Below are 144,179 nucleotides of genomic sequence, written 5' to 3' on the forward strand. Positions count from 1 at the left end.
CGCGAGGGGCTCAATCCACCGGGAAGGGAGGGGCGGCGGCAGCCGGGGTCCCTCAACGGGCGCTGGGGAGGGGGGCACGGCCAGCCCTCACCGCCTCCCTGGCCCCGCTCCCGTACTCACGGCTTCTCCGGGCGATCCTCGCCGCCGGGCCCTGAGGATGCGGCGAGCCCCGCCCGCGGGGTGTGCCGAGCCGCGCCGCGCCCCGTAGGCGAGGTGCCGAGGGCGAAGCTCAGCGAGGAGCCAGGGCGGCGAAGCCCTGAAAAGACAAGGGGGTTCTTGCCGGCTCTGTGGCGCGGCGAGGGGCGAGGCGAGGGGAGCGCAGGCCCCGCCCGAGTGCTGAGGCCGTGCGGGGAGGGCGCGGGCCGAGGCGGGAGGAGGCGACGCCGCCGCCATGTTGCCGCGCAGGGCCGCCGCCCCAGCACCTGCGGGCAGAGGCCAGGACGCTGCCGTTGTTCGCCGGGGACACCCCGGGGCGGTTTCTACCTCCCTCGCCATCCCTCCTGCCTGGCCGCACCGGGCCTGCCTCTTCTTCCCCGAGAGCTGGAAACGCTGCCGTGAGGTGGCTGCACTCAGGGGATGGGCGGCCTGGGCTGCCGGCCATGGTGGGCACGCCGCGGTGCTGGGGGCAGCGCCCCGGCACAGGCGCCCGGCCGCAGGTGTCTGCGTGGGGCTGCGGCCCTGCGAGGGGCTGGTTGTTCCTGTCGTGGGACAGCTGGTTTTGAACGGTTGCTTCCCATCAGATAACACAGATAACAGCTGCTTTTCCCTACTAGTAACTGCCTGACAGTCATACTTTACGACACAATGAAGAAGGAAATTTTTGTGACATCCTCTCAAATCTGTCTTCGATCACCCATGGTCAGAAAGCAGAGGGTCAGCGGCCTGCATGCAAAACCTGCTGGAAGCAACAGCCCTGCTGCATTTTTGGCTGCAGCTTTGCACCTTTAGGGTTGGCACCGCTGGCCTTGCAAAGTTGCAGTGGTCCAAATGGGAGCTTCCAAGCCAAGGCCCCCAGTCCAGGGACCTTGAGCAGCAGCACTGCGGAAAATGAGAAATGCGGTGAATGGAGCACAGGGGGCAGATTCATGAACTTGCAATATGAAATACTGAGCTCTGTCACCATATCTCAGCCCTTTGAAAACAATGCAACAGAAGAACAAGAAACCCAAGGAGTACTTTTTCAAGATAGTAAACATCAAAGAAATATTTTTCAAGTGAACCGTGCTGCAGTCCAGGTGCTTCTCTTGTGGTTTGAAGAGAGAGCACTTGGGGCTGCGGGGTATAGTCACAAGTGTCACATCACGAGATCTTAATGGAGTAACACCTGGGCTTTGGAACAGAGGGAGGTTGCACGTCCTTAAATGAACAGTCCCGGTGACAGGTAATGGTTAATGCATATAGCTAAAGTATCATCCATTTTTTTCCATTATGTTTAACTATGTACATTATCCAAAACTTCCAATTAATTTCAGCAGATTTTAATTTGGTATCCATTTCTGATTCCCCCAGGTGACATTCTTGATAACGAATCAATGATAAATAGATTTCCCTTCTGGGATTGCACCTGCTTGCAGAAATTTGAACAAATAGCATTACCAGAAGTGTCTGCCTTTGTGATAATTTACTTTTTATGGACTAATAAAAAAAAGTGTAACGCTCCATTCCTAGAGCCTCATCCTGAGAAAAAGCACCCACACATCCTCAGGAGATCTCTTTTTAGGATCAGCACTGAGCTGCAGAATCGCTAGCTCCAGTAATAATCTCCCACAGTGGCCAGTAATAGCACACGTTTCATCAGCTGTCATGTGTTTTTCCAAGGAGTGGCAATGTGTGATTCATTTCATATGCAAGTGTCTGCTAAAGCATATTTTGAGAAATCGAGTCAGGAAGTTGCACTCAACCACATTACCATGGAAATATCCACTAGGGAGGGAGGACACAGAAAAAGAATGAAACTTGCTAGTCATGTTAAGGACGTTATCAGCGGTTGCAGGCACACCAAATGAAGGGTGCCCACACCAGGAATATTTCCATCTTTTCAAGAAAAAAAAAACTTTGAGCAGAAATATTCTATCCACCTGAAAGACACAAGTCAACATGGGATAGTTTTCAGATGCTTCTCATTAATTAGAAGAGAAAAGTACAGGTCTGGGTATTAGCAAACAGTTTTGGGGCTATGCAGCGATTTTAACTTAGAGGCTTCAAAGACTGTTACCAAAACTGGCTGCAAACAGGAGACACTTAGGATCGAACACCCACCTTCAGTCTTTGTGGAAATCCTCTTCAGGTGTACTGGACTGTCAAAACTCACAGCGCACGGTTACTTCATGAGTGACTGGAATGCCAGCAGGGAGAACATCGTACCAGAGAATACACATTGTGAGCGTGGTCTGTGCTGGGATCTGTCTGCCACGTACTCCATCCTGAGTTGATGCATGAAGTGCATCACTTCTGCATTACTCCTGCATGAGAATGTCCTCTTGCAGAAAGAGCAGAAGGAGAAAACCAGAAACTTTTGCCTCTGGGACAAACTGCTTTTGGAACGGGACAATATTTGGCTACGTCATTTAAATAAATGGGACAAGCGACACAAGAACTTCACAGCCACAACTCAAAAAATGAGTAATGCACATAATAAGTGAGTAATGACACAAAAGATAGTAGTCTGAAAGGGAAAGACAACCAACACAATAGTTTCACACTTCTGTGGGAAATTCCTCAGGCTGATATTAAGATAAGAAATCGCTGAGTGAGCCACCACAAGATGTCAGCATTGCAGAACGGTTATTCCTACCAGGTACAGAAAAGGCCTTTGCATCCTATAACCGTTTGGTGTTAAATTTATTTTTTTTTGTATGATGGCATAATCTGGCCTTATTTTTTTCAACCATTGACATGAGGATGTATGTCCAAAATTGTCTGCAAAGGGAAATGTCTTAAATGGCTGCTTTTTTTTTTTTTTGTCTCTGTCTTAAAAACTTTTTTAAGTGCTTTCACGTGGTCAGTATTTACAGCACTACCAATGGTGTATAATGCCTTGCAGCCCTCAGTGAGTTGTTTCAGGCTGCATCCAGCCTGGCTAGAAAGCGCTCACTGAAATTCAGCTTGTACACTGATGTGTCAGGACGTTGTCCAAAGCTCTCTGTTGCCGCATACTAGGCTTTTTTAAAACCCTTACACTGGCTACAAAAGAGTCTGCTGGTTTCAGTCCTGTGGAGGAAATGGGAAGAAAGTGTCAAACTGTTTTGGGCTTCCACTTAGCAAAGAAGGATACTTGGGGTAGCAAATCTTTTTAAAGGTGTCCAGCAACATAAGCCAAGTCATGAGCAAAAGAATGAACTTCTTTTTTCCCCATTTCCTTTTGCAAAAATAAAATATCTAAGCAGGTTTTTTGTTTGTTTGTTTCTTTCAAATCAACCAACCAGCCTCATTTGTATTTCACATTAAAATTCATCTCCTGGTTTGGTGGGATGCTCTGTAGTTTTCACCTATACCATTCAGTCCTCCAAAACATTTCCTGTTGCAAACAACAGCTTTCTCCCTCCTGCTGGCTGGGCTGTCATCAGCCCTTCAGCAGTGCCAGCAGCTACTGACAGGCTTAGCCAACAGCAAGTTACTGTGTCCTGCTTCGGAGACTGCTGGGAGGGTGCAGTAAACCAGGAGGGACCATCTGAGTTCCAAGCAGCCGGAAAGCCGTTCTGCTGCATTTCCCTACCATTGTGTGAGCTTCTGTCCATTCGGCTCTTGACAGCGGTGATGGGAAGATGGCATCTTTAACCATCTGAAGATTTTGCTTGTGAGATGAGTTTGGCAACTATTTAGAGGGTCTCTGCTTTGTTGTCAGGTTCAGCTCTGCTACTTTTAGGGACCAATATGAGGAAAAAAGATCTGGATCTTTCAGACCTTTGGAAGGACAAATGGAGAGTGCCACGCTGAGAGACACAGAAGAATGAGGGAGGCAGACATGTTCAGAATAATCCATACAGCATGCTTGCTGAACTCGGTCAGATCTCAGTGCCTTGAGTATTGATGCTGGCGCGGGGGGAAATGGTGCTGTTATCCGCCTTTCTGTAGTACATGCGCTGTGGCACAGGGCTCCCCTCTGTCACTGTAAAAGCTCTCTTGCACCCGTGGTGGCTGTGTTTTAGGGTAGCTCTAACTCTAAAGGTCTACTTATGAAAACCTTGTGACTATTTGATGATTTTCCCATGATTTTAAGAAAATTGTCAGAAAGGGTAGGATAGGATCATGTCTAATACATCATGGTTACCTAAGGACTCATCTAGTGACGTCTCTAACAATAATATGGAGGACATTTTGCATGAAGCTGCATGAACAAAGTACTTCTAGCTTTAAACCGTAGGTTAGATGACAACCACATAACTTTATTTCTTTTACAATCATGATAAATGAAGACTTAGGAATAGATAAGGTTTCTTGCATGTCTCAAAACTCTTTTGCCATAATAGTTTATTATGAACCATCTGGTCTCATTAATGTTTTATCAAAAACCATCTGGCTGCTATATTGTTCAAGCTATTCAGTAGTAGGACTTCCTCATAAATTAGCCAAAAGGAATGGCTATCAAACTATTGTGTAGGAGCCCCAAACATTTATGTAGGTCCTATATAAAGTTATTTTAACAGCATATTATTCCGCATTAAACTACAAAAACCTAAAAAATATGAGTCATAAAATCTGAAGTGAAGCTTATTCCCTATGCTTCTCAATTTTTCTTCTTTTTTTTTTACATCTCAAGTTCTCAGCCAGTTGCAACAGGACCTAGAAAGTCAAATGACGAACTGTATTATAACAACAAATATTAGGTTTTTTTTTTTTTTCCAATGAAACTTTGCAAACAGAGGATATGTATCATTGAGCCTCCAAAAAATCAGACTTTTTTTTTTCTTTGTATGTCTGCAAACATACACCTTTCAGACTGTAAGCACTCTTTAAAATATAACTGTACAGCACACGGCACTATTTAAAGTGTAGTTGTACAGTGCCTCGTACTACGGGCAGTCAGGTACAACTGATTGTAAATGATTACATAATATGCATTGACTTAATAAATTGTGCTTCCACTCGTAATTGTTCCACTGTTACATTTTCAGATCAATAAAAAATGTGATCCTAAAATCAGTGCAGTTGTATTGATTTTGTTACTTATAGACAAGCTTGCAGTGAATGGAAGAATCAAGGAAAGCACATCTAAAGAATACAGAGAAAGTTTAGGACAAAACTGGTAAAACAATAGGAGTTAAATGATCAATGGGGAAGAGCCTATGACTGAAGCTGCCTGTACAGAGGAAAGCTGACAGTAAGGAACAGTTTTCTATGATCAGCTCCCCAGGTTTATTCTGGTTCACACAATTCCTCTTGCATCCTCTGAATGGATTTGTATGCAGAAGAACCCTCAAAAACACTCACTATCCAACTGTGGGAGAAAATGATTTGGGCAGAATTTTCCGAAGAATCCACAGGATGCAATTGCAGTTCCTCACAGCGCATCCGGACGGATGGTGTTTGTATTACACTGACACAGAACTGGAGCACAGCCATAGTCAAACCTTGCAAAATGTTCAGAAGCTAACATTAATATTTCATCAAATAACACCAGATGCATGTTTTCATCTACTACATTTCTAGCAATAGCTTTATTATGATTTAAAACAAACGTCGTCTCTTCCTTTTGGTTTTTATGCCTCTTTTGTTTTATTTCCCAGTAATTTTGCAACTCCTTAACCACCATTCTCAGTACCTGTTAGCTGTCAGCTCAATCTCTCTTTCAGAACTAAACAAGTGTGGAACAAAGTAAATGCATTTTTTGTACCCACAGAGACAGAAATTGAGGATTTTGCTTAGAGATCTGTGAAGCAGGCCATGGCCCACAAAAGTAGCAGATGCACTGAGGAGAAGACCACAAACAGCAAAGCAGCCACTGGCTTCAGAGGGTCCTGAGGAGCTGTGAGGCTGCATTGCTACTACAAGGTGAGTCAGGTGGGACAGCTGACCCCAACGGACGAAGGGATATCCCACACCATATGTCATTGCATTCAACCATAAAAGCTGGAGGAGGAAGAAGGAAGGGGGTGGGGGGAAACATTCAGAGTGATGGCATTTTGTCTTCCCAGGCAACTGCTATGCATGATGGAGCCCTGCTTTCCTGGAGATGGCTAAACATCTGGTGCCAATGGGAAGTAGTGAATGAATTCCTTGTTTTGCTTTACTTGTGTGCGCAGTGTTTGCTTTACCTGTTAAACTGTCTTTGTCTTGACCCATGAGTTTTCTCACTTTCGCTCTTCCAATTCTCTCCCCCATCCCAACAGAGGGGAGTGAGCAAGCGTCTGTGTGGTGCTTAGTTGCCAGCTGGGGTTAAAACACGACATGCTGCCTCCTAGTTTCAGCTCACAAAGGTTTTCTTTTCAATGTCTTACAGACACGTTACAGCTTGAGCTCGGGCTTATTTGGTTCTTCCGCAGTTACCGTCCAGCCTCACCAATGCCAGTACTCCACAATGTGAGCAATGCAATTTCTAAGAGAGAAGGAAGACCAGCTGTGTCCTGAGAGGAAGTGTTAGTATGAAAGGAAATAATGAGCAACGGGTACTGGGAAAGCATGACTACAGTCATTCTTTTGGCTAGGACCTTGTGACTGCACACTTCAATACTGAGAATCTTATTTCAACAATATATACTCTTTCCTCTCATTCCTTCCCCCATAATTTCAAACAAACAATTCCTGTTGGTATCAAGACCAAAGCATTCACATAAGCATCAGCTTTAGGAAGTTTGCAGCTAGATAAAATACAGTGGAGCTCCTGCTGTGGTCTTTCTTGCAATGTGGCACATCCAGATCTCTTTTCCAGTTTCTGATATTCACAAAAGGTGAGAATATAATATCCTTTAGTTCTCTGCCCTCCATCAACTTTGACTGAAGTTTTACTCTCTCTCCAAAATGAAAGGGGACAGGTTAAGGATGGACTAGGCTCACCATCCTCTGGTAACTACAAAACTCAAAAATTCACTGGCCTACTTGCAGTGCTCTCTCTCAGGCAAAGTCCTCAGCAGAAGTTTTTTCCATGAAAGGACTTAAGAATTTGGTGCACTGTTTTTGAACTTCATAAGAAAATTTATTTTCCCATCCAAAAAACCTCTAGGCTATTATATAGCTCTAGTTGCTTTCACAAAATGTTTCACTGACTGAAGTGCAAGTAACAAACAATGACTACAAGTAGGATGATCCCTTGACTTCACTCAATCTTCAGTCCGTCAGAGGTTGGAAAGATAACAAACCTAAGAGTAAACAAAGCAGTAAATCTCTCTCAGCTATTAGATAGGTTCTTATCTATTGATAAATCTACATAAGCTTCCTTGCTTTAGGCAGCAATCTAGGCAATGCAGACATATCCTCATAAAACCTAAGAAGAAAAGAATTTTTCAAGGCAGGTACTGCAGTAATTCAAACTAGATTTACTGGAGCCTTTATCATGGTGGCTTTTTCTTTTTCCCCAAGAGAAGTTTAGAAGATATTTGTGATTTAGGAAAGAATTTTTTTTTTTTAATTAAAGGAATTTTAATAAAGAAAAACAATGTTAACTGAGAAAAAAAAAATAGTATTTTCAAATTCTAACAGCTGGTCTTAGTAAAATAGCAAGTGAAACATCAGTTCAAAAAATCCTCAAAGAGAAATAATGCCTTAACACTTGGAGAAAAACAATAGTTCCTGAAGTCTGTGAAATTACAGACAGAAACATCAGCTGATGTTCATATACATCTTGTCCTCCAGGAATTTATTATTGTTCCAAGAGCCTGCAAAAACTTACATCAATGAACCCACAGAGTCAAATTCTCAGTTAACTTAAGCCTCAGTTATACTCAGCTCAGTAGAGCAATGTTCATTTACCTCAAATGAGGGTTTACACATAGCAATTTCAAATATTTCCCTTGGTACAGAGTAAGCAAAGATACAAATTCATAAGTATACAGCAGAATTTGGTATCTGGCCAGATTTTAATCCCATTTAAAAACTCACAGAACAAATTCTTATGCATCCTGCACTAGAGGGGGTCTAAGCTAAAAATTAACAAACTAAGCATGGAAAGCAATGTTTGCAATATGAAAGGAATGTAACAGAGGTATTAAAAAAAAATAAAGGAAAAAGACGCCAACATGTGTCAGTTACTATGCTGAGCAAGCTTTGCTCAGCTGTCAAGTGTTTTTCCTCACGCTATGGTGGTTTGGATCATTCTGCAGTAAGCAAAATGATTTTAAAATAGAGATTACTGAAAATGAACAGACAGCTGAGCTTGAACACAAAGTGGATGCAAGGTCTATATGAGACAAGTTTACCTTACACTTCTGTAGGGGAGAACAGCCTGGTGTGTCTGGGTAGCACTGACCACACTGTGGGTACTTGGCATGTTATTAGTTCCAGGGGCGATCATGAGAAATTCACTCTGTATCCATTTCTCTGTAAGAGAAGTTCCTACTGCCCTCAATATTCACAACTAGGGCACCAATAAGGAGTATCCCTTCCCATCCTCCTTTTATAATTACAAAAAAAAAAAAAAATTACTGCTGCTGTAAATTGCTATTTTCCCAGCAACTTGAACTAAATGCTAGTTATTTCAGGTACCAATTAAAGCATATTGGATCTCTATGACGTTAATCAGCAATGAAGTGATTCCCATTCACATGATGAGCAAGTTCCAAAGTTCTTAACCCAATACAGAAACAGAATGGCTGGATTTCAAAAAAACAGGAGCTGATTCTTCCCACTATAAAAGCTGTTTGTCTTTTGGCCTCTATCCTTACTCTGCCATGTGCAACAACAGCTGAAGATATTTTGTGTGTAACAAATGTATTGATCCAGTTTTCCCAGCTCTTCATCAAATCTTTGTACACCCAGAGTCCGGGAAGTGCTGCAGAACTGCAGTCAGGAATTACAGGTTGGTCAGGAGCTATGCTCACTGTACTCCCACATTTTTTCAGATCCTAATCCATCCGTATTGCATCTTACACACATACAGTGAGACCATGAGACATCGTTCAGGTCTGACTGGCAGAACTGTCCTGAATCACCATCTCTGAGGAAAGAAACACCACACTGATACCGTTTCCTTCCAGTTACTTATTTTATCCAGTAAATACTATGTTTCCTTGCTTTTAAAAGTTGTTTCATGGAAAGCATGTGGTTTGTGGTCTCCACATTCATGCTGAAGCATAACATTTATGCTGCACACCTGTCAACTAAAAACTGCTTTTAAGAATCAACTTCCAGCTGTAAATGAATCCATCAACTTACCCCTTTCCCTGCCCCGGTGCCTGGCATAAAAGCCGTGTGACAGTGCATGCAGGTAACTGGTAAACAACTGGAACACTGCACAGCTACTGGACAGACTGTAAGAGTGATAAATAAGACCTCTAGCAGATGGAAGCTTTTTCATACTTACCATTTTCGAAAGTGTAAAAAGCACAGATCGCTACAGCAGCTAGACTTATTTCAGCTGTTGCTAACAACCTTTGAAGAAAGATGCTTACAACCCCCTGAGAGAAGTCAGGGTGCTCTATGACCTTTCACAAATATGATTTATTAATGTCCAACTAAATTGGTTACAGAGACAAAAATAATAAATCAAATTGTGCATCAAGGTGCTCCAACATCATTACAAATTTTTGGAGTAAGTGAAGCAGAAAACAGGAATGATCCTCACTACAGAGAATTTTCTCAAAAACCTAAAAGTCAGTGATAATTCTAACACCTAAGATACCTTTCTTCATTCTGAAATCACTAATGCCCTATCAAAACAAACAACAAATCCAGCATTTAGCAGCTTTGTGTATGTAATATCTCATACGTGTGCTATTTTTTTCCAATACTGGAACTAGTAAAATACTGTTAACAAAAATACAAGACTGCTTGATTCTCAGGGATACCAACCATCTCAAAGGCGCGGAGCTGAAGGAGCTCATCACCTCTTGTGAATCGACCTCCCAAATGTTCTCATAAGCTTTAGTACAGTTTTGTTTTATACAACAAAAACATCAGATTTATATAAAAAGAGAAACCACTTAAATAGTTGCCACATGTTAAAAAATTATTTTAAGTGGAAAATTTCTCTTATTGCTTACAAAAGCTGCAGCAAAACCAGCATCTAAGAACTGAGCAGTACAATAATGTATTTGGTGATAAGTTACAGCATTTACTAAGTTTCAACAGATAAGCCAGATAATGTGCAGTTTCTTATGAACCCACAGCTGCTGGAGTAAGTTGCACCCACTAGTAGCTAGGAAATAGAAAGGAGCTAGTGAATACTGTAAATTTTATTTATAGTAGGTATAATCCGTGAATGGAAAGACACAACCAAAAAAAAAAAAAAACCTTTTCATTTTAACTTCACTCCTTCGAACAGCACCATCTGACTCTAGCCCTTGCAATATGTATTCAGTTACGTGGAAAAACTGGATTTCATCCTTCTATTATATAATGCACTGTGGGACAAGTTTTGCACTCTTCTTCAGCTTGCCCTCTCTGTATGAGTTGTACAAACAAACAAAAAAAAGCTGTATTGAACAAAATAAGATAGGCTGAAAATTTCCTGCTCTACAAAGCTGGTCATCTAGAGTGACAACAGAAGAGATTTACACAAAAGCAGATGCAAAGACATTAATCAGGAGTACGCTGAGCAGATGTAACTGCACATTTTTGTAGCACGCTACCCTTACCAGGTCTGACTGCAGTGTGCAAGTGGAAAAGATACAGAAGCAGGCCACAAGGTTTATGGGGAAAGTTTTTAACTACAGCTTTTAGGCATGATTTGTCATTTAAAAGCTTGATAGAGTGGACCATTTTCCTATTCTTCAGAAATTTTTTTAATAAAGAGAAAGATGGGATACTGAATAAGGACTTTTAGATATGAGGGGCCACATATAAAACCTAAACAGCTCTGTAAACAGCTGAGGGAAACTCGGGGGCATCAAAAGGGGTGAAGTCTTTGTAAGGTTGGTTTTTTTTTTTTTTTTTTTTTTGAGACCAGCACCCTTTGTGCAACTCCAAAGCTGTCCCTGGTTGCACATTCTGGCCCCATGAATTTGTGTTCCTTTCTGTACAGTGATCTGGCTTCAACGCTAAACTGCTGAAGAATAAGGTGATGCTGTTTGCAACCATTTGCATGTTTTGCAACCTCCTTCAGGGGCCAAGTTTAAAAAAAAAAAAAAAAAAGCAGCAATCCTGCTTCTAGTCCTTCAAAGAAAACTTCTTGGTGGAAGAACACATCTCTAGGATGTTTCCTTATCAAAATTTACACTATTTTCACTCTTCCTCCCATGCATCTACTTTTCGGAGCTCTCTATAAAGAACCTAAGTATTTTGCTGGATCTGTATTTCAAAAAGCATCTCAAAAGGAGATCAGTGCTGGCAAAGTAACACATAAAGCATACCTCAAGAGAGCAGAGATTCAGAAAGGAATGCAACGATTAATGGTGCGCTCCAGCTCCACTTAGTCTAAACGCCACTTTATGCTACCAAAAGTAGCCTCCTGTCGTAGTTCAGCCCTGATCGGGACCAGACTACGCAGTCTCTCTCTCACTCCCCCCACCCTCCGAGAGAAAAGGGGGAGATGATATAAGAAAAAACAGCTCGAGGTTTGAGATAAGGACAGGGAGAAAATCCTTAAAGTTACCATTACAGGCAAAACAGACTCAACTTGGGGAAAACTATTCATTTATTACTACAAACAGCAGGATAATGAGACAGAGAACAAGATAACCTCCCTCTACCCCTCCCTCTTCCCAAGCTTAACATTATCTCTACTACCTTCCCCCGCTCCGAGCGGCACAGGGGGGAAGAGGGAATGGGGGTTGCGGTCAGTTCATCACGCGTTGTTTTACGCCACTGCTTCATAGTCAGGGGAAGAACTCCTCACATTCCTCCCCTGCTCCTTCGTGGGGTCCCTCCCACGGGCCACAGTCCTTCGTGGAACTGCTCCGGCGTGGGTCATCTCTTCCACGGGTGCAGTCTCTCCAGAACAGCTGCCCCAGCAGGCCCTCCACGGGCCACAGCTGCCTTCAGGCCTCCACCTCCCCCGGTGTGGGGTCCTTCACGGGCTGCAGGTGGATCTCTGCTCCTCTGTGGACCTCTATGGGCTGCAGGGGGACAACCTGCTCCACCATGGTCATCACCACAGGCTGCAGGGGAATCTTGGCCAGGAGCCACATTACTCCTCCCCCTCCTTCTTCACTGACCTTGGTGTCTGCAGCTGTTCCTCTCACAAGAAAAGTTCTTCACAACAGGCTGGCAGATGCTTCTCAGAATCTTTTCACATCATCCATCTCATCTCCTCTCCACCTCTTGCAGCCGGGCAGGGCCGAGTTGGGCCCAGTCGGCTGCCTGGCGAGAGGCCAGAGGGTGAAGCCTGCAAGGCCCACCAGGCCTGAGCCTCCCCCTCTGCGCCTCTGACCCCGCTCAGCTTCTTCACATCTTCTCTTTTTTTTTTTTTTCCCTCCTGTTTCCCCCTTCTTAAATAAGTTATCGCAGAGGTGTTATCATGGAACATTCTGCTACCAATTGGCTCCGCCCTGGCCAGCAGCGGGCCCGCCCTAGGCCCGGCCGAGTCCACTGAACAAAGGGGAGCAACTTCTAGCAGTTTCCTACAGAAGCTGCCACCTTAGGCCCCCCCTCACCAAACAAAACCACAACATCTCCTAAACAAGTTATGCTGTTTCATAATCCCAAACTTACATGTAAATCAGAAACTAAGTGTCAAGTCCACAAATCTGGAAGTAGAGCTGTGAGTTTCTGTTTCTATGATCACTATTTCACTGGAATTTTTTTCTTTCTTTGCTGTGTAAATTGAAAACTGAGCCAGCGTTTTAACACCCAAAGGCCTGAGCTGGCTCCATCATCTTGACGTCATAATGAGCATTTTACTTTCTGAAGGGATACACAAAGAAAGGCAGTGCTTTAGATGACTGCTTCTCAAACTGTCCTCCAAAAGAATATTAAGTAATGTTTATAAAGTAATCAAATAAGAAAGCTATAACAGCAGGCAGTGATTATCAGGAAATTTTAAGCCCGATCCCTTGAGCTAAACAGGTTGGGGATCACTGCTGCGTATAAAAGGAAGCAGTAAGTTGCCTGATAAAATTCTTCTTACCATTCAGGGTAGAAATTGGGGAAAAAATTCCTTCAATGTCAGTTATTAAAAACAGCTGTCTTAGTTATATTGCAGAAAGCTAATACAAGTTTTGTACCCATTAACGCATCTGAAGTTTTGGGGAAGAAAATTACCAAAATTTCATATTTTACCAAGAATAACTGTATAGAGTATATTAAGGTTTGTGAATGATTAATATATTTTTATGCAGAAATACACACAAGTAACATCAAGACAATTTTCTTCCATTTCTTAATATACAGTTGACAGAAGTTTAACAACTAAATGCAATTGTTTTGTACAAAACTAAGCAGGGACAACTATACTGCGGTTGGAAACATGGGGTCAGAGGATCATTCACAACTGGTTACATCGTGTTTTGCAGATGTGTATTAGCGATTTACAAAAGGAGCTATTACTTGTGCAATGATTTTGCTTCATGTATTTAAGAAATGCTCTGGATTATTCTCAGGCATTATTTTTCTGGACATGATAGTAAAATTCTGGAATTTACCTTCTTGATACAGGAATTTTGCTGAAGAAAATTTTATATAAGGCACTACTCAGCCCAATTCTTCTTGTCATTAATCAAATGTATTTTAGACATTTTCAATTGTAAGATGCAAAGCAACACTGCCAGTCTGATTTCTCAAAAATGACTCAAACAGCCAATATGAGATTAGTTTTGTTTAACACCTGCTGATCGTAATGCATTACAATTCTTTAACTTTGACTTTTGGTCTCTAATCCTTTAATTTCAGATGCTGACCACTATTAGGTCATATGACAAAGTACGGGGAAATCCTCTCCATGCATAGAAAATACAAACCCAGCAATCCAATCAGACAGTAATCACAGCAGCTGCCAAATATGACGATGAGCAAGTTTAACGCATCCTCCACAAATTTTGCTCCCTTTCTTAAAAGCTTTTTGAAATTTCCCCTACCCTCTTTTGTTGAATGAATGTTACTTTTAGTATAAATGGTAATTACCACCAGGAAGGATAATTACAAATATAAACTCATTTCTATGCTGTCAAGTTTTGACAGTTAATACAAGAATAAAACACAGGAAGGGAACAAGCAAAGCCATGAAGAGATCATCACTCTCCTTGAAAAGACAAATAGTCCCCAAAGGTTAAGATTTCCTTTGGAATCAAAGCCCAGATTTTGTCTTCATATTGATGTGAACCTTGCCTTGTTGTAAGCTGCTGGCATGGTAGTCAAGATGTATTAAATACAAAGAATTATGCTAACTTCTTTGGTAATAAATTACAAAAATGATAGTGAGGCAGAGTTCCTGGGCAGTGAAAAATGGTGAAAAAGCATCTGCCTCTAAAACAATGGGGTTTCAAGGTAACAGAAAGCAAAATTCAAATATACATCTGATCTGACATGACAGATTTGGTTTAAAATGGAAGCATTCATAGTATTTCCTTCATGTTAGTTACATGGATCCATACATGGATCCATTTTTTAATGGATTTTCTTTAGAACAATGCTGCACACAGTAAAGTGCAAGCTTTTCTAAGATACTAGTCCCCCTAGGAGTTTCCCTTATACATGTCATTGTCCAATTGTTCCAGCATAAGCCAGTTGAACATTCGAACAACATTTGGGTTTGTTTTGTGTCATTGAAGTGGCATGTAAGAGAAAGAAAAAGGGGGGGGGGGTGGTGGTGACAGGAAATAGACCTATAACTTGGAAGCTGCGTTGTTGCCAGAGTCACAGACACAGAGAACAGACTTGAAGAATCATGGGTCAAGCTTGAGTTGCAGATAGGTAGGAGTGCAAATTATTCTGTTAATGACTGTGGCATTGTGACTTGATGGAAGAAAAAAAAAATACTGCCCATTGCTATAATCTTAATTCCAACGTGCGACTTCTGTTACATTTGTTTCCTGCTAGATTTCTGACCTATGGTTTAGTAGTTTCGCAAATCTAGCCATATGTATAAAATTACAGGAAAGAGATGCAATTGGTTTAGTGCAAGACACTTGAATATTTATCTGAACATAACAAAAACAAACAGGAAGATCAAAGACTCCATACACTTCTCCATAAGGCAGATGGTCATTTTTTAAATATAAGATCTTAAATATGCTGTTTATTTCTTAAGAGGTAGAAAATATCAAAATACTAAGAAAAGATTTCTAGCTTAAAACAATCAGTTTGCTTACTTTTTAAAAAGTCTTACTGTTGCAATTTTTAGGTTAATTAAAACAAATGAAGCATTGGAAGCACAGGATTTCGTGCTTTGTATAGATTTTACTTACTGGAAAAAGAGAGAGCTGCTTCATCTAGTCAGTGCTCAAGCAGTATATACAAAAGGTCTCCTCCTCTTGCCCTGTTGGGGACCATAAATCTGAAGTGGAAGTTTTTCGCAGTGTAAAATTTCGGCGATTTCTGAATTTCTAGCACTACATTTAGCTGGATGCAGTTTATTTATAAGGCAGTAGAACCACTGATGTAAGCTCAAAACTACCTCTTCTGTAATGCTAAGAAAGCAGCTAATAGAAACAAAAGCGTATTTAAGTCTTTTCTACAGGCAGCAAAAGACCATACTCACATTCCAGCATCAGCTGATAATCTGCTTCAGTAATTTATACCAGCCCAGAAACAGCTGAACTACTCCTTGAATTGTGGAAGCCTACTTACAGTTTGAGTTACTAAGGCTTGCACTCTGATTTCTCAGCACAGCTAGGGGATGCTGATGCTACTGTCTCCAATGCAATTCAATAAGGCATAAGTTAACTCAGAACTGACATTATTACACATTGGAAAAGTAGTGTAAAAGCTCCTCTTTTTTCCTTTCGCTGTTAACATTCAGTACTATTTATTAAATATTTTATAAAAAGAAGTTAGGGTATTTATACATTCAAACAATCACTGCAATAGTCAGAGTAAAGGAAACAAATGAATTATCAGATTCTAAATTAAGCACAATTTTGGAGATATGCACACTTGCACACATACACACACCCCACACATATATTATATGTGTGTGTGTGTATATATATATATATATATATAGATGTATATATATAGATATGTTTTATACATACTTCTTTTACATCAGATACAAGAATACAGCACAGAATATCTTCACTTAGCTCCTCTTTCACCAGAGGACAGGATTGTCCAGTTTGGAAAAACCAGGTTCTTTTCTAAGTTCCATGTAGGTTCCATTGCTTACCCAGGAGTCATCGTTGGATTTCCTATGAAAGATTAAACAAATGTCTTAACTGTAAAGCTTATACTTTCCGTAAAAATGCTGTCTAATGCACTGTGGCACTATGTGCAGGTACCCAGTCCAGCCCATGAACCAGGTGCAGTGCAACTCAGTACAGCCTTCAAACAAGGCAGTACAGCTTGGAGAGTCAAACTGGTGTGTCTGCCTTGGAGACACACCTCAGTAGCCTTGTGTTCAGCTGAGATCAACACTCTTATTCCACTGTCACAAGCCAGTGTTTAGCACTTAAAACCTACAGTCTAGGTCTATTTCGTGGTCTCAAAGGCAGCTTTGAATGGAAATTGGAAACTTCCCTTTAACCTCGCCAAAGATGGCGCACCACGGCTACTGCATAAAGAGAGCCTATAGCTCTCAGTCAAGAGACTCATCGCACTAGGCAGGAAGGAAGTGGTCTGCTTTTAATCCAGTGTGCAACATTTCTGGCACAAGAGCCAATTATTCTTTTAAGTAAATCAAGGATCGTGATTTGTTGAAGAGAGAAATCACTATTGAAAAGCCAAATGCATAATTCATATCTACTGTAACAGTGGGTAACACTTTTGCTATATAGTAATTACATTCTTTTATTCGGTTATTTAAATCTACAGCACAAATCTCAATTTTCAAATCCTCGTTGTGAGGATTCAAATCCTTGTCCTTGTTCACAATTCTCCTTGTGAATATACAATTACAAAGTATTAGACTTTGCCTCTATCCTACTGGAAACAACATCTGCTTCTCTTTAGTAGGTGTCACTGTCACCTTGGCTCCAACTCTGTCACTGCAGGAGAACAGAGAAGCTGGAGGGCAAAAGGCCATGTCCTCACTAGCATTCATTTTTGCCTTTCAATGGCTGAAGTCTCCTGTTAATTGATTTACAAAAGGAAGAAATAATGGGCCCTCTGAATGATAATTCTCTTCCCATAAAATAGAGGAAACATGTTCAAAAATAGCCCTGGGGATGACAGGCTCCAACTCGTCACATTTCTGCACAAGACAATCCCATTGAATTCAGCAGAAGTTCAGCAGAAGTTCAGCAGAAGTAATTAAGCCAAATCCAGCTACTTCACCTTGCTTGAAAGAATCAAAGATGCTACATTCCCTCAGGCGAATTCAAATGTAGACTAAATATCAATCACCATCAAGGCAAAAAAAATAGAAAGAAATTCAGGGATGCACTAATGAAAAAGCAATATATGACTCTGAGTTTTAACTAAGTCTGGAGTGTTCTACATTGCCAAAGTACAAAAATCAAGAAGAAACCTGGAAAAAAAATGGATCCTGCTCTATGGCAACTTAGAACCAGATCCATAATAAGAATTTCAATAAATGATAGTATATGCTAATTATTAGATAGTACCTGAAAAATCTAGGCTGATGCTCTAGATTGTTTTCTTCCAGCACCTTCCGTCGTTCTCTCTGTAACTGCTCGATCCTCTGCTTTTGCATTTCAGCTCCTTCAATATTCCCTTCTTCTAGAAACCTGTAGCACCAGCAGTGGTAAGTGACGGTAAGTGTCACAATTGGTGCTCTTGTCCCCCATCTTTGCCAGGCCCTCTAGAGCTCCAGAATCTAATTTCTACAGCAGGCAGTTCACAGTGTTTCAAAGGTAAACAGCTACATCTGCAGACAACTGCACTATCAAAAAGCACTTAAGGAAAAGTAACTCTCATAACAAGCTCAGTCAGTGTTAGATTATATTCTTTTACTTGGAAGTTAGCAACAGCAGAAATTCCACTGCAGAAAAACTTTTAAAATGTCTCAGTTTTTGCCTATTCAAACACAGTATGCCTAACATTCAGTACCTAACGTACTAAAGTTTTAACATCTTTGGAAAGGCAGTTACCTAGAAGCATCCAAGAGCCAATTTTAGGAAACACTGCACTGGTCCATAATGACTAGACCATCTCTTGATAAGTGATTAAAATGTCTGTTTCAGATGCACATTAATGTAGAAATAGAAATATACTATAGGTATCTAATCTACACAAAATAGTCTGAGCTTAGTGTACAGAAGATTAAGAACTATTTGAGGAAGATACTTAAAATTAAAACTTCTTACCTTTGGTCTGGCCTAAAACGTGTATCAGTGGATGGGAGAAATGACTTAGTTTGTGGGTCTAGTTCATTTAACTCCAGTGCAAACTGAGTAAATCCATACCACTGTTCATAATCTTTAGGCATTGGATCTACAGAAGAAAAGAGTACATTCGGAATTCCAGTTAAATGCTATTATCTTTAGAAGAAAAATTCCAAGCTCCCCTCAGTCATTTGTTCATCTGAACTACAGTTCCAGTGCTGGGGGAATAAGAAATTTTTAATAATGTGCCAAAAGACAACAACACCCTTGATAACTGCACCACAACAAACCAGAATTCTGTTCTCCCAGCTGAATCAGAGCACAATTGTGATGAGGGCCATGCTATTATCATAGTGCTTTTTCAAGCTACAATAGACAAAACCCCACAAGGTTGGAAGAAGTTCAGATATGGCTGTCATTGAGCTTTGTGGACTATCCTCCAATGTTTAATACATGAAATACACAACACTTCTCTATATAAAAAGCAGGGGATTTTGTTCCTTTTTTTTCCCCTTCCTTTTAGAGTCCTCAATACCCACTTCATGCCCAAATACAAAAATGAGGGAGAATGGAGAAAATGCAGGAAGCGATGGGATTAAGTTCTGCATATTATTTATATTAAATTATTTCTTCTGGTCTAAATTTTAAATGCTTGAAAAAAAAAATCTAATATTCCATATAGAAATAACAAAAAGTTGGGGCCTAATAAAGAGATGAAAATAGTAAGCTTATTCTCAAGCAGATCTGACGTTCTGATCACTAACTTGCTCTCCATATGCAGTTTGAAGATGAAGTGGTCTCACAGTACAAATTTTCATGCCACTTCCCGAAGAGTCGATGGACAACTTTCCCGGCTTTATCCATGACACTGCCTTCAATCTCATGTGCATTTGGATTCCAATACTTTGCCTAGAATTAAAAGGAACAAGGGGGAAAAAGGTGCACAGGAGATCAAGTGTGAGTGATTTTGCCAAGTCAGTAGCACCGTGCTGTAGAATGGTTTTCTGAAATGAAAGCTATTCATTTAGGTGTGTGTTACAGTATCATATGCAAACAATTGCTGTTAGTACAATTAATCAGCTTATTAAAATACTAATGTTGAGAATTGTATTTATTTTGTTTGCCTTTTATAGAGGCAGTACTAGGTGAAGCATGGCTGACCTTGAACTTTGCCCAGTAAGAGGTAACATTGGCTCCTGACTTAGTTATCTGCATCTTTCCCAGATTTGCAGAAGAGGAAGAGAAGGTAGTAATCTCTGCTATAGACAATTTATAATATCAGAGATGTAAGATTTGCAGGCTCTAAATCTTTAAAATTTGAACTCTAAATATCCAATGCAATTCTGCAAATACATTATAATACTTTCAAATAAGTGTCTGAAAAAAAAAGATCACCGTAATGCTTCTTAGAAAGCACAAGTATTCAGGAAAACAAATAAGAAAAGGAAACTTTCCTTCTGCTGCTGAGCATGCCATGCTGCATAGGTATGCTGAAGTACTTAGCTTGTGTCTGTATGGTCTTTTTCTATGTAAGCACAGTCTTTGTCCAGCAATCAGATACAGAAAATGCAGGTTAAGCTAAGTCTCCTAGCATGCTTTGCAAAACCGTTTCTCAGGTTAGAAATCGTAGCATTGTTTTAGGTTTTCCTTGATTTTCCTTTACTAGGAAAAATTAATCTATTGCCAAAACCTAATTTTAATTTCAGCTATAAGGGCATTTCCTGAGGAAGTCATATCTTGACGCCTTGTACTGAAGCAAAAGCTGTGAGTAACACCACGATCTCTCACTTAAGCTCCTCCAAGTATCTGTAAAGGGCTAGAAAAGGGCATTGGTTGAAGCACCCTGCCTAAGCTACAGCTGCTGAAAGAATGCGACCACAGCACATGCCAGTGGGTTAGCAGGAGGCATGTGGTAAATCACTGTCAGCAGACACCTTGTGCCTACCTCTTCTCATCAAACACAGAGTAGGTTTTTCATCATATTTCTTCCTTTCCACATACTTTTCAGCATCTCAAGTGTTATCACCTGAGAAAGCTGTTGCTTCTTTCTTGTCTGGCTCTACTTAGTGAGTGGCAATTCCTTCAGAATTAGCTTCTCAAAGAATCCCAGGTAATTACAACTACTATAGGAAAACAGAGCTCAAACAGTTGTACTGAGCTTCAGCAGAGAGCATCCACTCACTGCTGTTAGAAAAGGCACTGCCAACATTGCTGTGGTTACTGCTGTGATTACCTTTATGAAAGTCAGTTTGCAGTGGCAAGCGTCATCGTTAAGATTTTTTATGATGATCTCTCCATAGTGTTCAATCCATCTTTGCCCACTTAAGATGTTATGGATGCAAGATGTCACCTTGTTCCATGCAAAATGGTCTTTAAAACTGTAAGAAAAATACACACAAGAAAAATGTGATGCCATATTCAAATGAGCTCATAAACTTGTGAAAAAAAATTGCAGAAATCTTGACTAGAAAAACCCCACAAAACTTTTTTTTTTTCCCCGGAATACCTTGTCTTCTTGTCCCACACCTTCTCAAAAACAAACCGTATGACAACAATCCTAGAAAACCCTTTTCACTTCTGCTATAAACTTTGGTCTTGAATTCAGTTCTCTCTCAATTTACTTGTCCCTCTTTCCTATTTTTAAGTTTCCAAAAGTAACAATTCTAATATCTTCTACTGGCTGAAATGCCCATTTCACAGCTTTTAACACGGTGACAACTGAAAACACAAGGCCATGGGCCACTGGAGTCATCAGAAGACTTATTGAGTGGAATGAGCTTGGCTCAAGCTCTCAAGGTGGAGCCTATGTGTGTGCTTCAGGCAAGAGCAAAAGTTCTCACCAGGTAGTTCAAGATGCAGCTGCACACGGGAATATAGCAGACAGAGAGAGATGAACAAGTACCAATATGTAATACAACATTATACCTTTTATTAAAGAAGTAGATGTTCTTATAAAACAGCTTTATAAAACCTCAAGAAAAGGAAAGTCTCATGAAGACATATATTCTACAATTTGTTCTGGGTATTGATAGCCAAGTTGCTACTGGTAAGGTAAATGGTAAACTTACAAAGCACCAGTGTCCCCATAGCACCTGCCTTGCACACATCCCATGATGGTATTGGAATCTTTTCTTACCTCCCCTTAATCGCTTGCTTTCACTTACTGCTTTGTAAGAGCATGTGCATGGACAGTTTTTACAGACTAGCAGATATGTGGCCAATTTACCCCACAGTAACTTGCGTTCCTGCCCCTACTTGCATGTCACATGCTCTGTCATGCATGCTAAAAATACTGTATTTGCTCCAGAAATAACCTTATACTAATGTTTCATTTTTGCCTATAGCTTCAGTACCTTTTTCCTACCCAATTCTGTATCAGATACACACCGATACAAACCAGCACATATTTTCCAGTTCATCAGCCCAGCGTGGGCCCTAATCTATTAGCTACCTTGCCTCTGAACCCTCCTCACATCCTAAAGACCTTTCACTCCACAGCTTTGGCTAGCTGGTATGAACACAACACGTTTTATACATAATCTTTTGGCTACTACCTTACTATATCACAATTTTACCCACTTAAAAGACATGCTTAGTTGCTTAGTCTGATGAATACTGGGATCTTAAATTATTTTATTTTTTTTTTTCAGATGGTAAAATAAAAAATTTTATAGACTCTCTTTGGAAAACAGATTTAATGAGAACACTACTCAACCTTTAGGCCTCTGATTCTGCAAACATGATGGATATAGGCCAAATTTTAAGGGATCTTAATTGTTTATCTATAATGGGCACTCTGACAAGTCAACAGCATAGAAACACTGCAGGTTGTTTTTTTTTTTTAACTAAACCGTACTCAACACTTAACTACAGTGCTACTGTAGTTAACTACACCAGATATGCAACTGGTTCTATTTATCACTTACAGTAATTATTTATGCAGTGATGATGGCTATTGGCCTCACCTAGAGACCAGGATCCCGTGGTGTTAGGGTCCATATAAATATCGGTACAACAGACCGGAACAACGCCACCACCACACCCTCCCCCAAAGCCATATTCAAGCAAAAGAATTCAGTTTCCTCTACCATGCAGTTTTCCCCCTGTGAGTTTAAAATGTATGAAGTATGAAAACATCAACTTTGTTTTTCTCAAGATACACAAGAGTGATGTTTTTTATTTAATATTTTTATTTTTATAACCTTTGAAAGAGTTAGTGCTTCTGTTTTCATGCTTCTGGTTTTGGTTTGTTGGGTTTTTTTTCTTTTTTTTCCCCTCTCCTCTTGTTCTTTTTAAACTAAATCATAATCATCAATTCTTCCCACGGTCTAATACAGCACAGCACAGCTTGTTCCCATCTGGATAAATGTGGTGCCAGTGTTTGCAAGCATGTCTGTGCCTGTGTGTGAACAGCAATGCAAGACCGCAGCACTTACGCTGGAAGAGTTACATGCGTTGTTCCAACTGGAACAATTTCCATGGACTTTCCCCAGAATTTGTTTTTCCATCTTACATCTGAAATAGAAAGAGTTAAAAAAGAAAAAGACAAGTTTAGTCATAGGCATGGGTGAATCAATCTGTTTCTGGATTCTACTTTATTTTAAAGAAATGCAAAGTAACAAAGTGCAACATAATAACAGCGTTCAAAGAATACTGTGGACCCTTGAACAAGGTTTTGGATTTGTTTTTCTTTGTTTGTTTTGTTTTTTGTTTTTTTTTTTTAATTATATTATTGGTTACTTGAGTAGCAAAGTAACAGAAGTTTAAAAGCTCTCTCTCAAAAACTTTTTCAAAAGAGAGGAATTTGAATAAGCTCTAGACAGCCTGTATTTCTCTGCAATTCAGTTGCTAGTGAATGAATGCAGACATTTCCAAAAACAAAAGCAGAATTTCAAATACAAAAATATAGCAACTAAGAACGTCCACAGCGAAGAAGCAAGAGAATGTTTCAAAGGGCACAAAACTGCAGAGGCATTTAGTCCAACTTCCTCTGTAAGTATAATTGGCCTTTTAAAATGTTGTCTGAATCACAGAAAGACATGTCCAAGTCTCACATCATTTCTCCAAAAAAAAGATGAGAAATCTCAATGCAAGTTTAGCCACATGTATTGAGCAAAAACACCTGGAAGAGAAAGAAACACAGACAGAGAAGCACAGCAGAAGGGGTATAGAGTTAAATTGGGCTAGATAATCAGGCAGTATACTTTCACAGTAACTTCAGAGTTCAGAGGAGTAGTATCCTTGCTGTTTCTAGACACTAGGGACTCTGTTCCCTGCCCAATTTGGAAAAAAAAAAAAAAAGGGAAAAATTCATATCTAGTCTCAAAAAGATGCTAGTACTAACACAAGGAAAATCAAATCACTGTTTCCTATGCAATTGTTGTGGGGAAGCTGTTATGCTGTCTGTGAGATAAATGCTCAAACTGTAGTTCTGAGATTACGTATCTCCTGAGTATGTAATGTCCAAGCGATAGGACTGAGCCACACCAAGCTGCCTGCCATTTCAAAGGCTGGAATGGGACATAGGACAGAATTCCTCATGGAAAAATGATCCTTTCCTTATCATTTGAGAGGAGGACCTTTAGGGATTTTTTTTTGGTTTTCAAGTCTGATGCTGGGTCAGCATCAGCAGTTCTGTTGTGACTCCTGTACTACACAATAAGAGGTTCAAAACTGCCTCGAGTATGATGATGTTGAGCTGAGTTCTGTACTAGCTTCCTCTCTTCTGCAATGGCATGGAAGAGAAAGGGCAAAGGCACACTCTGCTGAGTTTAACACTTAAAATGTATTATCAGATTGTGTTAGGTTCTATGTTCTCATAAATAGCAAAGCTGTCCCATAGAGATCAGTACAAGAGAAACATCTTGGGAACCAGTGTGCAACTTGATCATGCAAAAATTTTAGGATGACAAAGAAAAGTAAAGCGTTATTTCAAAGCTATGCTCAGACTAATTCAGGCACAGATGCTGTAATAGCTGGCACTTTCTATTCTGCATTTTCATTGTTCATGTGTCCACGCTCCTTTGCGAAAGCAGAGTCAGCTTCCTAAGTCAGGGAGAATGACTTCCAAAATAACTGTCCCTGTCACAACACAGTCTTCTGGCTCACTAGAGATGATCAAGAGATTTCTCGATGTTGAAACAGATGAACTAAAGTCAGTGTCTGGTGGGATGACAGCACTACTCTGGCAACATTGCTGAGGACTGTCTCCTTTTCAGCTGAGAAGACAGTATGGTAAGTGAAAAGATCTTTGCATACAGAAAGAACTTACCTCATTCGCAAGCTACCTTTATGATTAACTTCATGTTAATTTTTACACATGAATTAATATAGCCCCATAACAAGAGACCACAGTATTTACAAACTGCTTTCGCATTGGAAAAAAAATCATGGTCTAGATCTCCCATAAGCTCAGCTAGCCACATTTAAAAACAAAACAACACCTCCCAAGCCCTGCAGTACCCTGAGTCTCCTGTGTTCATCAAGACCAAATCTAAGACTCTTTCTCACTGATCAAATTCTCAGCTCTCATCTTTACAGAAGACTTAAGTGATAACCATTGTCAAGGACTGTTAAACAAAACAGTCTTGTCAGTTTTTATTAAGACAGGATGCTATCTAGTCTTATTGATACAGTTTTCAGTTACTGAATAGATTTTTGGTCATCTCTGCTTTTTGGCTAAGAACAAAAGGACTCATCCCTGTATTTGTTTACAAAGCAAAGAATGATATTGCATAATGAAACCCAGACTAATGTCAGAGTTCCAATTTCTGTTCAGTGTGGCTCCATCTGTAGTAACTATAATCACGTCAGTAGAGTCAACTATAACAGAATTAAATTTATAATATGGCTGCATTGTGAATTGACAAACCTCTGGGTGAAGGATTTCAACAGAGTTAAAAGGCATAGTTATGTTCTGTATACACTCCAAAAATATCTAGCCACACAGGTACTGGCTGACATTGTCACAAACATTAGACAGCAAACAAAGCTCCAACACACTTCTTCTAAAACATGTTAGTAGTCTAACAGCATGAAATCTTACATACTGTAATAAGGCCAGCAGAGAAAGACAAGGTAAATATATTTATCCTTGCTGTTATGCTCATTTTTGGAAATTATTTTCAGAAAAGGTTTACAACATCTGCCAACACTCAGGATTTAACTTGTAGGTTTTCAAGCTGTATTCTAGCTTGTTTTACAAATAGCTTGAGGTACAACTTTTCTTTAAAGAACCATGCCCCCCTAAACAAATCTGATTTGAAATAAATGTAGATATTTGTACATTAAAAGAATAATCAATTTATGTTATTTTTAAAAAGTGAATATTTTTATAATGGCAGAACATCCAAGTAAGAAATATGCAAGTAAGTACAGGTTAGCATTTCTTAACACCATTCTAATACAATTTAAGCATGGAAATTCACCTTTTCCCAATTTCTGGATATTTCACTTTAGATATACAATGAAAATATTATGAATACTGTAAAAGTAAATTATAGACTAAAGAGTTACCTTGCCAAAAAGCAAAATTCACAGATTCAGCATGGCATGCAGAAATAGGTGGATGGTGACTGACCTAATAGCAAGATATGAAAGAGGGAAAAAAAAAATATGGAGATATTAACACTTGAACAGTCATTTTGGTTTGGGTTCTTTTTTTTTTCTCCTTCATTTTTCATTCATATAAGGCATTTACAATTTGAACATTTACTCTCCTTTTGCAGTTGTGTCCTGTAGGGGGAGTCAGTGAAATAAATAAAGTACTGAGACCTAAGAAGCCTTGAAAGAAATGAGAAGCACTTATTTTAAAAGGCCTGTGAATTTTGTTCATGGAGTGAAAATCTAAGTATATATTTTGTACATTGTCTCTAAGGTGATAATTACATTTACCCTTAGGTCTCCTTCATATATTAACAACAGCTGCACTTTGAGCACACAGACAAAAATAAAAAAAGGGCCAAATTCATCTGTACAGTAAATACCCACAAATCCATGACTATGAGAGAGGAGAGAGCGATCAGCATCCCTGAGGGTGGAGAAATCAAGCCATGAAATTCCATCTAGCAATCCCTGCTACTGCAGCAGTGACACTCGAGGTGTTTCTACTATGGAACTCTAACCATGCATGCTGTGGTGTTTTTATCAGCTTTGGGTAACAGCACATACATGAATTAGGGCAACGGCCAAAATAGCAAAGCAAGGACTGTAAGTAAATACACAAACACGCAATGCAGACTATTAAAAGTAAATAGTAAAAAATAAAGTAACTGCAGGAAATTAAAGCAGCCACTCCTCCCTGGCTGTAAATTCTCCCTTCTGGGTGAACACAACTAACAACTGATCAGGTCCAGCTCTTTGATGTGTAATGCTGACTGTTTCTTTTGACAAAGACAACTTTATTTTCAAGTCAAATTGCTATTTCCCACTATGAATTTAACTTCTTAACCACCTACATGGCTCAAATGCAGTTTTACTTTCTTCTTTGTTACGCATTTTGCAAATCTGTTATCGAGCATTTTTTCCACAGGCATCCAGTTATTTACTGAACATCTTCTACTTGGTTTAAAAAAAAAAAAATAAAAAAAATAAAAAAAAAGAGAAAAGTACTAATTACTCTCAGCTATGCCTTAATCCACCAAGAGCAGCGCACTCTCTTTCACATACTGCACCCAGATTAACCCCAGATGTCACTATAATTCACAGGTTAAACTTAGCTCTCACTTAAACTGTTATAATTCCAGAGTAAGGTCATGGTGCTAAGTGGAGTTATTCTAAACTCACTCTAGTAATAGAGCAGAATCTCTGCTATTTTGTACATTTCAGCTGTCTGTTCCACGGACTACATATTATCTGTACTAACAGGTTATCTAGAGTAAGCATCAAAATGCTTGCACAAACAAGCAATAAGCAACAGCTCCTGATGCAAAGAGAAATATTTAATTCTTGCAAGCTGCTTGAAATTTATTTTCTCCTATACTGCCCTCCCTTCCTAATATTCCTCCAACCCATATTATTACAGTAACTTTACCACTACTCTATAAACTCACATCACTTACTGCACGTATTAGAGCAATAGTTGTTAACAGTTCAAGCTCCCTCATGAAGTAAAGTTCCTTTTTAGAAAAAGTAGCCTTTGTACAGATTTATCCAATATTTCAGGAGAAAATCCATTCCCTTAATTCAATCTAACATTAAGCTCAGTACCAACCTTTATTCACCACTTTGTTACTCCAATTTGATCTTACAGTGGTAACTGCAGTGCTCTGTACACATCATCTTAGAATTGAGGTAACACAATGAAGAACCAGATACAGTACTTGAACTTTAAATTTGATTCTTGCTTTGACTTTTTTTTTTTTCCCCTCCTTCCTTATTTTTACTCTTCCCTATGACATTTCCCGGGACTAAGGTAAGATTACATAGCAATCCTTTTTGTCAGTTCTAAAACATGATGTACAAAATGTTGCGTCTTCAGAGGTGGTCAAAACCACTACCACTTTCTGTTTCCTAAAAGAAGCCCCTTAGAAGGCTTTCTCTGACCAAATTTCTAGGTTGTACACTCTTGCCTACTGCAATTTTGTCGTATATTTTTGTTATGTCTAGACAGAAAAAGACTGTTTTCAATCATTCTTACTCTGCTAGGCTCTAGATTATTTAAGTTTTATCTCTTTTTTTAACATATGTCTCAAGCTTAGCAATTTTAGTAACTTGGCTGGTTTAAATTTAGTATTTACTAATTATTCTCCTATTGGGGAATTACTTTAATAAACACTCAGACCTGGATGTGTTCCATATATCCTTCACCTACTAAGCTGTGGTACCAGATCTGAAAGGCTTAGTTCACAAAGTATTTGGACAGGAAGCAGAAATATTCACGGTGCCATAGAAAACACTAGTGGTTGATTGACTCACACGTAACATATATTTGTTATAAAAGAAGACATTAAACAGCTGAAGATACAGTATTTTTAATGATCACATACAAAATAAAATGACAAGAATGTGAATGCTGCAGTCATAATCAGATTTCAGCATGGGAAATTGCACTCTAGTTAACCAAGTTATCCAGTTACTGGAGTAGGCAGCCTGCCGGCCTTTGCTTCTCAAGTGTCAGCTGTTGGCTGTCATGTTTCATCCTAGAGTTAGCAGACTTCTGTCAAAAAAACAATTTATTTCCTTTACAGTTGTGCAACAGTCCTTGAGTTTTGCTGGGCTCAGGTTATGTAAAGTAATTTTGTATTTTGCTTAATTCCAGAGGATTCCAGCCATGCATTTAGAATTAAGCAGTGTGTCAAGTAGCGAATCTAAAGGTTGCAGCATACAGTACCTGTTCCGCAAAAAACTGGAAACCCTTATCTTCATGAATACATTCATAGGTTTCTCCAAGCACAGGATTAAATGGTTTACTTCCAGCTCGGTAGTAACTGGATGCGTATGCAGAGACTGCAAATGCAGCTATATACACCTGGGAATAACATACGTGTAATTTTGATTAATTAATTTACAACAGCCATGAGCAATTTTTGCTATACATTCTGATTTAATAGAAGAAAAAAAAAAAACAAAAAAAAAAGTCTTATCCTGACATCAGATTCTGTATTTTCCCCATCATTTGCAGACTACAAATGTGCATGCCTCCTGCAAGTTAAGCAGTAGCTCACACACTAGAGAATTATTCGGTTTTCAGAGTCATTCAATGGTCCAGGGATGGAGTTATTAGGGTCAAACACTGCAAATTTCATCAACTGAAAACAGCATTTCTGAGAACTGTTTGAAACAGCTTAGCATTCTGCAACAGAGTTCAAAGCAGTAACCTTAAAAATCACTGTTAGAATTTCTACTATAACTAGCTTTTATAGTTCTGGTCTGTGATTCTACAGATCTACCAACTATCCTTTTCCTTAACATGGCACAGGAAGTATTGGATGAGTTGTCACCAAGTTTGCTATTTCTAATGCAGTTTGAATTGAATTGCCTTTTATCTACTGTGTGCTATCATCTAATCATGAAACTGTTCTTTATTACGATTGAGATACAGGTAACCCTCCCAAATTTTTGCAGTCTACTCAAGCATAATTCCTCCTAAACCTGAGGAATTAGAATTTGGGGTTGTTTGATTCAGGTCTCTTTTGTACCATTTTTCTCCCTTTTCATTCCCTTTTCCTCATCTTGTGAAAGTGTAGATGCTCTCCTTTCACAATTTCAGAAACTGAATCCACTTCAGGATACCTCTTCTATGAACTAGTGCAATTATTATGCAATAGTTAGCATTCATTTTGCCTCAGGAATTTCTCAAAAGCAAAGAATACTCCATTCTGAGGTAACTTCCAGATGCTTGAGTGTGGGGAGGAGGGAAAAGGCTTCTTTCCATTCCCATATGAACAACTGCTGCTCATTTCCTTTTCCTTCTAACATATGCTCTCAAGAGAACTAAAAAAAAAGCTATGCACCTAAAACCCCAGTTAATAGCCACACTCTCTGTCCTGAGAACAGACACTAAATTGTAACCCCTGTGGAGTGTCAGAATGGAGCAAGAGGCTTTTCAAACAGTACTTATAACATGACTATTTACATTAATTAATAATGTCATTTTAAGATAATATATATCAAGTTGCAAAGGCTTAATTCAGTTTAAAGGACAATCTATAGCTTCCGTTTAAGAGAATTTAGAGAGCTTTAAATCCTTTACTTACAGGCTTACATATTAAGTAGCTCTTGTGCACCTGGAAGCAGAACAACTGAAATGCATTTTTCTCCTGTTCTTTTGCCAAATGCTGAATTCAGGGTTCTGTACTGGCAGAGTAATGAGTCTCAGTAATGAGACCATTACTGTACCCAACATACATTCATATTACCTGGTTTTGAGATCCTGAACATTTTAGATCAACCTGAAAACTTCATAAAACCAGTTAATAAAACAAATGGAGCTCATTTAGTTAATATAAAGATATCACAGTAGTGTAGGGCTGGAAGATCCAGCATCCCCTATGCACAGATGTTACCAGCTTAGACACTCTTAAAAAAAGATGTACTGTAGCTTTCATACTCAAGAGGGAGTATATTAGTTCTCCCCTTGGTCCCTTTTTGCTGTAAATTTTAATCTTACAGAGTAAGAGCTGCAAAACAGAACTAAACTACTCCTTTGTTTAACCTTGCAGGACAGAAGAGTGAGACTTTCTGACAAAGCAACAGAAGTTATGCAGAAAAGTCAAACAGTGGGTATGTAAGTATGTACAGCGACACGTTTTGAAAACCAAAAATGGAGCAGAACACCTTCATTTCTTTGTCAGACTGTTTTTATATTTATTCTAATTATATTAAATGTTACTGAGTCTTTGGAATAACATAGTTACCATCCGTTCAAATGGGTTAGGCGTATGCGCTGCTTTATCTAGTAGTTCACTGTACTCCAGCTCCTCACAGAGACGCTGAAGGGTGTTAAGTGGCTCATTTAATTCAACAGGCATGGCCACTTTGGAGAGATCCTTTCCTATGTTATTTCTCAGGATATTCCACAGGCTGATGTTACTCGTGTTAGGACATGGAGCTGGTAAACACGTTCTCCGTTTAGAATTGCATCCAATTCCGCTTTCAGAAATACAGTCTGAAAAGGAAGGAAGTGGCAGAACAAGTCAATTCACTGTTTACTTAGTTTCACCCCCTTTGCAAACATACATTAAAATGCAATAATCTTTTTTTTCTGTGAGAACTTCCTTCCACCCTCACAATTAATTCAAGTACTTCACTTGTGGTTTGAAGCTGGCCTGTTATAAAAATGATAAAATTAAGAACAAGATTTTAATCTCTGTATGTTAACTGAGGTAAATGCTAGATATAAAAGATGCATTTAAAAAATGACCTTTCTTCACCTTAAAGGCTAGAAGAAAGGGTGAGGCTTTCAACTGAATTTGAAAGAGCAAATACTGTAGCTATTTTATTTGTAACAGAGATGGATTCCTGTCTGTGTAAGTGACATAAAAACCTCCCTCCTTGACAGAGCTTCAATTAAGTTGACACTTCTCAGAAGGCAAAGCGTAACTTACAGATTCAAGCATAATAATAACTCCTACCTATCTTTTCCTACTTTTTTCAATGCTCCTACCAGGGAAATTTATTGCAACACAGATTTACATGCAGGCTTTTCCACAGTGCTCCCCATAGTGCTTAGCATTTATAAAAAATTAGTGATGTTAGCTTCTAGATGCTTCCATACACTGGTGGAGAAATGGTCTGTTTTAAAGGGTGAAAAGCCAAAGCAGCTGTGGAGCTTTGGGTTTGCTGAAGATTAAAAAGACTCATGTCAAGAGTCCTTGACATGAATATGTGAGGTCTGTGTTGCTATGTCAAATTAATTGGAACAGGATAAATAGTTTTAAGTGTGCCATGAAATGATTCATGGCATGATCAAAATAGATCTACAAGCTTCTGCAAGAGGCACTAGTTTGAAGAGATTACATTGCTCAGCTGTACATCAATCTCATTTCAGAGAGGAATTTGGTTGCCACTACAAGAACATATTTTTTATTTACACGTGCTTAGAAGCACCTAGGAAGCTCCTGCCCTGGAATCAGTTGCCATCTGGAGATATTCAGGTATAGACCCAGCCTGTCAACCCCTGTCCTCACCTGGCTTTCCTCACACAGCTTTGTCTTGGAGGAATTAAGACAGCACTGGGCAGCACATCTTTCCTGTGCTGCACATGCCCCAAGAATCACTGCCCTTAAATGCACGATTTCAACCAGGATTTACTCTGCATAAGCATGGTATCAGCAGTGCTTCCAACAGTGACAAAGTAGAGATAACCACAAGGGCTAACTTCTCCATCACTGCCATGTATGCTAGCCCATACCTCAGATGAAGGTTTTCAAGCATAACCAGCAGCCTCAAAGTTTTGAGGAAGAAGTTTCCATCTTTCCTGCCACTCACAAACTGAAGTCCTAACATTTTATATGACCGAGTTACTGTAACAAGGACAGGTGAACTATTTGCATTCTATTGCCTATCTCTTTCTTTTTGCATAAAAGTTGCAAGGGCACTATGAATCAAAAATCTACCTGAAGTAATTATACTGTTAAGTGTTAAGAGGCTGGCTTCTATACTTCCCTCTTGGGAGAATTTATTTAATATCAGAAAAGGCCAAAAAAGAAGGATGTTCTGGAATGATGTGATATCTGGAGAGGAAAGAGGCAAATGCTAAAAAATTATCCGTGTTCAAAAGAGCTCTGGTATTTGGCTATGTCCTTTGACAGCTTCTGACAAAAAGCAGAACACTAATTGACTGAACTACATACTCTGGATTAGCCCATTAATTGGGGTAAACTGGTGACAAAACAGAGTAGAGAAACAACTAAGACATTCAGATACCAAATTTTCTGTATAGTGAAGTTTGCCCATCCTCCATGAAAAGGAAAGCCCATGCACTTCTGGTTTGCAAGAGCTGTGACAAATGATTAGCAATAATATTGAAGGAGATTAAAACATCTGACCTCCAGCTAGACTCAATGACTTTTAAGGCCAGATTGGACCATTATCATCATCTGGTTTGACCTTCTACACTACAGTGGCCAGAGGATTTTATCATAATCCCACAATTTATGGTTCAGCTAAAGCCCTGTAGGAAAAAGATATCCAGTTTGCTATTAATGGGGAGTGGCAGGCTGCCCAAAGCACAGAAATAGCAGGTACCAGAAGCATGTGGAGGTGCTGCTAATATGGAAGAGCTTCACTAATAGTCTTTGTTACAAGATGTTGAACAGCCGCTCTAGTATAGTTTTCTATGGTCTGGATCATGAGATATTGTTTCCTATCTATCCTTTACTGGATCATGTATTCTTTCCCATCTTTCAAAAAAAAAAAAAAAAGTAAAAAAAAAAAAAATCTTAGTTTTTAAACAGTTACAGAACATAACAGATCTCCGGGCACTTCAAACTACCCAAGTTCATAGGGATCCACTGGTCCTTGGAGATGATCAGGAAACAGCTGCTAGTACGAAACCACTGTTCAGCATTTTTGAAGATAAAAATATATTGATGAAGTGGGAAGAACATTGTGGTTAGTTGAAAGAAGTTGAAGGCACAAAGCCAATTAGTTTTTTATGACCAATTCTTCTCCTTTTTTGGATTCTATCTCTAATTAGCAAGACAGTTAAATAAGCATATCTACCAACAAGAGAATCATGATTAAAACAAGCAAAAAATAAATCTTTATGGTCATACACCAGGCCTGCCACTGTGTAACTATTCTCATACTCTAAACACTGAGTTCTACTAAAGAACATAGAACTCTGAATGGGGTTGTTAAATTGCAGACAGAAAAAATAGTGACAAGAAGAAAATTACGTATTGAACAGAAGAAAGTAGCTAGGCCTTGCTACTTTGAAAAATCCTGTGGCCATGAAAGCAACTGAAGAGGAATAGCAGTTGCACCAAAGAAGCCAAGAAAATAGGTGTTTCTTGGCTGATACAGAACCACCACCCTGTTTAATCAATGGTGCCTGGGTCCTGTTAATCAGATTAGCCAGAATGTGCTGTTCAAAAGCAATCTGAGGATGTAAAAGAAAAAACACAGGCTGCTTACATTTCAAAAGCTGTGATATAAAATTATTTCTTGAAAAAGAAAAAAAAAACCCCAAACAAAAGGAAACAAAGTTCTCAAAACATGGTATAATAAAACACTGAACTTACCTAAAGTGTGTCTTTCATTCTCCATGTCATTGCTTAGGTTATCTTCTGAGACGTTATCACTGATATCACTTACATACGAGTCATCATCTGATACCTGAGTGTGGGGTGGGGAAATAAGCAAGGTATGTCACTCATTAGAATAACCTTATATGCACATGAAAACTGTTAATTTCAGCTGCAATTATTATTTTAATAGATTTGAACTGTTTAAGCTGTGTTTCAGTATTGCAGGAAAGTACTAAAAATTCCTAAGAAGACACAATTAAGTTGGGGAGAGATCACCACCACTGAAAATTCAGCTGTTCTTTTTAGTGGAAACACGCTTCATCTTTCTGGCCTCACAGCTAAGGTGGCTTTCCTCATATCAAAAGCTGAGGTTTTTATGGAGTCTGAGAGAGCTGACAAAATGAGCTATTAAGTTTCAATATGCACAACATCAGCCCCAAGGTATGCGCACGTACCACAAGGACAGGTATGAATGTATATTTCTATGACAGGATTTCTTAAGCACCTGTGTAATGACTCAAGGCAGACAGCACAATATATGCAGTATCTGCATACTAACTACCTAATTACTACTTGCCTCAATGGCCACATAAGACTTCTCCATAATAATTGTTACATTTTACTGTGAAGAAACAATGACAACAAATAAATACACACAGTCTATTAATTTCTAAATGTTTTGAAAAGTTTCATTTTCTGGCAGTCATCTGATGTGCAGTCAGCAATCAGAAAGACTGCACATCACGTCACAGATAAGAAACTACATCAGAATGATGTCAATCTTAATACTCATACCTCATTTTCTGAGGAGCTAGCAGACAGTAGGACTTCCTGTGCATCAAAAAATTCTGTGAGAGAGTCAGCTATAGACAGTCTGCTTTCATTAGAGACCTGGTGAACAAGACCTCTGCTTTCTTCTCTGGAATTTTCCTGTTTAAAAGAAATAAAAGTTTTGAGAAGAGAAGTATCACAAATAGCATTCACGCATGCAATTCCACAGTCACGTAACTTAAAGGGCTGTAAAACACTAGGAGAAGATTGTACGTGCTCCTCTCCAATGTAGTGAAAGGTAGTATGTGTTTTAAAGAGGGATTTAAAAACAAAGCAAAACAGACCAAAGAGAAGAAGAAAAAAAAAGAAGGAAATAAAGCAATGTATATTCAGTAAATCAGTTATGGCACTGTATGTACTTTTCCTAAAACAAACAAAGTAAAAATGCTTTGCTATTTGAGTGATTTAGCCAGATAGAATCAAGTGTATCATCAAAAAGCTCCCAAAAGAACAAAACGCCCATCTCTTTATATTACATCCTAGATTTATGTTCCCTTCTGATCTTAGCAAATGAATTAGTCTTTTCCTCCCAGACCTTGCTTAATGCAAAGCCTGTGGTGCAGTGGCATACAAACTTCAGAGGGAGAAAGTTGCTTTCTACGTAATAATGCTTTCTTGCTGTCTTTCTTCACTAGATAATTTTCCATGCTGTGCTTTGGAAAGCTTTCCTTCATATCCACACCTGAGATAGCTCTGTGTTAACCAAAACCAGCATATTATCAAAGCCACATAAGTGACATTGCTTTTGCTGCTGCAGGCACATTTGACCACCACGGAGATCTTGGTAACACCTCCCATGGAAGCTCTACAGATTGCTGGTGTAAGAGTTCCAAAAGGTGGCTTAGCAAAGGTGGGGTGACCAGTGAGACTTGGTTCATTCTGTGGATGCAGTAAAAAAGTTGGAGAAGATTGTGCACTATCGTTTTCCCCTATAACTCCACCAACGCTAAGGAAAAGGGCTAGCTGGCCCAAAGAAGTGTATGAGCTGCTCTCAAGCTTTTCTGCATGAGATGCTTTACTAACAAGCATGACTGCCCTGTCATAATTTCGCAGGGATTGTAGTGTTTTACTTTCAGAACAACGTAGTGAACAATCTGACAGTCTATAATCAAACTGACAAATCTTATTTCAAAGCTTTTCTGCTGGTAGATTTTACAATAGCATGAAACGTTATTCAGTACGTGCTGATAATGGTGACATGGTGACAAACCAAACTGTTATCATACAAGAATTTTTTTTTTTAAAATATATATACTTCTGACAAAGCAGCATGAGGAAACCTCAACATTGCCTCTTCTGTGAGAAGGCGATTACACTAGCCTACAAGTAAGAAAGAAAAAAAAAAAATCTTAATCACATGAGCATTGCTACTGGGATTGTTTCCAATACTATTTTGAATCTGAGAAGCAAAGTGAGCAGGAAAGGCTCATAAAAGAACAGCAGGTTTTTATATCTATCACATGAAAGTTTCACGTTGTCTTCTTTCATGTTCCCACTCTGGCATGATAAACTGCAATATAAACTGCCCAATACACAAACTAAACTTTTACCTTATGCAAAGGCTTGAGATATTAGTTTTTACTGCTTCAATTTTCACAGGTCTATCATGGCATCTGATGTATCACTTAGAGCCAAGTTTTGTGCAGTGGCCCTGTATTCCCCACAGCAGCACTGCTGGATCATAGTCCTCAGACCAATCTAAAATGAAACTTCCCCAGTGTAAGTGATTTCACCCTTAAGTTCCATACCAAAAAACGCCAGAGGGAATCTGTGAATGAAACCTCTAAAGGACCTTTCGAAAGATATTTTTGGTGTGTGTGTGTATATATAGTGCACAGAACAAGTTTCAGAAATAACTCATTGTCATTGCAAGGACTTCCACTACATAAGAAAATAAAGAACTCCTGAAATTAAAAAACAATGCATTCATAGTTGTCTGGATAGCAGATTAAGTGCTATTCAATTTCTCAGAGGATTAAAAGCAAAAGGCATTAGAATGATCAACTATCTTAAAGACAGAAAAACCCAAACAGCTAAATATGACCAAAACACATCTCTACCAAAACAGAACTAAACCAGAAGTGAACAGATGGAATGACTAAACTGCCTTTAAAAATAAAAGGAAATAATAAGTTATATAAAAACCTCAATGTTATATCCACTCAAGTTTTAATGAAAAATTTATACTACAAGCACAGCAGAAGTTTCTGTATGAGTTAACATTTAGAGAAATCCATCAGAAATAACACAGTTCTTGCTTCCATTACTGGCACCATTAACACCTACATCCTATAAGCTATAACTACACCATATTCACATGCATTCTGCAGCAAGTCAAAGAACCATCTGAACATCAGTGCATCTCAAACTGGCTAACTGTGTGAAGCCAAGGAGTCTTCCACATATCCAAAGAAAATTAAATGGCTGAAAGGGCTCTTGTACCTGAAAGGGCTCATTTCTTTGAACCTTCAATGGAAATGTCTGATAGTTGTTCTAAACCTTACACAGGTCACACTGGTAGCCAGTGTTCTGGGCTAACGATATTTAGACAGACAACAGAAAGAACTACAGAACTTGAAAGTTACCAAGGCAATAACAGGGAGATAAACAGTAGCATGAGGGTAAGGAAGCATCAGCTCTGTTCATGCTGAATGGGAAGCGGGCAGGAGGCGAGGGAGAACACCAGGAGACAGCAGCAAAAAGCAACGGTAGTGTGCTCAAGAAAACTGCTCACAAGGAAAGTCTTTGAAATCAAATATTACACAATGCGCCATCAGAAACGACTCATAACCATGAAAGCAGACTCGTTTTACTAACACAATACACCACAGGGAAGACAAGAAGAACAGGACAAGATGCAGCTGTGCAGCACTGCCTAGATGTAGGGGCTCGAGGAACAGACATCACTGAAAGAGGAAATCCATACCCACCTTCACCAAATCTGGACTTGATTTTGCATTAGGTGCTGAATCAAGGATCATAGATTCGGCATGTATTCTGCGTAACCGGTCTTTAAGATCTGTGTTTTGTGCTATTGCCTGGAATATGTAACAAAAATATTGGGGATATAAAGTTCTCTCAACTAACTTGAATGTGGCTGTATTGTGCCAAAGAGTATTTAAAGTGCAGTATAAAACACCATTACCATATGATTTTTTTACTGGTTCAGCTAATTATTAATTATAAATGCTTCAAACTTTGTTCCTTACTTCTCAAATTAAAACTATTTTTGTTCAGTGTGAGGGGAAAGACGTATATACGGAGAAAAAAAAAGCCAAAGATGGCAGGGATATTTCAAGTTACGAGGTTCTGCAAGCTGATTTAATGTTATAAATTAATTTTGTGCATCTTTTTTCTTTTCAGGCTCCCTTCCTTCACGCCTATCTCCAATCTAGCCTCTCTCAACATTAATTCTTACTCTTGCTATGTCCAAAATCACTTTATTTTTCCATAAGCCTTGTATTCTGACAGAATTCCCTTTGCCTTCCACTGACAGAGAAAAAAATACTTAAATTCAGACAGGTACAGGTGCAATTTGTGTCCTATCAGCTTATAATGGCAATAATCAGAATATAAAAGGCCTCTACTGCAAACTCATGTTTGCTACATGTTATTTACTCATGTTTGTTACGTTATTTGCTGATGCTGGTGGCATCTGATGGACATATGTCAGTTAGAGTAGATTTGTAGGAAGAAAATGTAATCCTGCCTGCAATGAAGTATCTCTTAAAAAAAAGATTGGGTTACTAATTTTGGAACAATACTGAAGACTCACTGCCACATCAGTGATCTGAATCAATACTAGGATGTGGAGAACCCTGCTGTTTACATATTTACTTTGTCTCACAAATGTTTCTGATTTTCACAGTAATTTGTTTTGAAATTTTTGTTTGAAATAGGCTTGAGGGTAGGAAAAGTAGTAAGAGCAAAGTGATGATGGATGGGAAAAAAATATTTTCTGGCTTTAAATATGTGTGGTCTGAATTTGCCATACAGGCATATATCAGTGCTGTGTCAAGTGTTGTATCTACCACATCAAATAAGCACAACAAATAATTTGCACAGCCTTCCTGTAATAGCATCTTCCAATTTTCATTGTTTGCTACAAAGTGTTTTCTTCCTTTTATTGTATTTTTCCTCCCCCAAAAATAAAAACAATGTACTTTTCCCCATTCTGTATTTGCTTTTCTTAGACTGTGTGTAGGTCAAGGATATTATCTTAAAAAGGAAGAAGCAGAGGCAGAAATGCTAATCTTGTGGCGTTTTATACACTTCAAATCTGTTTTGTTTCTTCCCCTGCCGGGCTGATGAGAGTAAAACAGACTTATGTTTGGTAGCTTTCAACCTGTTAATCTGATTTTTTGTTACTCATGTACAGAACACAAATGGAAATGAACAACAACAAACACTAAGTTCAAGTCACCAACACAGGACTCTCTTGCAAGGAAGTCTTAGAAATACGTCAAGTTTATAATCTCTGTGCTTCCACATGTCTTAGATGGCAGCTTACTCCTCTCTCCTACAGGATCTTTGCTGTACAAAGGGAGAAAATTTCTGTTGGCATCATGGCTTTACAGATCTGCAGGCTAAGAATAGCTCTCACAGGTGTTAACCTCTGCTGAAACTGCCAAGGTTCACAGATCACTTCTGGATGGGCCACAAAAGGCTTATTAAGTATCAGATAAGATCTAAGAGCATGATTTTTAAAAGACATTTAGGAGATTGAGACGGACAAGAGAATTTCATTGCTCAGGAAAAAAAAATTGTGCTGTTCATTGAGTTCGGAAATATTAAAATGGATTTTTGATATAAAATGGTAGGTAAATACATTGGAAAATAAGTCACCTATTCAAATATCAGAAGTATAACATCTGAAGGCCAAAACCAAAGAAGTGCAAGTGAGTGAATATAGTTATTATGCAACAAGTTTCAGCTTTCTCCAAATACTATGCCTCTAGGCAAGGAGGCATGTTATACACTAAAAAAAAAAACTATAACCATATGCAGCTTTTGTAAAGCAAAGTGAAGTTTTCATACTGCAGTAATTCTAAGATGATCTATATCACATTTATCAATGCTAGAGAGTCATTGCCTCTGATTAGGAATTTGCAACAAACACTGAAATTTTAAGAACATGGTAATTATGGCCCTCACTGCTCTGAAATCAGGTAACTGTTTGGTCAACATGTTCAAACATGGGCAACCTGAAAGTTCTGATCTCAACCAATCACAAAAAGCATATCAACTGAAAAACCCCACCTTTTTAAAGAGCACAATCTTTTGTCACTTAGAACTCTGCCCTAACAGCTCCATCGCTGCTTTTAGATAAGTAACAGATATGGCTGAAAGTCAACATAAATAAGTTGTACTTGAATTTGCTTTACAGTGTCTTGGTGCAGCATGATGAAGCTCTAGTGCATTAGAAGGGACAGCTAAGTGCTTTCACCCACTCTCACCTTTATTTTATGCCAAGTCATGCAATGAGTACTTGAGTGCTGTTTAGGAAAAGGAAAAAACAACCCACAACCTACCAGAACTGAGTGATTAAACAGAGCGTATGTTTCCAGAGAATGCAGACTCATTGTCACAGAGCAGCCCTCTGATACTTAACATCAAATGATACAGATTATGCAGTATGTCTAAATCAATCTGTCAAACTCCAGTAATTTCACAATAACATTTAAGAAAGAGTCTTTGAAAAACACCATATATAACAACTTAATATGCTTCAATACTGCAAATTCTAGCACAGAATAGACACTAAAGAAACAGATATTAACTGCTGTAAAATTTAGAAGTTGTATCTGATGGCAATGAAGCTTGCTGAACTTCAGCAGATCACTTACAGATGTTAAGGCATTCTTCAAGCCAACTATTTGTGCAGATGGAGACAAGGATGCATCGTGCTCCAGCATCTGCTTCAGCTTTTCTCTCTCTGTAGATATGGTGCTGAAAGCTGTCCTCAAGGTGAAGTAAACTAGAACCATTGCATAAAAAGTGACAGTTAAAAACGGCTACCAATTGTATACACACCAATTATGTAAAACTTCAATGAAACATCATTTATGGTGATAGAAACAAGAATTTAGGTTGAGAGATCCAGGATGGGTTACAAAACCAGGTAATATTAATTAAAGTTACAGGGTAGTTTTTTTAGTAGGAGAAATGTTTATGGTGAATGCTACCGTGTTGACTATATTAGCCACAGTCAAAATTACTCTGATTATTTGTGACAGATGGCAACAAAGCTAACTAACCACATCTGCTCTTCACTTTCTTTTGTTCCCCAATTAGCTTGAATCTTCAGATGGCCATGACTCTATTCCACATTCCTTTAAGAATTCCAGTGGGGGAGAAGAAGAAAGGGAAGAAAAAAAAAAAAAGAAATAGAAAAAAAAAAAAAATAAAAAAAAAAGCAGCTATAACACATACTGTGCCACAGCTATAGGGTTAGTAGTTTCCCCACAACCAAGTCAACTGTGGTACTGAGTTCTATTATCTTTTTTTGAGATAAAGAAATTTCAGCTTGTTAGATGATTTAGTGACTCAAAGGGTCAGATCTTGAATGTTGTGCACGTTACGCTGTTACTTCTACTCCTTCCTGGGCCAGTATCACCAGCCTGAAACATTCAAATCAGATAACAGATCATGCAATTTAAAAATCACTAGATTTTTAAAGGGAAAAGGCATTTTCCTTATTTTTTAACTTTTAATATCTTTAGTCTTTTCTTTAACCACAAGGAATAAAAATGTATTCAAGTAATATTTGTTTATTTAGGATTTCAACATTCATTTAACTGGAGAATTAGAGGATTTCTGAGGGCCTAATCAAGCCTTGTAATACAGTCATGAGAACTACCAATGAAAAAATGTATCCATTTATAGGGAAAAAGAGATAAAATCTGAGCGTGGATGCATGGAAAGGGCAAAGAACAAGAAATCTCTCACACCTCTCTCTTCTAATCATTCATTGAAGAGTTAACCTGAATCATACCTTCCTAAGGTATATTTCAACACTGCAAACCATTACCAAAACTAATTCTCATACTTTAACCTATTTGAAAAAGTCTTTAATAATATTACAGGGGTGGGAAGGAAGATATATCTACTATGATCTATTTTATGTCAGCATTTCACATCTGGATGACATGACCAGAATCTTCAGTGCCCTTCAATGTCATTTAATAAGTTGTATACTAACTTAAATTTTCAAGAATTATTACATACCGAAGTATTAAATGTTACATTTTATTTAACTTGTATCAAAAGCTACAGCAAAAGTTGTCTTCGGTACTCTTTTTTGGAAGTACAGTATAAAGGAACTTCGAAAAAAATTCTTTGTACTCTCAAGAAAATGACACTGCATTAAATAGTACCAAGTCAATAGTCCCCTCAATACATGGGCCAATCTAACCAAAATTTCTGACATGGACATTTCAGGTAAGATTATCTTGAGTAGGCAATTTCATTGCTCCCCTTAACAGCAACTTTTCCAACTGCACCCCACCCCCACCTTCTTTTCTCTTTTTGGAAAACATACATCAGTTTTGACTGTAATTGTCTTTATAAAGTTTACTACTTAGATATAATTCTTACATAATGGAATCAGGATACATCAGCACTAGAGGAGAAATATGAGTAAAGAATGCTTGTTGATAACATCAACCATTATCTTGTGCAAAAGGGGACAAAGCCAATAGTCCCACAAGTCTTACAGATATAAATGCTTAAGTGCCTGCCTCACTGAGATCACTTAAAAATAAAAATGTTTGTGGTGTGAGGGTGATGGAGCAAACCACTGCTAATAAAAAACAATTTTGAGAAGAAATATTTCTAGTCAAGCTGCCCCTTTGGCTGCTTTACATTATTTTACTCTTCTGTATTCACTAAAAATAGGTTACTACCATAGCAACCCTTGCATCACCAACAAAGGTTGACTCTAAAATACAGTGAAGCACATCAAATATACAAACATACATGTGCTGATTTACACACATATGCATGCAAACACAAAGGAGTATAAATCTGCTGTTGTGTTTAGAGCAACTCATTTTATGATTTTTACCTTTTCACAAAAAAAAAAAAATACAATCTAGGTTTTCAGCACATAAAACAAAGGGATGCCCTTTATTAAATAAAAAAATTAAAATGTGATGATTAAACCACTTTCTTCAAATTACAAAAAATCTCAACATTTGCAGTTCCTCAAGGGAATTAAAGGAAGAGAGAGCGTTTTCTTCTTTTTCTAAACATTAAACAGGAAGCATTCTCAGAAGTCACATAATTATTTAAATTGTGATGATATAAAACCACATACAAAAGCCAATTTCACTTACCTTTATGTGCAATATGAAATAAGTCTTCTTGCATTTTAGTAAATTCTGATGGTGTTTCAGAGCCATCGGAGTAATTTTTTTCCTCTACAAAATCTATTGTAGATAAGTTAGGATTGGAAGCATGCAGTCTCATAGGGGCAGAAAATACTGAAGGCACCTGTAAGGAAGACAGCCATTTGTGATGTTTTCAGAAACTCTGAAGAAAATCTTGTTTTATTGTACCCACCTGGGTTACCTGTTGGAGACACTAAAAATGGAAAAACTACTGTTAATTACCATTCATCTGGCTTGGAGTGGATGACATCTTGCAAATAAACCATAGATGCAACTTTGGCCAATATACCAGAATTGGAGAGTTGGCAAAACTCCAACAAGCCCCTTGAGAGCCATAGCATATGCTATACTGGTTTTCCCCACTTATAAGTATCTGACCACATGGTCTCTGTATGCAAACGTGTACAAGACTATCTGGAGAATTTGCAAAAATCTGTACTGATAGAAAAACCTCAACACTGCAATCCCTCAAATTGGAGGCAGATCAAAAACATGGGCAAAAAACACGATCAGTCTCCTGAAGGTAATGGTGTAGATCCTATTGCAGATATCAAGAACAACATATATGTGTTTTGTCTGATATATTACTGCTTAAAATCATCTAGCACAGGACACTACTTAGAAAGGATTAATATTTCATAGAATCATAAATAGTTTGGGTTGGAAGGGACCTGTAAAGGTCATCTAGTCCAACCCCCCTGTAAGGAGCAGGGACATCTCCAACCAGATCAGGTTGCTCAGAGCCCCATCCAACCTGGCCTTGAATGTTTCCAGGGATGGGGCATCTACCACCTCTCTTCCTAGACTAGTTACACCAAGAAGCGATCAATAACTAAGATTTGGAGAAAGATGGGCACTGAAAGGACTGAAGTTACCTGTAACGTTCCTTTAGCCTCCTTCCCAACAACTCTGGATCGCCACCTCCTGTGTGTTCTCTTTTCCTTCTTTGGGCTTTCAAAAGGTCCAACCTTTTAACAACACACAGGACAAAAATAATACAGATTGCCACAAGACTAGCAGAGCTAAGAAGAAATACCATGATCCTTTAGGATTTGGGGTTGGTTTTTGGAATTGCAAGGGAAAACATTTTTTGGTTTTGTTTTTTAAACAACAAACCTGCATAGCATTTATAGCAGGCGCTGAATATGTCCTGTGAAGAACATCCATGCTCTGTAACAGCTGGTTCATTTCCAGTAAATATGTGTGACAGTTGGAGAGATCTGTTTTGAACAAGAGAATGTTTTCAGCTGCCCTAAAGTAACAGACACACTGAAAGTTTTTCCTTTGTAGGTTAGACTTATTTTAAATGTATTTCTTCACTGACTAAAGGCACATTATTAGATGACTGGATAAAAAGCTTGTATCCTTCTATCTCCAAGATCAAATGCAAAATATTGAAATGCATCTATACAGTACGTATAATGATCATGATACTCCATCCCAGTTGATTGCAGAGAAATTAGAATAATGTAATAATTACTGCAGTTTGGGAATAAGCAGAGCTCCTCATGGTGAAGGTAACAATGCCATAGGCATCAAGACTGAATTGTACATTCAGAGCTAGAGATCTGAAGCTCACTGGTGGGTAGAACTTTACCAAATAAGTAGGACACAGACACTACCAACATGAGAAAGACCTTCATGCTCTCAGAAAAGCACGAAAGCAGAAGTGACTTTGAAGTATAAAGATTTAGTGCTTTTTAAATGACTAGATTTTAGATGCTTCCTGTTTTGAATACTCAGGTTAAGAAAGTTCAAGTCTTACTACTGAAGGTGATGATTGTATATAAAAGAAAATGTACTACAATATGTAAGTTACTTGAAGAGGTGCCCACAATTGATACTACAATATCCAAAATCACTAGTCCTTTTGAAAATGAGTAGCCAGTTAAATCAACAACCACCCTTTTCCTCCCTCCAGTTTCAGGGAAAACTCTAACTGTAATGAATACTTACGGTGTAGTACTCTCGTTGTCAAGAAAAACTAGAGGATATATTAGGCTACTTTCAACTTCCTTCAAATATCATTACCTCTTGAGCATTTTTCCATGTCTTCAGAAGACTGTAGCCAAGATGAAATCCTGGACTCATTACTCGAAAAGGAAAATGACAAGTTACCTCCAGCTGACAATGAGCTTTGTTTGGTCAAGCTGCCTCCCTGTTCCAAAGAAAAACAAATGAATAATTAACAAACAATATTTTAATGTTGTATGCACAAGTTTTCACAACCAACTGTTGACGTCCTCAATCAGGGACAAGGACTGAAGGAGTCAATAACATGGAGGAAAAAAATTGTATGAACTAGAGTAGGTGTACAGCCATTGAGTATAATATCAGGATATCTAACATAACTGCTGTCCATGACCAGTGGAAATACTAACTGAACCATAAAATTTTGCTGAAAATTAATTTCTCAGGAAGGGCAAAGTTCTGCAGCAATTAAATAAACTTACTACAATTAAGTTTAAGGACCAAAGCCTAACATTCTGTTCCTTCTGCATGCTCCTCAAAGAAGCCCCAAAAGTAACTTCAATGTAACATGCACACAGTTGTTAAAGCTATTTTTCAGTGAAGAAAGCAAGATCTACTAGACGTTATTTAAAAATTTTACTCAAGGTTGTATGGAGGCTTGACAAGCCTTAATACGTGCATGACTATACACCTCATCTCGGTAAATACTACCTTTTTACAACATTTCAGTAACCATTTTCAAACATCTCATTTTCAGCAGTGCCCACTATCAGGTGCTTCAGGAGATGCTGGAAATTCTGTGTAAGAGGTAACAGAGCACTACAATTAAGTAGTTTCCAACGGGAAGAAATACTACTACCAGATGATTGTAGCCTATAATGTTTTTTTCTCTAATGTCACTCAAATGCCTAATTATTTTTAGACCTTACTAAACCCTTCATCTTTAATAATATCTGTGTCAGGAAACTGCACAAATTACATGCTTTTTCACCTCTTGTTAAAAAGATGACACATTTTAAAACTAAAGTGCCATTACATGAGCGAGCACTTCAGTGGTTAATTGAAAAACTGACTAAATTGTTTGGCTCTTTGCTAAAGCATACACTTTGCAAACTTCGTTACCTCTTGCTCACCTTATATCAAAACTCAGGTAGTACTAGCCTTAAACCTATTCATAGGAGACTTTATCAACATCTCATTCAGTTGCTGTTTTCTTAGCTGGTCTTTTTAAATTTACAATATGAGCTCCAACATGAGTTGCAGAATAAAATAAATATGTCAATTTATATAGTCAGTATGCAATAGCAGTAAGAATCAAGAAGCACACTTATTTTGAAATTAATCTCTGTGATTTAGCTGTTTTACTCCTACCTAAAGCTGTATGAGCTTTATTCATCTATATATGTACATCCAAATAATAATCCCAGAACCTTTAAAAGCACAAGTAATCTGAATTTAAAGATGAGCAATTGTATTGGCATTTTGTGAACAAATCCCACACTTATCTCTTCAGAAATCTATCATATAACCAACTTTTCCAGAATTTATATACTTGAGGGGCATGAGCAGAAGGGAAGAAGGAAGTAGGCATTACCAAGAAACAAGCAAGAGAGAGTTTGTACAGCTCCAGTTAGCATAGTTTTGCTTTTGATCAGCATGGCTTAGCTTTAGCACCCAAGCATTCCACATAAACATATGTAGATACATAAACCTACCTCCCAAAAACAACAACAACAAACCATAGATGTGAAAACTGATCAGGTGTTCCTAAAAGCAAATAATATGCAATGCAAAGTTCACTTGATATATTTTTCTCAAAATAACCCAACTGCTGGATTGATACCAAGTAACATCAAGTTAGGGCTGGTGTAAATTGGCAAACTTCCATTTAGCTTCAGCAGAGCTAAGGTGATTAACTGCAGCTTAAGAACTATCCCCTTCTATTTTTCACATGAAAATAAGTAAGGCTTCTTTGCAGCGCAAATCTGGATTAATAAATTAGAAGTGAATTAAAGTCTTTCATGCCAAAGAATAAATGGTTAGTTTCCTGACACTGAGCATAGATTTTAGATATGCTGGTCAGAAGGCTTCTTTTTTATTGGTTTTTTTTTTTTGAGAGAGAGAGCGTGCGCACAGGCATAGAGATGAAATGAGCTTTGCAATATTCCATTTTGCTGTTCTTTGGGAGAAAATAACTAAACGGCCACAAGAGGTTTGCCATTACCTTGCAGACACAGCCTCAGAAGAGCAGGCTGTCAAAGCCACAGAGGTGCTGGCACCACGGAAAGCACACAGCTCCTTGCAGAACAGCCCTGTTACTGCAGGGTGAGTTACTGCTCTTTCAGCTGTCTGCTTGCACAGACCCCCCCCTCCCTCTCAGCGAGTAGCGAAAAGCTGTTCTGGCACTCATGCTCAGTTACAGCATAGTCCTACCAAAGTGATGAACTATAGGTATTGCAGAACAAGCCCACTCAGATCATGCAGCAACAGAGCCAGGGAAAAGAAAACCTTAGACAGGAGGATAACAAAGAGAGGATTGCAGCTTAGGAGACACTTCTGGAGTTGACAGAAACATAGAGCCATTTCAGTTACAGTAAGAAATACTGTATTGCTAAAAAAAGACGTTATTCTGAAAAGAGATCACTGGTTCTAGACTGCAGCAGAAGAGCTTCTTTGAGTGAACATCATCCAGTCAATGTGCAGATTGCTGAAGGCACAGAGGTTGTGTTCAGGCACAAAACACAAGCACTTTTCTGTGAGATTGCATCAAAGAGGTCAGTTATTGTGTCGGACTGAGCATTTGTCAGGTCCTCTGTGAAACAGTCACAGACTTTACCTAAAGAGATGTACACTGCCAAGTGGACCCAGCCAGATCCCATATTTACCTACAGCATGGTCCTTGGATTGATTTGAATAATTCTTCTACTTCAGTTAAAAATGTAAATAATGGCCACAGGTAATGGCTCTTGAATAATTCCTACTCTTCAGGTTAGCACAGTCAGATTCATTAATGTAAAAATGGATATCCTTTAGCTAAAAGATAAATGAAAACGTGCTAAAAGGAAAAAAAAAAAATCTAGCTCATGGCTTTTCTGTGACTCAGACTAATATTCACCAGCACTTATCAGACAAATACTGATATATACTCAAGAATTATGAGAAAGATGGGGAAAGGCTGTTTAGTAGGGCCTGTTGCGATAGGACGAGAGGTAATGGTTTTAAAATAGAGGGGGGTAGATTTAGATAAGAAATTAGGAAAAAATTTTTTACGATGCGAGTTATAGAACACTGGAACAGGTTGCCCAGAAAGGTGGTGGAGGCCCCATCCCTGGAAACGTTCAAGGCCAGGCTGGATGAGGCTCTGAGCAACCTGATCTAATTGGGGATGTCCCTGCTCCTTGCAGGGGGGTTGGACTAGATGACCTTTGAAGGTCCCTTCCAACCCTAACCATTCTATGATTCTATGATTCTAACTCAATATCCAGTTTTAAACATCATAATGAGAATATAATTTACTGCATGAAAACAATGAGACAATGTTACAGAATTTAACAACATCATAGAGAAAATTACTTGGAATTAAATCAATAAATACCATTTTCCTCTTGACATTTTAGATCATAACTTAAACCCTACCACAAACTTCCATTGTGATCTTTACCTAATCAACACAAATCAAATTAATTTAATCCCTGATGTAAGCTTATCATTCATAAAGCATAACTGTTACCTTTCTACCTTGAGTAGAATCACAGAAACCAGGGACAGAGTCCGCAGTAGTAGACACAGGGAAGAAAAGATTATTGACGTCATGAGGAAACATGGAGATCTCGTTCTGACGGTACATTCTGTGATGGCGAAGTTTTGCTACCCATTCATCAAACAGCTCCTGAGATTTCACCTAGACGAAATTTTAGGTTTTATAACATACACAGTCAAAATCACTAACAAAGAAACTAAAGTATTTCATGCTCATTAAACAGCTTGCCTGGCTGACCTTTACTGGCAAAATACCAGTGAAGATTTTCTAATGATGCTTCTACTAAAATGCATACTGTATGAGCTGAAGTATGACAGATAATTAATCATAGAATAAAGTAAAAAAAAAAAAAAAAAAAAGGGTAGAAAGTTCAATTACTATAGTTGTGACTTCCAATGCAGAACACAACACTTAGCAACTTCTAGATGGAAAAAATCTCCAATATAAATTTAGAAAAATATTTACTTTGTCAATTCTTAATTGCCACTTCTAAAGGTTTAGTCAAGGTTTAAGATAACTACAAATAGAAATTTTATTTCGGAGATGTATTTTAAAACAATTTATTCCACAAGGACAGATAAATTTACACATTTGACTGTGGAAAATACTTCCTACAGATAAGACAAAGAGCATGATACAACTACTGAAAATAAAAGCACTTGTACAACAAGTGCATACCCTTTGCTGAAAAACATGCTGGGTGAAAAGTGTGCTGGTAAACACGAGGCATCTTTGAACTGTTCTATTTAGAATAGGGTTACTGACTTGAACAGTACAATAAGCCCTCTCAAGCTATGAAATATAAACTAATCTGTTGACACTAAAAAGTTAAGTTATTCGTGTAACTAACAGACTTCCTACTACTAAAAAAAAAATAGGGTCTCCACCATACACTGCTAATGCTGTTATTTTGGGAGTAAGGTTATAATAATCTTGAAGACCTACCTTCAGATGGTAAATCTGCTCTTCTGTATCCAAATCGATACATTTTGTTGATTTCTTTACTGACATGACAGAAAGTCCAACATCAATACAGCCATGAAGCTTCCCTCTCTCTATCTGCAAAAAAGTAAAAAGAATACAATAACTCCAGAATAAAGAAAAAGGATAGATATTAACTGATGAAACCATCATTTTCCCCCCTTCAAGTTACTGTTTAGAACTGCTGAAACTCTATTTCCAGTTGCCAACAACATGAAATTACTGTTATTTTGGATAAAACAAAGTTGTCACCTTACAATGGCCTTAAAGGGTTTCAGATCACTTACATCAGCTTGGCATTTAGAATACTTCAAAATCCCTCTGTCCAAAAAGAAGTATCTCTGTAACCAGAAATGCAGAGAATTAAAACCAACCAACCAAAACAAAAGAAAACACCCCCTCCACTCCCCCCACCTTCCATATTTCTTCGGACAATACTTCCTCTGCTCTAAAGTAACCTTTTTGCCACAAAACCACACCTAGCAAGTCCCACTCACATGGCGTTACCCTTTCAGACACGCATTACTTTCCTACCTTGTGCCAGCCCTTCAAAGGCCATTTCCTCTTTTTCAGCAAGCAGCCCTCCTGCTTCTGTGGTTCCTGAGTACAATTCATTGCTCCCCGGAGTCCTTCTACGATTTCCCAGCTGTCCTGCTTAAACAGAAAATTCAAATGTAGATCTCATCTCTTCCAAAGAACCAAACTGTTAAGAGAGATTCAAGAGGATAAAGGCTATAAGTAAAAAAACCCCAAATGATGTTGAAACCCAACCTTAGGTCCATCTTTACTCTTTGTCATGTATCTTCCAAGAGGCAAGATTCTTTTTTATTTTGACAGAAACAATACAAACTCAACAAAACACTGTTTTTATGATACCATCCTCCATTGAAAAGAGCAGGGGAAGAGTGTGAGGAGTTCTCCTCCCGAGGAGGAAGGAGCAGCAGAAACAACGTGTGATGAACTGATCGCAACCCCCATTCCCTGACCCCCTGTGCTGCTGGGGTGGGGGGAAGGCAGTAAAGAAAATGGGAAGCAAAGTTAAGCCCAGGAAGAAGAGAGGGGTGGGGCAATGTGTTTTTAAGAATTGGTTTTATTTCTCACTATCCTGCTCTGATTTAATTGGCGATCAATTAAACTCATTTATCCAAATTTAATCTGTTCTGCCCATGACAGTAATTGCTAAGTGATCCCCCTGTCCTTATCTCGGCCCACAAGCCTTTCATTATATTTTCTCTCCCCTGTCCAGCTGAGAGGGTGGAGTGATAGAGCAGCTTTGATGGGCACCTGGCATCCAGCCAGGGTCAACCCACCACATGTGCTCTTTTATCCATCTCCAGAATCCTTAAAAATCAGCCCTAGAAACCTAGAAAAAAAAAATTCCCTCAGGTAATATGCTCTTTACTTGAGTAACAAGGCGTAGAGGCAAATCATCTTCAAAAGACATTCATTAAACAGCTTAAGGAATGTGATCTCTTACTCCAGCACATTACTGGCAGCACTCCACTATTTTGTTATTTTTTTTCCTTGCACTGCACTTCACAGAACAAATTGGAAAGATGCTCTGCTTCCCTGCCTTGAGTTCACTCTGCCAGCACTACGCACCAGGCTGCAAAGCAGCAGAAACGCGGGGCTGAGCAGCTCCCGTCATTTAACACCCTACGGACCACCCCATGGTGTTCCGCTACCTGAAGGTAAGTCAAAACTGCAGCTCTCCTAACTGAAATTGTTATCGTGGCACACATTTTGTGCCCCTAGAGGTCTGGGGTTTGTCCTTGTCAGTTTTATAACAAATAGCTTCTTCACTTTCTTCAGCTTGAAAGATATTATGACAGCTACTTAGATACCATTATTTCTAACCAACAATCAGGAAATCATATTTTTCCTATCAAAAACCAGAAGTTACACTCCATATCTTCATTTTTCTTTTTTTTTTTTTTCCCCCTTTTCTATTTTTACTACTTTGAGACTCACTTAGAATTCTCAACAATCATGAACCCTTTCCTGCTTTGGGGTAAATTACAACGATATCGTATCAGAGAACAGAGAAGTTACTCCTGGGTGTCATGAGATAGCGGGCTGAAGGAAGAGCAGAAGGTCTCCTGGGCTGTCTCCAGCACACCAGCCATGGCAGCACATGCTCTGCCCTTAGAGAACAGCAGCACTGGTCTTTCAGAGGGTGAAGCTGGCAGAGAATGAAGCAGAGGGCCAGCCTATGCCCACGCAAGGCCAGTCAGCTAGAGCTTGCTAGCTGCTGTTTGACAGCTATTCAAGTACAAAGGCAGCTCTAAGCCTCCACAATTAATGACATTTCCCCCAACCCCTTTTTTTTTTGACAGAACATTCTAGCCTACAGTCTTGAAAGCCAAAGAGAAATTATGTTCCACCACCTCTTTTACCATAAATGTAAATATTAGAACACTAAATGCTTTCTGTAGTGGTCTTGAATTTCTTTTTCCTGCTAAAAGATTATTTATTAACCCTCATATAATCACAAGGATTAGGACTGTTATGATGACAGAGAGCAGCCCCTTTAAATATCATCAAATATAGGGCAATGCTAGAATTCATATTAACTAAGTAACAGCTGAACTTACTGCTGCCTAAATGTCTGCGTGTGGATAAAATCTCATATCCTCAGAAAATACAATCTACTAAATAAGCCAATATAAAAAAATAATGTTGACATTAGCCGATTTCAAATCGGGGACTTGGAAAAATGTAAACAGTTAAAAAGATGAGAAACCTGATGGAACCAGTGAAAGATAATTCTAATTAAGAACTACCAGGAGCATCTACAAGATTAAGAAAACTGTTGTGTTTATGTTTTTGTTTCTTTCTTCTTGAAATTAGCCAGAAGAGTTTAAAATCTGTTTTGCCTGATTATTAAGCAAGTTATTTCTCTTGCCTTAGCTAAAATATATTAAACTGCGGTACTCAAACAAATAGCTTTTCCACTGAGAATTAACCTGGCAGCAGTCAAGACCAGTGAACAGTAGATCCTATTCAATATTCCTGTCTTATACCTAATGAAGCAATTTTCTTGAACTTTGGAGCAAGTTCTCACAGACTTTAGTTAAGCCTAAACACAGTATATGGTTTGACAGAGTAGCCTGCTTGCAGTAGACAAGCAGAAATTTAAGCACAAGAACCAAGATTCACCTTTCTACAAGCTTAGAAAGAAAGACTCCAGAAGTGACACAGACCTATGCTACACTGGGCATAGGAGGTGAATCATAAAAATGTAGAATCATAGAATGGTTTGGGTTTGATGACCTTTAAAGGTCATCTAGTTCAACCCCCCTGGCAAGGAGCAGGGACATCTCCAACCAGATCAGGTTGCTCAGAGAGCCCCGTCCAACCTGGCCTTGAATGTTTTCAGGGATGAGACATCCACCACCTCTCTGGGCAACCTGTTCCAGTGTTCCACCACCCTCATTATAAAGAACTTCTTCCTTATATCTAATCTAAATCTACCCTCTTTTAGTTTAAAACCATTACACCTTGTCCTATCAAGAAGTGAGGAGAAGGAATCAGCTGAGAAAGAGCTCAACCAATTGCTCCCATCTGGAATATGGTGTCAAATACTTCTGGTAAAACTTTCAAATACAGAGCACATCCTGGCCTGCATTACAACTCCAGTTTTGTCTGGGCCTCTCCTGCAGTCCAGGCACAAGGTGTCTCCCACATTCCTACAGGAAAGCCTCATTTCCCTCTGCTATTCTGGTCAGTGAGGTGACCAAGAAAGAGCCTCCACAATTAAAAAGTGTGAAAACGGGAAGAAAAGCTGAAGTGGGAGAACTTCTTCCCATCGTCCAGGCCCAATGGCCTGCCAAATCTCAGGTGAAGGGAAGTCTCTAATATTTCTGCCCTGAGAACCTCACACTTCAATTGCAAGCTTTATGTAAAGGTAGCTTTAGTTGAATTAGAAATGGATCATTTCAAAAGCACAAGACTACTTAATCAACTAACTTACTCAAGGAAAGGCAAGGGATAGATCAGAGAATTAACAGTTTGGGGAACTGCTGGATATATGTATGGTACAACACTGCAGTAACAGCATCTGGTCCTCTTCCACATATATCTGTCCAGAACAGTTCAACCTTTCCCAGCTGAACCTTCAAGCTCCCACATTTTTTAAAAAACTGCTGCTGCAACTCGTGTTAGATCCGTCCACTCTTGACCCAAACCCTATAGGATATTGATCGGTATTTTGGTTTTGGGAGAGATCTGACACCTCATTTGATGAAGAAAAAGTGTCAGTTGGCTATTGCTGGGAGCAGCTGCAAAAGCGAAAGAAAACTGCTTACTTTCTAAAATGAAGGCAAATGAATCAGGCTGGCTGGTTATCATCTGTTCTCATCTGTCTGAAATAGCAGAGGAGCAAATTGGAGATATAGGATATCCTGAAAGCTACTGAAAGCATTCAGATATGATCCATTTTGCTGATTTTTATCCTACAACAGGGAACTGAAAGTGATACCCCAAACTACAGCGCTAAATTGAAACAATCCAACCACCACCATCACCCCCCCCAACCCCCCCAAAAAAAACCTCCCAAAGGTCACAGTTGAATAGCATTAGCAGTTCTGGCAGAAGCCTAATGTCCTTGGTAGCACCTTAAGGTTATGACACTACAGAAGATTTTCTATCATTATGGGCCAATATCTGCACAAAATTATCAACACTGCATTTGCTGCCCAGGCAGAAATTTCACTGGATGCTGAGGGAGGAACATACTCTTACTTTTCTCAGATCCAGAGGTGCTCATTTCAGACCAGCACTGGAAATTCACTCTGTAGTTACCACTCGGGCTTATCCCTGCTCTGTGGCTGAGAAAAAGACCATACACTTCGATATTCAGAGATAAGTCTGTCATTAGATAACTGTAGTAATTTTCTTTATTTAGTAAAATAAAAACCTCATCATTTTCTGCAATATTCTGTACCATACAGCTCCTCAAGGTGAATTATTTCAGGAGAAAGAATGAGTCTGAACAGCTCTCAGACCAATGCTTGCACTTGCAGTTCCCTGAACGAAACAGATGACAGTGCCAGACTTTCTTCCAGTGTAAAACGCAGTCAGTTGTACCAAATATTTTAAAGTGCCAAAAATAGAAACTCACTTTGTGGAAGATAAGGGTTGGCATCAGCTGCAACTAAAGCATTTGTTACGGTTCATAAAATTGGCAGAAACGATTTAATTTTCTTTTTTAGAAGATGAGATTTTTTTTAAACAGCTCTCCTGACGTGAAGCTTTTTCCTACTGAATCTATTTTAAAAGTTATTTATAAGTCTAATTTGTTAACTAACTACCACAATATATCTTCTTTTGCTTACAGGTCAATTTAAATTTAAAGAAGATCAACCCCAGTTTTTCTTCCACACAAAACACAGTTTGAATTGTGGCTTTGCAGAAGAGATCCCTTTCCATGACTGACAAGCAGAGAGGCAGGATGTGGTGGCAGCTTTCAACCTGCTATGGGGCCTTCAAAGTGAAGGTGAACTTAGTGGAACAGGATTAACAGTTAGTTTCTTCAGTTCACACTGCAAATGTGTTGCATCTGGCAGAAACAGGGCACCAAGTTTAGCAAAGGAAGGAGTAGGCCCCTCCAAGTCCTGCAGCCCTACTTAAGGAAACTCTTTTTTGGCACTGTGGATCTCCTCCATCACAGGACTCTACTTACGCTCTACACCATGGACATATGTTGCTTTGTGAGCTGCAATCTTCGCAGGCACAGCAGCCTCACACTATGGAGGGTTCCATATCCCAGTCTCACGTAGCTTCTTATTACTTGGTGCTAGCATGTACCTGCAACAGTCTATGCCTAGGAAAAGAGAACCACTCAAAACTCAGATCCCACTGTTTTGGGAGGAAAAAGAAATGAACTGTACAAGTCCCTTCCCTTGCGTGCTTCAGAATCTCTTTCTACTTAATCAGATTAAAAGAACTGGAACTGCTGTGTCAGATCAGCAGCACAGAAAAAAGCACTGGTCAGGCAGAGCTGTCATTAACCAGCAAGCAACGAGCCTAGCTCTGAAGGTTCCCGAGAGAGGTGCAAGTGTTGAAGGAGGAATAAGAAAGCCCTCCATGGAGCTGGAAGATGAAAGAAAGAATATCAAAACCATAGCACTTCACTCCCCAATCTGCACAGCATATGGCAAAATTATTTAAACCACAAAAAGATTAATACCGAAACATTGATCAAAGTGGAGATACTTATCACAATGCCCCATATAATCATGAAGAAATATCAACTGCATCGCCCTTCAACATTAGGAAAGAACCTACCTTGCATCGCAATTTAGCTTGACATAATAGGTGTATGAGGCAATTTACCATCTGCTTGACTGTAATGGATGAGCATGGATGTACCAGGAATACAAACAAAACACCAAGTTGCATCTCTCACCTTGATCAGGTACACCTTGCATTTTTGTACAAGGGTCAAAGACTAAAAAATTAGGGATTGACAAGATGACATTAAACCTTACTGAATTATTCCTTTTCTCCAAAGAGAGCAGGTGAGAAGAAAATGGTTAAGAAATGGACCAGCTAATAATAGTATCAAAAGCCTGAGCTAGCCAACAGGTTTGCTGATGTGAAATGGCAGTAAACGAGGGTCTTGCGGAAACTTCTTCTGCATAAGTATGGTTGCTTATACTGGCTAAGTAACACAGCAGTGGATTTAGTCATGCTCATGTAAATCTAATTATTTAAATACTACATGATAACACTTGATAGACGTGAACTGTTGAAACAGACAATACCAAACGTTTTAAATTATACTTTTAAAAGGCAATCTCATACCAAGAATATAAAAGCTAATGTGGCAGGAAAACAAAAAAGGCATCCTGAAAGCAAGGGGTTTTTTTTTTGCTGGGTGTACTAGAAATGCACAGCATTTCATACAAGCACAGCACTTTAAAAAGCATAACTTGTTCAGAGATTTGTCTGCCTTGCCAATTGTGTGTATGGAGCCAGAAGTCCCAGAAAAGCAGGTGCTATTTCAAAACACAGCTGAGGTCTCCAAAGCTTTTGGGGGATTGGGATGCTCAATTCCAATTAATATTTCAACCTGAGCCAGCTTCAAGAGCTCCACTAAGCCAGCATCTGTACAAATAAAAGTTCACGTTAAGCACACTGCTCATGATTTTGCAAGCATGGATTGATGGTGTTTAAGCCTAATTCTCAGTGCAGGTCAACATTTCTTGCCCAGAAACAAAAACTGTCTTCAGCAGTCTCACTTGTCAGGTGCAAACACTAATAGCCATATCTTTTAAGACTGTAAGGTTTAAAGAACAGCATAATCTCTGCAGAAAACAAAACATCCTTTGCATTAGACACCCAGATGCATCACATTACACAAACACTTACTTTCTTAACTACGGTTCTACACCAACAACCAGCACACAAGCATTCACAGGCACTTTTTTATTGTCAAAGAGAGCCTATGTTGAGTTTCAGAAAAATGTGTTCTCTTTCAGGCACGCATGCACACCTTTCCCTGGAAACTTGAAATAGGTAGAGCAGTTACACAATACTTTATCACAAGAATAGAAGATTTGAGATTTCAGGATAAAGCTGCTGAGACTAAGCCCCTACAGCAGCAGTATTTCACTATAAAGACACCATACATACAATGTGACAGAAATTCAAATTCACTGTTAGCATTCCATTGTTACGGGTGCCTGCTATTCAGTAACATGTGTTTACTGCATTTGACTCATAACAAGATGCTGCTAGCAACAAAAAAAGAAAAGAGAGTAAGGAAAATGAAGAAGTGATGAAATAAAACAACCAAGCAACAGGCAAAGAGAGTTTAAGAGATTCATCACTATTCAAGAGCAAAAGTAACAGAGCCAATTTTAGTAATGCTTTCAGTTTGGTTAATAAAGTTTGCATTACCTGTCGACTTCCCTGCTTGGAGGAGCAGCTGCTAGTACTTCTTGAAGGAGACAACATTTTCTGAGATGCACCAATGCTTTTTTCTTCACTCATGATCCAATACCATTTGTTTCACATAAGCTCACTTAGAACACCATTAAAAAGGGATTTAGAAAATGTGTTGGAAGACTCCTGAGAGAAACGCAGAACTGATCATCCTTTACCCAAGTGCAGTCCAATGCCATGATCTGCATCCCATGGAAATTCTTAAAAGGAAAAAGAAAAACAAAAAGCAAGTTATCAATGCTGTCTCTTACTGCCATCCTCTAGGATGAATCATAACAAAGCCTTTGGGAATACAGCTAACTGCATTACTGTACATTATTAGAAATTAATTCAACAATCACTTTAAGATACATTTCAAATCTCAAACAGGAACAACATGAATTTCAGATCATAAATACATGCTTTAATTTTCAGTATTTATTCAGAGGACAAAGTACAAGATCAATCATCTTCTAAAAGACTTAAATTGATTTAAAAAAACTATTAATAAAGACACATGTGGAGTATTATAAATAACTATACAAACTGGACCAAAACACCCTCAAAATGAGAAGAAAGCCTCTAATAAAATGTTTCACGAAAAGATGGTAAGTAATCAAAAAAATACCTCTTTTTCCCAGTTCCTTGATAATTTAAACAAGTAAGTATGGCTTCAGGTTGTAAGGGAAAAAAATAAAGGAACCCTCTCTATATAAAAGAGCAATACATAAAAGCAGTGAGCAGGCAAACTCAGTTGCCTAGAGCTGTTCATGACCACTCTTACCTGGAATCAGAAAGTTAGGACTATTGTCACGCTAGTTGTCTCAGTCAGTGACTGGAAGAATAATTAACAGTCTGTTTAATAACAATGCTGTTTGCAGCATATGCAAATAAAGCCACGCCAGAAACTCCCAATAATGGATTTCCAGTGTGGGCAAGAGTTGTCATGGTAACTGCGTATTTGTTTTAAAACTAAACAGAGGACATAAGATGGTGACGCTTTCCAAAACTTGGGGCGACAGAGGAGCTTTGTGAATTATTGTCACTTCAGATTTTATTGTCTTGGGCAAGGAATTTGCACATTAGGAAGAGTGTAAGAGCCCACCACTAAGGAAGGTGAGGAAGTTTCCACAAAGAGGAGAGAGATTTCATTGCTGAAACAGGGAGGCATTACTGCACAATCCCCTTCCTTGCACTGTCCTGAACTGGGCTCACTAGGTTATTGAAGTTTGCCATTCATCTTTTCTTGAAGAGGCTCAAAAACCTATTCTGAGAGAAGCAATACTTTAAGAGCCCCAGTAAAATGCTTTGTATATTTGAAGAATTTGTTTCCCTTTTTAAAAAACAAACAAACAAAAAAACCTCCACAAAACCAGGTGCTACATTTTAAGGTGAAGACACCAGTATGCTGCAGAACACCTCTTGCCCTACGGCAGTAGTCTGAAGCATCTGACTTCCAAACGAAGACCTTTTCTCATCTATAGTGGCTCTTTGGCAATATAGTTTGCGACAGCATTTCAACCAACATGCTCTCTTTTCACCTGAAATGAGATCTCTCCACATGGCATTTACCTTACCTAGCTACAAATATTCAGTTACCCTCAGAGCAAATCTGTGCTCAGCAACAGTGATGGAACAGCCTCGGTCTCCAAAAGTCAGGTGAGGAAGCTTAGCAATTCTTCCCAGGAACCATCAGACAGGTACAGAGCCAGCGAGCACAATGCAAGAGCTGAAGAAAACCAGAACAGCACAGCAATGTGACAGCAAGGCCTGAACTTGGCCTAGTGAATGGGTTTTACCCTGAAATTAGGAATAGTGCATTTTTGAGTAGGTATACTCGCTTCCTATCTGGAAGATAAATTAGTGTGGCATTTCATTAAGGACTACCACTTTTAACAGGTTTAGATTTATCTCAATTTCTGCAGGTTTTAAAATGTACAGTTAGTATAAAGTATAACTTTCTTGCTTAGTTTCAAGGTGCATTTAGTAGAAGAGTTTAATGATAACATCTCTGTTAACAAGCAGAGGTCAAATATTCACAACAGGAATGGAAACATGCTTCCTGCAAACTCCTTGTTCAGATACCCCCTTGAAAGCGCTTTCCTTTTTTTGGCACAGTGTTTGCTCAGATAACTCCTGTCCTCCTCACTGCTCCATGTTCAAAACGAGCACTTTATCACTCGGCTTTCATGGGTAACTATCTGACATTTTGGCAAAGATTGGCAGAGTTTGTGGCAAGAAACAGGCTCTAATCTGCAGGAAAATGCACTGAAAGTCACCATCATCTGTATCTCATGAGTGTATTTCCAGGACACGCTAGATTCAAGCCATACTATGCCCTTGGCCTGTTTGAACACATATCACAATGGCTGTGATGTCCTGGAAGCATCAGGGCAGATGATGCTTCTAAAAAACCAAAGGTCTCATGGACTTTAACATAAAAAGAAATTGTATAATCACAAGACTATTTCTATCATCATGGTTTTGGTGTGGAGTCTAACTGAAGTTAAGGTGTGGCTACATTAGCACTTTAGGACAGAGCAGAAGGACACTTCTGCTGCTGAAAAAAAAACCCTCCTCTAGCCACATTTAGGTTTGCACTGCAGGACAGTCTTGGAATATGGAAACCAAATCCCTTTTGGATGAACTGTGCTCCAGGAGTGCATCCAGTGCTCACAGCATGGAGTCCACAGCACCAGACTAGAGCTAGTCTTGACTAGTCCCATCCGGGTGTAGACGTCGGGTTCTCACCTTTAACTGATTCACTAAGGTCCACTCTTACTGCATTGCTCTACTTGCTAACATTGACGTTATCTAGACACAGACGTACACCATCTAAGTACTTAAGATCTCCTAGGGCAATGTCATTTGTCCTTCTCAAATCAAAGAGAGAGACCAGGCACTTTTCCAGAATTCAAATGAGCTGAGGGTGACACAGCCACCTAACCAGAGGTGCTTAAACAAGAGACAGGAGTGGGATGGGGTAAATCTGACAGAGAGCACCTGAAGTATTTTGTCAGTCTGCTTCCAAAATTGGGCTTCTGAATTTTCCTTTATTCCTTCAAATTAATTTACTACATGGACTGAAGAAAAGGCTTTTGTTACTAGCCCTGAAGAAGGCAGGAGCAAAGTCTGCCCTCCCTCCAAAGTATTTTATTATTATTTTATTGGTGTTTCCCAGTAATTTAACTTATTACCTTGAGACTTCCAGATTTGAACATGAAAGTGTGTATGAATAACGAACACGGCCCCAACTCATCTGTGAAAACTGCTGCATGCTCCAGCAACTGCTTTGTGCTCCTTTTAAAAAAAAATTCTCTTCAAGTTCAGGAAGGAAAAAGAAAACTGTGGTTGCCCTTCAACAATAACCCACTTATTCTTCCAGGAAGGTATGAAAACACTGATCCTGCAGCCCAAATTGACTCTCATATTCTGGCTGCCAGCAGCAGTGACTGGGCCTCTCTACAGCAACTGATATTTTACATTACCTGTGGAACTTAAGGCTTCCAGGTAAAGAGCAATTACAACGTTAAAGCAGGCATAAAAAAAAAAAAAAAATCAGTATTAGGCTAACTAAGCTAAGATTGCCGCTAAAATTGATGTTTTGAGGTCATCATGATCCAGTTACTTCAGGTTCAATACAGGACAGCCTAAAAACTGTGTTTGTGCCCACCTGTCCTCTGGAGCACACAGTGCCACTTACTTTGGTCTGCTCCAAAAAGACAAATCAAAGGTGTGAGGCTGAGGTAAATCCAAATAAATTTAGGACAGGTATTTTCAGAAGTGCTAAGTATTGGCCTAAGTCTTTGCTAGCAAGTCGACAGCAGCAAAAGTAGGCCAAGAGAGTACTTTTGCAAATTACCTCACCAGGTGCATTTTAAAGAATTAAGATTATATTAGTATCAAATATTATTTATAGCTACTACATCCTAAACCAATAAACAGCACTTATCTCTACTTATCATCTGTTACTAAGAGCCTTATCATTCCACATCAATGAAAGCTAATGTTAACATATGACAATATTTACAAGAAGACCTATTTTTTTAAAAAGAACCGTCCTGAGTTGTCCTCAAACCTTTAAAACTGCATGAATTCAAAGCAGCTCCTCAGTATGACAATTCATCTCTTCCAACTCTGAAAGCAATAAACTTAGAGCAAAATCCAAGTTTTTCTGCAACTTACAAAAGAATAAAGGCAGACATTTAGGAGGAAAAAAGTGTAGTTAAAAAAAAAAAATCAACATTATGCAATTATTTTTGTTGACTCTGGAAAAAAAAATAAAGCCTTAACAGCTGCTTCAGAGCTGAATCAGCAGTGAGAGAACACTGAAGGGAAATTTTGAGCAGCAAAACTGGAAGTGTACATCTCATTTTATAACTGTAGTCAATTAAGGTTTTGTGGATAGAAGAATAGGAACAAGAGAAAGCCTGATGAGAGTCACGAGGACACAGCAAGCACAGGACTGAGCAATCCAAATCAGAGTTGCAAGTAACATGGAGTGACTTTCATGGAATTAAAAAAGCATCAGTGCTGAAACCTTTGCTCTGCATCTATTATTAAATTACTATGTTACATTCGCTTATGCCCACCTGGATCAACAAAGCAACAGTCTTTTCCAAGTACTGCTTTCACGGCTTTCTCTGTTATACTTCAAGTTGTCAGCTTTAATCTACCCCAGTGTCTCATCTGGCTCAGAAAAGGAAAGAATTATTTATAGACTACAGATACGCCATGTACAACTACTGGAGATGTCTTTTCAAGGAGGGTGTGAGCTGTTCCTGAATTACCGTAAGATTCATGCTATAGAAGGACAAAGCACACAAATCCTGCCCTGTTGCTAGCTATTCTCTTTACAGAAGAAAATTTGCAGAAGCAAACGTAAAATAGGTTAAAACAACTAAGTTATTAAAACCGTCTTTGAAAGCAAACATTCCAACAGCTCAGGGAGACGAACAATAACAGGAGGCATTTCAGAACTGCCTTCCATCAGATGGGTGTTGTCTCTACACATGGTTCAAATCACAACCTCTGTCGCGCAGATGCTTTCATTAGCCACGGACACATACTACCCTCTGAAGTAGTCTGTGATGCAAAGAAAGAGTTACTTCCATCTAGACCACCTCCTTAAGGAAGTTATTGCTGTAATTAAATCATGTGATTTCTGTGACCCAAAAGAGGAAAGTTTAGTTCAAACAAAACTCTCCTAAGTGTCTAATCAAGAGAGACACAGACAGAGTGGGAAAGGGATAAAGCTACACAAACGACAAACACACTGCATGTAACACCCTATTACTTCTCATGTATAATGTCCATCACTTGATGAAAGAAAATCTTGTATGCTCCAAGGTACAGAAAGCAAAAAACCAAACCAAAAAAAACCAGAAACAATCCAGTAGAATACATCCCAAGAAAGACATCAAAGAAGAACATGCTTCAATGTCAAGTCTAGTCAGACTCTCCCGAGGCAAAGCAAGTATCTGCTGTTTCACTAACCCCTGGGGTGAATAATTCAATCCTTATATTGGAGAAATCTTGTATAAATTTAGAAATAGGTCAATCAGCATCCTGAAATATAACTATATATAAAAACACTACTTTTACCTCACATCCACCATAGAAACTGACTATAATACTGCATACAATATGATTCATTTTAAATGTGTAATCCAACTCCCCAGGTAGATATGCAACAGATAACATTTGTATAAAAAAAAAACAAAAAAACAAAAGCTTGCTGGGAATGTACTTGCATATGCTAAAAATCTTGGTGATTAGTGGTACAGAAAATACATCTAGTAATGGCTGTACTATTACAGTAATTAGTCAGCTGCATACCAACTTTTCCACCCAACTTTTAATCATACTTGAGAACTGTAGCTAATAGGACTGACCTAGCTCACAGTCAGGTTCTAAATAATTAATTTTCCTTCTCCACCAGTCCCTTTTGGAAAGAGCCTTGCCTAGGGACAGCCTGGCAGCTCAGGGATCTCTAGCAGGAGCTACCAGCCTGAGTGCAGTCCCGTATAACCCTTCCAGCTCTTAGCATGACTCATGCAGACTCAACTGAAAAGCCAGAAGCTGGGGGACCGTAGGAACCAGTTTGTCACCCAGTAACAGAGGGGTCCACAGTCTCCCCATCAAGAAGATGGGGCAGAAAATAACAACTACTGAGCAGTGATCAAATCCTATACTGGGAGCACATATATCGCATACAGCAGTGCTAACGAGGTTCACAGCCCTCCCTGTGCTCCATGAAAAAAGTAGCAGTGGGTCTGCTTCCACTGAAGAGCTATTCATCTAGAGAAGACATTACAAGTGAAAAGACAAAGGATGATCAGGAAATAAAAAAAAAAAAAAAAAAAAAAAAAAAAGATAAAAGCTTATCATAATTTTCAGTAAGGAAAGTAACAGGCACACAGTATCATTTTACAGTCTGTACTAAAAACCTTGGAAAGGTCCATCTGTTACTGAATACGTCCCAGAGTTGGTACTAGCAGAAACATTACCATCAGAGCTTTGGCACAAGCTTGGTTGCCTTTCATTTTTCTGCTATCTGTTACTATTTAAAGCTTTGCTTTGTTCACTAAAAGAAAGACACTCCAAGGCTTATTCCTTTTAAACACTGCTCTTGCTATTGCTAAAATATTACTAAAATACACACAGTTTGTTTTCCTAGATTCAGTTTTGACAGGCACAATGTTAGTTCTGGAAATCAGTGCCTTCTCATGGAAGTATCCGTCAGTCTGCCAGCCCGTAGTAATTCAAGATCTTAAGACAGCACTGTCTGCACATCAAGAAAAAGGCATCACTTTCCTGTCAAATCATTGAAGGCATCTATGTAACTTTGAATCAGACTGTCTCTTTGTGACCTGATAAGCTGCATAATGCTGTGAGATGCATAAATCTATCAATGCAGACATCAAGCAATATATTTTATTAAACCAGCTTAACACAGTTGGTTTCAGTATGGAGAAAGAAACCCAAATCCAGTCACCTGTGGTGTCAGGTAGAACAAATAGCAAATAGGACTACTAGAAGAGTTTTGGTGATCCAGGAATGATCCTCATTGAAGTTTCATGACAAAAAAACATTACGAGGTATGTATGAACAGCAAATACAACACAGAGATCCTTTATCTCATGCAGGAAAGCTAGACATGTTCATTAAAGAGTGGCAGGATCCAACAAACCTGCTTTATCCTCTTTGATGTGGTGTTTTACTTTTCACGTCTTGGCTTCATCTACTTGGAAAAAAAAAACGAAACCAAAACCAAAACACCAAAACCCAAACCCTCAAACCAATCAAAAAACTAGGGTCCCCCTCAGATATCTTGTTTTTCCACGACACACTGGAATTGTTATGTATGTCCTACGTATGTCACAATTTCTAGAAGAAAAAAAGTTACAAAGGAAACAATACTTACCTTTGAGAATAATTAGTGCTTCTCCTTTATAAGCAGGCCTATTAGCTCAAAATTTAAATCTCAATAACTTTAGTGACCGTGGTAATAAGATTCAGTTCTTCCAAGGATACACAGAAATTCATTTATGCACTTTATCAAGCGTAATGACCATGAGTTACGAAAATGTCACGTTTCTTCCTGATCGACTTACAGTATCTTTAGAGACTTCTGTCTCCAGGTCCATTCCAGTACACCTTTGTCGGTGTACTTTACAATGTTAGTATTTACAAATGCAGACCGAGTTACAGCTTTCTTCTAAATAATACGCAAGTTATTTCTTTACAGAAGGTCTTTCATATTAAGATAGCAAAAGAGGTGCACAGTACTCTGAACAAGGGCAGATCATCGTTAGCACATCAGTGTGAACCCGTTTTAATGTCATCTTAAGTGAGGGGGCACTGAACTTGACAACACCGTGTTTCTGAACATGCAATGTGTGAATGCACCTCGACACTTTAGCGATGTGTTGTAGGAAACAATTAACACATACAAAGTATACTGAGGATAATTAGTAGTACAAGTGCTCAGTATTTTTGTTATTAATGCCAAAAGGTAAGAGTTTGTTAACTCCAAGCTTTCAATTAAAAAAAAGCAAATATAAAGAAAGAAGTGTACACTTAAATATGTTTCTTTTAAATAAAAATTAAAAATGTTAAGGCTTGGTCTGGAGCTCTTCAACAACAGACAGGACAATGCCTGCAACTGTCCTTTTGCTTGGAAACACCTATCACATACATGTATGCAGGTGACAAGAACTGTTAAAAGCAGATCCAGATGGAGCGAACCATGCTCTTGGAAGATTCCACATCACAGTTGGTCTTAAATCCATTCATATTTATGATTGTAATGAATACTTTGACAATGGGAACCAGGGAAGAGGTTCCACGGATCAGGTTTTCTGCAACTTTATCCTCATGGCATAGGACAAAGAGCTGAAAAAGACCTAAAACAGAGAGATGCAACATGTGGGAAATCAGATTATAAATCTGAATGATTACATGCAATGTTTTGCTTAAGTAATGTGAAGCAGGAAAGAATCAAAGTAGGTGGGTCAGCCCAAGAAGATGCAGGCTAGACATGTGGGCGCCTGACTAAGTTAACAGGGTAGCTCTTGAGCAGTAAAGAGACCATAAAAGGGATCCTCTCCTCACCTCAAATGACAGAACGCCCCCACCACCTCCTCACGTTCTGAAATGCTGGAGGAGAACCCGAATCCAGCTAGGGTTACCTTAGAGGCTCTGCTTGGATAGAGCTGGTACGAGAACCTTTGACCTGGAAAAAGGAAGAAAGTGAATAAGAAGCCGCAAAAGCAGCAACCATGCTTGATAAGAAGAGAAGGTCCATTTCAGAGCAAGTGCACGTCAGATCTTGTCCTGCTACTGCCCAGCTAATACGGAACAAAATCTAAAAGCAAAGTTAGGAGACTGGCCAAAAAGGAAAGCTTCAATTAAGACTCTCTGAATAATTCAACGCTATTACAGACAGCCCAGAAAAAGGAAGATGTATAGAGTTTTAACACACTTAAGTATGTTTATACAAATCTACTACAGAATGACATCCCAATGTAAAAATATGGCCTGCCTCCAGCAGTAGGACTCAGAGTTAACACAAAGCTGTTGAGAACTTTTATGGGTTTCAGTAGCAGCTCAGTGCCTCCACTGACAGGTTAGAGCTCAAATTTGCATTCACTTTTAAAATTGCCAAGGCAGTTAAAGAAATTCTTACTCCCAAGCAATTTGTTACCGTCTCTTTTCTGGAGATCAGTAGTTCAACTGCCAGAAAATAATTAAAAAAAAAAAAAAAAAAAAATCACAGGAGCCCTCCCTAATCCACTTCAGTGGAGAGCCATTTGTCACACGGGGTAGTTCACATATTTTGCTTTGCCCAAAACCCAGGGATGATCATCATCAACTTGTGGGCAAGAAAGTGGAAGCAGTATTATTTTCAACTGATCCAGATAGATCTGAAGAAGATACTCTGTCCCTAATCTTACATTTAAATTCAGGTTAGTGCAAGCTACTGGCTAATCTAAATTTAATTAAAACCAAAGGAAATGCTGCACAATTAAAAAAAGCTCCAGCTACACTCCCATTCTCAAGCATTTTTAGAGGTTTAAAAGATGGAAGGTTTTAATTAGGATACCTCAGCAATATGAAAGAATGAATAATTTACAAAGAACTTGATTTGAGCTCAGTGAAAGGGTGCTACAACTTAACAATCCATATTTGTTATTTCTAACGAATAGGCTCATTTTTTAACTTCAGTTCCAGTCACTGTAAACAGGCTACAGAGACAGCAGACAAGAACGTGAAGAGTTTTATAATGTGTGCAGTCTAGCGTCTTGGTTGCTTCACAGCATTTTTGAGGTTGGTTATACTTGAACTGCAACTAACAATTGGATTTTAATTATAGGCTACGAAACCAGCAATAAACAGAAGTGTTTACAAGTCATGTATATTCCCCTTAAACTGTTTAATGTTAGAGGAGTGCCAGCATTCTTGGTCTTCGCTTTCTACCTCTCTATTCTCCTCCCAACTTATCATTTTTCTGTTTGTTTCTAAAATGCTGGCATACGATACTGGCTTTTCTAGACTTATAAAACAAAAATAAATTAAACCTGTGGTTAATTATGAATAGGGCAGCATAAAGTGCATCCTGACATACTTAACAAGACATTTTCCACAACCTTTCATATAATACACTTGATGAAATTCTGAAATGGAAAACGGGGAAAAAAAGCAATTTCTTAGAGGAAGGAGCTAAAAGGGTTTTTCATTTTTAATGTCTCTAAATAACATATGAAGTTGCAGAAAACAAATATTGAAAGCTAATTTCTTAACAGATGGCAATCATGCCCACTTCACCCATGTTGACCTACATATTTTTTCCTTAACATCTATTAATATTCATCTTTCATTGACTGTGTTTTCCACAATTTCACCAGCAAGTCATACTTTTAGGATAAAAGGTCTGAGAAACTCATGTAAATACATTTTTTTTTTTACATATTAAAATATAGAACGTGTAAAGGAGGAAAATACCTTTACAAAGCTTGTGCCATAAAATTGCACTTTTGACATAAAATAGTCTTTTCAAAGGCTGCTCAAGATTGAAACTCTATGTACAAAGTTTTCATCATGTCTTGATGATGAAACTTGAGGTTTGCAGACATAAAGCATTTTCATAACCCACACTTTCTTCTAGGAAAAATATACCTGTGCCATACAGATGGTTAAAACACAACCATTGAACTGAACTTTGTTATTTTGTTCTATGCATTTAATTCTGAGAAGGTGGAAAAATTAAATGCATGTAGAAAGTGAGGAGCTGGAGGAGGAATGTAAAAAAAAAAAAACAACAAACAAAAAAAAAAACAACACATACCGCGGACAGCAATTTAAGTGAAGAGAATTTAAAATTTCCATATGAAATGCACCCAGTATTTTCTCCTAAGCATTATGTTACACTGTTATTGAGAACACATCATACAATATGTCAAAAATATTCAAATATTTTACTTTTGTTACTTCAAAATGGCAAGGATTTACACGCAACATCACATTAAAGATGAATCTTGGAATGACCAATGCCAGTTGGAAGGATCACATCTGGAGAAGTTACATCATCAGCATTTGCAGTTTTTCAGTTTTATTTTCTTATTTTTGAGCACAGAAGTCAGCTGTCTGTCCTAGCAGCAAACAAAGAAGGTGGCTGTGGGAGCCGGCAGTCCCCCAGCTCCTATTTCTGACTGCTGTTCTCAGGTGTGCTAACTCGCCTGACTGCTCATCAGTGTCTGGGGAAAAGAGCAAGGTAGTCTGAGCGTGTTTTCACTTCACGTGTGACAGAGATTGCTGCAAAAATATCCTTTTGGAAAGACTTAACAGGCTTTCCTGGAGTAGAAGAGGATGGCTTCTATGTAACAAATTCTTTAGGGGTGAAATTTATGAGCTGCATTTTGTGGTTAGCAACAAAGATGTGGAGAAAAGTACCACACATGTCCAATTGCCTAACAAAACTGAAAGCCTGCACGTACAGACAGAGAATCAAAAGGACAAACAGTTGCTATTTCCACTGAAGGACCAGCCAGACCCCTGACATCCCTCATTGTAATGATCTTCCAGACGAGAAGTCTTGCACTAATGTGGAAAATACTATGGTTGTTGTTAAAGCTATTCCTACATTGTTCCCAGAGGGAGAAGACTGAAAGGTTGCTCTTTAGTGTGATTTTACAACAGCAGTTAGGCAGATTAACTGCGAAGGTGATCATTGCTTCAAGGCAATAATCAAATGATAGGATAAAACACAGTGACAAAGCAAGATCTCTTTTAACACTCCAGTATCACTTGCACCACCTAGAAAGACTCACCCTAAAGCGCAGTTCATTGAGAGTGACCCAAAACTGCATTAAACTTTTAGATTTCACATTTTGCTTTCACAAAAATGACAGCATTCCCAGCTGTACAAATCCTGACCTATCTCAATCACCAACCTATTAAAAAAATTCAGTGTCATTCCCAAAAACTGGATGTAAGTTTGCCTTTACTGCCTATGGAGTCCAACAACTCATTTTGAAAAGCCTGTCATTTGCTCTTGTGGGTTGTTTACACAATTCCAGCATACAGTGCTTTAAAGTAATTAAGAGCTTCCAGTAAGTGCTACAATGCACTGGTTTTGCTGCCTTGTGCAGAGGGATCTGACTTCATGTTATTTTTGCCTGGGGACTCCACAAACCGCTTGAACAGAGTTAACAACTCCTGTTGCCAGTTTGTACATTCACAGCTCCATCTCTCTCCATCTCCCTCCTTGCCCCACTCCCTGGTGCCTGGAATACTTTTTTAGAGCTAGGTGAGGATGTGGAAAAAGCATGAGTCACTCGGAAGTTAAAACCAGCAGCTTAACCACCTTATACAGCAAATTTAAGAGGCTTAAACTCACCAACAAATGCAGGAATTGTCAAGTTGGACGTTATGCATTAAGCATGAGAAGTAAATAGATGCGATAAATGCATTTCTTCCCATGTGAATGTAACGATTCCTGGCTAATATATCTAAATTAAATGATCATTAGTTATGTCTGAACAGAGCAGAGCAACAATTAACATTTTGTACATAATCAACTACCAGCTTTTTTATATTCAGAACCGATTCCAGGGATGCTGCAGGCCTGACTTTTCTTCAGCTGAGCAAGCAGCAAGGTATTATTTCAACAACATCCACTTAGTAATCAGCCTTCCTGTCCCCATGCACAGAAATAGGATATTTCACAGGTAGCAAATTAAATAAATCAGGTGAAAGCAAACATTTCAAACCGGGTGACCACGATTTCTCAAAAACCTCTGAACAGCCTTCCATTTCATCTTCCCTGTAACATACTGAACCTGGACTTCTTCACCACTGGTAACAGAAATAAATAAACCAATCAGGAATGCTGGCTTTCACAATCATTTTAGAGTACTCTGAAATACAAACGCATGCAGAAATATGAGTACTGATTTTGTGACTGCAATATAATATTATTTATAAAGGAAGGTGCATCTCCCTTACCCTGAACTTCATAACATGCTACTCTGCTTCACACCAGCCAAATAAGCAAAGACCTTGCTAAGTACACCTTCTTAGACCTCAAATAAAGCTATCCCTAAGAAAAGAAGAATGAAGGCTTGTTGTTCTCAGACTCCAGCCTAATGACAGGAATTTTACTGATACGCAATTGTAGCAGTTGCAGCCTGCAAGGCTGAAGGGCAAGTAAAGGTCACTGTCTATTAGATTATACTGTCCCACAACAAAGCATATTTGGAAGCTAAAGCAGAACCCCAAAGCTGTGAGTCACTGCAGACTCTGAACAGATCTGGACATTTCACTCAACACCTGTACCACCTGTGCTTTCTGAGCCAGCCACTGTACTCAGATCCATCAGGATGTCACCTGCCTGGGAGTCTCAGGTGGACCACAGCCTTCCTCTCTACTCAGCACATCTTCAGCAGCTGTACGCCAATTATCAGGCCGAGAACTTCTGCAGCACCTTCCATGGTAAAACCCACAATTCTTGCTGGTCATAAAGCTGCTTTATTTCCAATACCTCTGCAAAGTATATGCATATTTATACACATGCTTTCTATACATCCATCCATAGCAATGTTATCACCTGGTTCAAGTGCTAACAATCCTTTTTTAAGCAAGTCTTAATGTGCAGATTTATTTTTTTCTATGACAACGCCTTTGTGTTTTAAATACATACATCATATTTAGCACATTATGGTCAGACTTCAGGGCTGTAAGTTAACTAAAGTGTGATGCATAGTTACATAACTGAAAAAACATGACTTTGTCTTCCCACAGCTGGAGCATCCCCCACACAGCCAGACATCCAGGCAAGAGACAGTGTTAGTGGCTCCTTATCCCTTGCAAGCCACTATTAAAAGGGCCTCCAGCTTATAGCCAAAGACCCCACTTCAGAAGAATTCCTCAAATTTTATGCTGCTAGTCATGAATTAACCAAGCCTGAAGATGCTAACAACATAAATCCCAAAATATTCAAAATCTGCCTAAACAGATGCACACCAAATAACCTGTGGCTTGACCAGTGAGACTTTGCAGAGGTATTTATATTCTCCTCCATTAGGACTTCAAAGAAAAGAAAACTGTGACAGTCATGTACATTGACTTGCATTTCAGTCTTAATGGGCTTTTCAAAACCTTTAAATTTCCTTTTTCAAAAATACAAGAGGCAAGACAACACTGACAGTAATAAAATTAAATACATTTAGAAATAAGATTTTAGCCTGGTTATGTTTTACAGAACCCTGAAATCTATTCATGATTGGAAATGCCTTTCTATTTTAAAAGATGTATTATACAAAGACCAATGTCTGATTTTAAGTGTAGAAATATAAAGTTGTAAGAATTTCTTATCATTGCTTTCTTTCTTTCATTGCTTATATTTCTCTAAAACCTCTAGTCACTGTCCTCTCCATCTTTCAGTCGTACTGTAGTCCCAACTTCCCACCACCACGGAGAGATGATGGCTATTGATGCACGGTGCCACCCTGCTACCAACACATTCACTGTTACTAAAGCACCGCTCATTCCAGTGACGCTGTTTTGATATACCGACAATCTGAAAGATGCTCTGTTTTTAGAAATGTTATATGGTTCTTATTTTAACAAATACCGTTCCAAAATCTTCCATCTGAAATACAACTGCAGCGAGAAAACAAATTGAAGAAGAACACAGCCAAAACCAGCAAGAGCCTGCAGGCATTTCTCGGAGTGGGAAGAGAACAGCCTCAAATGAAGCTTCTCATCGCAAGTGTCTTGAACAAGGCAGCTCAACTTTATCAACTGAGATTTAATGGTACAGTGTGAAGCTACTTCATCGGTGGGAGGTGGTGTTTGTTCCCCCCCCCCCCCCAACCTTTCCTTTCAAGGGCCAACTTGGTTTGTTCGATATTGCAGCTGTTACAGTTCATAATTGTCATTGCTTTCCCCCTCAGCTTTCTGTTTGGGGATTTTCTTTTTTGTAGTTTCACTTTTTTTAACTGAAGTTAAATTAGCATTATTTTTCAAGCAGATACATTGGGTCACAGCACTTTTTGCTGGTAGAAGTAATACATATTGCCCTTCAAAAGAGACTTATTTTTGCCAGATATATCCAAAGTCAGTTCCTACAATATAAATTTATTCCACTTCATACATACCATCAAGGTACACACTTATTAGAACAGGATGTGCAATTTATAGAATCATAGAATGGTTAGAGTTGGAAAGGACCTTCAAAGGTCACCTAGTCCAACCCCCCTGCAAGGAGCAGGGACATCTCCAACCAGATCGGGTTGCTCAGAGCCCCGTCCAGCCTGACCTTGAACATTTCCAGGGATGGGGCATCCACCACCTCTCTGGGCAACCTGTTCCAAATGAGTTAATTACTTAGGTTCTTTCTATAAACTTGAACAAAATAATTTAAAGACAGCCTTTTTCACACCAGATCATAAGCCATCCTTGATGAAGATGTGCTGTTTTTAGTTGTGGTAGAGTTAATTTTCTTCATAGTAGCCAGTATGGGGCTACGTTTTGGCTTTGTGCTGGAACCAGTGTTGCTAACACAGGAATGTTTTAGTTACTGCTGAGCAGTGCTCACACAGAGCCAAGGCCTTTTCTCCTTCTCACACCACCCCACCGGCGAGTAGGCTGGGGTGCACAAGAACTTGGGAGAGTGCACAGCTGGGACTGCTGACCCCAACAGACCAAAGGGCTATTCCACACAAGGTCCTGCTCAGCGTATAAAGCTGGGGGAAGAAGAAGGGAAGAGGGAGACGTTCAGAGTGATGGCATTTTGTCTTCCTAAGTAACAGTTATGCTTGATCGAGCCCGGCTTTCCTGGAGATGGCTAAACACCTGCCTGCCGATGGGAAGCAGCAAACAAGTTTCTTGTTTTGCTTTGCTTGTGTACACGGCTTTTGCTTTACTTAAAGTGTCTTTATCTCAACCTATGAGTTTTCCCACTTTTACCCTTCTGATTCTCTCCCCCATCCTACTGGGGGGAGGGGGATGGAGGGGTGGGAGTGAATAAGCAGCTGCACAGTGCTTAATTGGCAGCTGGGGTTAAACCACAACAGAAGATTCTGCGAAAGGTCTGACAAAAGGGTAAATATAACTATTCAGGATAAGGACTAGTGCACTTTCCTCCATAGCATCTCACATTGGCCAGTGCCAGAGACAGGTACAGAGAAGCACAGAATACATCCACCACAGTAGCCCCCCTGCACACTGGTCACCAGCATTCCTTCACCAAGCAGTTTGCAAACACAGGGTAGACAAACCTCAGAAGTTGCGGGGGAAGATGCTAAATCATGCCCTTAACAGCTGTTACTTAGTTATTACCACCTCTTATTATTTAGATTTCCTTGCGAACTGTATGGCACTAAAAAAAAACCCCAAAAAACCAAACCATAAACTATATGCAAAAGTTATAAAGATGAAGTACAAACTACAGTTTGAACAAATAGCCTCCTAGATTCAGTGTCTAAATGAAAGCATGAATTACAGCCTGAGAGAAGAATAGTTTTATATTTCAGAGACTTAAAAAAAATTTGGAATTACTGGTCATGGGATCACTTTGAAAACAGGCAAGTGAATCCTCTTATTCTTCAACCACTCCCCAGCAGGATTTGGGCTAGTAAGGAAAGAAACTTTGTCTCCAAATTTGAATCATCCAAGTATTTATCTGGAAAATTGCCCGATACAGCCTACTCGTGTAGAGGAGTCCATGCTGTGCAAAGCCAAGAAGATTTAACTGGAGCAGTAAACTACTCACTTCTCTTACAGCCAGCCAGCCAGCCTTCCCTCACCCACTGCTGGCCTCCTTTTATTCTTTCCAGTACATCACCCAACAATGAGCGAACTAAAAATAAAAGTGCATGTTGTCAAGGATGTTTTATAAGAAAAACAAACAAAAAAATTTTATCAGTATTTCAGACACAGATGTGAACACTTCTATAGCTGATCATACAGCAAAGATACAGCACATGCAAGGAATTCTCCAGGCTTAGTGGTCTGCTGTAGAAAACCACTCACTTTTACTTACATTTTCATTCCTTTATGTTTCCTTAAAGAGAAGGATGAGTATTCAGTTAATGCCTTTTCCAAAGTACAACACTACAGATCATAAACCCCCAGTTTAACCAGTGTTGATTTAAAAAAGTCTTTGGTAGTTACTCCTTGTAAAATGTATTACTGGAAGCAAATTACTGTCTGATTGTTACTTAGAGTGTGACAGAGCTTTTGCATATTTTATGACCTGTTGTCTCTCCCATTAAAAGAACAGAAAGGAAGGAGACAGGAGAACTCTGTCCTCAGTTTTTCAGAGGACAGGTGGATACTGTCACCCCAGACGATGACAGAATATTAACGTACTGAAATTGTGGTTACTACGGACAGCGTGAAAGATAAACATTTTGACAACATCATCCTAGCTTATCTTTAACATTTTATTACTGAAGTTATGACTACATCAGCTGACAACAGTCTACTAAACATGATTAAAATTGAAAAAGCAAACTAAAACAGCACGTGCTTAAATGGAAGTTTTTAAGGGGATTCTAGCCATGAGGTTAGAAAGACGTGTTAATTACCCACTGGGAATCAAGGCTGCCCTGGGAAGTTAACATGAACTTTTATATAACAACATCTTCTTCAGGTAATACATCCTGCCTAGTCTTAAGAGCTGTTTATTGCTCATTCAAAAAGGGAAAGGCAAATGGGAATTGAAAAAACTGAAAAAATTAACACAATACCAACAAACCATGCAAGGGAATAGCTTTTACTCTTCCGAAGCACAACCAGAAGCAAATCAGCACAGTGGTACAATTCCACATTTCTGGTTCAGTGAAGTAGTTCTATGTGTGTTGTGCATTTTAAAAATCAAATTTAAAACTTATTTTTTCAGCATTTTAACCAATTTCCATGGAAATGCAGTTTACCACAGCTTATACACAGAATAGCACCTTAGTCACCATTCCAAGAGTAATAAAACATGTAAAGTTAAAAATCTGAATTAAGACATATGCATTTTTATATAAATTATTAATAAATTAAGAGAATATGTACATCTGTGTGAAAGTATTTTGTTTTGCTAAGCTAACTTTACTTCCAAATAGCTCATAGTTCATTAGGTTTTAATAAGAATACATCTTTCCATATCTTAATAAAAAGCAAACATACAAAGATTAAAACCAAATTAAAAAAAGATTTGTTCTGGATTTAGGGACACTTCTGTAGTTTTCCGGTATCACTTTAATTTATGTGACCACAGAGCTATGTAGCATGTTTCCTCTTTATGGGTAAAGAGCACCATCACTGTTAGCATCTGCTCTGTGTATATTTTCAAATCCTCATTTAATTACAACACACTAAATTTAGTCAGAAGTTTACTAGCTACAAAAATAATCTACAGGCACAGAAAATTTCCAAATTTATATTACCCTCATGACAAACCAAAATCCACTAATCTTGTCAGTTCTTAACCTACATAGCCTGCCTCCCTCCATACAGTGGAGAATCCAGTGTCCATCAGAGTCCCAATGCTTGAGACAAGTGATGAACGCTTTTCCCACTTCTCCTAAACCAAATGTTTTCTCTCAAAAGCTGCTCTCCAGATGCTGGCAGTATTGCAAGTAAAACTATAAACTAGCTCATCTTAGGGTACCTTTTACCTTGAGGACCACTTGATGCTCATCTCATTTTGTCCAGTGATGACAACAATAAAATCAGCAGGTAGGGAGTGGCACGTCATTAAGTGTTAAAAACTGCGTTAACAAACACTTTCAACCTTTCGAGCCTGAGAACTGCTACTTGATAAAACTCGGAGTTGAAATTGCACATAAAAGAGCAGGGCACATTTGAAGTCCTCTGTATCCTTCTCAGCAGCAACACCAATTTCTAGTTGTGTCTCTCAACCAGAAACACACAGCTTTTTCACGGTCAGCACCGTGAGCACTGCTGTCTCTGGACTGTTACTATAGCTGACATAATCTTTTTAGCTAACATAAGAGCCTCCAAGAATTAAAATTACTTCATTTTGTAGCACTTGACAGCTTGTTAGCAGGGACAATTTTCTAGTATTAACATTTTCATTAATCATTCAGTATTAGACTTTTAAAGTGACTAATAGTTCAAATTTATTTGATTTTTCTGAAAGGACAATTCCTGCTGTTTCAAATATACTACTTGCAGTACATTCAGACACACTTGTGGACAGTTGTCAAATTGTTCAGATATTTAAGTACCAGGACTAAAAAACTCCTGGGGACAAACATATACGTAGACAAAACTTACGGGGCGGGGGGAAATACTGAAAAGTTTTGGTAGTTTTTAAGGTAAGGCATCACATGAAATCTGATCTTAGATCAGGAACTTCTCCTTTTCTTTAATAACTTGCCATCCTCCAAAAATACAGCAGCAGAGCCCCAGTTGCCCCAGTCTCCTTCAAGAAATGCAGAAGTACAGAAGTCACCTGGACAGAAGGGGAGATCAGTGAAAGTTACAGTAAAACATGCTGCTGCACTGAAAGCTTAAAGCTTTTAAAAATAATTCTACACTGTATTGCTCTGATGGTCGCTATTGTGCCTGCAAGCTACCAGCCAGCATGTTTTACTCCCCATCAGATAAGACCTTGCTTGGTTTTCTGCCAGAGTCTTAATGTTCTTTCAACACAACTTCAGCTGACAGCACAATATATTTTCTTCTCAAAAGTTCTTCCTATGGTTTCGTAACTAAAAAGCATGTGTCTCCACAGCAGAGATTTTCTTTCTTCAGTGTGGCACATGCATAAAAGTCAGTAAGTTTAAAAGAAACTCGTTAAACAAATACTGCAGACATGTTACATTTTCATAACTACATTTCTGCTTATTAATCACTACTCATAATTATCCTTGGTCAGGTTTGACCTTTTTTCATCCTTCATATAGGCTTTGGTAAGATGTGAAACAACAACAAAACGTCTATAACAGAATACATGCTTGGACCAACACGTGAGGATAAAACAAGATTAACACACATTACTACAGAAACACAGTGATTGTGAACTTTACACAGGTGGCTTCAAAAAATTATACTGTTAACATTTTACTCAGGCTTTAAAGTAATCTTTATTCCTCCTTGAACAGTGAACTTTAATAATCATAATATTTTTCTGCTTAGTGTAGGAAACCTCTTCAAATCTGAAGGAACAACGCAATTTTCATTCCTTTTTCAAATACCTACTGCTACAAGAAGTTGCCTTACAAATTAAAATGAGGATATGACCTTTTCCCAAAAGCAAGTGGGAGTACAAGGCACTTAAACTAGCAGTCAGTGAATGAGCAAAGGAGTCACTAGAGGCCAAAACCTTAACTCATTCACTATTACACATGCCAGCTATACACACTGAGATTCAGTCCCACATCCTCACTACCGTACTACTGAAGGAGCCCACCAACAATGGCCACCTCTTCTCCTGTCATGCAATTATTTTGTCTTCAAAATCGTGCTGTTGCACAACTGGAAAGCAAGGGGCCCTGAAGCTATACAACAGTTATTCTTCATAAATAAATTTCTAAGGCCACTCTTAGAAAGCAAAATGCAGAATCTCGCATCATAAAATCCTCCTTGTAATGCCTCTAAGAAGGCAATTTGTTCCTGTTGCTAAAATGCAGGGCGAGCAATCTGATTGTCTCTGGAATGACGAGCCACACAGCAGTTGCTACTTTTTTCTGCATATAAGCACAAGGAATCAAAAGTTTGACCCACGGGAAACAAGATTCACGATCTTCTCTTCAAAGTTACTTTTAGGTACGCTAATTACCTATTTCATAGCACTTGGGTTCATAGCCTCTCCCAAGCTATGAATTTTGATGTCTGAGACGTACCATCTCCCTCGTGCAGGAGGAACAGTCTGTGGCCTTGACACCACAGGACCAAGGAGTTCACAATCTTTTCGCACTGCTTCAAGTCCAACACCAGGCTGACATACGTTTGGCATTTACAAGCGACAACTTGCCCTTAAAGATGCATTTAAGCTATAACTGCTTGACAATGCTGTATTAATGAAACTGTGCCTATACATTTGATTCACCTTTTCATAATTTCAAACATTTGTTTTCTACTGACACGAATTCTAAAAATGACTTTATTCTGTAATCATACTAAATCAGCAGTCCAGTTGCTTCAAACAGTTCCTTTGTCTAATCAGGTATTACCTACTTAAGACCAAACTACCTATGACTAAAACTAAAAATTACGCTCTTATGAAGTAAAATTATCCTGCTTACTCACCTCTCCTTTCCATAGATGTCATTCATGATGCTCTGATGTATAGTTTAATTTAGTCTTAAACAATAACACAAAATTATTTTGTTTCAATAGCAACTAGTAAAACAGCAAGTTAACAAACATCCTTTCTCTCCCCTTCTCCACTCTTTTTTTGGTAGGAATATTTACCTATGCTACTATCCATTGAACAAATAGTGCAAGTATTCACAGCTGAATCCACAAGAAACACTTTGGAATTCATCTGAGAGAAGTAGCTTAAACTCACAGACATGAGCTCACACGCAAAGAAAAGCTAAGGTTGTGCACATTGGTTACTTTTGCATTTAGAAGTATATGCACACTAAGGTTTGACCTCATTTTCCTTCAAAGGAAGTACTAAATGATACGTTTTAGCACAGAATTTAGTTCTGTGCAGAGTTTCTCACATAAGACAGTTAGTACAGAGCCAGCAGACAACGTCAAGCTGCGAATATTCTTAACATTACTGTCAATATTCAGCTTATTAAGTGAAATTAAATACCTTTCGCAAGATTTACTTGTGTCAGTGGTCCAAGTAAGACAAAAACAAAAATCAATGCACATAATACTTGTACTGAAGAACTACGCTTAAATTTTAGGTTGGCAAAATTGAGAAAATACCAACAAAGGAATACACAGGGGTTCCATGAAGTTTTTTCAATAAAATTTATGAGGCTTGAGGAATGACAATCACTTCCTTCACTATATTTTCTTACATTCAAGAGAGCATTAAAGAATTCCTCTCAAGGCTCAGTAACATATGGAAACTGCTTCTATAACAGCCATAGATTCAGTTTTCAACTTTGTAAAAATGAATTTAAGATAACTTCACTTTAAGGAGAATTCATTTTGAGCACCAAGTACTGTTTCTTTCCTGTTTCAAAGAAATAGATATGTTCAGTGAAATTACACCATGTGTTAATATGAGATTTAATGTGCCTCAAAAAAGGGTGTTGTTACAAATTATTAATGCATTCCAAGAACACATGCCAACAGGATGGTACTACATCAGTATGAAAACAAAAATATTACTGTTAAGATAAATACTAGTTCTCATTGCAGCCTTCTGCTACAGCTATTAGAAGAGAAATTATCTTCTTGTAACTGTTCAAACTCATTTAGTTTTTGTATCCCTGTAGCTCTACCACCCTTCCTTTCAGCAACTATCAAAATTGTCTTTCAATGGACAACATTTTTGCACTGGAAAGATTAGGATAAGCAAAGTGAGGGATTGCCCTGACTTTTGCACAGGTTTCTTGTATGACTCCATGTGAAGTAATGAACATACTTGTTCCACAGGAACCCACTCTTTAAATAAAATAGCCACACTGCACACTGGCGTGGTGTAGGTCTTCATTTCTGCCAAGCACACAGAAACATTTTGAACGTCATTAGACAATCACAAAACATTGCTTTGCTATTTAAACATAAAACTTCCCAACATAATCAGCTAACTATTTTGTAATAGTATTCAATAAATTCCGCTATCTGCATAGGTAAAAGCATCCTATAGCAACTGGGCACCTCCCAGAGAGAGCCCATTGTAGCAGTAGGGCAGTACCAACCAACACAAACAAACCACATAGAAGTATTTTCCACTCCTCACTCTCCTCCGACTCTTTTTCAGCTTCTAATTTGTAGAAGCTGAATACACACGTGGATGTTAATGTGTTTTACAGCAGCCACATGTAGCAAAGATTCAACCCTTGTGCCTGCTACATACTTCAGTTTTCATTACTCATCTCCAGGTTTCCAGAAGAAAGTCCTACTGGGCAATATATATCTAGCAATACCTTTCAAATGCTCACGATAGAAACTGTGAGAAATTTAGTCTAAAAGAATTCACCAAGCTTAAAGCAGTGACTAAGCCTACACAAACACATACGCAAGTATAACGGGAAATTAGTGCAGAACAGCAGGGCTATATTCTGCTTTACAGGTAAGAGATCCATGTAAGCCTGTTAAGACTAATTTCAAAACATTAGTTTACATACAATTGCAGGACTGTAAGAACTGCACAGTTCAGAACATCCAGCCTTCCACAAACTGCAAGCAAATATGTAAGTTATATGCACATAAGACCTAAGACATCCTACCTGGCCCAAATGCCCTATAATACTAATTGAACATCTATAGGTTAAAAAAAGACCAAGACTATATTAAAAAAAAAAGAAAAAAAAAGTTAAAATGCAGCACAAGCAGCTAGTCAGGAAACTCACGTGCATTATCAACAGCCCTATTTCTATTCAGGGTGCACTGAGTACATCTACATGCTATCAGAGAAGGCAAAACACCACAAGTGCCGTGACTGGCAATGCGACTTGGGATGGAATTTCCTCCTAACAATAAATCTCACAATTAGTGAGCACTCAGGCAAAATACACACACCAGCAACATGAGAAGTTTTTCAGTATTACCAGTAACATGACCTCAGCATTGCCAAAGTCTTATCTTTGGCTGCAGTCTACAGAGAGCATTCCAGAATGAGACACAAACCACAAAGAGTCCAATGGCGCAATGCGTGAGAGTCTCCCTTCCTGACCCGGTAGGTGACTGGTGGAAACCCCAAAGCCTAAGATTAAAGGGAATCCAAACAGAGTATAGTGCAACAAATGGTGTTTTTTCTAGTTCCCTCAGAAGTAACACAGCTTTGAGGTATTTTTGAACAATAGCTCTCATGTCAGCAGAACATAAGGTTACAATAGCACAACTACAGGTTTACCTATTCCATTTCCTTGCTACATCCTTCAATTCAAGAAGAATTAAGCACAATGTATCATCATTTCAGTTCTTCTTCTAGACATACAATTAAGCACAATGTATCATCATTTCAGTTCTTCTTCTAGACATACAATTAAGCACAATGTATCATCCTCAAAGCCAGCTATACTACAGTCTTCTCCCATTCTTCATTATGGAGTGATTCTTCATAGGAAGAAGCTTCTTGGGCAGCTTCTTTCATCACATCCTCTCTAGTCTGAAAGAGGTTGCCTATCAGTTTAACTTCTGCTTTCCTACAAGGAGAGCACCACACATCCATGATACACGGAAGACTGACTTACAGTGAGTGGGTAGTCTCCCAATGCCAACTATGAAGAATCCAAATCTTTTCGTTTACAGCAGTGAAAGTCTGAGCAATTCCATTAGGAAAGATGCAGTAAGCTCACATGAGTGTGGTGTTAAATCTGAAAAACAAACGAAAAAATCAGATGAGAAATAAAACTTCCTGCTGCATTGTCCCTCCATACCTTGGAAGCACAAGGGAGTTAAGGAGTACGATATATGAATATCTGGAAAATTTTCTACCTTGTTGTTTTTGTGTTCCCCTTGCAAATACTTCCCTAAAATACAGTACCTACAGCTACATCTTCCCCTCCTGAAAGATATGTATTAGAAGTTCAGGTTAGCAACATTCTCCTATATAACTAAGCAACTAAGTTTTAGCCTACTAACACACTAATAGAGCAATGCATTTTGTCATAGAAATCTTCCTTGCCCCAAGGATCCAGAATTGTGTGTAACTCTACTGAGGGTGTAAGGAAGCTACTCAAGCATCTTGTCACCACACAAAAAAAAAAAAAAAAAAAAAAAAATCCTGCATAGAAAGAGATGCCAGGAGGTACTACTCTTGGACAAATTTGTATCACTATTCAGCTGTTGCTTTGAAGCAACCAACATACACTTTTGACATTCAGACAAATGCACTTTTTCTGAAGACAATCCAATTTTACAGTGTTAGCAGCCTGCGGGATTTCTCTGTACAGTATGAGCACTACCAAACAGAAATAGCTTATGGCAAAGTTTAGTGTGCTCAACTTGAACTAAAATGGATCAATAGTTCAGCCTCTATGTTCATCGACTGTATAGTGCTTCGTTCAAATTATTAGACTTGAATTTTTGGTGCACCAACTCAGTTCCTGTATCAGCTTGATGATGATGATCTTTCCAGAAATCTGTGATCAATACAAATGAACCAGTCTGGGTACACACATATCATTTACTGTTTATAAAAACTAGCATATCATTAAGCTTCCTCTGAGGCTTTTCTGATCTTTCTTCAAGATCAATATGAGAAACGAAGCATTTCTCAAATTATTTGTACCCTACACTCAAAACTGTTATTCACTGTGTAGCTATTACAAAAAAAAAAAAAAAATCCAGAAGCTTTAGCAGTTATAATTTAACTTTTTTTCTTAGTTATTATTTCTCTATGCTCTCAATAGACCACACAGCTTCATTTCAGTAATGGAACAAACTTCTTCATTTCTTGAATTATTGCCGTCAGTGCCCTTACTTAGTATTATTCTTAAAGTGTTAGCATAGTTTCCAAGGAAAAAGGAAATCCTTCTCCCTGTTTTCAACTCACTGAGTTCTGAGCAACACTTTTGCCTTCTTGCATCAGTTGTCTGTATTTAATAACTCCTAATTACATGTTTACACTCAATTTCTTGCTTTTTTTATTTGTTACATTCCTGAAAATGCCACCACCCTCAGCTAGTTTGGAGTCTAAACATCTGTGATCTAATTTTAGGATTAGATTTTCTAATGTATGAACTTCTGTATTTATAATAATAATCCAAATAACAAAAGTGGAAGTTTTTTTAAACTAGAGCAAGGAAGAACACTTGACATGCTAACTTTGATATTTTATATTAATCTAAGGTGCTTTAATTTGTACTGCCTTTTAAGATTAGAGACCTAAAATAGCTATTAATGTAAGAGCCTATTGACATTTTTAGCCCGTAGGAGCGTGCAGTGGGCAGACACAGCTGAAATAGTAACACAGCTGAGTGATGAACCAGCTTTACGATTTTATTACTCAGACTTTCCCAAATCTATGGCTGGCGTTTTTCCCAGCAACTCAGAAATTAAGCTGTTCTACATTTAAAACTTCCAACTAATCATATACTAAGAACTTCTCATGATTAAGGCAACAAAATCACCTTACGATAAGCCTTTGAAAAAATAAATAAAAATACTTAGCTTTGAAAAATAGTGCCTTTAGTTCTTTATGTTATTTACACGAACAATGTAAGAGAAATAGGAAAAAACTAATCTGATATAGGTTAGAGACAATTACATTACTCATCAGGAGTTTATTACATATCACCTTGAAATAGCAGGGATTCTAGAGGGACCCCAAAGGGAAGTGACAGATATAAGGGAAAACAAACACTATCCCAAAAAGCAAGAAAAATAATTGAGCTTTTCAACACAGCCCACAAAGGTCAGACCTTATGCAGCGACTCCAGAGACCGTGGGACAGAAAAAGGGAGCTGCCATGTCCACCATTTCAATCTCCAAGCCTTTATTCAACTAAGAGTTACCCAAAACAACATCCGGAATTTTCCACTTCATTGTGCAGCCCCCTGTGAGAGTTTGGCCTTGTCTTCACAACTACAGAATTAATGAACTCTATACCACTTAGGACAAGCCAAATACAGGGGCCTTGGTCTTCAATGGTGTTTCTGAAAGTATCTGAGAAGTCCATCAGGGAGATGATGTTTGTGTCAGCCACTTATTCAGTCACCCCACAAAGCCAACTGGTGCCTCTGCTCTTCCACAGTCTTTCCATATTTTTGTATACAAAGCAAGTCCTCCTCTTCCTCCCAAAACAGAGTTTTCCCCACAACTTGCTGGTCCAAAAAAGGTCCCACAATCCCCATTACACCCCAACCCACTGTAGCACAGTATCTGATCAGCAACCATATGGATACACCCATAAGATATTTTGCTTCTGGATATTTTGCAATACAGGTGCACACTTCCTAAAATAATCTGGGAAATCCAGACCAGCTTAACTACACTGTTGATTGATTTATAACTTTTTTTTTTCGTGTGTGCCTATGCAATAAAAAATAGTCCACACTTTCACAGACATACATGAAAGCTTCTGGCTATCATGTTCTAGAGTCTGATACACTGGAATAGAAGGCTAAATTGACCAATAAACATATCTCACAGTGGGTGACTACAGCTCACACGAGCATCATAGAGGGATGCTCATTTAATGCAGAACAGAGGAAATTAATTATTTGGTACCCAAGGAAAAGAAAAAGAAGGAACATGCAATAATTGACCTTTTAATTACTCTACAACAATTCATTAACCTGTTTTGTACTCAGTCCCAAGAAGCTACAAATTTCTAAGTATTTCTGGAAGAGCCTTGCCAGGAGTGCAACAAAGACCCAATCTGGCAAGAGAGTGTAATTCGGTGTAAATCTGCAGCGAGCAGAACTGGGCCCTTGGGGAGGAACCAGCCAATTCTCCCCCTTCTCAAAGTTAGCCATTTATTTCTGCTGCAACTCCTGCTAAAACCAGTAGCAACACGACTACAGAGTGGAGTAAGATTGGGAAACGATTCAAGTTAATGAATAACCAGGAAAATAAGCCAGATTTTTAGCCACACTTTGCTGAACCAGCATGTTCATGCAGTGAACTGCCAGCATGTAAGAGATGAAAAGAGCACAGCAGGCAGTGGCAGACAGGAGGGTAGAGCAGGCAGAGCTGCCCCTTTTGGAAGCAACACAGGATTATGCTGGTTTACACTGAAAATGGAACTAGGACAAAGCAACAGGGAACAGTAAGAAAGCAAGTGACTTGCCCCAAACAAACTGCAACAGACACGCCTTCTAAAATTCAGAGTTTGATGCCTGCAAGCAAAAGCTGCCAGTAATGCCAAGTCTGACTGAAACCAAACCTTAAAAATCTTCCAGTTTTCATGATGGATAAGCTAGTTACAAGTGTCATTATACAGTGCCAGCTTTAATTGCTCTGAGCTAAATATAGCTTTCAGAATTTAATAGCTCCCCCTCAGCTTTTCTGTCTTTCAAGGAGAAAAAAAAAATCTTCCCGTTAGAAAAAGCACACAGGCATAGAGTTGCACATTACCACAGAGAAGTGGGAAGCAAACCATGAAGATGCTTAAGTTAGAGTCTCCAACACTCATTCAGAACGCCTGTTTTCAAGAGACCGATTGCTTCCCTATTCCAGCACTCCAGTTGCAGTTACAGCAGGTGATGGAAGCATGCATACCTGCTCCTTTTCAAACTAAGCCATTTCATTGCTTTATTAGCAGACTATACTGAATCTTGCTTGCCCCACGTTTCCAGTCAAGACGTTGCCTTCACCAGCAAGCTGCTCATACTCACATGCTGCTTCTTGTGCCACCTAGCTAGGCACTGCAGGGGGGGGGAAGGGGAGGAAGAGGAGGCGCAAGTCTCCAGCACACGCATGCAGACCTTGCAGTGGCGTGACATACACAATGGGGTCCAAAATCTGCTGTGGCAGCACCCTGATAAAGGCATGAAACAAGTTCTCTCTTCTTCCTTCTTGTACCCAATAAGGATTTTTAAAAAGTTAAGGAAGAGTTCTACACAGCAGGCTTCAGTTTCCCTCTGTAAGCTGATAAAGAGTTTCGGGCAGAAAATTTGGCTGACAGCTAGAAATGTGTTCTACAAATTCAGCATTTCTGTTCACTTTCATTTTAGAGGTCATTACATAATTGAAGGGCCTGCCATTTTTCTACAATTCAGGGAGTTAAATTAAAAAAAAAAAAAAAGCCACTGATGCAAGTCTTTCTACTTTCTCTCAGGCCACGACTGCAAAGTCCATTCTCTCCACCCCCAAACCATCACCTGGCTTTTGCCCTCTACCTATTTTCTCTCTGGTTTCATCCATCCTCTTCTCTTCTGTGAGCTCTTTAACTGAACTCTTAATTTTTGTTAAGAGATCTGGTTGTCTTCATCCCTGTCTTTGGTGAGTGGGGAAAAGAATAACACTATTTTGGGGAAATAAAAGTATTCATCAGATCATATGAACTACTGAATAACACATTAGAGCTGAAGAGATGGGGCAGCTAAGACTCCAGGCTTCCCTCTGTGACAGAGCTGTGTGTGCACTTGTGGGAGTGCCAGCTGGAGGTCTCCAGGAAGTACCTACCACACCAAACAAGACCAAAAGGTAGCATGCCACAGCTTTTTCTGTCCTCTGACCAACCGTTTCTGAGGTGCAGACCAGGCTGGATAAAACAAGATAAAATAAACTATGTCTATTTGTGGCTTAAGAGGGTTTTTAAAGCAAGCCTCCTGACATGCTGAGCCACCGCAGAACAGAGAGGCTCCCTATTGTCAGTGCAGGTGTAGACAGACTTCATTTACCCACTTCTGATAAAGTACAAAATCATGATGCTCATTGCCATTAAGATTTTTTTCTTCTGAAGTAATAGACCAAAATGTGGATAAATAGCATCAAAAACAGGGATGAATACTGGAGGCACTTTGTATACTAGATCTGTCACTCTTGCAGACGGCATTTTAACTTTAAAACTCTGCTAATCACTACAGCCTATTTAGTAAAGATGAATGTTAAAAAAAAAAAAAAACCAAACACCACAAACATAGACAACATCATGCATCTAACTGTGGATAAATAGACTCTTAACGCTATGTGTTCATTGCCATGAATCAGAGCTGAGTGACCCAGACTCCGCGGGGCTCGTCCTCGTTCAGCTCTCACGCAGCAGCAACCAGACACAGGCAGGGCAGGGCAGGGCAGCCTGCCAGGGGTGGCTGCACAAGTTTTGAGCACCAACCAACCTTTTACGATCTCCTCACATTTAAAACCGTCATGTAAGATGCAGCGAGCAGAGACATCACACACACTTCTTTTAAGAAATTAGTAGAAAACCCCACTGTTCTCTCCTTCTGCTTGTGGGGAAGACCAGACAAAGCAATCGCAGCATGAGTCTGGGAAAGTAAGCATGCAGTTATGGTAGCATTATGTGACTGTTCACTACATCTGGATCTTGGGATTAGTAGGAGAGAAAAGATACCCGAAGAAGGTGATTTCTTTTCTTGTACCAGTCATACTGGAGAGATTTTACTCTCCTCTCCAAAATCAGAACACCTACACAAGTATAACCCACTCTTTTCTTCTTAGTGTCACATGTATAAACGGAAATTCACAGAAAAAAAAAAAAGGGAAAAAAAAAATAACCCACACACATCAGCCTCAGCTCAGGACAGTTGAGGCCTAAACATTCACAAAATTGTAATGGAAGCACTAATTAAACAGCTATTATGTTAAAACAAGAAGAACCAGAGTAAATACATACCATCCTCCAGGATCCACCAGAATAAACACACACCATCCTGCAGAAGCTGTAACCTATTCACAGTAAGTTTATTCAGTTTCTCCCCGCAGAAAAAAAAAAAAAAAAAAAGAAACAGATGTTGCCAGTTGTGATATCTACAAATTCCAGAATCTATTTATTTACCAGATGCCTTTCTCTACATCTGGTGACTTGCAAAAATTGCCTCAGCTGCAGCAAGAGTTGTGAAAAACTCTGTCAATAGCTACCTCTATACATCTGTGACTGCATGGGGAAAGAAAATTATATATAAACATTTTTAGTTAAACACATATATTCACTTAAATACAACTTCAGATTTTTTTTTTAATGTTTTGATTTAGATATAAATAAAGTGGCACTTAAGTGAATGCTTTCACAATCTGATGGAATGATTCACATGTATCGGTCCTTCCCTGTCCTCCTTGCACTTTATGTATTTCCTTGCTGATCTGAAGCTACACTCTCTCTGGGTGTTCAGGTTACTTAAGTTACAAAGAACATGGTGGGGTACAGAATCTAAAGATTTTTTTATATGGCAGGACTTCAAACAATTGATCCAGCTAGATCTCAAGGGATTTGACAAAGAGGTATTAAAACAAGGAGGAGAGAGAATGATGGGTGAAACACCGCAGCATTCAGAGCCTCATTCATGAGAGAAGGACACTGATCCTCTAGGAGAAAGTGACACACCCAAGGAGGGATTTACAGATCAAAGTGAGAAGTGAAAGTTGCTGGACACTCACGCAATCTCCACGTGAAACCTCACTGCACTAGCAAAGGAAAATGAGGATGTGGCCAAGAAAAACTCTTATCTCTGATAATTTGATAAAGGACTGAAAGCCCTAACACAGATGAGAACAGGGGTTGGGCAGACAAGGAGTCTGCCCTAGTAAACAGGTATGACCAGATAAAACATTTTTAAATATCTGTGTACTTAAAGGGAGGGGAAAAAAAAAAAAAAAAAAAAAAAGGAAAGAAAGACAATGGAAAAAGAGGTCTATACTTCATAAATTATGAACTTGAATTAGATACTAAATACAGGGCTAGATATCACAGGGACAAGAGTCTAAGTGGCCCAAACACGTATTGAAATGGACATGTTATTCAGAAAAGCCAGTAGAGGTAGAGGCAGTACTTATCTACACCACTTTAAACTGTGATAGAGTAAAAAACCCAAACACACCACTGCAAAGGAATGAACAGAATCTGTTTGGGTCCAAAACAAGCACTTTTTAAAAAGGACAGTCCTGCTCAGAGTGCTGGGAGTCTGCAGTAGATTCCAAGAAACCAGCCTTGGTACAGATTTTATTTTATTACAATGAAAAATACCACCATGAGCTGGGCATTACTGGAGATTAACTTCTCTGACTCACGTGAGTAATAAGCGAAAGGAAGTAGTTTAAGTAGTCTGGTAGACTGAGGAATTCAGACTCTCTAAACTGGTAATGCTGAGCCGCTGCTTCATTAAGCGTGCGGAAACAAATCTGGAAATGCCTCATGGAATGCAGCGTGCAGTAGACAACTTGCAAGATCAAATAGGCCTAACTAGGTAAATAGCTTCCCTGCTCCTTCCAAAAAGGCAGGGAAAGAGTTCATTAAAGAAGTTGCACTTCATATGCTAAAGTACAGGAATAAAGTTAAAGCTTTCAAAAAAAAAAATTTGATTTTAAAGAAAAATCTTCAACAACACATTGAAACTAAGTAAAGTAGTAACCTGGCAAACCTGGCAGTGAAAATTTCTTAGTAAAGAAACAAACGCAGGATGTCTACTATGAAACAGTCCTGGAAACTATCACTATGAGCACAGAATCAAAAGTAACAGCAGCTTCCTGAGCATGAGTTGAGGAAACCAGATGTTACTGCTACAGAATTCTGAAAGAAAAGGAAGGTTAAATTGTACGTATAGTTGCAAACAAAACTTTCATGCATTCTCAAATTATTGTACTTACTTCACCTCTAGCCAATATAAACATTTTAAAACCATAATCTATACTTTTTAAGCAAACAAACAAAAAAAAAAATCAGTGGAAGATACTCTATGATGGCAAAAGAGCAAACAGAATACCTGTCTTTAGAGTTGGAGGTGAGGGGAGAAAAGAGAAAATAAATCAGCCCTACTACGATCAGTAACACGCAAAATTTAGGATTAAGTCAAAAAGTCAGAAGGAAATACCAAAGTCAATAGCAAGAGATTAACTTTCTAAAAAAGAAAATTTAAAACATAAGGGAAATCTGTAGAGCTCACCTGGACCTGACAACAGCTGCATAAAAAAATTAATAAAGCTGGCAATAATCTTATTTAGTAGGAGATTTGCAAAATGACTAAGTAACTGTCCACAGAAGATGATAAAAGAAAAAAAAAAAAAAAGTCAGACTGGACACGGATCACCAGAAGAAGATTCCAAGAATTATCTTGGGGCTAGTTTTATTTATTTTATTTATTTAATTTTATAATTAAATTTATTTAATTTTAAATAAAATAAATAAAATATAAAATGTTTATACTGGCTAGTGGCAAGGGAAATCGCTGCTGACAAAGTGTATAGAGGCACCTCTGATGCACCGAACAACTAGAACACCAGGTGAGAGGAACCACATGCACAAAAGCTGTGACAGGGAATGCAGTTCCTCAGGCCTGAAGGCAAGGTCAGGACAAGCAGAAGTTCTGCTGCGACAGCTGGAAGTGACCAAGGTGGGGAGGTATCACATGTATAAGCTCCATCATCAATTTGGTGAAGCTCTGAAAAGAGGAAAAAAGCTACCCTTTGACATAAAATAAGGCATTTCCTAGAGAGACATATAGGGAAGCATTTAAAAAGTCATTGTGCAAGGCACTGCCAGCATCTAATCTGGTCAGGAAACAAAGACACACCTGAGATCTGTGTAAACCTATGCAAGAAAGACTGACAGCAGAATATTGTCCTGAAGTGAATACCATGAGCGTGTCTAGTCAGCCACATCACAAGATTCTCTGCATCTCCTACAGTTTAAATGAAGGTCGCCTGGACTGACTGAAAGGGAGTCTTCCCCAATGTGAACGGAGCAAAAAGTTAACCAGCTTACAGAGGCCCAGAGGGAATGCAGATGATCTTATAAACACTGAGAGAAAATACCATTTCTAGCCAGGTGTACAAACTGGTCATGGATACATTTAGTCAGAATACTGGAATCAAGTTTTAGTCAAAGCAGGGAAGTTTTGAAATAATTTGTTAATGGGACACCTGGGGACAAAGCTCTACCTATTTTAAGATGACACTTGCTCACTTTACAAAAGGGAATATACAAATGTATTGACTGCAACAAATATTCAACATGAGTATCCAGGATCTCTCTTCCAGTCCTGTGATGTGTCAGTACAGCCACTTTCAGCAAGGAAGTCTTTATATACCACTTACCAACGTTACTATTGCTGATTTAACCGGGACTGCAAACTGATCTTGCCTTAATACTCTATAACGTTTCCATTAATAAAAGTAAATTACTTCAGCTTTACTCACTTACATATATTTCTTTTGTGAACAAAGGTTGTTGCGTGGGTTGTTGTTTGTTTGTTTTTTTTTTTTAAGAAATATTAATTTCAAAAAGTGGCAGATCAAGGAAACTGTACTTTTTAGATTCTATGTCTAGGCTACCAGACAAATATAGCTTCTACTACATCGCTTTGACAATGAAATTTGTTAATATTTTCTTCTTGATTTGATGTCAATACCTTGCATGCCCATGCCATTCCAAAGATGACAACTGCAGTTTCCCCAAGTTCTGAGACCCCTATAAACAGAAACCAGCATTTGAGAATCTCAGTGCAGCAAGGAATAAGGAGATCAGAACCATTTTCTTCAATTCCCTTCTTCAATAAAGCCGATCCAAGCACAAATCTAGCCAATCTCTGCATTGTGATTTTTGTCTGCACTCCTCCTGGATTCCACAAAACATTTTTGCATGAAAATGTTTCACAGACTGGGCAAAGAAGTTTCATAAGATAATGTGCCTGTATTTACTCAGAACACCCCCCATTATTTTCAAGGGCCAAAGAGAACCACAGGGAAGTAAAAAAGCAGTTTGGTCAACCAGAAAACGAAGTAAGAATTAAAGTTACATACACTAATATACAAAAATCTGTTTCCTCACCCTCCATCCCTAGTTCCCTTCCCAAATACCACCCTTCCTCTCAGCTGTAAATACATTAGGCTAGGCTAATACAGACGATAAGATTTTATTGATAAAGTAATGCACAACAGATGCACAGCCTACACCATTTCTCTCTTCTAAAGTAATGCATCACAAGGCGGATCAAGTGGCAAGGCACTTCCAGACTGTTGAGCAATCATGTTAAGAATGAAAATCCCTCAAGAATTCAAGTTCTGCAAGATGAGACTGCTGGGAGACAAGCCGTAGTGAGAAAGGCATTACATCTTCCTAATATTCAAAGCACAAACATTTTTTTTTGTTTATTACATAAAATTCACTTAACAGCAAGCTAAGATGATCCTTTTGCAGAAAGGGCTCTGCACACCGATCTATTTAATAGTTTAATTTGAGGAAACCAGAAGCAAACAACTCTCATCCTGCATCGAATCGAGGGTGCGTTCATGCTCACCATGCCTTCTGGTCATATTAAAGTAAATAATGCAAGCTCATCTGGCAAGGAAACTTTGGTAGTTCAATGTGAACTGTCATTATGTTTGGATTACCAAGACTGAAACAGCATCCACAGTTAGGAAAATGTAGATGTGTTTAAATGCTGAGCCATGCCTCAGAAACAAGGATTTCCTAAGCCTCTTCATGTGGGAAGCAGTCACCGCCACACACAAGCCCCACAAATGTTTCCCAAGGTGAGAGCACTCAGTCACTTGAGAATACTGACACACAGCCACCGTTCTACCACTGAATTACAATGAAATTAAAGAAGCCACTTGTTTAAAAATAAAGAGATGGTTGACAATACAGCTAGAAATAAATGGGAAGTTACATCTTCCCTGCTCAGCTTATCAGACTAATCAACTAGGACTAAAAGCAGATTATTAAAGCCTGCCTAATGAAAACAATGACCTTGTATATATTTAAAAATACTTAATGGCATCTCATTGCTTGAAATTTGAGCTTTTTAAATGTAAGATTATCACCAGTAAGGGATCTTCAGTACATCAGCAATTGCGTGCCTATGAATGGCAGAAGAAAGTGACCTTGTACACTTAAGTGTTCCTGCAATAAAGAAAAAAAAATAAGTTACAAGTCAACCTTATCAAATACTCAATTTTGTGAAAGCCTGACAATACTTCCCCCCCACTCTCCCCTTTTTCTTTAAAAAAAAAAAAAAAAAAAAAAAAAAAAGCAAGCATACAAACAATAAGACTCATCTGTCAAAGTGATATCCTGGCAATGGCTCTGCTCTTGATTTTCAAGTGGAAGTGTTGAACCTGCTGAACCTCAAAGAGTACGGTACAATACAGCATTATATATAGAAAAATAATGTGTGAAATGAAGCTTGTGTGTGTGGGGAGAGAAGCCTATGATTCAGCTATCCCGTGGAAAATGCTAACATCTTATCTCTGAATCTAAAATGAGGTTCCATATTTATTCAGTGAAAAAATATGGTATCAGTAGTGCATTTTTATTCTTATTCTAAGAAACTGGATGTTAAAAAGCTTGTTTCAACAAAACAAACTGGACATCAGCTAAAAGGTAGGAACTATTTACTCATTACTTACTTATACCTCAGTAAGTTCTCCTTTCTCAACAATTTGAGATTCTCTAAGCACTGGGAGACTTAGTTTCATAAGGTTTATAAGGTGGTAAAAACATCTAATGCTTCTGGGTTTAATGCCTTGCAGATCAGATAGGTTGATTTGAAGGACAGTTACAAATCTGGAAATTAACTCACTATTGTTTTTGTTTGTTTTTTTTTTTTAACATCAGGAAAGAATTAATTTCATCAGCCTTGGCAGTAGTGCAAGAGCTTTGAATTGTTACTTCCTAGCTAGGTCACCCAGTAAAAAAAAAAAAAAAAAAAAAAAAAAAAAAAAAAAAAAAATCAGTACCATTCAGTTAAGAAAGACAAGAATCAATTGTAATACTTTCGCCCAATAATTTTCTCAACACCCAAACTTTAGATTTAGTTTCCCTTTAGATTTGTTGTTGTGGGTTTGTTTTGGTTTTTTTTTTGTTTGTTTGTTTCTTCTGGGGTTTTGTTTTGGCTTTTTTTTGTTTGGTTGGTTTGAGGGTTTTTTTTTGTTTTTTGTTTTTTTTAATGGAACATTGAGAAAAACATAGCAAAACAGCCCCTCATACCCAGTTTAGGAATCTAAACCTGGCTGGGTGCCTGCTTAGCCTAGCAGTGGTACACACACCACAGCGGTAGGCAAATGAGGGTCCATGATACATCTTAGTGGTCCATCATTTTATTCAGTAAACAGCATTTTTGGATGCTAGTAAGGGCACACCTACTAAATTCACTTCTTAGAAAACAGTAGCTTCCTTGCCAAGACATGACAAAGTCCTGCACATCAACACCTAAATTATTTTCCTTCCATTGTTCAACCTTAATCAGAAAACAAAAACTAAATATGAACTCTTCTTTCACAGCATGGTTGTTACTAGAGCTCAATAACAGGACTAGATTTAGCCTAGATTCTCCTCTCTTCATAAACAAATTGCTTGTTATCTGATCTTAGTATCAGCAAATTAGAGAACTAGAACTAAGGGGGTTTGCTTTCTAGCAGTCAAATTCTGTCAGACAGACACTACCAATTGTCCATAAGAAGCCTCTTCCAACAACGGTTGCACCCTACTGTATGAAAGATGATCTGTATCCCAACCACAAGGTTGCTTATTGACTCTGTTAAGACTCAGGCAAGACTGGAAAAGAACACCAGGACTCTGATTGGCTTTTCCAAAATTGTTTTTAGATCTAGCAGAGTTTGAAGAGCAGAGTTGCACTACACTAAACTTCAAAATACACTAGTAGAATTATCACAGAATGGCTGAGGTTGGAAGGGACCTCTAGAGGTCATCATGCTCAAGCAGGGCCACCTGCAGCCAGCCGCCCAGGACCATGTCCAAACAGCTTTTTAACATGTCCAAGGAGGTAGACTCCACAAAATCTCCAGGCAACCTGTGCCAGTGCTCAGTCACACTCACGATGAAAAAAATACTTCCTGATGTTCAGAGGGAACCTCCTGTATTTCAGTGCACATTGTCTCTGGTTCTGTCCTGTTACATATCTTAACAAGTGGTAAAATCATTATGAGAATGTTATCTTTTAAGGAAACTGAACACAACCCTTCCGAATGATTCTACTAAACCTATTTAACAGTAACAGCAAGTAAGATGCACTTCTGAGAAGTCTCCCGGACATGACAGCACCAGGGTAGACCACAGAGCCTTATTAATCACTTTTACTTAGTAGTCAAAAAAAAGTTAGGGAGAAATCTTATCTTCAGGCCCAATCTTAAGTAACATCTTTTGCTTATTAATTTTTGTTTCTTTGTTCCATTATCACTTCTTTAAAAACAGAAACCTACAATCTCTGGGCAATAATGCCAGCCCAAACAGCCTGATGCATGCCAGGTGGCCTACTTCTTTTGAGGTGGTGAAATCACTGCTGAACAAATGGACTGGCAAGTTCTTAGAACATCTGCTACCTAAACAGCTGTGTAGTTCCCAAGAACAGAGAGGTCACGTGCCAGTGAGCTGCACAGATGCAGATATGTCCCAGTTGTGGGGAGGGAACTCCCCACAGTTACCAAATTGTAGAAAGGCATCTCTCAGCAAGTACCAGCCTGCCTGCCTTTGGCAAGCAGCAAGGTATTGGGGAGGGAACCTGAGAAAGCCACCACAGACTCCTACCACAGTCATCTTGATAAACTAGCAGAGACTCAGGAGCCCACATCGTTTGGAGTCAGCTTCATCAGCTCCCCAGTATGCAGACAGTAATCATCAGCATGTCTTTGGGATCCCCATCGCTACTGATGATTTACACGATTATTTTAAAGCGCTCATGCAGTACTACAGAAGATTAACAGACGCTCGCTGTTTCCTTTTTTAAGGTACACGAGACAGTAACCGAACCACACTCATAGCGAAACTGCCTCCTTCCTCCCCCCCTACATTATAAATTGCAGTCAAATTCACAGTTTATGCTCACGAAGCTTTGTCTGGGGGGATCTCGGCACTCCTGTTTGTCACCAACACAGGATAGAGAAAGAAATGACAGATCCATTCACTCTCCTTCAGAATACAGTATTTTATAAGACTATTAAACAAGCTTTTTTCCTAGCAATACAGTTGCAGCCACTGTAGTCCTAGGTGCCACTATGAGCAAGGTATGTTCTGCGTCACGTTCAGGGAGATGCTGCTATTATGCCTCACAGCCTAAGGCGGTGGCAGAACCCTTTTGACAATAAAACTTATCAAAGCTGGTTTCAAAGCCATCTGTAGCCACCACAGACAGGACAGCAGAAGTTCTGTAAAAATAAGAATTGTACGTTTCACTTGGGGAACTAAGAGTATGAAGAAACTATCTCTACTCCTCCTCAAGGCTATTTTTCTAGACACACTTGCAAAGCAATTGTCTTAGAGAAGACGCAAACATTTCAACAACTTTTTTTTTTTTTTTTTTTTTAACATGAGTGGTTGGCAAGATGGAAGAAAGTAGTGCCAGAGACCTATATCCTACTCTGCTCATGTGAAAACTTGAAGGGCAGGGCTTAACCTTCTGTAACAAGCAGAATTAACAGTGACACAGATGGGCTTGTGCACTGGGAAGGATAAAGTCTCCTGCACACAGGGTTAGTGACTGACAAGCTGTTCAGAAATTGTCTCTTCTGTGGTGCCTGCTACTCTCTGAGCAGAAAGAAGTAAGTATGTATGACAAATAGAGTATATCTACACAGTTGTTCTTTATCAGAACCATTAAGACCAAGAGCTTCATTCATTTTCACCAGCAACTACATAAAAATAGAACAGACTAAAATCAGAACAGTAACAATGCATACGCTGCAACTAGGAAAAACCTCCAGAATCACAGGAAAAAATGGCATTAGTCAAATCAGCGAGAGGTGACCTAAAAGTGACCTAAATGATCACCACAACAAATAAGAGATGACACTTGTGACAACAGACTCTTTGCAGCATGATCACAAACAGCAATAACAGAACCGGCAGAAATTAAGATGAAGGAACAGTACAACTACCTTCAGCCAGGGAAACATTTCAGACTTCTACCCTAAAAACATTCATCAGAGGATACACCAAATGGCCAGAAAGCTCAATGCTTCAAGTATTCCTAATGGCAACAAAAAGTCATTACTGAAATCCAACATCAAAACGCAACAGGTATCATTACAGTAAATACAGAATAGTAATAAACACTGATACCAACAAGGATTAGTTCCTCACCTTCACTACAGTCTTCATTCTAAGAACAGCAGTTAAATACAAGTACTGCATGACAACTCCAGCACCACATACTACCATGTTTTTGTTGTGATGGTTTCTCAGGTTTCAGCTCAACAAACATGCAGGCAGAATCCGAAGCTATCGTTAAAACATTGCTATTACAGAAAGACGAATCAAAAGGAAAATCTCCTTAATTCCCAACTGATGTATTACAGTGGAAGACAGAAGAAAGGGAGATTTGTTTGCATGCCCATGTCAACGTAAGTGCCAAAGAAAACGTCCAGAAGGAAATAATTAAGTATTGACATGGCAGCAGCTGTGTTTACCAGCCTAAACAGGATTCAGCCATCAAAAGCCCACAATTTAAAGACTAAAGAGGGAATCTTCAGTTCGAGTACTTGTAATTTAACAACTGGACTTGAAAGTGAGAAATCTAGAAACACAGATACATACACACACCTCTTGGTCAGACAAAGAATGCAGAGCTTGGATAATGTGTTATTCAACGACTGCAAAGGAAAGAGTTCTCAAATTCAGTCTAAACTGTTACAAAATTGAAAAGCAATGCACAGAGGCACATGAAGAATCGTATCTGCAGCCTTCCTTCTGTCACTTACCAGATGCTATTAGCCAGCCACTACCTCTATGTCAGGCCGTCTTACAGCCAGATACACAATTAGTAAGTTTGGAGATCCCTCTAAGAGCTAGAAACTCAGAGTAATTCTCAATGCACTGCTTCAGCTTAGGGCTTAGAGGTCAGTGAAAGTCAGTTCTCACTCTTATTCCTCCCTCCTGTTGCACATAACGGGGATTCCTGTCAAGTCATGCTTATCAGTACTTATTTCCCACAGAAAAAGATTCAAGAGCCATGTCTAGAACAGCCTTCATCCAAAGACTGTGAATCATTAGCAAACAGACATTGCAAAAATTGCTCAGCACCTTCCACATCAAAAGCAGCTCAACTCTATTTCTTTACTTTCGTGGTTAGCATCATGGAGCGCCCAGACACTGAAATAGGATTAAGCACCGCCGTGCTTGCTGCTAAACACCGACACGTGACTTCTACCCTAAGGAGCTTGCACTGAGTCAGAGCTGTTCTGGCATACCAGACAGGCAGGACAGTACAGGCTGAGCTGCACTGGGCTGAGCAGACCAAATCCATTTCTTGGTCTCAGCTAGCACTTCTTAGGGTCCTCACTGCTTTTCCTAAGAAGCATTAAACATTTCAAGGAACTTCCAGCAATGTGCTGTAAGTTTCATATTGACAGAGCTCCAAAACCACTACTCGAGTGGTGTGTTAACTCAGGACATAACTTCATGTATAATAGAATCTGCTATTTCTGAACATATGCGCTACGTGGAAGTCACAAGCAGCTTCAAGAACTTCGCATGAGCAACAAGCTGAAACAGATTGAGGAAGAGGGAGTTACGGATATCCTGCCTCCCAAGATCAGACCCACAGCTGTGCTTTTCTTAGCCATTACGTTTCCAACTTCACCTAGATTGTCATATTCATTACCATCAACACCCACATCACTCAAGCTTGAAGACAGACAGCAAGCTTCGCTCTAAGGTAATTGTAGGTTAACATCAAGGAGATTTATTTTCTGTTAGCAGAATAAGGACAAGTGCCCACAAAAGGACAGAACATTACATGCATAAAACCTCCTTGTCTTTTAGAAAAATGAGAAACTAAAACAATGAAACATGCATTTCCAGGCACAATAATAAACGATTTACATACTTGTGCCATAAGTGACAGCTGCAGGAGAGTAAAAAACGATGTCTGTCCCTCAGACACTGCTTGAACACAACCACAAAGGCAGAAGACAGACATGAAAATCCAGCATCTCAAAACACAGAGCTGGGTAAATTTGGTAACAGAGATATGTTAGTCCCAGTCTCGAGAGTTGTTTGTCAGATCTCACAATATCTGCATCCCATTATCTGAAACCTGATACAGGAAAAGGCAATTAGATTCTCCCAGAAGTTTCTTTCGCTACCTTAGTGTATCACAGTGTCTATCCCCCAGTCTTTTACCAGCAAAACTTTGTGCCTTTGGTGAGTCAAACCTTAACATAATTGAAATAAATTGAAAAATTTCTGTTGACTCCAATAAGATCAAAATATGCTGACATAGACACTATACTTCTTCTGACATATAAAAATACCCCATGACTGCAGTCACATACTCATTCTCCTGCCTCATTCATGATTGCGTTTTTTTTTGAAGTGCACATTACAGCAAATCAAATTTAAGCCTAAAATATATTAGCAATTTATATTAATTACTTTTCAATAAGAAGGCTTTTTTCATTTGCAGCTAAGAGCACTGTTTGTAGCAACTGAAAACTCAGTTTTACAATTAGAAATCTTAAGACACGAGACTGCCAGCATAATGCCCTACTTCACTCTACTGTCCACACAGCACATAACCAAACCTACAGAATGCAACAAATGAAAGAAAGGCTGTTAAGCTGACATGCATAATAGATACAGTTTGAACTAGACACTTTACAATGACATACACGTAGCTACTAAAAAAGAAAAAAAAATAAAGTTTTGTACAAAATACAGTGTGCTTACATTTGCAAAAGTGAATGAGCTGGCCACACAGGCAGCGTTGCAACAAGCAAACTCCAGCTGAGTCTCACCATCATTTCCTGTCCTTGGTGAACCTGCTGGTAATTTCAGCCCAACCACAACTGTTCGGCACACACGCACGTACACTCATACATCACCAATCCCTAAAACTCCCCTCCCACTTTTCCTTCACGCAAACCCAGATATTATACAAAATTATAAGAAAGGCCATAAATGGGCCTAACGCAATGTGTGGGGAGGGGGATATCAGAATAAAGAAAAAGAGAATATGGAATTGTGAATGCTGTTGCTTTATAAATGGACGAGGAGCCATAGTGGAAAATATCTAGCTTACTCTATTGGGAGTATAGACTAGAGAATATTACTTAAGATTTTTTAAAACATTTTTAATAATAAAAAACAAAGCTCCTGGAAATTAAAACTGTTGTTACCCATAGCTTTACAGAAAACGTCAATGAAAAGACTTGCTTTAAATATCCAAGCTGGACTTATAGGCTCTGTTGAAATTAAGTAGAGTTAAACATAGTGAACTCTGATTAATCGATGAAAGAGAAGGGATGAAGCAGCAACCAGCTATTCCCTGTGTCCCTTCTCGAGAAAGCAGAGAATACTGTTACCATCATTAGAGGCCTAGGACAAAAATGTAACACAAACAAGTTACCTTACAAGGAAGAAGTAAATTTATTAAATGCCCTTTTCTCTAGCAATTCCAGATATCCTTCTAGCAAAAATAAATCAGCAAGTGTCGGTGAAGAGTACTTCACTGTCAGTGAACTGTACCAAACAGTTTTCAAGTAATGCAGTACTTAAATGCTCATATTGCCTAATTTGTCCTCAAATAGAAATTAAATCAAACTGGACACTGAAGCGGCTGGATTTAATTAACCTATTTTCTTGAAGATGTAGGCGAGAATGAGGAAAAAAAAAATAATAATGGTGGCATATTTTATTTTACAGGAGCACAGAGAACCACAGATTTAGACCAAAGCGACGGCTTTGCAAACATGCCCAAGATTTTCTGAAGTTACATTTCACAGCCAGCTGGCTGCCAGTCCGATTCCCTGCAGCAAGCGGGGAGACCTGTCCCTGCCCGCCCCCCCCCCCCCCCCCTCACCTCCCGGGAATGCCACCTCTCCGCCCGGGAGGTGTTTGGGAAGCCCGCTGTATCGCGGCTAACACGCAAATCGCTCCGTTTCGGTACCAAAGGGAGTTAAACAAACGACGAGCAGCCCTCAGCAGCACCCTCCCGAAGGGGCTGAAGTTCCTTGCCAGTCCGGACCGGTAACAGCGCAGCCGAGGACCCCGAGGGCCGCAGGAGGTGACCGGTGAGGGGCTCGGCGGGGCGGGCGGGAAACGCAGGGGATAAGGCTCTGCCCCGGCGGGCAGCCCTGGGGACTCTCGCTGTGATTTGGGCGAGAAAGGTGCTTTTTGTGCGGTAAAAATCCACTCTTTTTTTTGCCGTGCTGAGTTTGCCGGAGGCCACCCGACCCGCCCCGCGGACCACAGCCACTCCGCGGCGCCTCAGCGAAGGGGGAGGGGGACGACACCTCAACCATCGCCCGCCAGCCCGGGTGCTACACACCCCCGCCCGCCCCCACTGCCCCGTCCCTCCGGCGCGGCGGGGAAGCGGCCCCCAGCTCCTCCCGGACACCTACCTGAGCGCCTCACCTGCCGAGCTACCGCCCGCCGGGCGTCCCCGCCATGGCCCCCGGGGCAGCAGCGTCCCGCAGCCAGCAGGGAGGGAGAGAGGGAGGAGTCGGGCGGGAGCGAAAACCGCAACCATAAAGAGCGGCTCTACCTGCGCCGGGGAGGGCGGGGGCGCGCGCAGCGACACCTCTGCTCGCCTCGGCTTGTAGAGAATGTCCACGAGAACGAGCGGGGCGGGACCCTCACGCTCGATTGGCAGCCTCCTTGACCAACGGGAAGCGCCTATTCACTTCCCCCCCTCCGTGCTAAGGAGGCGTTATTCCCGCCCTCCCCGGCCGTTGGGGCGGGAGAAGGGGGTGTTTCCATGACGTCACGGGCGGCGCCCGGCGGACAGGTGGGGAGGGGTCTCGGAGGGGACAGAGCTGTGGGGACCGGAGCTCCTGGCTAAGCTGGTGCTGAGCCCGCCAGCCCGCCGTCCTTAAGCAGCCGGCGGTGCGTCGGGGGAGGGGGTGAGGCGCGGAGCTGATCCCGCTTGGGCCCTGCGGGACCCTCGGAGCCGGGGGAGCGATGGCTGCCTCGGGGCGCCCCGTCCTGCGGCCTCGGTGGGAGCGAACGGGCAGCGGCAGGGAGGGCTCGTCGGGGGGTGCCGCCGCCGCCCCACCCTCGAGGGCCCGAGGCGGTGAAGGGGCCGGGGAGCGCTCCCCGCATCCGGCCTTGCCCGCCCCCTCGGGAAGGGCTCCTCCGGTGAGAGAGAAACACCCCTCCCCGCCCCCTAAAATTACCGCGTTCGTCTTGTTTAAAAAGAAACAACTTGAATGACTAATGAGATCCAAGCCGTTAGAAGCGCTCTGGGCTGCTCCCACGAATCCTTTAATGTGAGCGCTTAATCTTTCCAAAATTATTACCGCTAGACGGGATGTGACCTGGCACACAACTCGCACAGTTTTTATTTACAAAGTGTGATTTAATCCTTACTTAGGAGAAGAAGGGGAGAGGGATGGGAAGAACCACCCCGATTTCCCTACTCAGCCTCGTGTGCCCAAAACTGAGCAGCTGCTTTTCTGTTCCATTCAGAACTCAGGGCTTTTTCTCAGCTGGAGGCACTATAGGAAACAGAAAGCCTTTTCTGCATTTATACCATTCATGCTGCGTTAGAAAAGAGCAGAAGCCCTTGGAAAAGAAGCTCAAGTGGCACCTCAAAAGGCAGGGATGTTAGTTAGCGTAACCTGGGAGAAGAGTGGAATCTTGCACTTTAAATAAAATCTTATTTGTTACAAGGTTATCGGAGACACCACAGCATATCAAGTTTATTAAGAACAGTATCCGGCTAGAGGGTTTTCAAACCATAGATGCCAAAACAACACACACACCTTGAATGCTGCTTTCGGAGCTGGACTATGTGCCACTACAGCAGAGAGCTTCTCTTGATCACTTGAGGAGATGTTGCCTACACAATGAAAACTCAAGCAGTGATGCTTTGGTCAGTGTCAAGCAGCAAAGTCAATGAAAAGCAATAGAAACAGTTTTAGTTTTGATTATATTGTTCAACATAGCTTCAAGTAGCTGCTGTGTGGGAACTCAAGTATCACCATGGAGTATTTTATCAGCTTACAAACAACTGGAATTTAAAAATAGCTACAGCAATTCCTTAGGTTTCAGATTTCATAAAAGTTTGTTTTTATAAATAGAAGTTTTAGGACAAAATGAGTACTGTCCTTTTAAAGAGTGCAATTGTTGAACTAAAGGCACCAAATAGCCTGCAGCAGCAAATCAGTTAAGGAAAAATTAGGCAACTGGAATATCTTAATGGTACACCTTTCCAGTGATCACATGATGTAATAACATACTGTTAGGTAACAGCGTGTTTCCTGTGCATGTGTGGCCTGTTCTAGCTCCCACTGAAACCAAACTTGGACCACTTCTTCATTTAGAAAGGAACTAGGTGGTTCCCTGAGGATGTACAATCTCCAGGCCCTGCAATGAAAAGGAAATTAATGAAGCAAAAATAAAATTATTTTCCAGTCCAAAATCTCCATCTTGAATCCTGCCATATAGACATCACACGACTTGAGATTCCTGAATCACTTAGGACATTTACTGTTCCTGTGTTCATCACAGCAAAAAAAACCCATGGACTGAGCACATCTCTGAGCTGTATTAAATTATTTCACTGGAGTCACATCAGAAAGGAGTTTGATCTTTCTATGGTTTAGGGCTTTATATGCTTTCCTTTTGTTCTGCCCTTCTGTTGAACAGAAACAATGAAAAAATGACATGAAAAAAATTATTTTCCTGGGCTAAAGAAAGATTTAGAAATAAATTAATAGGCAGCCCTTTGATAATAAAATAATTCTTTCTGTTAGAAAATCAACGCTGTCGTGATTTAACCCCAGCCAGCAACTAAGCAGCACACAGCTGTTCGCTCACTCCCCCTGGCAGGATGGGAGGGAGAATCAGAAGGGTAAAAGTGGGAAAACTCATGGGTTGAGATAAAGACAGTTTAACAGGTAAAGCAAAAGCCACTCACACAAGCAAATCAAAACAAGGAATTCATTCACTACTTCCCATCGGTGGGCAGGTGTTCAGCCATTTCCAGGAAAGCAGGGCTCCATCAAACATAACGGTTACTTGGGAAGACAAACACTATACTCCAAACATCACCTCCCTTCCTTCCTTCTTTCCCCAGCTTTATATGCTGAGCAGCACATCATATGGTGTGGGATATCCCTTTGGTCCCGTTTGGTCAGCTGTGCCACCTGTGTCCCCTCCCAACTTCTTGTGCACCCCAGCCTACTCGCTGGTGGGGTGGTGTGAGAAGGAGAAAAGGCCTTGGCTCTGTGTGAGCACTGCTCAGCAGTAACTAAAACATCCCTGTGTTAGCAACACTGGTTCCAGCGTGAATCCAAAATATAGCCCCATACTGGCTACTATGAAGAAAATTAACTCTACCCTAGCCAAAACCAGCACAAACACACAAAGAAGTAGTGACAGTCTGTTCACTGAGACGGCAAAATATGAAATGGTTGTATACATGAGGGGAAACACACAGGCAGAAAGCTTCTGTCTGAATGTAGATTGCTGTTTTTCCTTCTTAATAGATCCATCAACATAAACTCGTCCGGTTTATAATAGTAAATGGAAGGTGGTTAGGGTGTTCCTCAGTACCATGCACTTAACCTTCGATTTATCCTTGCTCTTTGCTTTTTCTGTTCTGATTGATGGAGCCTCATGACACGGTAATATTTCCAGAGCTATTAAGAAGAGGAACTCCATTCTGCATAATCCAACAGGTATTTTTTTAAATTAAATTTCCCTTTGATCTAATATAATTCAGAATTAAATTACATGGCCTGAATTAAAACTCTTCCACCATGTGTGCCCTTTTAGCTTGCTCTTTCCTGTGGTTTTGTAAAGCCAGTTCACAGCAATGTTTCCAGTCATGCAATGAAAGCGATTGTCTTTTGATTTCCAGCCTTTTTTTTTTTAATTATTAGGTGAAAAATAATTACTGCGTCTCCATTGAACTCAAAGACGTGCAATGATGTTTAATGTTTAAGCAATCTTAGTCTCTTGTGAGTAAACAAGCTTGCATGCCATGTATATGGACCAGACAGAGAAAGACTCATTCTGAGATACAAGTTATGTCCTGTGGTGTGAGTTGAGCCACTAAAGACAAATAAGGCTTGTGAAGAGCTTCTACGTTTACAGCAGAGGAATGTATTTATCAGTATCCTTGTGGCTGAGAAGGTGTGAGTAGCAGCAGAGTTATGTACATTGCAAAGTTAGTGGATTAATCTATCTTTCTCTTCCAATGACTATGCACGTGTATCTTCAGTCCTGGGCAGGAGTTATCTGTCTTGAAATTCAGCAACGTCTTCCCTTGTGCATCAAAATAAATCTGTCCTTGGTAGCTTTCCTCTTTCCACCAGCTTTCCTCATCGTGTCATTTCTATCCTTATGCCAGTACCTTTTATTTTATTCTCAGTCGTCACTGAGAAGCCTTCTATCTCATTGACAACGCTTTGGCAAATGTTGCTGTTTTCCTGTTGCATTTACAGGGTGGAATGTAAGCTACTGGCACTACCTTTCCTGTGTCTTTCTTGTTGGTATTTCTAAATGCTTCCCTGTCTCCCAAATCTGCCCAGGACTCTTTTCACATGACCATAGTCACTGGGCCTTCTTCCATGGCTTGTCTTGCTTCTCAGCTAGAATTAGCCTTGTTAAATGCCCTTCTGAATACCTCTGAGGTAGCAGGTTTACCTCTGAAGTGCCTTATGCTACAATGCCCATGTGAAAGCATCTCATATATGTTGCAAAATCCGTTAATTGTTGCAAATATTTTCGGCAGTCTCAATTCTGCCCTTCATTTGTATGGTGATGTAGATGTCTCTCTACAGCTGAGGGGGAAAGCAGACCTGCTGTCACAGCAACCTTTACTCTTCTCCTTACAAACTGCTTAGCTGGCTGTAGTTTACTCATTCAGATGAGGGCAGAGAGAGCAGATAGTCTAACAGTCTTTACATGTTGACAAAGCAGATGTGTGGCCAGAAGTTAGTCAAAATGAAAAGGCAAAAAACTGAAAAGGAATGAATATCCACCAGCTTGGCACTCAGCAAGGAATTATCCCTGTGGACTGTACCACAGTGAAGAAGGTAAGTAGATGTTCCTCTCCTCATACCCAGATTGGTCTTCAAAAGAGTCCTTGTGCCGAACAGTCAAAAGTTCACACTGGCCCAAGACTTATAAAGCTGAAGTAGGATAAACCAGGCAGCAAACATTCATAAGATGCACAGATTTACTGTGGCAGCCATGACCATGCATAGTGTGTACCTGCTGGGTAACATGACACATGATAGCTTTACAGCCTCTTTCCACATCACTGCGGATCCATCCCGAAAGGATGCACACCAAAAAAAAAAACAGAGAAGGCATGCAACATAACTTCTTAAAAAAAAAAAAAAAAAAACAAAAGCCAAAAAGACAGACTTTGGAGGACCTTGTCTTTTTTTGTGTTTGTGTTTGTGCAGCACCTACCACAGTAGGATCTGTGGACTTGGAAACAGCTGAATTCCAAATAGTAACATTCTTCAGTGGTAATAAAAGTACTTTTCTTGCGGTTGATTTGACTTGCTTTTGTCTGTTCCATTTAGCTCCAGGGAAACTGGGAGGGCCCGGCTGTATTTGATCAAGCTCCCAGGCTTACTGCATTTGAGGGCCAACTTGTGAGTCTCAAGTGATCACCGTGTAGTGAATGAGCAAGTCTAACATCCAGATCGCTGGAGAAACAGGGAGTTAAGAATCACTAAGCTTCTGCTTCACACAGATGAGGATGTGCTTCAGGCAGTAACTTCAATACTGACTTGGAAAAGAGAGGCAACTCCAAGGTTTTCAAGAGAAAATGATTCTGCTTTTTTTTTTAAATAGCAGCCTTTTCTTTTAAGAAGAAAAGCTAAACAAACTGGCAATTTAAGATTCTGGATCTGTCAGTCTTGTGCTGGTTTCATACACGCCAGACGCTGTTTTATAACATTTATCCTCCTCCCCCTCATTGGTGAATATTACTCATTCTTCCAAGTATTCTGGGATTTTAGCATTTATCTAAAATGTAGTCAGATGGAAAAAATCGTTCTATTTTTTTTTCCGTATTACTTAAGGCAGAAAATATCAGAGTACATGGAAGTTTGCTGTATTCAGAAAGCATGTTTATAGATCTGTGGTACAGGTCTTTACAGAATCTGGCATCCAGGTGCCGTTCAGTTGGCAGAGGGCAATACAGCTGCTAGGAAACAGTGTAATTCACTGCACTGTGGGCTGGATTCTCCTGCCTTGCTGGTGCAAGCTTGGTTCTTCGGATTATTACTGGGGGATTCTCTCTGGAGTAGGAGACACAAAAACTTCCTGTGGGGCACAGAGGACTAGCAGAGATACTCCACACCCATGGGTCTTTTGCCTTTCTAAAGCCTTGTGTAGTTGTAGATGGAAGACTTTGTCCATTGCAACCAAAGTTTCTACTTAGTTCACAGAGCTCTAGGTGAGGCCCAGGCATACCTCCTGTGTTATTTTTTGTCTGTAACTATTGCACATAATATAGAGCACTTCAAGTCCAGAGGTTAGGTCTCTGCTCTCCTATTCTCAGAGGAACTGCACACAGATTCTTTAATCTTTGTAGACTGTCATGTTTTCTGCAATGAGAACAGGATCCAGATTTCTCTTGTTAGGACTAGCTTTGCTATTATTTTCCTTTGAATACACACAATAGGAAAAAATGTGGAAATACTAATGTACAAAAAGTGCTGATGTCAATTTATTTCATTCTTTCAGGACCATGAAAGCAAAAGATAAGATAAGACACTGAATTTCATACCTGGGAGGCATTTTCTGGAAGGCTGTAGGATAGATGCCTTTGCATTTCACTTCAAAGTGAAAATAAATTGTATTGTTCAAACCATGTCAATTGTGCCTACAAGGTACATTTCCTGCCAGCATGGGCAAAGTTTTCCATTGTGTGAACTCCTTAAAGTTGCTAGCCCTTCATTTGTGTGCACGTGATATTTGGCAAGGGTCAATAATGGCAGTAACAAGCACAACCCTGCAAATGTGTGCAAGTCCAGCTACAGACATTAAACTTGTCAGCAAATGGTTATTGCTCACTGGCATTACAATGAAAGAGCAGAGAAATAACTCTCCTTACACTCACTTGAAAGTTAGGCTTTTGGCCTCCAACCAAAGACTTGCTCCACAGCCTTCTTGCTCCAGTGATCAGACAGTCTCCCAGTTCTCAGACCGTGCGTTGTTACAGCCAGTTTGTGCCAACTGATACTTCTTGGATCTGCACCTCAGTAAAAAGTTAATGTACCAGACCAATCCACTGCCACAGCTCTTAGATATATGTACTTAGGCAAAAATTTCACTAGAGGAGAGTAGAAAGCATGCCAGTTGCTGGTGTGAATTGACTGTTCTTTTTGCATCAGCTCTTCAACAGGAAAACTGTTCAGTCTGGCTGCCAGGTCACAGTGGGGAAAAGCTAAGCTGGGTGGGTTGAGTTCTGCTGGTGTACAGTAGTAGCCTCTCCTCTTTCTGTACCACAGCTGTTAGTGTCATGGCCTGAGTTTTACCACAATTCAGAAGCATATTAGTATGGCTTCTTTCCTGTGTTCAGTGCTGCCAGCAGACCTTATTTGACAGGAAAAATACATCTTCCCAGACATCATAACCCTGCACACAAAACAAGTCAGTAAGTCCAGACAGATTTTTTTTTTTTTTGCCAGAGGCTAGCAATGGTTCCAGGCAGAAAGGATGTCCAAGAAATGAAATCTTCACCTGTATTCGAAGTGCCATTACAGTTCCAGGCAGCTGCGTCAAACCAGATCTAGAGGTGTTGAAATCTGTGGAAAAATCATCCTTCAAGTTCAACGAGCTTTCGGTCAGATGACTCACCTACTGGGTCAACATGTTGAGCGTCTGGGATTTTCCCTTGCATCTCAAGACATTGATGAGTATCTAGGCGGCTGTTGGGAGGACAACCGCCTCACCTGACTATTGCCCCATGATAATTGAGGCAAGACAGGCTACCTGGTCTTTTGCTGCATCCTTTCATCCATGATATTTCTCTAAGGGTTTGCTGCTGAGGAATGGGTCTCTGTGATTAAGAAAGTTTTGACAATGATAAAGCAATGAAAGCCTTCAATTGAACTCAAAAGTGATTGCTGAGAAAGAGAAGAACAGAAGTATTTATGGCATTAGTGCCACAGTCTGACATGACTGACTGACAAAGTAAAATACAGGAAAAGCAAACCTCCCACACAGCCTACCTTGGGCAAACACAGATATAGAGGTTGCTAGCAAAAGGCATGAAAGGAAGTTTATTCACCTGCAGCCCAGCTCTAGCTGGTTCATCATGGTGACCGCAATCCAGTCAGCTGCTGATCAGGCAAGTAGTCTCTTGGTCCAAATTCAGTTAACAGTGCCCTCAACCATCACAGAGATGTGCAGCTGCCTTTCCACTTTCCTGCTTCTGGAAGAGGCGTGGAAAAGGGATATAGCTACAAGGTTTTAAAGCCAGCCACTGTAAAAATCTCCCTTTTGAATACAAATAGACAAGGATTTACCAGCTCTTAAGATTTTTATTTTATTAAGATGCTATTTTTTCATGGAATTAAAAAAAAACCAACCACAAACTGTTGAAAAGTTAAGGAAATATTATAGCAAAAATGTTGAGGTTCTTGGTCTGTACACGTGTGTAGGAACGAAGAGTGAACAAGTGTATTTTGAAGTCTTTAAAAAGTGAAAGTCCTCCATTCATCACTGAAGAAGAACAATATTTGGCAGAGAAACTGAGCTGTTTGTGTACATTTATTATCACACTAGTTAGTATAATGGAATGAAAGGAAAAAACTACCTGTGGGAAATTCAGGGTTTTATCTTGGTTTTTAGAAGTAATAAAGGCAAAACACTCCTGGAGACATCTTTGAAAAAAGAAATTAAATCATATTACATAACTGGCAGCAGGTGATATAAGAATGCCTAGTGAGAACTTGTGGTGGTTTAGCCCTCGTCACCACACAGTTTCTCGCTCACCCTCTGTCTTCCCAGCGGGATGGAGGAGAAAAATTGGGAAGAAATGAGAACTCCTGGGTTGAGATAAAGACAGTTTACTAACATAGGAAAGGAAAACTAGAAAAATTACAGAATATAAGGATATTAATATATACAAAATGAACAATGTTCGATTTCTCACCACCTGATGTCTGAATGACCGATACAGCCTGTCCCAAGCAGAGATCACGGAAACAAAACCGAGCAGCAAGCAAAGGAGTGAAAGCGAGCCAGCAAGGTAGAGGGAATGATGCCAGAAAGCAAGAGAAAGAGACAAGAAGGTGGAATATGGATGCAAAGAATGAACGCCAAGGATGCCCCCCTCATGAGCAACCCCCACTCATATACTGAGCATGATGTTTACGGCATGGAATACTCTCTTTGGCCCACTTGGGTCAATTATTCTGTCTGTCTTTCTCCAAGCTTCATGCATCTGCACATTAGTGAGACTTGGAAAGCCAGACAGTGTCCTTGGTCTCATTAACAACAGCTCATATCATCAGGGTGTTTATCAACATTCTTCACAGAGGAAATCCAAAACACACCAGCTGCTGAGAGGAAAATTAACTCCATCCCTGCCGAAACCAGGACAGAACTAAAAACGAAGCAGCTGAATTCAGGAAAACCCATCCCACAAAATTAAAAACACACTTTGAATTAAATGGGCTGTTTATCTGACCTCAAAGAGCTAAGGCAATGTGTTATGGCAAACATTTACTTTGCAAACAGAAAATGAAAAATATAGTATTTGCTCTTTAAAAGTGCGACTCATGTTGATTTTAGGAGTCATACAGGCTACGGAGTTTTAGCTCAGTGTTGAGGTGAGGAATTAAAAGTGCACTTCTGAGGCAGCTGGGGGGACTGTTATAGGCTGGAAGCAAACGGTCAACAGTAGGGGGAGAAAAGCAAGCAAATAGGCCTCCCATGCACTAGCTTTGATAAGCCAAAGTAAAGTCACTTGCTAGTGGTGGGAAAAGCATTTATTTTCTAAGATGTAAACATTATTTCAATATTAACAAAATGGCTAGGGAAAGATGAGAGGATGTGACTAATTTAGAGCCTTGAAACATTGTCAATGAAATCTTTTTCAAAGAGGCTCTAAAGGAACTTGAGAATCAGAGGTGAAAGGTGAAGTTCTGTCATGAATTAAAAACTAGATGAGCGAGAGACTATGAAGAGCTAGAATAAATTACTACCTCTTAAAATGGAAAAAAAGGTTAATAGCAGGATGCCCCAAGGACCCTGGCTGGAGCCAGTGTTCTGTATATTATTCAGAGTCTGGGAGGATGAGTGTTCTGGGAGTAAAATTTCCTCATGATACAGATTATTTGGGTTTGGTACAGTTTGGGAGGGTTATGAAGAATACCAGATGGATCTAATAAAGCTACTGTAAATGACTGGAAGCAATATAATTGTAGATGAAATGCCAACAAAGAAAGTTCAAGATAAAGCTTCTTGGAAGGAACATAGGATGTGGCACAGTTGTATGCAGTGGGCTCTGAATGAACTCTAACTTCCAAGGACAACTCTAACCAGAACTGGCAAGAAGACCATTAAACAACCACCAGGAAAACTGTGGGTGTGGTTGCTGTCATCTCAAGACTGTTTGCAAATACAAACTGACTTTGCCAAACAGCTTCAGCAAGAAAAGACCCATAAATGTTTGAGGGCCAGATTCAAAAAAGTGAAGTAGTAACTGGACCGCTTGGCAAAGATGCAGGAAAACCAGTTCCCCTTTTTCCCCTGTGAGGGAGGTGCATATCTCACGGGGGAATGCCAGAGCTACCACAGCACAAGCTGTGCCAAAGAATGTGGGTTGAGGGGTGTCTTGGTTTTGCAAGGGATGGAGTTAATTCTCCTCTTAGTAGCCAGTGTGTTTTGGATTTCGTATGTGAAGAATGTTGATAAAAACACTGATATGATGAGTTGTTGTTAATGAGACCACAGACACTGTCCAGCTTTCCAGGTCTCACTAATTGTGCAGGTGCAGGAAGCTGGGAGGGATATAGCCACAATAATTGACCCAAACTGGCCAAAGAGAGTATTCCATGCCATAAACATCATGCTCAGTATATGAGTGGGGGTTGCCGGGGGGGGGGAGCATCCCACTCTCTCTCTTGCTGGCTCCCTCTCACTCCTTTACTTGCACAATTTCTCACCATCTGATATCCCGATGGCCAGTACAGCCCATCTCAAGCTGTGATCACAGAGTGACCACAGAAACGAAACCAAGCAGTAAGTAAAGGAGTCACATCCCATATTGCTTGCTTGTGCAGCTTTTTTGCATTCCCACTCTCTCACTTCATCTACCTCTTTTCTGCTTTGTTCCTTCTCAAATGTACCGTAAGTGCAGACCCAAACATTCCCTGTACTATTTTTCCTCTGTTTTTCCCTTTTTTCCCTCTCCCCTCCTCAAGTGGCCATCCTGTCACTTCTGTATGTATTTGAGATTGAGAATAACTTGAATTTGAAAAGCACCCTGTTTAGCAGGTACACGATACAAATCTCTATGCTTTCAATTCTTGAAATCTCACACTTGAAGGAAAATGATCCAGACATAACCAGCTGACACTTTCACAAATTATGGCTGTCATCATAAAAGTTTCCCAGTGTCAGTGTGAGGTGTATTTTCACCATTTACTCTCGAAAAGAAGAAAAGGAAGGAAAGTGAGACCAGCAATGTGTTGGGAGAAAAAGGGAGTGTGCTGCTTCGGTGTTCTCAAAGTAGCTCAGGGAGGAGGTGCTTGGAAAGGTGGCTGTCATTTTTATCCAGCAAATGTAGGCTGAACGGCAATGACATCTTAAAACTGCCAGCTGAAAAGATCTGAGTCATTCAGGTGAGATTTCTGAATATGGAAATGGAAAAAAAAAATCAGAGTAAGAAATTCCAGAGGGAAAGAAAAGACGGTATGTCATGGGTAGCAGAACTGATAAAGTCTGATCTCCTACAGATTTGTTTCTCTACATATTTCCTACAAAGCCCCACTCAATAACCCCAGTTGCCCCCTCATCTTTTCCAGTTTACCTACGTATCCCTGACCTCTCCTATAGTAGTCTCACCTCACTCCAGGTCCTCTAATTACCAGGCAGGGAAGAGGCCAGATGTGCTGTAGCTGAGTTAGAGCTCTGCACCTGGTCAATTAGCAGCACAGGCTAACGGGCCAGCCTGTTCTCACCAAAAAGAACAACGGCTGAATTTTTCCTCCTTTCCCTGCAGCATGAAGGAAATAATAGGCTTTTTCTGTCTAACCACAGATTTTTTACATGATTTGCAGGAACTCTGCAAATTTGCCAAATCTGGCTGAAATCAGTCTGCAGGTTCACAGTTATTAGAACTAAATTGATCGATGGGTGAACAAACAACTCGGCTCAGTAGGCATTGTTTCCTTAAGAAAACAGACTGAAATAGTTTTCCATTGTGAATGTCCAACACTCTGGGGACTCTTTTCGCAATGAATAGACTTAAATAATTTTCAGCCATTTTAAAAGAAGTAAAACCTAGCTATCTGATCCAGCTGAAATAACTTTGTAAATGGAAATTAGCTCCTGGAAACACAAAAGAAGAAAAAGGCAAAAGAATCTCTAATAAAAACTGGGTTGAAGCATTGCAAGTACGGAGCAGGCTTCTGGTAAAATACTGCCATCCTAGCCACCAGATCCAGTCATTCTTTTATTTTTTTAGCTTGTATGAAATAGAGGGAAGTGGGTTTTAGTTTACATTAACCTATCCAAAACCAAAACAATGACAGTGTCCTCCTGGTTAGCTGGGGGAGAATTAACTCGGTGGTGTAGGAACCGTGCTCTCAGTGCAGAGGCAGCCACGCGGGCTCCATGTGAGCCAGGTTGAATCTGGAAACAATATACCCACCTTCTCATGGGAATGTGGTCTAGGACTTTCTGGATTGAGCTCATGCTAGTTTGAAGAGGCTTGCACTGCAGAGTTGCCTAGTATTAAAACTCTTTGTATGTACTGATGTCAAGTTTTACCAGTGTTTCATACTAACTTTGTTATTGTCTTGTCTAGCTTATCCTAACATCCATCTCATGACTAACTGGACAGGACTATGCTCCTGGATCTGGCTCAGCAACCTGAGGGTGCCCTTTGTGGACTCTGCCAGGAAAGACAGAAACGACCAAGTTATTTCTGACCAGATTCTTTCTTCCAGTAGAGCCCAGATAGGATTCAGCAGTGTTTCTCCATCCAGATACACTTTAAAATTTAGTTATCATCTCCTTTAATCCCAGTCCCAGCTGATGCAATGGGTGAGGAATGTGGAAAGCTTCTATCCTGCGTGTCTTAGGTGAAAAAATGGCTTAAATTGTGAAAGCTAACAGGGGACGGATAGTTAGGTGTATGTGTGTAGGGCTGAATGTCTGAAGTTGAACTTCTGAACTGTCAAGCAGAAGCCTGCTACTTACTAGCTGCAACTGGTACAGGCTGGTACCAGTTTACTGGTAGTACCAATTTACTGGTAGTAAATTTTGGTAACACCTGGACTAAACCGACGTGGTACATCCCCAACCCTGCAATTAATGAAAAGACACCAGACAGAACCACCAATTACGAGTCTGATCATGAGTGTGGTACTTCTGCACTCTGGCTGTTCAGACTGGGAAAAACAGAATTCTGGAATTCTGGAAAGAAGAGCTGGTGATAAAATGAAGGATTCCTGAAAATAAGTGGTCTCAATAAAAAGAAAGTGGCCTGGAAAAAGGAAGGTGACAATCTAGGCTAGAGGAAAGGTCCTGAAAGCTGGGGAAGATCCTAGAGACCAGAGGGCTGCATGTAGGTGAATGCCAGGCGATGGCCCTCCTGGATGGACAGTGATGTCCCTGCTGGGATTGAGACCTAGTGAGCGTAACACTGGGGTGGTGGTGGGAGTGAGTGAGTGTGCGGAATAATTAAAAAGGGTCATTAGTCATTAAGTAAAACCCACAGATCCACTGTGAGTTGACGTTTACTCTGTCTTATCCATGACACTGCCCTCTTTAAAGTAGCCTGCATTTCCTGGGCTAGAGGTGGTGTCAGCTTCTATGACTTTCGTACATTTCTTTGCTGTTGTGATACAAGAGATTAAAAAGAACATTGTCATATAAATACTACTTTCCTCCAAAAATTTCTCAGCTGATACAAAAGCACTCCAAAGCACACCTTCCAGTGAGAGAGGAACACTGACACTTTTAACCTTGAAATTAGGCACCTGGATCAGAGTAATGCAGTATAAAAGGTAAACCCTGGTCTGCTTCAAAAAACTGCTGGTATTCTAAATATTTGTGCATGGGAAGGGCCTTTTCCAGATGTAACAAGAAGAGCTAATACAGAAACTCATCAAGACGAAGAAGTCTGCAAACTGTTAAAATGTGTGCAATTTAAAACAATATATGAGGAATACAATTGATTTACAGTGCAATAAAATTGATTAGTGTGCAGCTGAGTCATGGTAACACTTATTTTTCAAACAAATTGCCCACATCTAAAAGTGACATGCCTTTGAGTGACTAAGCCCAAGATGTTTTCATGGTGTGAAGCGAAGCACTGGAGATTTGCAGTGACATCTTACATCTTACTGTGCATTAAGCTAATCTAGATAATAAGCACTAGTCTTGTATTAGAAATCTGCTTTTTCTTTCTCCTCTTTCTCAGCAATCAATTCTTGACCGCTCTTTCTGATGGTCAGATATGTGCTTCATGAGCATGTTAAGCTGTCCATGAGGACATAGCCTTTTGTCACTGTTTTCAACAAGTCTTGTAAGCAGATCTGAGAAAAGTCAGAGATCTCTAGTTCCTCGGTTACAAACAGACACTTTCTTTGGCAGCACAAAACTTTGCGGCAGCTCCTGGCAAGCATTTTCTTCTGACAACATCCCAGTGATGTAACCATAAAAGCTGCAAACAATTATCTTCTCAGAGAGTTTCTGAAACTTTCTGGTGAGGGGAGCAAGACAAAGTAGCAAGGACTCTGGCTCTAGGGTGACTCTTGGAAGGAAAAGGAGGGTGTCACTGGTTTGGCAAGTCATTTCCATTTCCCTTTTAACTGCTATTTCTTCCCAGTCCTAGATTAGGACAATAATAAATTATGGTCTTCTTAATTTCTGCAGAGCAAACTTGTGCTTTTTTTATTGTTGTTTTGGACCATTTTTTGCAGACTGTGTCCATTGCCTGTCTACAAAAAATATTGTTGCAGCGCCTTTCAGCTTGGTGAAAAGAATATCCTGCAAAGCCTCTGGTTTGCTCGCCAAACCCAAGCTTTCCACCTGCCATTTGTTCTCTGACAAGGCGCAGCACTTCATTTTTCAGGTCCTTGTAAAAGTCAAAAAAGCTTTGGATCAGATCACATGCATGATGAGTAGCATGGATCCTGGAAGTCTAGGGGTAATTATTCCAATCTTTTAACTTTGTCATATCTCACGACTTTCTTGGAGGTTCACAGAAGTATTATTGCTGTTGCCGTTTGCCTTAGAACTTCAGTAAAGTCAAGTTGTCTACGAACATAACACTGAACTGCAAAAGGGTGACACGGTTACCTTGACAAAGGGAACGGCAACCAGACCTATTGCAAATGCTATTCCTGGAAGTAGGTAACAGATGTAGATGTAGTCTCTGGTTGGTATGAACTTGGAACTAGGCATACCGCCAAGTGAAAAAACCTCCATTCAACACGGAAGAGACAAATAACTCTATGGAGGGCTGCTAGTGACTTTTACACAAGTACTGTACAAGGGGAATCTTGTTTCTTACGTAACAGGAGCTCTTTCAAGGTCACAGCTTGATAAGGCCTATTCACGTTTGCAGCACACCCACACCAAACACATCAGAAAGCCAAGAGTAGGAGAAGGTGCTAAATGCTACACTTTGGGTAAGGTCTACTTACATGAGCTGGATCTGTAGTGACTTCTGCCTCTAATTCGTACAGATCACTGCACTGAAAGAGGGAATCGCTCCTGACACATGCAAACAGGCACTTTAGAGCTGTGGCTCCTCCATTTTCTTACTGCGGTTATCTGGGAGCTGTTCCCTGGCTAGGAAACACTGGTTTTTGCCATGCTAAGATTTCAAGCAGCTGTGGAAGTTTGCATCTGCCTTTCTAGTCATTGTTGATGAGAGAGCCAATACAAAAACAAAGCTATGGCAATTGGGACTAAAAAGGGAAATAACTTATTCCATTAGCAGTAAAGCAAATTAAGCCTGACGTCTTACAAATGTATTTTCTGTATATCATGTCTTACAAATGTATTTTCTGTATATCATGTATATCATCCAATTCTCACTTATGTCTCTTGCAGCACTTCCATCACCGTGCCCCTAATCTTTGTCTCTCCTAAATCCTCCTCCCCCTCAAGCTTCTCTTACAGTCCCTTGATCTGTTCATACAACATCCAAAGATCTACTTATGTCCCTTGTTTACAGCCTTCAGACTTCCCGCTGAGCATGAGCGAGCACAGCCTAAGAGCTACAGGCACAGTCAATGGTTAACTGGCTGCTGTCAGAGAGGAATCTCAGCTGAGTTCCCCCTGTGGCTCCCTCTTTCTTGCCCTCATCCAGTCACTTGTCAGATCTTCATGCCTCTGAGATCTCTGCCCAGCCATGCCTTCTGCTGAAGCTGGCCAACATGTTCAAAATTCTTTGACAAAGACTTTATTTCCTTAAGACACGACAGTAAAACAAACAAAAAAAAAACCCTGCTCTTTCTTTCTCTAAGAAAAATAACCCACTAAGAAGAGTATGCACACTTAGCATCCCTGTACACTGGACAGTGAGAACCTACAGAAGTGGGAACCTGGGGAAGGATTGCAGGTATGTGGCTCGCCAAATAGCAGAAGAGCCACCGAAACCCTAGGGAAAAAAAACTCAGGTTCAGCTCTGTATTTCTTCTTAGCCAGGGCCAAAATGTCACTTATGACCAGAGGTTTATCTGAGATGCAAAATGTGAGTGGGACAGCATTCCCACTGCCACCCTGGATTCCAGGAGGTGATTGTGGCTCTGCTGCAGCACCACCACCACTCCGCAGCAGGAGAGGTGTGGGGTGACATCCAAAGCATTACTCATGTCCTTCTGTCTGCAGATAAGTGATGATGGCAGTCCCCGACGGCTCTCCCTGGGCACTGAGCCCAGAAGGCCCATCTTGTCTGAGAGGGAAGGCACCATGCAGATTCTCAGACTCTTAATTCTGACTCTTCCCTACCCAGCCTCCCCTGAACTGCAGATGTTGTCTGAAAGGCCACAGACATCTCAGCTATAGCAACACTAACAATTCTGAGCAAATTCTGATCCTCCAGTGTTCCTGTGATCTCCATCTGTGTGATCAGTGGCAACACAGGCGACTGTTGCATCATTCATTGTAGGGAACCTGAGTTAGCTACACAAAATAATCTCGTTGAGATACTCCATTCAATAATAAGTGAAAAATGAGTCTTGCTTCCCAGCACTATCCTAGTAATAGCCCTTACATTAACAGCTCAGTAGAGATCTGCACCAATAATTTTCTCCTGTGAATTTCAGGGTAGAAGTAAGATACGTGTGAAACTCAGTGGACAGCCATAAAAACCAAGTACTGCTCCCGGTCCCAGCCATGAGATGTACATCAAGGAATGGAACAGCACACACAGCCTCGTTTCTGGGACAGATCAGTAGCCCTACTGCTAGCATCAGGGACGAAGAAAACACAATTAAGATGATTCATACTTATAATATTTCCCATGTAAGTGTGTGGGAGTACTCTTAGCCTTTTACCATAACCTAAATTTAAAGAAAAGCAACAACTTGTTTCCAATTCAATAACAGAAGCATATGACATTTTATATTAGCCTGAGAAATGAGGGAGGGCACAGTACAACATAATTCTCTTCTTTGATGCTCCATATTCTGCAAATTCATGATATTTACATGCTATATTAAGCCATTTGAAGAGCTACTGTCAGCCAGAAGCAGCAAATAAATGACTGGAAAAATATATTTGGAGAGTCACAAGGAGAAAAGGCTACATCTTATCAGACTTCTGACTAATAAATATAGCACAGCTATGATGAGATCTTTCTAAGCTGTCACCAAATCTTTTTTTTTATAGAAAAATAGAAAAGATGAACAAAATTGTCAAGTAAAGATCAACATGAATAACTGGATTTGATGACCTGGCTTTATTAAACAGCAACAAACAAGTAGATAAGGTCTTGCTTCGAGACACATTTCTATCCATAGATACTACATTGTGAAGCTGGGCCACAAAGATCTGCTTTTCTCCTCTTAGTGCTAACAAAATGGCTGAAGCAGATTTTAGGTGCCTAGTTCTTTATTGAGCACTGCCTGTGATCTCCTGGAAGATGCCAAGGGAGCCTAACCAGTTCACACCAGAAATCTGCCTGTGAGGAGCTATCAGCAGAAGCTGTGGTGTAGGAGACCCGTGATATGAAGTTGGGGATGATTGGCAGGATGGGATTACAATTTCCAACAGCACCTTGAATTTGAAACCTACATCCAGGTTTTTGTAAAGATATGTTGGCATTTTTGAAAACAGTACTCCAGAATTTAACCCAGGAAATGAAGAAGCCTTGCTAACAAGGAGAAAAAATCCAAGGAATTTTTCAATATTCCTCTCACTCTACTGCTCAACGGCATAAAATTGCAAATCATAAAGTGTCAGTCTGAGCCATCGTACTTCCTGGTCACTTAAATTACTACAATATGGAGAAATCTCTTCATTTACCTCCTGTGTGTCTCCAGTCACTATAGCTATCACAGATATCCCCCCATCCTGCACGGTTCCCCAGCTGTAACAACACATGAGTTACAGCCAAGAATGCAACTACAGAAACCTAAGTTTAGATCATTTGTTTCTGAAGCTGTGCTGCTGCCAGCAGAACTCCATTGAAAAAAAAAACAGCTTAGAAGGACACATTTCGTCTTATACTGTGTATTCTTATAATTTTTTAGCTTATTGCCAAATGCAAGGGTTTGAGCTATTGTAGCTCTAGCAAGCTGATGGAGATGAGCCAATTTTTACCACTCAGAATCCTGGCTCTATTTCCACGTTCCTGTCCACCCACTTGTTCTCTATTGTTCCACAAAACCACCTCGTGCCTTGGCTATTTATTTTCAAATGTGTTACATTTCTCTCTAATTACAGTGAAAGAGTAGATGGACTTGCTAGTTCTATATATGAAATATGCTAATTGTAGCCTCATTTAAATAATTTTGGAAAAACAAATTGTCAGCTCTGAATCAAGAACACAGTGAATGAAGGAGTAAAACACGACCATATGCAGTAATTTCAAGGCATGAAGTAGTCCTGATAACTCAGGAATATGAGTCAAGTGTTTCGGAAAGTTTGAAGATTTGGAAAAACTGGTTTCTGGCACTGTACAAAAAAAACCCCCTTAAAACCAAAACATAAACCCTGCAGGCTGCTTGCTAATAGAGTGGAATGCAATTTGTTCCTTTATATAGCTTGCAGCGTACAAAACTTTGCAAAGAGAGCCAAGAGTTGACGAAAGGGATGAGTCAGTGTCTTAGAGAAGGAAAGAGGATTTTAGACACGTGGGGTAGCAGGTGTGACACAGCAGTCCTTTGCTGTAGGACACTGCAAAAGTGCAAAACAAAGGAGACTTAGGGTTTGTCTACAAGGGAACACTTGGTAAGTTTAACCAGTTCATCTGACTATGGGAAATCACAACATGTGTTAAAGCCCCAAATGGATGTCCTCATTTAGGATTAAAGTGGTCTTAATGTGACTAAACTGGTCCTTAATCCTTAGGGATTTAGTTCTTGGTGAAAGAGTGCTCTGAATTGATTAAAAGGCATTTTATAGGTTGAAATCTTCAACATGCAGGTTTCTCCCTTCTTAAGTTACGCCAACTGGTTTCATTCTTTTTCTTGACTCACGCGAACATTGCTGATTTTCCCTATGAAACACAGCCTTAATTTGGAATAAGAGCACTCAGAGTGACAGGATGGAATGAGTCTTGGGCAAACTGCAGCCAATCACAGCAATCATTCAGAGAACAGGTAAAACCAGAGCAGCAGCACTAACCAAACTTGCCCTGAGATAAAATTTCCAGTTAAAAGCCCGGAGGCAGCCGCCCTAGACCTACAGCACACAAGCTACTGTTTCCAGGGTAAACCATCTTTGCTAACATAGGAATCAACCTGTGGTTTACCTGGGGTAAAAATTTCCAGCCAGGGCAGATTTGCCTCAGTTCAAGAAACTCTGCCATGTTCTTTGGGGTGGAAAGTGGAGTGTAGGAGGTAGTTAGGGTTCTCCAAAGGTATCTCATCCATGTGTATGTATTGGGTTTGTGTGGCAAGGTTTTGGTAGTGAGTGGGCTACAGGGGTGGCTTCTGTGAGAAGCTGCTAGAATGTTCCCCTTTGTCTGATAGAACCAATGCTGGCTGGCTCCAAGATGGACCTGCCACTGGCCAAGGCCAAGCCCATCAGTGATGGTGGTAGGACCTCTGTGATAACGTAGTTAAGAAGGGAGAAAAAAACCCCAAACCTGTGCAACAGCAATTGCAGCCAGAGAGAGGAGTGACAATATGTGAGAGGAACAACTCTGCAGATGCCAAGGTCAGTGAGGAAGGAGGGGGAGGAGGAGTTCCAGATGCCGGAGTAGAGACTCCGCTGCAGCCCGTGGTGCAAACCATGGTGAAGCAGGCTGTCCCCTTGCAGCCTATGGAGGCCCATGGAAGAGCGGAGATCCACCTGCAGCCCGTGGAGGACCCCATGCTGGGACAGGTGGATGCCTGAAGGAGGCTGTGACCCCGTGGGAAGCCCACTCTTGAGAAGTTCATAGAGGACTGTCTCCCATGGGAGGGAACCCATGCTGGAGCACGGGAAGAGTGTGAGGAGTCCTCCCCCTGAGGAGGAAGGAGCTTCAGAGACAACATGTGATGAACTGACTGCAACCTCCATTCCCCATCCCCCTGCACTGCTGTAGGGAGGAGGTAGAGAAAATCAGGAGTAACTTTAAGCCCAGGAAGAATGGAGGGGTGAGGGAAAGGTGTTTTTGAGATTTGACTTTGTTTCTTATTATCCTGCTCTCCCCCTTGGGGAGGGTGAGCGAGTGGCTGTGTGGTGCTTAGCGGCTGGCTGGATCTAAACCACGACAGTGTCCATAGCTCAGGGTTAGTTATAAAGCAGTCACAATGATGGTCTCAGCAAAAAAGCGGTACCTGCCACGGTCAATGGCATCTCTCATGATAGACAATATGCTGTGGTACTTATACAGGAGAATTACACTCCTCCCGATTTCCCCTCACAAATCCATCTCCGTGAGGCCTAAGAAGATAAACCCAGAGGCAGGCAGGACATACTGATCTCCAGGGCATATCCAGCTTTCAGCCTTCTGCACTCAGCTTGGGATGTCAGCACCAAATGTGTCAGCTTGTGCAGAGCAGCACCCGTCTGCTAGAGCCTGGACATGGCTTAGCTTAATTTTACACAGCCCCAGCAGCTATTGCAGGCTAGTGGCTTCCTTATGAACAGCCAGCAAATTAAAATTGACATAATTAAAGCAGGAAAACAGTTAATCTTGTAACATGCACTTACCTGCCGTTTGGGATTGTCTACCGTCTACTTCTGTTATCTGTTACAGCAAGTGTTTTCTCCATTCTGACTTCTGCGTGAGTGGGGAGACATTTCCATCTCAGCTTCACTCATGTTGAAGAATTAGGCCCCAGGCTCTGTGGATCAGCTGTGCTGGCCTCCTCATACATGCAGAAGAGTCCTAACAGTGCTCTTGTATTCCTATGTAAGACCCTCTAAGTGAAAGATACTTGTGTGGCGAGCGCTGGGCTGATTTTGGTGATGGAACAGGCCAAGTGATTGAGCAGGGCTACCACAATCATCTCTCTGAATGACAGTAGATAGTTAAACATAGTTTGGAGTGCTGAGTCCAGCTACCACTGCCTGCTCAGTCCTAGGACAGACAGTCAGACAATTCAGGCCAAACACTGAAGAAGAGGTTCGCTACTGGTAGGGGAATCCAGCATCTGCTTATATTCCCAATGCGCAGTGCAGCTGATACGCCACAATGGCAGATTGTGAGGGAAGCTTTGGATCTTGGCTCTCCTTCGTGATGTAGGATGTCACTGGACCAATCTAATCACACAGGAATGGAAACTTCCTTCCACCATGCTATGGCCTGCTAGTGTGACAATCAGGCTCAGAGAGATGAGAAACAACAGGTAGGAAGCTACACGTGTGTATGTGTCTGTGTCTAAGACACAGTGGGAAAGAAAATAAACTTGATTTTCTCTATATCAAGACAAATTCATCTGGTCTGGCAGTGCGACTGGAATCCTTATCGACACACTTATCTGATCATCCCAGTGGCTGAGACACATCTAAAAAGAGTCTCTAGAAAAGAAGAACAGGCTGGATGATCTTTCCGTGGGGAGCTGTCGAGAAATTAGCCGTGTGTCTGCAAAGACAAAACAAAGCAGACACAGCAGAGTGAATGTGCAGGAGGTACAGAAGAGGCTTGCGCTGCTGCAGCCCTCCTTGCATCCTTGCAGCTAGGTTAAATCCACAGCCTGCGAAATGTGGTGAGCTGGCATTAGCCTTCAGCCTCTTTAAGGCACAGCTTTCTAATCCAGGTGTCATGGAGGTGTCTTACCTGCAGTCTTACCTGCTCAAGGAGAGGGAGAGGGAGAAGGGTGAAGGAAATAAATGAAAATGGGATGCGAGGAAGGAGAATGCAGAAAGGACAGGCTGGAGAAAGATCAGTAAGTTTCAGGTATATGCTAAGGCCAGTGGAGGTGATGAAAAAGAAAGGCTCCTATGAGCCTTTCTTTTTCATAGTAGAATTAGGATGACAAAAGCCCGTCTCCCAGGAAAAAGGAAATGAGAGCCTTGTTATGTTACAGAGCATTTCAGGAAAAGGTAAAAGTAGGATCGTGTTTGTAAAGCCGGACTCTGAGTGCCAACTTGGCACTTTCAACATCAGTACCAAAGTGCAAACCTAAAGGGTACTAGCTAGAATGGCTAATCTCCTCTTTGTTTTTTTTCAACACTAAGGTCTGATTTCTGATTTATTGGAGGAATCACTTTGATTTCTTGTTAATGCACTGTTTACCAAACATAATCTCAACACGTATTTTAAACGGCATGTTCTTTACAGAGTAAATACTTTTCTTTTTTGGCCTTTCTAACTTTAAAAAAAATCACAGAGCAAGCAGAGTTTGACTTCTGCTGCTTAAGACATCTTGGTGGGCAGACCACAAACACAGCACCAGCTCTGCCCTTTTCAAGGGCGTTCTGCCCAGAGTGCAGTGCAAAATGGCCAGGGGGAAGGCTGAATCTGGGTCAGAATCTTGCAACAAACAGCTCCAAGAACAAATCACAACCATTTTAATCTCATTATATTTGTGATCATCCTTTAAGAAGCAAATGCAGTACTGCTGAACACTTGCAGTAAGTTGTGCAGAGGACATTGGTGAAGGTTAAGCAGCGCTGTGTACATTCTGGACAATGAGTTTATGAGACACAGGGGCAAAGACATTATTCTCTTTTTGAACTGTCCGTTATCCCTCTGTCTAAACATTAATTGCTCTTGTCTAGAGGAAAGTGATTTACCTTAAGATAAATGTTACGGTCTGTGATCAGCAAGCTATTGCTCAGTGTTAAATTAGATTTTTAAGTTTATTTCTGCACAGCAAAACTTGCAGCATCACAGTCATGCAATGCCAGAAATGATTTCTTGTCATTTGGCTAGAGGAAAGTGAACGTTCCCCAGTAAACAGCTTTATTACTGAGTGCACTGACAGTCCATCCAACACACAGCCCTCGTGCTGTTTGGGTGGTACCTCATACATAGTTAAATACACAGTATTGCTCATTTAGCCTTCTCTTATTTGCCTGTAGTTCTAGTAAGCTAAGCATTAAAGCTGATTTATAGAACTGCACTCACTTCGTATGAAATTTGGCACAATACTCCTTCTCTCTCAGGACAGGCAAAGCCTGGCATAACAACAGATTTCCAGCAATCAAAGAGAAAGATTATATACTGTCCTACTGCATTAGGCCTGGCTAATCCCATGAGCTTTCTGAAGAATATGTGGAGGTGCACCAGATCTTCTACTGGCATTTTCTAATGCAGCTTTTAGAAGAATGGAGTCTTGGCTCAGCTTGATGACAAGAGAACAGAGCAAAATTGATAGCAGTGCTCCTGGTGCTGGGCGAAGCGTTGGCTGTCACGACTGCAGAGCCTCCCCAGGTGTTTCCATCGGCGCTTGACACGCGCTGCTCTGCTTCAGGCCAGTTCCCTCTGAAAGAAGGGGCAGGATCCTGCTCTGCTCAGGCTGGAGAAAGAAACAAATCAATACCCATATTGATGCTCCCGGTCAGTCGCTGCCACCTGCCTGCCTCTCCCCTCTCTCACAGAGGAGTTTGGTCAGGAGCCAAAGATGCAAAGGTCTCTTGGCCTCGCTGTGTCACTCAGGAATGCTCGCAGCCTTTGGAAAGCCGCAGTGCCACCGTGCAGGGATTGCTGACAGGCAGGCTCGCCTGGTGAATCACCTGGGGAAGAGGTCAGTGCTCTTCCCCTCTGAAACACTGCCCACATCTCCACATCAGTGTGGTACCTGGCTGTGATGCCTGACCTGGTGCGAAATGAGTAGAGGCAGCCAAGCTAGTTTCTCGGCAGGATAACTTGGCTCTCATGTGGTGTTCTGCTAATGCAGCTCTTATCTCTTTGATAGCAATGCTAACGCAGTAAGAACTAGCCTGGAAATCTTTACATCCTGCTGTACTGTGCAGCACAGGTATCCCTAACCCGTGGAGTGAAAAGCCAGAGCAAGCCTAGAGCAGAAGAGAATAGTAGAAGCTCTCATTTCTTTTCCCACTTTGAAACATTTATTCCTAAAGCTTTTACTTGGTGGCTGAAGTATCTTTTTAACCAGGCCTTCTCCTAAGCACAAATTCAAGAAATAGAGAAAGCTGATCAGAAATGAAAATACTGCCCTCAGAAACCCACTAATGTGCCTGCCCTGTGAGGCATGAGAACTTCTTTAAAACTTAATTTCCAGTTGAAATTAAACCTGTGCTTCAGACGTTCCTAGATGTTAACCTATTATCAGAGGATATAAACTTTCTATATATTTGCATATAAGCAACATTTTGGTTATTACTGAACTGTAGGTCAATATTATTAAAAGCAACACAGACAGAACTTGGGTAGTAATTTTCCCCACTCCATATTTCCAAAGCAACTTTAATCAGAAGATGACACTGTAGGACTATCAATTTCAGCAATGAGAGATGATTCCAAGAATTGCTAGCATTTTATGAGTCTGCAAATAAGGCTTAGCTCTATGAGGTATTTAGTGCTACCAGAGTTACTCTTTGCTGTGACATTCCTCCAAAGAAAATGGGATCATGGGTGTTCTCTTTCTTCTGCATGAGAACAAATTTAAGACATTAAAGGATTCATATCTTTAGGAACAAATAAGATAAAAAGCTCAAAACCATATGAAAGAGAGCATAATTTGCTTGGGTTTTTTGGTAAGTGTGGTTTCAACTGAATAATTTATAATTGTTTCAGTGTATGTATGTCTTCCTGTTATATATGTTCTAATTACTAATGGAGTAACTACATAATTAATAATATGACGCTTCTACATAGTTTTCATTGTTACCTCTCGGTTATGGCACAGAATGAGACCACAGGCATATGAAAATGCTCAGCTGAAGAGCTGATTGGAGTGAAAATTGGAGCCCATTCCTGCAGCTGCTGCCTGTGGAGGCACAGCACTTCGCTATTGTAATATTGGTTTTTGCTGTAAGATTACTTTTTTTTTAATTTTTATGGACTTTCAGCTGTATGAGTGCAAGATCAGTCAGCTTTTCAGAACGAACGAAAAAAGAGGCTGGTGTAGACTGTATTCAAAGGAGCAGAATCTAGGGAGGGAAACAAGCACTTAGTCACTCACTCACAGGGCAGAATGCTGGATGGGCCAAATACTCAGCAAAACAGAGCCAATAACATCCTAGTCCTGCTTTGATTCTTACTTTCTGTTTCTCCAGCATCGTCCTCTTATGTCTGGGTGAATTTTCTCTAGCCTTCCTCATTTCTCACACTTTTCATGGAAATTTTTTGGTCCTTTTAAATTGCATTTGCTCTGCTCCTTCCTAAAGCCACCTGCTTTCCTTATGACTTTGTCTCACTTCAGCACTGTCTCCCCAGTAAACATCATAAGGTCTGCCTCCCTAATTTCCATGTGACCACTTCACCAGCTTTCCTTCCCCTTGACTATCTCCAGACCTTTTGCTCTCTTCTTCCTAAGGAATAGGAGTCTTGGGGATCTTCTTTCTCCCATGAAATCTCCTCACCTTCCCCTCCGCCCTTTCCACCTTTCCATGTTTCCTTACCCTTTTCCACACTTGAATTTTCATGCTTTTATTTCAAGTGCCTGTGCATTTCTCCACCTACATGCTGGACCTGGAGCACATCAACTGCCTCCATGATTTGTGCTGTCTTTCCTTTCCCTGCCCTTGCCAAATGTGAATTATGGAGCTCATTTTTTAGTGATTCTAAGAAACTTAGGGGGTTTTTTTGGTGACATTACAGCTCGGTCAGGGATACCAAAACCCATGTTCAGTAACTGGCAGCAAGGACAGATAGATGCATCCGGTGCTGGTAGGCAGCAAGAAGGAATGGCCCCTTCCATTACACGGGCTGTTCCTTAGTGCCACAGGGTGGTCTACAGTGACTGAGGAAGATAATGCCATTTCCACAATACAAGCTTTTGTGTATGTGTGTGTAACTGTTTAATGGCTATTATTGTTGAAAGTATTGGTAGAAAGTCAGATGTGAGCAACAAGGTGAATATTTGAGGCACAAACATTGTACATTTCCAGTTCCCACTGTTACCTGAGGTAGTGCCCTTCTCCTTCCCTCAGGGACTTGCTGACTTCTTGTTCCCACTCTTTTAACTGAAATGAGCTGAAAAGCAGGCTTGGTTTCAGCTTGACTTTATTTACTTTCCTACTGTCTTCTCAAATTTCTTCAAACTTCATTTTTCATCCCCTTTAGTACATCAGCAACAGAATCCAGCTCCATTTCAGAAGGAGCTATTGGCTCTGTTAGAATGTCGTGACAGCAAACGAGGCTTTGTATGACTTCTACAACTGTCTGGGAGAGAAGTCTACTTCATGCCAGCTGCTCCCAGGCCTGGATACAGTGAAGGCACGTCCTCGTGGATCTGCAGCACCTCAGGCATTGCAGCTGCTGAGAGGCTCTCCTGGTTTCCAGAGCCCCCTGGTACTCTAAGCTGTGGTGAGGTGTGCCTGGTCTCTGCAGCCACCCAGAACCAGTAAGGACATGGGAACAGCCTGTCTGCCTTTCCTCTCCTTTCCCAGTCCCTGGAGGTGCAGGGAAGGCTTGTATTACATGGTTATGTTCCCTTTCTGGCTGCCAAGTGCCTTACCTGTATGTCCTCCTGTCTGAAGAGGCATATCTGAAAACATATAAAAGGCTGGGCAGGGACATTAAACCAGCTGCTTCTCATGCTTTTCTGTGGGATCTGAGTTCAGATTCCTGGTCCACTTCAGACTCCTGGATCTGCTGTCTTTGCCCCCCCTGCTTTGAAGATCAGGCACTCTACCACATCTAAACACTCTCCATTTTCCCCATCTTAGGTGCAAATTCATTCTTCTCTTCCCGCTGCTTTTACACCAGTGTACATTGACATTGTGCCTTACATTTATGACTCATTTGTATCACTGTAAAACAGAAGAGAATCAAGCCTTATGATTGTAAACAAGAAATCCCCAGAGACACAATAGCATTCCTACCCACTTTGATTTTTTTCCTGTAAGTAAAAGACAATGGGAAAAGCCTAATTGAAATTGATCCTGATTTTCTGAAACTTTGACCGATGTTATCTTAAATCAAAATTATGGCAGCTATTCATGTAACAATCATGAGACTGAAGAGAAAAAAAAAATTGTCAAAACAGCTAAGAAATATTATCAATATTGTTTTGCTGGCTCAGGAAACAATAGCAGTCTTTAGGCTGCAGAGTGGTATGTTCTTACTGAGATAGGTAGCTTGTAGAAATCCAAGAAATCTGTCTTGCTGTTCCCAGAATGGATAATGTCCCAAAAACTAAACCTCAGTATGGCAGAAGCAGTGACAGCAGCCTAGGACAGGACTCACTGCTGGCTAGATAGAAATAAGAGATCATCAACAAATCCAGCCAGGGCTGCAGAAGGGACTGGTGAGAATTATGTAGGTTTCATGTATAAAGGTGAGGATGGAGGAGAAGAAGAAGGAAGCAATCCAACTCCCCAGTCCCAAAACTGAGTCAACCCTAATCAAAACAACAGAAGCCACAAAGGAGCAAAATTTAGAATATGTTTCTTTTTCTACTATGAAAAAAAAAGAAAAGTATAAAAGACTATTTTTAAAAAGATATTGGGCAACACAATTAGCTAGGAGACATGCCTGTGGTTTTAATTATATATGAACATTAGTATACACTAAAATGTCTTTTTAAAATGAAAAAAGTAAGTGCAATAACAATTCTTCATATTATTCTAAAGAACAGTGCTGCAATCTTAAATGTTTTTAGAACTGCTGCCCTAAACTAGCTGTCAATGCATGTTAGTTGAAATATTTAAAAAGTTGTTGTCATTCACTGAAATATATGCCAAAGTAGAGCTTGCCTTCCTGTAAATGATAACTTTGAAAGCTGTTAACGAAGTCAGGTTCTGCTAATGCATTCAATATTTTTCTTGGAGCAAGAAAAACAGCTTTTTGGATGTCAGCCTATAGTTCTGGTGCCATCCTTTCAGTTTCATAGCTGCTTCTAAGTTGTAGAGTAGCCATTAAAATTAACAGCAATGACAGTTTTGGAAAGACAGTAATACTGTATGCTGGAGATGATTACCAAAGCCTTTATTACTTGAGTGCTTAGAAACAGAGAAGCACTGTAATGTCTAAATCCCACAAAAGCTGATTATTTTCCTCTTGAGCTTCAACCATAGATTGAGAAAATGCATATGAATGGTAGGAAGGGAGCTGCAAAAACAGGACTGCTGAAAACATTGTCCTGGGCTTGATATCTTTATCTAACATCCTATTTATCACTTCTGAACTGCTTGGGATCATTACTAAAAAAAAAAAAAAAAAACACTCCACTCAGTGCAGTGAATCTGTAATTATTGTTGTAGTAACTTATATGGTGCAGACTTTAATCTCTCATTATCTGTACATACACTGTGAAGCAGCGAGAGCATATAGACCACATATATATTTGTGATAGTAATCAATGAGCAAACATCAGAGCAATACCAAGACGAGACTTGGTTCAGACAGAACAGAGAAACCACAACTTTTTCAGAAGGAGCTGGCAGGGGAGGTTCATCATGCATTCACTGTAGACAAGCTCTTTCCGAATAGACTCCTTAAAGCTGGATAAATGAAGGATGATGAGTTGATCCCTCTAGGACATAAATCTGGGATTCCAGGTACAGGATGTCTTTTTAACCAAAGTTGTTGCTTCAGTCATTAAATTAGCTTGTCTTGCTATAGGAGATTCAAGGCAATGGGAGCAAAACATCCATTTCTTTTTAAGTATTGGACTGCCTCTCCTACATCTTCTGTAACATGGAATTCAAACAAGGAATACAAATATTGGCCTCTGAGCTTTTCTGAGGCTAGCTCTGAAGCTAAAGAGAAATAATCCAGCAAAGGACATACCAGCAAGAAAAAATCAAAGCTGAAAAACAAAAGCCCAGACCTTCAGGCCTGATATATATGCACACCAGCCTTGCAAGCCCCTCTTGAGATGCTTTAATACAGTGCTCTACACGCAACTTTCCCAGCCAATACAATGCCCAGAAGAGGTTTCTCTTTTTTTGGTCACGGTGACAGGGAACTAAACGCAAGGCCAATATGGAGAGTAAGTAAGTCCTCTCCAGTGAAGTTTCAGTGTAGGAGCCAAGCTTTACACAGACACGTGAGAGACATATGGCCACATTAATTTCTAGTTGACACTTGTAATTTTTTAAGACCTTGAATTTCCTGAGACTGACAAGAAATAAACAGTTATGTTCACACTTCTGGCAGGTTTTGTACAGATTTTGTGGACTTCCTGGCACTTGTATTTTCTGTGATTAAACACATACTGGCAGGTTCACAGTCTCATGTATCCATTAAAGTAGAACAGAAAAATCCTAGCATTTTTGCACTAACCAAAATATATTCAATACTTACAAATTGCTTGTAGCACTATGTAATTGCTACAAGGTTGGGCAAGACAGAAAAATTCCACCTACTTGCAAATTTTAAACAAAATGCATATTTGCCCACAGTTAGAAAGTTTGAAACATTTCATTTTGCAGCTGTAAGTGGATACTACTCCTGAGAGTAATGAAAACTCTGCTCCTGTTCATCAGGTAAACCCCCTGCACCACTTAATTCTTGAAAAGAAACTTTCAGTGACAGGCACAAGAGTGTACAAACTCAGACTGATTCCACCTACTGAAATACACATGTAGTGGAAAAGATGGGCTTAGGCAAGAAGACAACAAGCCTTCCTTCAAAATGTGGCTTTATGAAGGGAGAAGGTCTCCTCCTCTGTGGCTGGAAAGAAATGGTACCAAAGAACAAGTCACAAGAAAAAGAGGAAGTCCTGCACACCTGGAGTACATCCACAGCTGTGGAAAAGAGCTCTATACAGCAGTCAGGGTTCACCAGCCCCTCTCTTTCCTCTTCCACCCTGCATGTGTGTGTGGGAGAGGCAAGGGCCTCAGTTAAACAAAAAGAAAAGAAAAATAAACAAACTACTGTGTTCATGCAGGAACTCTCTTAAAAATAGCTTAAAACAAGCATCTGCTAGCTGAATGTTCTAGCAATCATTAGAGTTGTGGATTTGATTCTCTGGAGACATGTAGCTGTAATAGCTGAAGACAGCAAAAGAAAGCAGGATGAGTCACTGGAGGGTCAAACATTTCAGAACTTCATTAATGTTTTCTTGTCCTAATATAAAACTCCCAAGTTAAAGATTCTCATCACGCTGGTATACAGCTTTTTAGACTTATGCACCTGTGCTACTGAAAGTTAAGAAAACCGCCTTTGAAACCTCTTGATGTTGACTGCTGTTGTAAAATGTACACTTGATATCTACCTCTATTTTCAGTGAAGTTACAAGCTCTTAAATTACATCAAGTCCATAAATTAAGAGAAAGTGAGCAAATGATGTGCACCAATAAGGTGAACTTCTGCAGATGAAGTAATAAGAAATAGTTACCCAATATTTAAAGTCCCTCAGAGTCACCTCCAAGCAGTCAGAGAAACAGGAAAAAAAGCAAAACCTTTATGATCATATTATTATATTCTCCCATGATGAAGGGACTGAGAGAGTCTATTACTTAAAACCTGTTAGTTCTTGCAAAACAAACAAGGAAAGGAACAAACAAAAAAAACAACCCAGAAAAAACCTACTCCTCCCAAAATTAGATCTTACAGAAAATAAGGACCCCAACTCTTGCGGTAAAACAAACAAGGGTGATAGGATTGCCCAGGAAAGACCTGGAGAAATTGCTGTTCCGGAGAGCAACCTGTGCTGCTCTTTAAAGTATGAACCAAAATCTGTAACCCTAAGGTTAGAAAGAAAGGATGTTTGCAACTTGTAACACAGTAGAAAGAAAATCACACCCACCTGGAAGATCAGTGGATGTCCCCCTTTTTGGAGAAGACAAACATGCCCTAGACCTGGTGGAGATTACTGCTGCAGCCATGCAGGAAAAGGAACTGCAGTGAGGGGAGGCGAGGGGTAGCAGAGACGTTAATGGTAATGGGCAGTGGGAAGATCAGGATTGAAGATCGCTCTGGGTGACAAAACATCTCTCAGCACACCAGCTCAAACTGGAAACTCTCCCAGACTGAACCCCTATATCACAGTGCACAAGCTGGTAACAGTTTCTGTCTCTTCCTCCATCTCCTTTTTTAATCCCAGTAGGAGCGGGCGTAGACTTGATGTGATTAGATTACAAAAAGGCAACTGGGAAAGGTTTCTCAGAGCCCTGGCCTGGTAGGGGTGTTTTCAGAAACACCCCAGCTGCCAGGCACCAAAGAGTGGTGGGTGCACAACTCATGACAGTGCTGTTTCTGGGCCATGGTGTGAAGGCAGTGGGAGAAGCCTTCGCTGCAACTTTTCCCCCTCCTGCTTTCCTGGTGATAGCATCAGTGCAACCACAGCACTGATATGACTGATATGAGAAAAACAAAACCAACTGCTTTAACAATGGAATAGTTTTCTTCAAATAATGAAAAAAGGTATTGGAAACCATTTTCTGAAAGAAAAACATAAATTTGTCTAATCTGATCAGTCAGAGCATCAGGCTGCACTGTCTAGAAACTGAAAAATGGTGTTAAACAGCCAGATGTTACTGTGGTAGATGTGGATTCACTGGGCTTTGGGTGTTTTTATCTTCACTTGTTGATGACTTGACTTCCAACTGAGTTCTGGATTGGCACAGAGAACTAGCATCCCTAGATTAAAAATAAAATTATCTGCAATGTAAATGTAATTTAGGCCATGCTCCCCATCAACATTTTTAATAAATTCTAGCTAAGAAACAGAGGCTGGTTTTCATGCTGACTCCACTGTATGACTACTCTCTCCTGTGCTAAAGCCCTTCTTTGTTGCCCTTTCATCTATACTACATTCCCCGTAGCTACTGAAGATTACTGATCTGTACTTTTCAGGTGAGATCTGAAGCTGGAGCAAAATCAAATGCAGTGTAACTCAAGCACGTTGCGTAAGTGGGGACATCAGGTTCTAGCGTTACAGAAGGATCAGCGCTTACAGCCCTGCAAAACATCATTCGATACGTGCACTGAGTAAACATCACACCATTTCTCAGCTGGCTGATTTGCTAATGTGGAATATATATCACTAAAATAAGTGGAAGCAAACTGCAGACTGCTGGAGCCAGGTAGCATCAATTGGTTGACTTCACAGAGCAAAATTAAAGGCATCCAACCAAAGGGATATTCACTGAACACACACAGAGTTGCCAAACCTTCAGCTGAAGGTAGGCAAGATTGGTTTTTATTGCTGATGGGTTTCCACTGCTTTTCCTTTCATGCTGCAATACCTGGCATGTACTCAATAGGCTAAAGCACGGGCAGAGTCTTTGTAACTGCTGAACGTGTAATGAGAATATCTAATATTTCACCCTGCACTAACCTTGTTTCATTTCCACTTTGTTTCCCTTTTCCTTGCTTCATTTGTGTCACCTTCTTCTGTCCTGTGACCCTGTTCATTTGTAGAAGACTCTTTGTTTTTGATGGATTTTCTGATGTGGAAGTATCTTTCAACTGCAAAGCTCTCCCTTTGGATAGCTTCTTTCTGTGGGGAGCTGTTTCTGATGTGTCATTGCGTGCTGGTACAGAGAGAGATGTCATCTTTCTGAGAATTCAGAGTGACAGCAAACACACACACGAGCTAAATTTTTAATGTCTGATCACACTGCTCCTGATAGAGTTAGGCACTGAAAAACAAGCTTAACTTGCAACATACATGTAGACCATGGATTGATAGGAAGAAAGGCAACATGGTCTTTTGAAGAGTTGCAAAGACTTCATATTGAGGCATGTACCAGAGAAGCCATACTGATAGTTAAATTAAAATTGATACTCCCATGAGAAATATCCCAGCTAAGTAAAATTCTGACCCAATGTTACAAATGTTCATTTTCCTAGGACCCTAAATAGCAACAATGCTAGTATTCAGTTATACTTGTATTATAAAACTTATCATTATTTTCAGAGTAATTTGAGTCTATCACCAAACACCATCCATAAAACAGCATTAAAAACAGAATTAAAGTGCATTTTTTCTAACAAAGGTCATCATATTCCTACCTAACTGGTAGTGGAGAAACTACATTACAATCTGTATATCCATTTCAAGCATAATACTTCAACAGATGACATCAACGTGAGGTCCACAGTAGGAACACAGCCAGAGTACGCATTAGAGATTGCCACTCTTGATTAAGATTCTTTGAGCAGTCAGAAGGAAACATTTTGTTTTCTAACTGAATCTTTTACCATTTGAATAGGTTGAAATTTAATACAGGTTATTTCAAACTTGAGCTAGCCTGATGAAATACAAAATGTGAATCAGTTTAAGAATTCAGAAGACCCTAAACTTATTGCAGACTTATCAATGCATTCAGCTGTATGAATCACCTCCAGCACTTTTTGTTGAGCACTTGCAGTAAAACTGATTTTTGTATAAATGAGCTTTGCTTTTCAAACTGTCAGAGGTTTGTTCAAAATTACCTTCAAGTGCGTGTTATTTCTTCTGCAGCTTTTTGGTACATTGGCTCCCCCTCCTGTTCATTTGGTGTCAGCAATAAAATGATCAAATTGTGCCAGTTAGAGAAGTTTCTCCACACTTACCATGATGACCTTCCAGTACCTAAATGGGGGCTTACAAGAAAGATGGGGAGAAACTCTTTAATGGGTCCTGTTGTACTAGGATGAGGCGTAATGGTTTTAAAATAGAAGGAGGCAGATTCAGACTGGACCTGAATCTACCTCCTTCTATTTTAAAGTTAATAGGATGGAAATTTTTTTTTATGATGAGCATGGTGAAGCACTGGAACAGGTTGCCCAGAGAGGTGGTGGATGCCCCATCCCTGGAAACATTCAAGGCCAGGTTGGACAGGGCTCTGAGCAACCTGATCTGGTTGGAGATGTCCCTGCTCCTTGCATGGAGGTTGGACTAGATGACCTTTAAAGGTCCCTTCCAACTCTAACCATTCTATGATTGCTTTTTCAAAGCATGCTTCTGAGGCTCACAAGAAAAGGATATTTCTCAGGTATCCATGTGAGGGACACAATCCTTGTTCAATACATAAGAACAGCTGGGTCCAAAACAGTGATGTATATAAAATAATTAAATATAACATCATTATGTGAGGGAGTTAAAAAATGAACCCTCCTCTTCAGTGAATTAAAAAAAATATATATTTTAAAAAATGAAAAAGGCAATGAAAGGAACGTTTTTTTCAAGTAAAGCCATTAACTTGGAAACTTTAAAAAAACAGTCCACTACAGAGTTAAGAGATGTGTAAATTAAGACGTACATTTGAATAGTAAAGTAGAAGTTGCCTGTAGTCCAGCCAATACAAAAGAAGTATAAATTGTAACAGTAACACATAAAATGAAGGAGAGAAAGATCGGATGGGTAAGCTAACCAGTGATAATTTGTACATGAGAATTAGAATTAAAATCATTCCCTATGGCGAAGAAAAAGTGGAATTGAAAATGTGGTACCTTTCATTTAAAAATAGCACTATGAGAACTCCAGATCTGATACCAATACCAGCTAAACTGACAGAATAATTGGAAATAAAATGACAGACTCATATAGGAAACGTGATAAGATATGGAGAAGTCAGGTTTCCATTCCTTTCTCTTCTCCAAACAATGAATTAGCAGTGGAAGGAGAAATGCGAGAAATGCTTTCAGGGAAAGGCTGGTTGCAGTCAGCGTTGGCACATTCCTGCAATGAAACCTGTGTAAGAGGACCAGGTTCCTGAGGCTACTGGTGACATGTAGGTGACACCAATGATATTTTTTAAATTCCGTGTATGTGGTGCATCTTTCCTACTCGTCTGGAAGCACTACACATCAGGGAATGCTCATATCATCATGCTACAGCTCACAGTAAAAAAAAACCAACAACCTGAGACATAGTGCAGGTAAAAGCCACATAAAACTCTACATGCTTTAGTTAGCTCTATTAAAAATTTTGAATTAAAGAAGATCAATAAAAGACAACGTCACATAGATTAAGAACCATCAGGTATCTTAAAAATAAATTGTCACCAGACAGTCACGACTGAACAGGGACATCAGCAGCTAATTTCTGCAGATTATTGTGACAACACTACTTGATATTTCCATCAACAGCTTCTGAGTGCTTATGACCAAGACTGGCAGTGTGGCAAGACAGCTATAGCACAGTCTTACATACAAAATACGTTTTAACACACGGAGAATGAGGGAGGGGAAGATGCATCTGGAGAGTGGGTGATTCTGAAAGGAACAAGGCAGGAGCTCACATTGCCTGAGCAAGCTGCAGTGAACAGCGTTAATGAGACGTAAACCAGCAGAGTAATGACTTCTGATCTGCACTGCCAGGTTTATTTTTATCCAAGACTGTTTAAAATTAAATACATAAACAACCTGCAAAGAACACATCTTCTCCTCTGCTCCAAGGTATGTGTTTTGAACACTATGCTATAGTTAGCTCCTCCCTTGCTCATTTTCTTTCTGGCTCTCCTTTTGCATAATGACAACTCCAACAGAAGTAGAGAGCATCTTCTTCCCAGCACACACATTTAGTTTGGTGGTTAATGCAACCTTCTGGAAATGTCGGGATGTGAATCTGTATCCTGTCACAGAAGCAGATACGTCATCCGCATCTCTTACCTCCTATATGACTTCTAACCAGAAACTAATTATTGAAAAGTTATTTTCATATTTTCTGTATTTCAGATCAAAAGAATGATCCTGGAAAAAAACATGCAAGTACTTACATGCAAGCTATGAATCATGAGCAGATGGTGATAACTACCTGGAGTCCTGACTCAGCCATTACAGCACTGGAAAGGGACAGGATTTCACCCCCTTCCTCAGGGTTAACGTTTCCTACCGCTAGCTCTGGGCTGCTCCCCTCCTAGAATAACCTGGTTTGCAACAGTTCAACTCATCCTACATGCAGTAACACAGAGAATTCTGTTGGCTTTGGCTCTGGATGTTTTTAGGATGTTTTTTAGATAAAGGCAAGTGATGAGGCTTACTACAGAGGTAATTATGTCCAATTCAGTGGCCTTTGACATACATGATACTAGAATATCTAATAATTCTCAACTATTAGCCGTTTGATTTCTATTCTCTCTCATAAGAGAAGCATAATGTATCACATTTGTTTTGAATCACTGATACTGTATTTTATGTCAAAAATGGGAAGTATTACATAATCACATACAAGACTAGATCTATTAAAATGAACAGATCTTTAAATGAAGCAATTATCTACAACTGCACGGATAGCTGTGAATTGAACTCTCTCAAATTAACCTGTTCGTAAAGTGATTACACTTGAGTTGTTAAGACTCTAAATAAAAGAGCTTCTGTATCACTAAATTTCAATAGGATGCATAAATAATCACTTCTGTAATTTAAAATTTATTCTACCTATTGCATTTTGGTTTTGAAAAGCCATGCTGTCAAAAGGTATACTTTTGAATTTTAGCTTCTCTTCCAGTCATTATTGACATTCACAATCTTTATGCATTTGCATAACAACATGTGAAAATCTTACAAGATCAGTTTTAAAGGCATGCCCCATCAAATCAGTAAACTCATAGCCAAGAACCATTTTAATGGCACGGTGCAATGTTTGGCAATGGGGCCTTGATTCCCTAACTTGGAACTGTAAAGGAACTACTGAAATACCAAGTGTCTAGACTGGTATCACTATGAGAAAAACACTAAACTTGCTACTTCGTAAAACAAAGGCAAACCTCACTCCTCTTGCTCTATAAAACTAGAAATCAAATAACTACAGCTCGATTGCACAACCAATCTGGATGCCTCCCTCCCATCCTCCAAAAAATCCACCCAGGCACTCGTATTAACACTTACCTCAACAAGTGATAACCTAACCTTCTTCCATTTCAATATCCTCACTTTGCTGATCAACTAGTAGAAATGCTATAGTATTGTGTTTGTCCAGTGGTAAATGGTTGGTACTTACCTACTACAACAAATCTTATAAGCAGTTGCTGTCTAGGGCTGTACACATAGAAAAAAAAGATGAAATTTTAAAGGTCAGAAGGGTGTTTCCCTAAAACATAAACAAGGAAGCATCTCCAGTCAAGAATTTAAAAGTTCAATTTCCTCCATCTTCAGTGGTCTGTATAAACTGTATTTGCCTTCATACCACAGTCTCTGAGGTACAGACAAATAAACAAGCCAAGCCAAATTGTGTCCCCTGCTTACTCTGGATAAAGGATCACTCTGCTTTCTCCTGAATGAGTTTTTCTGATGAATAACTTACTTTTTGTAAATTGTTGCTTGCACAGAATTAAAAGCTGCCTTCTCTACAGTCTGTTTCTTCTCCAGCTCAACTAGGGAAGAAAAGCAGCTTGGAGATCACAAGGTCTTTTTTCATCTCATAATGGTGCTGACAGAACAGAAAGTGTCATGACTTTCTCCATGCAATCCACTGTAATCATTTCAGAAGACTGCAGAACTGGGTAAGGTCACATTCTGTACCTACAACTACTCTATCAGGATTTTGGCACAGTGAAAACCTAAGTTCTCTGCATAGCCTGAAAGGTGCTATGACAAACATCACTTCTGAAAATTGGAACAGAAATAAGCTACTACAATTTGAAGGTCTCTCTTAACAAGCTTTTAGTAAAGAAGGTGCTGTTTGTTAAATATTAAGTCTGCATTTCCACTTGCAGGAATGCTGCTTGCACACTTAGTTCAAAAAAAAGTCACAAAACATATGGTAGCAACCATTGAGACAACCTGCTAGAAAACTTAATTCTTTTCACTCATTAATTCTGAATAACAGCCCTTTGCAACTGAGGCACTAAAGATACTATTCTTCTTGATGTGACTCAAACTCAGCCAGTCCTACAGCACAGCTACTGCTTCCAAAGCTAGAGTTTTCTCCCCTGTCCCACTCAGGAAACACAGTACAAGTGCTATTACAAAAAACACCAGTGGAATAGCTTGGCTTTGCTGGTTTTAGTCCAAAATACTTTCTTACATTGCCACATCTGTTAAGTACTTCTCACACCAACCCCATTAGCATTCACTCTTTTTCACGCTGAGCTCTTGCTGGTCTTGTTTCTTAACGATGTAAAGCTGGACTCCCAACTTTTCTCTACATTCCCACTGGTTTTCACTTAATTTCAGACACATACAGCAAAGGAGACTTTTAATTTTTTTTTTAATTTACAATATTGATTGCTCTGAGTTATGCCTTACTGTTGGTACACAGTAAATACATTCATCTGAACAATTAACTTAGTATGAAAAAAATGCAGTTAAAACATTAAAAATACCGCTTTACACTGTGCGAAACAGAACCTTCAGAAGTAATGACATCGGCTAAAGCCAGGCACAGAGGAAGACCGTTTCCTTTTAGTCTACCAGTGCATTCATTCCTGTATCCCTTCATCTGAAATTGCCTGTAACAGTAGATTTTAGGTGAGCGCTTCTGCTGAATTAAGAAGATTTAGTAACTCTCAGCTAGGTCTTCGGCACTTCTGTTTCCAGAACAGGATGTTTTTCTGTTCTATTCATTACACTAAAAATGGCTGGTTTTGGAAGACTTACTGAACAATGGGTTTCAACAGCACTTCAAAACCAAAGATGTTTCTGAAGGGGAGTTATACCAGTGCATGCAGCTGTCAAAGTCTGGATAAATTAGGTAACATGCTTCCCCTAGATAAAAGAAAAGTGGCTGGGCACAACTGCCATTTCACAAATAGTACTTAAGTCAGATGAAATGCATTCTTATCGCAAGCTTTAGACACATTAATATATACCACAACACCTAGCACTGATTAAATTTATAAAAATATTATCTTGGTTGGGATTTTTTTTTTTAAGTATTTGTTGGTTTGGGTTGCTTTAAAATAATGTAACAGAAGATGTATGGTGGAAGATGCCAAAAACCACTCCACTTTTTAGTCTGAAAGAGTTGGGCTGTCAAAGCCGTTATGCTGTTGACAATTACTCATTTGATTATTTATATGTTTAAACAATGAGGAGCCAGGAAATGTTTATATATTTTTTTTTAATTCTATCAGCAAGAATGACTGAACATTATAGCCACTTAAACCAACCCAATTACATAGTTTCCATTAAGTTAATGGCTGCCAAACAAGTGTGTACTCCAGTGACCCACCGTGACCAAGGTTATCTGATGGGTGAGAGATTTTAAGGTTAGACACAGTACATGTAAAAATAGAAAGTTTAAAAACCAATCTCATCATAGACATTTCCATTGCCATCTCCTTTGTGAAATAAATAAGGCAGCAGATAACTTTTACTTTGAAGTGGCATCTTTGAGGTATGCTATTAAGTCTACTCTCTCAGCCTTCTTCTTAATACCCGCAAAAATCATCTTTGTTCCTGGGATATACTTCTTTGGATTTTCCAAATACTCCATCAGAGTATCCTCGCCCCAGGTGATACCTAGAGAGAAGAAAAAAGATAGTGACTTCAAAATAACACACGCGTTTCTACTCTTGTCCTCCACATTATTTCACTTTTTGGCAGATTTCAGTACTTCTAGAACTACCACCAAATAATCAATACTTTTTTTTCCTAGTAACTCAGAAAAGTAGCTTTAAGTTTACCTTTGTTCTTATTAGCATCCGTGTAAGAGAAGCCCTCAGCTTGCCCGGTCTTGCGTCCAAACAGGCCATGCAGGTTGGGTCCAGTCTTGTGCTTGCCTCCCTTTTCAACTGTATGGCACTGGGAACATTTCTGGACAAAGATCTTCTTGCCCTTCTCAATATCTCCCATTTTCAGTACTAGACCAAGAACACACACAGAGGTCAGTATCGCAATTTCAAGGTCACCTACTGAACAGAAGCTTTAAAAAGCGTTCTGTTGGTTTACAATATTGCATATATGGCTCATCAGTCTAGAAACTCTCCAGCACACTTTCTATCCACAAGTTATAGCTGCTGGGTTTGAAGATTAGCACAGAATCATTAGACGACATAAAAGGTATCAAGGTGATAAGCATGCTTGAAGAGCAGGAAAAACCTTCCCTCGGCCAAAGTAATTGCCCCACAGCACTTAAAAAGTATGGAGATAATTTCTGAAGAGTAAATTGAACACGACTTCTGCCTATAGCTTGTATATCTATAATAGGAAAGTTTCCTAGTCATGAATGTGTAAAGGGTCAGGACTGTTCGCATGTTTTTCCTTTCCAGCTGGAAAAGAGCACCGGCACACGGCTTTGGATGGAGCCCGCGGCGGCAGGCAGAAAGCTGGCCCGCTTCCCTCTCGCCACCAGCGGGGATGCTTCCCGAGCACCCCCCCAGCTGCAACGCCACTTACACGCAGTGTGGCGAGGGCACCCAAGGGCACCCGCACCTCCCGCCTCCGGCTCTGTCCCCGCGGAGGCTGACCTTGAGGCGAGGAGCAAGCTCCCGCCGCGGCGGGACCCTCCAGGCTCCCGGCGCGACGCTGGCACCACCTCAGAGCGGCGGCGGGCGCCCTCACCCCGCAAGGGCGCGTAGGCCAGGCCGCGCCACCCTCGACCTCCAGCAGCCGCCGGCGGAGCCCGGGCAGGCCGGGTTCCCCCTCGCCTCTTCGGGCCTCCGATGCGGCGGGGCCAGCAGGCCTCGCGGTGACCTTCCGCCGCACCCCGGCCGCCTCCTTAGGCCGCGGCCCCGGGGCTCCCTCACCCACGGAGGCGGGAACCGCGCTCTCAGGACAGAGGGGACACTGCCCGCCCACCCGGCGTCCCCTCCTCGTCCCTCACTCCCTCCCGCCCGGCTGCCTCACCACTCCCCGCCGGGCTAACGGTTCCGCCGGGCCACGGCGCCGGGCCCAGGGCCGGGCCGGGCCAGGCCAGGCCAGGCCAGGCCGCGCGCACGGTGGCCCCGCTGGCTGCTGCCCGCACCTGCCTGTCCGGCCGCCCCGCTGACGCTGCGCCCACGGCGGTGACCACAAACCCGGCAACTGCCACACCGCTCGGCCACTGAGCCCAAGGACACGCCGTACTCCGCCCTATGTAAGCCGGTGTTGCTGCAACCAAGCCACGCTGGCACTCGGCCCGCCCTTCCCGACGCAACACCCAATCAAATGCCGGCCTGGAGACCTCTGATTGGTTACGGCGCCTGCCCGCCACGGTTGACGTCACGACGCTGCAAGCTAGTGGGGTAGGTTGCGGCCAGCGGGCGCCGGGTTGCTTCCCCCTCCCCCTCCCTGCGGAATGGCGTCAGACGTTACTCTGGTACGTAACGTACCAGCACGCCGGGGCGCGCGGGAGCCCAGGGCGAGCCCCGGACAAGCCTCGGGCGCATGCGCATAGTGGAAAGCGAAGCAAGGGTCGCGTGGCGCCCTGAGCGGGCTGCGCCCTCAGACGGGCGGGCTGTCCAGGCGGCCGCGTGGCGGCGCGGCGGGCGGGGCCCGGGCCGTGACGTTGCCCGGAGCCCCCATCCCCCCCTTCCCCCCCCGCCCCCCCCCCCCGGGCGCCTGTGGCGGCCGTTGCGGGCGGGGCCTTGTGGCTCCTTCCAGGGGTGAGGAAAGGAGCGGTGCGGCGGCCGGGGGGAGGGGAAGCCAAGCGAAGTGCTGCCTTCCCCCCCCCCCCCCCCATCCTCCATGACCGACGTGTCGTGAAGTTCTAAAATCTTTCTTTTAGAAGCGTGGCCAGTAGGAAAAAATGAGGCTGAACCCCCCCAGGCTTGAGGAGGGCTGGCCGGTGTGCG

The 144,179-nt window shown here is 40.2% G+C and overlaps 2 protein-coding genes across 2 annotated transcripts; both read right to left on the reverse strand.

Annotated features, from left to right (window-relative positions):
• Nucleotides 1–13,331: 13,331 nt before the first annotated feature.
• OSBPL3 (oxysterol binding protein like 3) lies at nt 13,332–102,259 on the reverse strand. The gene is made up of 24 exons (XM_086742527.1): nt 102,098–102,259; nt 82,372–82,494; nt 57,998–58,242; nt 50,627–50,743; nt 50,380–50,433; nt 50,057–50,170; nt 49,082–49,252; nt 45,412–45,538; nt 44,497–44,600; nt 44,256–44,348; nt 43,327–43,483; nt 40,837–40,967; nt 37,921–38,028; nt 34,955–35,089; nt 34,154–34,247; nt 30,824–31,074; nt 28,798–28,935; nt 25,983–26,046; nt 22,904–22,982; nt 20,701–20,845; nt 19,232–19,376; nt 18,450–18,576; nt 17,748–17,870; nt 13,332–16,373 (listed from the first exon to the last, which is right to left on the reverse strand). Exons 3-24 carry the CDS (start codon nt 58,088–58,090, stop codon nt 16,277–16,279), a joined length of 2,667 nt encoding a protein of 888 aa, XP_086598653.1. The 5' UTR covers nt 58,091–58,242; nt 82,372–82,494; nt 102,098–102,259; the 3' UTR covers nt 13,332–16,276.
• Nucleotides 102,260–140,657: 38,398 nt separating this feature from the next.
• CYCS (cytochrome c, somatic) lies at nt 140,658–143,525 on the reverse strand. The gene is made up of 3 exons (XM_086742531.1): nt 143,372–143,525; nt 142,092–142,268; nt 140,658–141,927 (listed from the first exon to the last, which is right to left on the reverse strand). Exons 2-3 carry the CDS (start codon nt 142,258–142,260, stop codon nt 141,779–141,781), a joined length of 318 nt encoding a protein of 105 aa, XP_086598657.1. The 5' UTR covers nt 142,261–142,268; nt 143,372–143,525; the 3' UTR covers nt 140,658–141,778.
• Between the last annotated feature and the right edge of the window lie 654 nt (nt 143,526–144,179).

The sequence above is a fragment of the Chlamydotis macqueenii genome, chromosome 2 (assembly GCF_036417535.1).
Source record: "Chlamydotis macqueenii isolate bChlMac1 chromosome 2, bChlMac1.mat, whole genome shotgun sequence".
NCBI lineage: Eukaryota > Metazoa > Chordata > Aves > Otidiformes > Otididae > Chlamydotis > Chlamydotis macqueenii.

Coding starts and splice junctions, on each gene's coding strand:
- OSBPL3 (XM_086742527.1), bottom strand. CDS start 58,090: ATGAGTGAAGAAAAAAGCATTGGTGCATCTCAGAAAATGTTGTCTCCT. Junction 28,936..30,823: donor CTAACCCATTTGAACGGATG/GTAACTATGTTA, acceptor TGTTATTCCCAG/GTGTATATAGCTGCATTTGC. Junction 18,577..19,231: donor AAACTGCATATGGAGAGCAA/GTTAGTGATCAG, acceptor TTTCTTCTGTAG/ATCCAATGCCTAAAGATTAT.
- CYCS (XM_086742531.1), bottom strand. CDS start 142,260: ATGGGAGATATTGAGAAGGGCAAGAAGATCTTTGTCCAGAAATGTTCC. Junction 141,928..142,091: donor GGATGCTAATAAGAACAAAG/GTAAACTTAAAG, acceptor TCTTCTCTCTAG/GTATCACCTGGGGCGAGGAT.